The 144179-nt window shown below is 43.3% G+C and overlaps 2 protein-coding genes across 19 annotated transcripts in view; both read right to left on the minus strand.

Annotated features, from left to right (window-relative positions):
* Positions 1–12624: 12624 nt before the first annotated feature.
* LOC143988234 (alkaline phosphatase, tissue-nonspecific isozyme-like) lies at positions 12625–71967 on the minus strand. Its single transcript, XM_077487645.1, has 11 exons — positions 71812–71967; positions 63861–63977; positions 58467–58582; positions 56981–57155; positions 53348–53520; positions 53131–53265; positions 33343–33412; positions 30237–30371; positions 28902–29093; positions 20367–20483; positions 12625–13006 (listed from the first exon to the last, which is right to left on the minus strand). Exons 1-11 carry the CDS (start codon positions 71897–71899, stop codon positions 12795–12797), a joined length of 1530 nt encoding a protein of 509 aa, XP_077343771.1. The 5' UTR covers positions 71900–71967; the 3' UTR covers positions 12625–12794.
* An 11211-nt stretch (positions 71968–83178) lies between these two features.
* Positions 83179–144179, minus strand: part of DIS3L2 (DIS3 like 3'-5' exoribonuclease 2) — an 867027-nt gene continuing 806026 nt past the window's right edge. For all 18 annotated transcript variants that reach the window (XM_077487662.1, XM_077487653.1, XM_077487654.1 and 15 more), the window contains 7 exons: positions 136970–137153; positions 135143–135229; positions 122409–122556; positions 106362–106492; positions 104370–104474; positions 103297–103398; positions 83179–84896 (listed from right to left, as the gene is read on the minus strand). In XM_077487662.1, coding sequence (XP_077343788.1) covers positions 84798–84896; positions 103297–103398; positions 104370–104474; positions 106362–106492; positions 122409–122556; positions 135143–135229; positions 136970–137153 — 856 coding nt within the window. In that variant the 3' untranslated portion in view covers positions 83179–84797. The remainder of the gene's footprint in view (positions 84897–103296; positions 103399–104369; positions 104475–106361; positions 106493–122408; positions 122557–135142; positions 135230–136969; positions 137154–144179) is intronic.

Below are 144179 nucleotides of genomic sequence, written 5' to 3' on the forward strand. Positions count from 1 at the left end.
TCTTCCCTGTGCTCTCCATACCCCCATGCTCTTTCCTGGTCCCACCTCACCCCCCCCACACCTTTGCTGGGTTCCCCCCTCCCCTCTCTCAGGGGATTTGTCAGAGTGGAGAGTGGGGAAGGGGCCGGTTACCATGTCATGGGCTGCTCAATCCAAAATGCCCGGGCCTATTTTTTGTCCCAGTCCGGGCCTGAGTGAGGGTGATATATGTAAGCTTTGAGGTGGAGAAGAAGGGTAAAGTAGAGGGAGTAAGAATCAGACTTGTAAGAGATACTTGGAAGAGATGCTTTACAAAATGTTGGTTTGCTTGCAGACTGTCCAGAGTTAAACATAGTTGTTTCTTGTTGTATCTTCAAGCAGCATTTACCACACAGTGTCAGTACATGGCATGGAGATGGTAAACATGACGTTTCAAACAGCATTTATCATAATAATTGCACAGTGTCAGTACATGGCATGGGGATGATTAAGCATAGATTTTAAAGCAGCATTTACCATAATGATTGCACCATATTAGTACACAGCATGGAGGTGGTTAAACAAAGATTTTCAAGCAGCATTTACCTATGAAGGAGCTAAGACGGCATGATGATAGAGTGACAACTTCTCAACTGCTTAATACTGGTGCAAAAGATACTTAGGCAAAAATATCCTAACTGTGACTTTATATATTATTTATTAAAGTGATACTAAAGGTACTTTTTTCTTTCTAAACATAACAAACATTCCATATACTTATCTGCTCTGCTAAATGGCTTTGTAAAGAGCAGCTGCCTCTTCTTGGGTCCCCTGCCAACACTCCTGTCTTCTCCCCCCTGCTAAGTGCCCCCATAGCATGCTGCTCGCACGGGGCACTCGTGTGTTATATAACAGATCAGGCTGTCCAGCAAAAGTAGTAGTTAGAGAGTTGAACCAAACCATTTAACGCTGGGTACATATGTTTTACTTTAACCCAAAAGGAAAAAAAAAAATCACTGTTGCTGTAACTGCTTAAAAAAGTGTTTCTGAAGGCAGAGATTTTTTTTTTTATTTACCTTAATGCATTTTCTGCATTAAGGTAAAAAAACCTCCTGTGTTCAGCCCGATCTCGATCCAGCACTGTGACTGAGAGCAACGGCTCTCTGCTCTCTCTTCCCTTACTGGCCATAGAGGTCAATCACAGCCAGTGAGGAGAGAGTGGGAGCAACGCTGTGTGTGGCAATTGACACACAAAGCACAGCTCAGGATTGAGCCCTCACGAGTGCCCCCATAGCAAGCGGCTTGCTATGGGGGCCACACAGCAGGAAGGAGGAGCTAGGGGCATCCTAAAAGGAACTCCTTTTGGAACTCATGACTGTTTCTCGGGTACTTCTTGTGTGATGTCACGATTAACAGATCACTAAGGATTTAATGCATTTGGTGGACTTTCACTTTTGACAGTTTTTTCCAGGACTTTATTATTTATTTATTTATTGCTTTAATCATTAATTCATTTCATTTTTGGATTATGTTATTTCACTCTATGTTTTGATTTATTATTTAATTATCTCACTAGTTTCATCGGTATTCTGAGATAATTTATGTGAAGTTTTTTCAGCGCAGCTAATAAGTTTTGGAATCCTAAAAGAAGGAGATCAGGGATGCACACAGCAAGTATGACATGTTTGTTATTTAAAAAAATGTAGGTTTACAATCACTTTAATCTGCTAGTACAATACCCCGTCCCCAGACGGACAATGCTGCATCCAGTGGAGAGGAGCCATCCTATATAGAAAGTGTGTTTTTGGCCAGATTACCAGGTGAAAGTAAAGGGAAAAAAACCTTAAAGAAATAATACAGCCCGCACATTTAAGAATTGATTGGTTGCAATGTATTACATTTTGTTTTAGAATTTAATACCACTTTAATTCATAACAATCACAAGGGGCTGACAATGACAGTTTGACAGATCCTCTTTAGTGATCTGACAGTGGTGAACCTGGAAGTTCTCAGAACAACACTATGGGATTACAACAGTGGAAGAATCTGTGAACATATGTTCACCAATCATCCACCCCTCAGAGCTGGAATAGCCCCAGCTTCCTTGTTGTTAGCCTTGAGAATTACTCAGACTTGGAATTGTGTGTAAAAATGGTTACCATTAGATACACTTTGGGGTGGATTTACTAAAGGCAAATAGACTGTGTAAAATAAAAAAAATAAAAAAATACATTTGTACTTGCACATGATTGGATGATGTAAGTCAGTAGAGATTCCCCTTACTAAGCTCTGGAGCAAATGCCCTTCCAAAGTTCAAATGCACTTGTAAGGTTCACAGTCTATTTGTCTTCTGTAAATCAACCCTATTGGGTTAATCTTTTTTACATAGTATTTCAAGGTGGAGTAATGCTCAGGGTTAACACTAAGGACCTTAATACTTTTGCTATAAAGTCTCCAAAGATCAATAGTATCAGTAGTTATGAAGAAACCTAATAAAGCAGTAGATACCATAATACAGCAGTTAATATTTACCCAGAAAAGTAAATGATAAGCAAAATGTACTTAGTTCTGAACTTTTCTTAGTACGTGGTTTGTGTAATAACAGTCACAAATGAATAATAAAAAGATAGAATAGAAAATATTTTTAAAAGGTCATAAACGTGCGAAAGAATACATTCAAAGACAGCTAATGTCTTGCTAGTTCAAACTAATAAAATCTTTAATGTGCTTGCATACAGACTAGGAGTATCTATATAAAGTCATTACTCCTATTCTACATACTTGTTCCAGGTCAGTGACTGAGAAAGAACTAAAGCCATTTAATCAGCATGACAGCAGGGTACTAATATTTGTAAAATGAAAGGGAATCTTCTGCTTTTATTGTCATCACTAGCACTCAATAGAAAGGACATTAATATTATCTTTTTACGAAAAAGTCGTGCATCAAAATGAAAGTTTTGGCACCTACATACAACACAAAAGCAGCAGATACACACATCAGACAGTAACCCGAGTCTTCGCCCTACGTGTTTTTTATGTGACCCCCGACAGTTGGAAGAAGAAATGTTGAGTAATGTTGATGTAGTGGCTCTTCTCAGTGGGTTTTTCTTTTAATTAATACATTTTAATAAAAATGTTTTCTATACATCAGAGATGCCCCTCTTTGCATGCTTCATGTCTAGGAATAACCAAAACTGAGTTAGCCTTTTCCTGAAATTTTGGTGAAAAGTGGGGGGATTTTATAGGGTGAAGAGTTTTAAATGGGCACTGATGGTTACGGAAGATGCTTTCAACTATTCTGGACATGATCTTGTACTAAAAACAAAACAAACAAAAAAACTCATTGCCCTCAATATTTTACGTTTACACAAAAAAAACCCACAGGCAATGACATTTTGTTTTTTTTAAATGGCAGTGCATGAAAAGCATGCAATCGAAAACTAAATATATACAACAAGCAACTAGTACAAGAAAAAGGAAAAATTAACAAAAAAAAAATGCTAAATGAAATAAACAATACTATCCTAAATACACCTTCCAAAAACACTAACATCCCTAAACTAAACATAAAAATAAAGCCATTTCCACCTTAGGAGCTCAATCAGCAAAATTGAGAATATCAGGTCCAGCAAAACTGTGGGGGTGCTGTTTTTTTTTAAATGTAGCACTCTCTAGCGTGCAAGAAGTGAAGCACAAGCAAATTTATTTTACTCATGGCAAGTGTAAGTCTGGAATGTGGGTCAGGGTTTATTGCGGGTCAGGCTGGATGACTCATACGGCAGGTCTCTGGTGCCTCCCCCTGGTTAGAAATTTCGAAGTGCGCAGAGGCCAGGAGGGTTGATCTGCATACTTAGGGGAAATTGGCCAATCGTCCGGCAGCGGGCCTGGCAGTGTGGTTGAGTCAGAACTTAAATATGGATGGGCCATTCCGGGGGGGGGGGGGATTTGGAAGGAGGAGTGCTGAGGAGATCGTCGGTGGCCTAGGAGGGATCTTCTAGGTCTAGGTGAGACCCCCAGCTCCAGGCTGGGCTTGGGGTGACTAGGGGAGATTCATTCAGCAGTTTGACATGAAATCTTGACTAAAAAGCAGTGGGAGCAAGAAGGACAGTGTGAGTACATTAGCACACTTAGGCACATTCAAGGGGAAAGACTGCCATATGTAGCAAGCTTGCTAAAAGGACAGCGCTGTGCTTAACCCTTTTATTACCTTGCCCTGAGATATCTTCAGAGCAGCCAGGAAGGCTGGTAGTGCCTGCAAGCAGTGTAGCTGGGAGAGGATAACACTCCTCCTGTATGCAGTTGGCCTCATCTTTTTGTGTGATTTCCAAGAGGGGCTGAGAGCTTCTAGTCTGTAATGGACATTTGCCACTAAATCCACTAAGGACTGTATGTATATACAGGAAGGAAAGCACTCCAGGACCTTTTGTACAGAAGAAGGAAGTTGTCCCCTGTTGTTATTCTTCTTCTAACCTATTTGGACATTAGATTATTTTTTCTTATATAAAGCTTGTATTCTTTCCATACTGTGTGCATCTGAAAAAAAAGAATGCAACGGTTTGAAAATCTCATAAACCCATATTTTATTCACAATAGAAAATCTAAAACATTTCAAATGTTTAAACTGAGAAAATATACTATGTTAGGGGGAAAAAAGGTAATTGTTAAACTGATAGCAGCAACATGTCTCAAAAAAGTTGGAACAGGGAAACAAAAAACTAGCAATGTAAGTGGTACTAACAAGGAAGAGGTAGAAGAACAGTTTGCAACTAATTAGGTTAATTGGCAACAGGTCAGTAACATCACTGGATATAAAAAGGGCATCTTAGAGAGTCAGGGAGTCTCAGAAGTAAAGATGGGCAGAGGTACACCAATCTGTAAACGGGGCGTATAAAAATTGTCAAATTATTTCAGAATTATGTTCCTCAATGTAAAAATTGTAAAGACTGATCTTCATTACATAACATCAAAAGAATCTGGAGAAATCTTTGTTTGCAAGTGGCAAGGCCAAAATGCAATATTGGATGCCCATGATCTTCGGGCCCTCAAACAGCACTGCATTAAAATTAGCCATGACTCTGTGATGAACATAACTGCATGGGCTCAGGAATTCTTCCAAAACTCACTGTCTGAGAACACAGTTTGCCGTGTCATCCAAATGAAGCAATATGGATCATGATTGCAACAAACTGCTATTCCCTGCCCTATCTGTATATCATATTATCCCTCTAGTGCCTGGTGTTATTAACCACTTCAGCCCCGGACCAATAAACACCTTAAGGACCAGAGGTCTTTTTCCAATTTTGCACTGCGCTGCTTTAACTGGTAATTGCGCGGTCATGCAATATTGCACCCAAACGAAATTTGCGTCCTTTTCTTCCCACAAATAGAGCTTTCTTTTGATGGTATTTGATTGCCTCTGCGATTTTTATTTTTTGCGATATAAATGGAAAAAGAGCGAAAATTTTGAAAAAAAAAAAGATATTTTCTTCTTTTTGTTATAAGAAAAATCGAATAAACTAAATTTTAGTCATACATTGAGGGCAAAATTTATTCAGCCACATGTCTTTAGTAAAAAAAATGTCAATAAGCGTATACTTTTTGGTTTGCGCAAAAGTTATAGCGTCTACAAACTAGAGTACATTTTCTGGAATTTACACAGCTTTTAATTTATGACTGCCTATCTCATTTCTTGAGGTGCTAAAATGGCAGGGCAGTACAAACCCCCCCCAAATGACCACATTTTGGAAAGTAGACACCCCAAGGAAATTGCTGATGGGTATGTTGAGCCCATTGAATATTTATTTTTTTTGTCCTAAGGGATTGAATAATGACAAAAAAAAATAAAAATTTACAAAAAGTTGTCACTAAATGATATATTGCTCACACATGCCATGGGCATATGTGAAATGACACCCCAAAATACATTCTGCTGCTTCTCCTGAGTACAGGGATACCACATGTGTGAGACTTTTTGGGAGCCTAGCCGCGTACGGGACCCCGAAATCCAAGCACCGCCTTCAGGATTTCTAAGGGCATAAATTTTTTTATTTTACTCCTCACTACCTATCACAGTTTTGAAGGCCATAAAATGCCAAGATGGCACAAAACCCCCCCAAATGACCCCATTTTGGAAAGTAGACACCCCAAGCTATTTGCTGAGGGCCATGTTGAGACCATTGAATATTTTTTTTTTGTCCCAAGGGTTTGAATAATGACAAAAAATAAAAAATACATTTTTTTTACAAAAAGTTGTCACTAAATTATATATTGCTCACACATGCCATGGTTATATGTGGAATTGCACCCCAAAATATATTCTGCTACTTCTCCCGAGTATGGGGATACCACATGTGTGGGACTTTTTGGGAGTCTAGTCGTGCACGGCACCCCAAAAACCAATCACCACCTTCAGGATTTCTAAGGGTGTAAATTTTTGATTTTACTCCTCACTACCTATCACAGTTTCGAAGGCCATAAAATGCCAAAATAGCACAAAACCCCCCAAAATGACCCCATTTTGGAAAGTAGACACCCCAAGCTATTTACTGAGAGGCATGTTAAGTCCATGGAATATTTTATATTTTGCCACAAGTTGCGGGAATATTACAAACTTTTTTTTTTTGCACAAAGTTGTCACTAAATGATATATTGCTCACACATGCTATGGGCATAAGTCAAATTACACCCCAAAATAAATTCTGCTGCTTCTCCCGAGTACGGGGATACCACATGTGGGGGACTTTTTGGGAGCCTAGCCACGTACGGGCCCCCGAAAACCAAGCACTGCCTTCCGGATTTAAATGTAAAATGCTACCAAAAAAACTGTTAGCAATCGCAGGGATCAGGCCTGACTGTGCGATCGCTGCAGTTATGTGTTTAGTGTTTTGTAAGTGACAGTGATCGATCGATACTGCACTTGGGTGGGCTGGGCAGAGGGGCAAAACGCAGGTGCTAGCAGGTATCTGGGCTGATCCCGCTAACAATGCGTTTTTTTGGAACCCTAAACTGCTGGGGACGCTAGTATAGATCTGATCAGATCAGATATTGATCTGTTCAGATTCTATACCACTACTGGAGGTTTATGCTTTGCGCGTGGGTGTTAGCGGTACTGGCACTAACCTAGCGCTGCCTGGGGCGACGCAGACCCTGACCCTAAAACCTAATTGATATCACCCGCCGGGTGATCAGGGGGTTAAACCTTTATTGGGTAATAAATGGTGGGTGCCCTGATGCTATAAAAAACAAACTAACCAGAGTCACCCGTAACACTTATACGGTGATCAGTGGTGAAAGGGTTAACTAGGGGCAATCAGGGGGTTCAAATTTTTATTAGGTAGTATATGGGGGTCCCTGGCGCTATATAAAAACCTGACGGGGAACCTAAATAACTAACTGGCTAACCAGCGTCACCATGACACTTATACTGTGATCGCTGGTGAAAGGGTTAACTAGGGGCAATTGGGTAGTATATGGGGGTACCTAGCGCTATAAAAACCTGGCGGTGAACCTAAAAAAATAACTAGCTACCTAGCGACAGTAGCGACACTAATGCAGCGATCAGAAAAATGATCGCTTAGTGACACTGGCAAAAGGGGTGAAAGGGTTAACTAGCGGCAATCAGGGGGTTAAAACCATTATTGGGTAGTATATCGGGGTACCTAGCGCTATAAAAACCTGGCGGTGAACCTAAAAAAATAACTAGCTACCTAGCGACAGTAGCGACACTAATGCAGCGATCAGAAAAACGATCGCTTAGTGACACTGGCAAAAGGGGGTGAAAGGGTTAACTAGCGGCAATCGGGGGTTAAAACCATTATTGGGTAGTATATCGGGGTACCTAGCGATATAAAAACCTGGCGGTGAACCTAAAAAAATAACAAGCTACCTAGCGACACATGCAGCGATCAGAAAAATTATCGCTTAGTGATTCTGGCAAAAGGGGGTGAAAGGGTTAACTCTAGGGGCAATAAGGGGGTTAAATCTTTATTGGGGGTTGATAGGGGGCTACCCTGGATCGGGGGGCGATCGGGTGGGGGATCGGGGGGCGATCGGGGAGGGGATCGGGGGGGGTTTGTGTGCCTGTGTGTACCTACATGTCAGTGTAGTGTTGGTGCACACTTACTTTGTGTCTTCTCCTCGTAGTCCGGTCAAAAAGACCGCCCCGAGGAGAATGACATCACTTCCTCCTTCCTGTGTAAACAATACACAGTGGGAGGAAGCTTCTCATTGGCCAGGAGCGATCCAGAGGGGGTGGCCGAAAACCAACGGCCATCCCCTCATCACGGAACGCTCCCGGAGGGAAACGGACCGCCGTATCCAGCGGGAGGGGGTCCGATCGGACCCCCCACCCGCTGGAAGGCAGGCACGTACATGTACGTGCTTGTGCCTGCCTGTGCCATTGTGTTGACGTACATTGGCAATACGGCGGTTCTTAAGTGGTTAAACTGACATCATATTTGTGAGCTCAACCAAGGGGATTGTGATATTGTAGTTCCACCAGATGGCTGTTCCCTTGCATGACTAGAGGTTCGGACTATCTATTCCAGGGATCTTCGCTACCATTGGGGAGATTGCTGGGAAGAGCTATAAAAGAAACCAGAGACCCATCCAGGCTCCCTTTTTCCTGGGCCTCATGTGTGATGGATCTCTCCTCGCAGGGAGAGTGAGGTCACAGCCTGCCACGCGGGTGTACATCATTCCTACCTGACTGAGAAGGGGTCCAGTGTTGTTTTTTGCTCATCGGATATCTGACCAGCACCAATTTGACCATACAGTAACCCACGCTCTGTATTTCGCAATCGGGGATCATCACAAGTGAGTCCCCAGCTAGGATGTCTATCCGGGGGTTGCTGTCTACAAGGTGTTGAATCGGCATTGGTCGTTGGTGAGAGGGCAATTGCCCACCTTTGCAAACCTTTCCTTGGTTGTTTTACTGGCACACTGTGTACAGAAAACTTTACCTTGGGAACACTTCTATTCAAACACTGTACATAGGCATCTTTAGCTACACTCCTCATAAGATATAGTACCACTCTTGTTACTAAATCTTATTGGATATAGTTAGGGAGCTCCGACTGCAGGTGAAGACCATCAGATCTGCAACAGGGACATTCTGTCATTGCTGCTTAAAGGGCCTTCATACCATTCTTGTTTAGTGTCATCTCTCATTAGGATAAGAGGCTGAACAAGCTGGCCTGAGTTCCTCTCTAGAAGTATTGTCAGAATTGATGCTTAACCTTTGATTCTCCTTTCATGTCCAAGTGGTGCCCTATTGTACATATGATACTCTGTTGTTTACCAACTATCTTGACTGGCATTTTTGGAGGGATCATTCTACTGAGTTTGGGCTGTTTTTTCAAACCTCAGTTGAACCATTTACTCCCTTGTGCAATAATACCTGAAGTATTCCAGTAAACGTTAATAGAACAAACGTATTGAGTGTTGTCCAATTACTTCAATGTGCTACAACGATGTCTGAACCCAGAGCGTCAGGTGGGTTGGAATGTTTATAGGGTCATAGCTATGCAGATGAGCAGGTAAATCTAAGCAGTCCCCAATGGGGCTGTGCTACATAAAAATGCACTTTAAATCTCTATCATGCAAAAAAGAAGCCATATCTGAACATGATCCTGAAACACAGCCGTCTTCTGTGGGCCAAAGCTTTATTAAGACCCTGTTCACACTGGCATTAAAAGAAGGCATTTGATGTGTGTTTTTAGCATGCCTAAAACATCTAGTAAAGCAGTCTTCAATTGATCAATTAGACAGCACACAATTTTGGCCACTTTATCAAAACATGAAGAGTTTGCGTTACATCACTGCGATTCAAAAGTTAAGCTACATGTTGAGTTTGGAAGGAGTTAAAGCATCAACTCTTTTTATTCAATTTATGGTAACATGGGCACGTGTTTGCAGCCTGTTAGCCCTTGTTCACACGCAAACAAAAAAAAAATGGGTACCTGGGGTGCATTTTTAAAACACCTTTATCGCATGTCAAATGCACTTAGGGCATTCCGGCAACACGCAATAATGTTATAGGTGCATTTGTTTAGCCTTATCATTTTGAGCAAGTGTTATCAAGGCCCTAAAATGGCCTGTTGCAGAGTGAAAAATTGTTCTGTGGTCAGAAAAATTGAAGTGTACTATTATTTAATGGCAACCATGGCCGCCAAATCCTCCAGACAAAGGAGGAGGGGAACCTTTGGGCTTGTTATCAACACTCACAGTTCAAAAGCATGCATCTCTGTCTGTATGGGGGTGCTTTTTGTTGCCCTGTCCCAACTTTTGAGAAGTGTTACTGTCATCAATTTTCAAAATGACCTTATATTCTTTCTAAAAATTTTATATTTTGTTCTCAGTTTAAACATTTTCTATTGTGAACAAAATATGGGTTTATAAGATTTGCAAATCTGCATTTATGATTTTACACAGCATTCAAAGGCGTTGTATATACGTATGATTAAAGGGGTTATAGGGGTTGGACATTTTTTACCTTAATATATTCCCTGCATTAAAGTGTTATTAAACCCACAACAGTAAAAATCAGTCTGTATGTGCAGTAAAGCATGCTTGTTATACTCACTGTGGAACCTATTGGGTTAATCATGCACATTGTGTAAAAAGGCTGTTTAATCCTGTCTTATTGGAAGGGTGCATGTGATCAGCACAGGGTCACACAGCCTCATAGGACGATCAGTGTAGAATGAAAACTCCTCCTACAAGCTTTAATCAGACACTGATAGAAGTCACATCGCCCCCATCTACATCACCAACCTCATATGCAGATATCGCCCAAATCGTCCCCTCCATTCCTCCCAGGACCTCGTGCTTTCTAGCTCCCTTGTTACCTCCTCTCATGCTCGCCTTCAAGACCTCTCCAGAGCCTCTCCCATTCTCTGGAACTCCCTGCCCCAGCCTGTCCAATCAGCCCCTATCCTGTCCACCTTTAGGAGATCCCTGAAAACTCATTTATTCAGGGAAGCCTATCCCACACCCTCCTAACAACTGCCCCATGCAACCCCATGAAATCATTCTCTGCAGCTATTAACTTTTATACCACCACCCCATCCCTTTAGAATGTAAGCTCTACGAGCAGGGCCCTCCTGTACCTTTTGTATTGTACTGTAATTGTGTTGCCCCCCCTTACACATTGTAAAGCGCTGCGTAAACTGTTGGTGCTATATACATTGTGTATAATAATAATAATAATAAGTCACAAGACTGCTATACTGCTGATGAGAAAAGGTATTTAGCTGTTTATATTTACTAAATTAATTGCATTTCATGTTCTGTGTACTGTGGGAGACCAGATATAATGAATGCAGTGTCTTGGGTTTAGTAACACGTTAAGGTAAAAAATGGCCCTTTATCTGTATCACCCCCCTTATTCTTACCCGTTCCTAATCTCAGTCAAGTGCTGTGCCCGTCTGCAGCAGATCTACCCACTCTCTTTGTGCACAGAGGCAGCAGCAGGAGCCATTGGCAGTTAAATTCTGTATGCAGGCGTGGCCAAGCTACATGCCTGCGTCTATGGATGTAGGCAGCGCAGCTCAGGATTGAGCTTGTAGGTATGCTCCTACAGGAAGCAGCTATCTATGAGGATGCACCAAGAAGAGGAGGGCGAGGTGGCAGGGGACCCAAGCAGAGGAGATTCGGACACTTTAATATATGCTGGATGCAATACTTCCTCTGCGCCTGCTACTTTGTTTAGAGTACTGGTTTCTTTCCCAGGGAGGAACTCCCCTTTGTTCAGAGGCCTTGTCCCGGGTGGAGACACTGACAACTTTATTATCAAACCCACTCACTCTTCCACTTAGCGAAGGTTCTGGTTATCTTCTTTACCTACAGGTTTAACATACTATACTATTTGGGGATGGTCATTTGTCACCCACCACTGGTGAAATCCAGCTAGATGAAACTATTTGTGCTGTTGATTAGTAGAGATGAGAAAAGTAATTTCCACAAAATTACTGATATCATTGACAGTGAAAATTTGCAATGGCAAAAAGTCTTGCTTTTGCTCACTGAGCTGCTCAAGTGAAAAATGCGTGGACAAAAAAAAGATTTTTTTTTCTTTATTTAAAGAGTGTTATCTTTTGGGAGGATGAAGGCATATATGGGTTACTTTAATTTAATGTACTTGGCATTTGTGTTTTTTTTTTTTGTTTTTTTTGTGTATTTTGTCATTTCTGTCCCATTTTTTTTTTTTATTCAACTTAAAAAAAAAAAAAAAAGTTTACTATCTTGTCAAACCTTCAATACATTTTACTTTATGCATCTTTCTTTTTACTAGACTGACAGGTACTTTCACCTGATCTGTTATTTCCAGCTATGATCGCTACGCTCATGGCCTTGCGGAATGCAGTCTTCATTTATTGTACTCTTCTGCCTCACAGTGGAATTGCTGTAAAATTGCAGTGTTTATACAGTATTGGCAGCTATATAGTGAAGCTTCTTTCTAAACTATTCTAAAAACGTAATGAAAATCAAGTGGGTGTACAAATTAAAGAAGTCCAGAGTTTCCATTTGTCGGAACTAATACATTTCATCGTCAGGTGCTCTCGGGATTACTTGTTCATTTGCAAAGTGTCAAGAGAGGTTTGTGGTAGACTTACATGGTTTTTGTATGTGTGAGTAAGCCTCCATTTCACTGTAAAATATGAACACTTATCTTTGGAATGAAATAAGCTTTTTATTGTTTAAAAAAATTGCAAAATATCCTCATACCAATTGTTACATGCGTGAAAAAAAAAAGTTGAAAACATGAGAAAACTGCCAATTATGGCTTTCTGCGGTCAATAACAAAAATAGCTCCCAACCATCAACCTAAAGCATGTTTACTTATGGGGAGAGGCAGATCTTAACTGTATACAGTCTGTATAGGGCTCCAGACAGGCCGCATAGGCCATCACATGGGCAATGTAGTTCTGCTCGTGGATGCCATGGAACAGATGAGCAAAGGGGCCTTTAGCCATGATGGCCACATCCTCTGCTCCATGGGTTTCTGAAGGGAGTGGGACAGCTGCCTGCTGTCTGTAATTGGAGGCTTCTGTTGAAAAAGTATATTAAACAATGAGTTAGATCATGTAAACATTACATTTTCAAACCCTAATAAATGCTAAAGTGTACAAATACATTTTAGGCATGAAATAACCCGAAAGTAGTAACCAATCAAATTCTAGCACCAATTCAGGTTTCTTGCATGTGAACAATTGACTCTAGTTGATTGTTATAGGCAACAACGCCTAAAAAAAAAAAAAAAAAAAACACTTTTATATATAAGACCTATATTACCCATACCTAGCATTTCTGTCACCTGGAGCCAATAATTATAAGAATAACATGGCAAAATTGTGAGAAGGGCTTAAAGGGCCATGGTTAAATAAAACAGGAGCCTACTTACTGTATACACAGCACACATATGCCTTTATACCTACACTCTCAGGAGTGCATAATCCTCAGGGGTGTGTAATTCACAGGCCACTGCACAGAATACAACCCCAAAAAAAAACAAAAAAAAACACAGCCCATATATCAACTGAGATCTCAACTAACATCCCCAATCTCCCCCAGTATATATCTTCCCCCAGCGCCCTGAATTCCTTCTCTCAGCCTTCCACCTCAATAAAGACTCCACCCTTCCCCCTGTATAGTCCCATTCATTACAGACCCCTCTTCTAGACTAACCCTTAAGTACACACTCACCCAGTCCAGATCCCCCCCCCCCCCTTCCAGCCTAAACCTTCAGTACTGATCCCTCCAATACAAACTCTCCCAACCTAACCCTTCATTATAGACCACTCCAACCTAACCCCTCAGTACAGAACCCCTTCCCAGTCTAAAAATCCAGTACAGACCCCCTGTGAAGTACCTCTCTCAGCCTAACCTATCAGTACAGACCCCCTAGTACAAATCCCCCCTCCCAGCCTCACCTTTCAGTACAGGTTTCCCCTGTACAAACACTGCCCATACAGACCCACCCCCCAGCCTAACCTGTCAGTACAGACACCCCAGTATCATTACCTCTCGCAGTCTAACCCCTCAGTACAGACACTCTTAAGTACAGTCCCCTCACCCAGCCTGATTCCCAGTATAGTCCCCCCCTTCCCAGACTACCCCAGTATAGACACTCCCTGTACTGTCCTCCTCCCAGCCTACCCATCAGGACAGACCCCCCCCCCCCCCCCCCAGCCTAACCCCTTAGCACAGCCTGCACTGTACAAACACCCTTCTGTACAGCCCCCTCCTAGCCTAATCCATCAATACAGGCTTCCCAGAGAGTTCCGCCTCCCAGCATAAACCCTCAGTGCAGACCTTCAAATACAGTCCCCCCATCCCAGCCGAACCCCTCAGTACAGACATCTCCCCCAGTATAGTAACCTCCCAACCTAACTCCACAGTAAAAAAAAAAAAACTAGTATAGCCCCCGTCAACCCTCCCATATAGACTCCTCCCCCAGTACAGTCCCCCTTACTAGCCCAACCCCCAAAGTACAGACCCCCCAATTCATATCCCACCAGTACAGATACCCCCTTCCAGCCTAACCATTCAGTATGGACTGCAAAAAAATAAAAATAAAAAAAGAGTGCTGGTTCCTGGTCTAGATTTCACCCACCCGCATTCCCCAAGCATGCTACTGCAAAAGTATACCGCCCCCCTTGACATTTTTTAATTTTTCTGGAATTAACGTGAATTGTTTGAGGATTTGCATCATTTAATTTACCAACAACTTTGAAGGTGTTTTTTTTTATATTGTGAAGCAAACAACAAATAGGACAAAATAACAGAAAAACATCAATGTGCATAACTATACACCCCCTTAAAGTCAATACTTTGTAGAGCCACCTTTTTGGCTATCACAGCTCCAAGTCGCTTTTACCACTGGGATTTTTGCCCATTCCTCCTTGCAAAACTGCTCCAGCTCCTTCAAGTGGGATGGTTTGTGCTTGTGAACAGCAATCTTTAAGTATGACCACAGATTTTCTATTGGATTGAGGTCTGGGCTTTGACTAGGCCATTCCAACACATTTACATGTTTCCCCTTAAACCACTCAAGTGTTGCTTTAGCATTGTGTTTGGGGTCATTATCCTTACTGGAAGGTAAACCTCCATCCTAGCCTCCAATCACACACAGAATATCCCTGTATTTAGCACCATCCATCTTTCCCTCAACTCTGCCAAGTTTCACAGACCCGACTGCTGAAAAACATCCCCACAGCATGAGGCTACCACCACCATGTTTTACTGTGGGGGTGGTGTTCTTTGGGTGATGCGATGGGTTTGCACCAGACATAGCGGTTTCTTTGATGGCCAAAAAGTTACGTTTTAGTCTCATCAGACCAGAGCACCTTCCTCCATACATTTTGGGAGTCTCCCACATGCCTTTTCACAAACTCAAAACGACCATTTTTTTGCTGAAAGTAATGTCTTTCTTCTGGCCACTCTGCCATAAAGCCCAACTCTATGGAGTGTACGGCTTATTGCCGTCCTATGTACAGATACTCAAGTCTCTGCTGTGGAACGCTGAAGCTCCTCCAGGGTTACCTTAGGTCTCTGTGCTGCCACTCTGATTAATGCCCTCCTTGTCCGGTCTGTGAGTTTTGGTTTGCGGCTGTCTCTTGGCAGGTTTGCTGTTGTGCCATGTTCTTTCCATTTGGTTATGATGGATTTGATGGTGCTCCTAGCGATCATCACAGATTTGGATATTTTTTTAAAGCCTAACCCTGACTTTTACTTCTCAACAACATTGTCCCTTACTTGTTTGGAGAGTTCCTTGGTCTTCACAGAAGTGTTTGGTTAGTGGTTCCACTTAGGTGTTGCAGCCTCTGGGGCCTTTCAAAATGTGTTTATATGTAATGACAGAAAATGTGACACTTATATTGCACACAGGTGGATATAATTTCACTAATTATGTGACTTCTGAAGGTAATTGGTTGCACCAGATCTTTTTATGGGCTTCATAACAAAGAGGGTGAATACATACACACATGCGAATTATCAGTTTTTTATTTCTGAAAAATAGTTTTATGTATGTATTTTTCAAATTTTACTTCACCAACTTAGACTATTGTGTTCTGATCCATCACATTAAATTCAGATTAAAAAAACATTGAACTAAAGGCTGTAATGTAACAAAATAGATAAAAAGCCAAGGGGTGGGGGGTTTGCAAGGCAGTGTGTGTGTGTGTGTGTGTGTGTGTGTGTGTGTGTGTGTGTGTGTGTGTGTGTGTGTGTGTGTGTGTGTGTGTATATAGTGGGGTAATTAGCTCGTGGGGATCACCTTTTCTGAATGACAGTCAGCAAATGGGCACTTTCTTCAAAATATGGCAGATGCCTGGTTTATTTGCAGGAGGTTTGCAAAATAAAAACAAACAGTAAATCAAATCCTTGCCGTTCGGCGCTAACGAAACAAATAGTCTCCCCTCTATACAGTGCGGGGCTGGTCCCCGTCACCCACAAAAACATACAGAAAAAGCAAACCTTTTAATCCAACACCCAGAGCTCCTCTCACTCAGGTTCCTTCCTGAGTCTCCAAACCAGAGCCCTGTTGAGCTCTCTTCCTGGTTATTTAAAGTCCACCTGAGTGTGGGCTCAAGTGGACCAGAACATCCAAACTGGAACCCAGCCTGCCACAGAGGCTGGAAAAACCCGGGCCGTATTTCGGTTCAATCCCTCCCTTACAACAGAACGAATGCAAGGTGAAATGTAGGGATTATACACTATATCACCTTGCATACAGTCACTATATGTGTGTGTGTATATATATATATATATATATATATATATATATATATATATATATATATATATATATATATATATAGAGAGAGAGAGAGAGAGAGAGAGAGAGAGAGAGAGCGCATTGCCAGGTGAGTGACGCCTTTTTCTTGGGGTAGCCCTGCAAGTTTCCGTCTGCATTTTCAACCACTGTTTAGTACTACCCAGGTCAGTTGTAATGTCATGAATTGAAATATTTATTGCTTTCTTGTTTAGACTCTTTGTTTGCAGTTGTCCTTCCCAAAATTGGCATGTTCTGCATATTTGCTGATAATGTAAGTCAGAAGCTGACGACCTTTCTTTCATGCCAGATTTGCCCCCTCTAAGACAAAGCAAGGGCCTATTCACACCAGGGGCAGCTTTTCCCAACCAGCCCCAAAGCAAAGAAAGGTACTGTAATTTGCCTTGTTTACAGTTCTAGCAATTCACACTGCAGATACAAACCACCTTTTGACCCACATTCTGATTGCAACCAAAGCTTGTATCCAAGTCTTTTAGAAGAAAAGCAACTCACCTACAATTCCCCATTGGTTTTCTAGGATTACTGATTTTATTTTAAAGGCAGACCTTATGAACGCCCAAAGAAAGCAAGAAAAGTGATTTAGGAATACTTGGTTTCATTGAACTGACTTGAATCAAGACTATACAAACTGGTAATCTCATACACACAGCTATGGCACAGTAATATTAGGGAATTCAGCTAGTACATGGTTGAGCAAGCTACTCTAATGGCTTATGACGTGTATACTATCTAAGTAACCACCAGGCTCTTCCTAACCTATAACCAGTCAAACCATGCTGGTCCCAACAATTTTTTCCAATCTATTTCCACTTTTCTGTTCTTTCTCCTCACTCTAAAGTAAGGGTCCCCAAACTGCAGCCCAGGGGCCAGATGCAGCCCTTTGCTTGCTTTTATGCAGTCCTCGGGGAACACTTTCATTCACTGATACCAACAATGGGACATAATTCCCCCCCCCCACTCCCACCAATGAAGGGACAGAATTCCTCCCCATTAAACCAAAGATGGGGCACAATTTCTCCCAATGACACCAATGATAGGGCCCAGTTCCCCTAATGACACCAATGATGGGGCACAATTCCTCCCAATGACACCAATGGTGGTGAACAATTTCTTTCAATGACAGCAATAAAGGGGTCCAATGACACCAATGATAGGGCACAATTCCTCCCAGTGATTCCAACAATGGGGCACAATTCCTCCCACTGACAGTAATAATGGGGCACAATTTCTCCCAGTGACACCAATAATGGGACCCAATGACACCAATGATGGGGCACAATTCCTCCCAGTGACACAAATGATATGGCACAATTCCTCCCAGTGACACAAATGATATGGCACAATTCCTCCCAGTGACACAAGTGATGGGTCACAATTCCTGCCAGTGACACAAGTGATGGGTCACAATTCCTCCCACTGAGACAAACAATGGGGCATTATTTTTCTCTCACCGATGTTGAGACCTTTTCTACTCTCAATGGCCACAGTCTGGCTCCACTAAAATCTGAAGGACAGTAAACTGGCCCTTTGTTTAGAAAGTTTGAAGACCCTTGCTCTAAAGCAGTGTTTCTCAATTCCAGTCCTCAAGGCACACCAACAGGTCATGTTTTCAGGCTTTCCATTTTTTTGCACAGGCGATTTGATCAGTTTCACTACCTTAGTAATTACCACAGCCGTTTCATCTGAGGGAAATCCTGAAAACATGACCTGTTGGGGCGCCTTGATGACTGGAATTGAGAAACAGTGCTCTAAAGGCTTGTTTACACCAGTGGGTACTGGTGTGCACTGGGATACACAGTGTTAATGCACAAATCTCTGCACATGACACTGTTTCCTTTTTTTTTTTTTTTGCAAAACTTTAGTAACATGTCATGAATGATCCCCAGTAGAATGGCGTTGCGATGCAGTGGTTCACAAGCAACTAACGGCGATTAAAATAAGTACTGCATGCAGAACCACAGCAACATTGTATTGTGAACAGACACCATAGGAATGTCTATGTATTGGGGCTGCCCTACAAATAGCTGCCAGAGTAGCCCCAACACATCTGGCGTGAACAAGTCAAAGTAGAATTCCTACCCAACGCTCACTATGTTCAAAAATATTCCATCCCCCTCCTTCTACATATGTTGCCTAACCTGTGTAAAACAAATGCGCATACCTTATTTATTTTCAGTACAGTTATGTGATCCACAGTTCTGGCTCCTGTGTCACTTATCAGCTGCTGCAGTGGAGAGGAGGGCGTATTGACAATGACTGGGACCTGGGAGCCTATTAATACCCCCAAAACCCCCCCTCGTCATCGTTGAGCAATCCCAACTCTACCCTGTGATTGCCACTGACACAGGGGACCACGTGACCGGACTGAAGCAGGCTGAAAATGGCTAAGTATACACATTTATGAATACACCTAAATACGCATAGGTAGTGAGGGGCGGGGAGTTGACATTTTTAAACATAGTATTAGGCAGGGGTCCCACTTTAGTCTGTCCCTTTTATTGTTCTCAATCCTCTACCTACATTTGCAGGGCCGGAATTGTGGGGATTTCGCCCGCGATCATGTGTGATTGCAACCTAAGAAGAAAGCAAGACTGACTAAGCAGAACTACAATTCCTTTTGCAGGTACAATAGTAAACATACTGGCTCACTTAGAGTTGTGGATTGGGGTGGGAAGGCCTTAACATTATGCAGTTGAGTTGTATTTTTAGTGCCACCCAACCACCCACTCCTAAAGTAAGTTTGATAATAAATAATGTTCTTGAGCAAGGAACATTCACTCCACAATAATAGATATGCTACCAAAAATGAGTGTACTGTAAATTGCCTCCATCATTGCTCCTGTATTTTCTTGCTAGAGGCTGCCATTTTGCTGAAGCCCAGAGCCCCTGAGCAGCACTAAAACCTTTAAGCTGTCAGCAGATTGTTCTCTACAATTTAGGCACAGTGCTAAAAAAATAAAATAAAGAGCAACTGAGCATGTGCAGAGCAGGGTGAGACAGTGTGCTATGGAACTTTATGAAGAATAGACACTTATGTTTTATATTTTACATAGCTATAACTGCAAAAGGGGGCAAACCTAAAGTGATCTAACAAGACTTCCACTTTAAGCTCCATAGGCCGCAGATTGGGGTGTTCACATGCCACAGACGTTATCCTTTGCTTCGCACCCATGGCAAAAATTATCAATCCTGTCACATTTCCCAGGCAGTTACACCACCAACACGACCCATTCAAGCAAATAGGGAAGCACCAAAAATGCCCCTAAACATAGCCTGTAAGTGTATTTCAACTGTTTAGTTCGCTGCTTGCCTGGAATTCAGTTTAGAGTAAGTTAATGCTACCATCATTGTCTGAGGCTTTTACTATGATTTGTAGTCTATATGGAGACACTATTAAAGAACATGTTGCTATTTTTACATCTTACAATTAACTTTTTGCCCCATTATGATTATGATGAACCTGCTATCTAAGTCTTGTCAGCATTATTAAGTAACAAATTATAGAAAAATAATAAAGCATTGTTTTGTTGAATGGAAATATATAGTTATGAAATTGTGATAACAGCAGAAAAATAAGGCCTTTCATCAAAAGCAGTAAGATGATTCATACCAGTATCAATGGCAGTGATATCTTCTCGTTGTCCATTAGTGAGCTGGAATCCAGGACCATTCCCATACAGCAAGCTGGTAAATGGTTTGAGGTCACTGGCTTTGTTTGGTGCCAAGCCTACAAAATATAAAGTAAAATAAAGCTTCAATGATTCTTGGCAGTCATGTTATTTAATAAATAATGATTTAAAATAAACTGGCCATTCTTAAGAAATGATTACTGCTGAAAAGAGTATACTAAGATTTTTTTCTCTCTCTGAAAAGCACAAAAATAAGGGCAGAAATTAATTGTTAGGAGAAAATAGTATTATGCCGCGTACACACGACAGGACTTTAGTCCGGCAGACTTTCGACGGAGTTCTGACGGAGTTCTGACAGAGTTCTGACGGACTTTCCGAATGAACGGACTTGGCCACACACAATCACACCAAAGTCCGACGGATTCGAACGTGATGACGTATGACTGGACTAGAATAAGGAAGTTCATAGCCAGTAGCCAATAGCTGCCCTAGCGTCGGTTTTAGTCCGTCAGACTAGCACACACACGAGCGGATTTCTGTCGGAAAAATTTGAAACATGTTCCATTTCTAAAGTCTGTCAGACTTTTGCAAATCAAAAGTCCGCTGCAGCCCACACACGATCGAATAGTCTGCCGGAATCATTCCGTCAGACTTTTGATGTTGAAAAGTCTGGACGTGTGTACGGGGCATTAGAGGGACCCATCAGTTACTGCATTGCAAAAGAACAACCTAAAAGAAATATCAGTTAACAGTGAAAAGCTTTTTATAGTATCCATGACAAAGTACATGAGACATATATAGAAGATCCTCACAATTATTTTAAAATTATCAAAGTGTTTACACTACAAGTCAGTGGGCATTCTACAGTCAATATCAGCCAGTGCACTGCAAATCTGCTTGCAACAGTACCTACAAGTCAGTGTGCTACAGTCTGCCTGCTACAGTACCTACCGGTCAGTGTGCTACAGTCTGCTACATTACCTACCAGTCAGTGTGCTACAGTCTGCCCGCTACAGTTGCTGTCAGTGTGCCACAGTCTGCCTGCTACAGTACCTACCGGTCAGTGTGCTACAGTCTGCCTGCTACAGTACCTGTCAGTGTGCTACAGTCTGCCTGCTACAGTACCTACCAGTCAGTGTGCTACAGTCTGATACATTACCTACCAGTCAGTGTGCCACAGTCTGCCCGCTACAGTACCTACCAGTCAGTGTGTTACAGTCTGCCTGCTACAGTACCTACCAGTCAGTGTGCTACAGTCTGCCTGCTACAATACCTACCAGTCAGTGTGCTACAGTACCTACCAATCAGAGCGCTATAGTCTGCCTGCTACCAGTACCTACCAGTCAGTGTGCTAGAGTCTACTGCTACCAGTATAATAATAATAGGGGCGCTAAACAAATATAAATATCAATCACAAATGTGAAAATTGATAATCATAAAACATCTAAAGTGATAACCTATCACCAAAAAATTATAAAAAACAAATAATTACAAACGAATGTATGATATAAACAATAATAAATATAGTCCCAATTGAATACTAGAAGCAAAAAAAATATATAAATATAAATCCAAAGTCCAAAACAGTGATTCTTTCAGTGAAAAACTCCTTCTGAATCCATATGCCAGAAAGCGGCTGGAATCTTCTACAAGGTAGTGACACGTCCCTTCACCAAAACTTATGGACATAGAAAACACCCCATACTAATATCCAACATAAGGACGCACTTACAGCAATAAAGTGGGCACTAACAAAAGAATCCAAACTTAAGATTTTAAAGTCACAGACAGAAATGGGTATGTGCCCACACATAGTTGTCACCACCCACAGTGGATAGGAGCTGTCCCGAAAGGACAATATATGCGATTAAAACGGAACTGCGAGGAGGAGTCTGACTTCCATTCACAAGCTAAGGTTCTAACCAGTAGGTTCTTAGAAAAAGGCTACTCCCAAAAAACTCTAGAGAAAGTTGTAACACAGGTGTCACAGATGGATAGACAAACTTTACTGGTATCAAAAGCTAAACCAGAACATCAAGGAGCCACAGCCTTTGTGACAGGGTTCAATAGGCAGTACAGACAAGTAGAAACATTTTTTAAAAAATATTGGCCCATTTTACAACAAGATAAAGATTTGGTCTCTATCATTCCACAGAACCCCAAATTCATCTACAGAAGGGCACCGGGTCTGAGAAATCAATTAGCCCGTAATGTTCCCGATCCCCCTAAAAAGCTTGTAACCTTTCTTGATGGATCCGGTTTCCATTATTGCACGAGATGCAAAGCCTGCAAGACCACCAGAGGACCCGGCTCATCAAGGAAGATTATTCAGTTTCAATCTCAAGTCACCAAGCTGGAGTATAAAATTAAACCACTAATTACGTGTAATTCGGATCATGTAACGTATGTGCTAGAATGACCTTGTTCTATACAGTATGTAGGTCGAACTACTAGACAGTTAAGAATTAGAATTAATGAACATCTCACAAATATTAAGAAAGGTTTTCCCAATCATAGTGTGTCAAGACATTTCAAATCACATCACGATAGCGATCCTTCACTTTGTAAATTTTATGGGATCGATAAGATCTCAAAACATTGGAGAGGAACCCATATGAAAAGGGAAATATCAAAGAATGAAACAAAGTGGATATATAAATTAAAGACAATGCAGCCTTTAGGAATGAACATAGAGCTTGATTTAAATTGTTTTTTGTCCAACGATTGAAATTTTCCCCTTTGTTTGATCTAGGCATTTTTCTGCCTTTTCTCTATTTCCAAATTTGTTTGGTGAATTTTTCTATCCTATGATGTAGGGTTTTGCTTTTTGTTTTTTCCTTACATTTGGAGTTAAGAATATTGCTAAATATTTTTCTAGAAATGGCACCAATATATTTTATGAAAATTATATTTTTTATAAAAAATTGTAACGAACTATTTAGGTGTAAAAACCTTATTTCTTTTTGTTTAGTCAGTGGTATGAAAAAAAAAAAAAAAAATTTTCAACTACAGACTGACATCTAGAGGTTATCTTGCAAATTACAAGAAACTTACTCCCTCTTTTTTTCTAATAGGAATATCCCATAGGATTATTATATATATTTTTTAATTTTCACTTTATTATTAAATTTCTGGTATGTCTAATTTATCCCTGTGATTTAGGGTTAATTATGTTTTAGCGTTTATTTGCCAGTTATGTTTTAACAAACCATGTATTGTTGTCAAGCCTTGAGTGGGACAGAGGCTGCGCACTAAATTAAGTTTTTCCCGATTGGTCTATGGATTGATCGAGACACCATAAAGAACGTTGACTCTGTGACTGGGTACGCTTCCTGATGACGTGTCAAACGAAACGTACGTCGAGGCGGTACCCAGTCACGTTCGTACATGCACAGTTCCGGTCGTCTTTGGTTGTCGGCTGTTTCTTGGTGGAACGCACGCCCTACACAACGAGGAACTACGCATCCAAATACCTACCAGTCAGTGCGCTACAGTCTGCCCGCTACAGTACCTACCAGTCAGTGCGCTACAGTCTGCCCGCTACAGTACCTACCAGTCAGTGCGCCACAGTCTGCCCGCTACAGTACCCTACCAGTCAGTGTGCTACAGTCTGCCCGCTACAGTACCTACCGGTCAGTGTGCTACAGTCTGCCCGCTACAGAACCTACCGGTCAGTGTGCTACAGTCTGCCCGCTACAGTACCTACCGGTCAGTGTGTTACAGTATGCCTGCTACAGTACCTATTAGTCAGTGCACTACAGTCTGCCTGCTACAGTACCTACCGGTCAGTGTGTTACAGTCTGCCCGCTACAGTACCTACCAGTCAGTGCGCTACAGTCTGCCCGCTACAGTACCTACCGGTCAGTGTGCTACAGTCTGCCCGCTACAGTACCTACCGATCAGTGTGTTACAGTCTGCCTGCTACAGTACCTACCAGTCAGTGTGCTACAGTCTGCCCGCTACAGTACTTACCAGTCAGTGTGTTACAGTCTGCCCGCTACAGTACCTACCAGTCAGTGCGCTACAGTCTGCCCGCTACAGTACCTACCAGTCAGTGCGCTACAGTCTGCCCGCTACAGTACCTACCAGTCAGTGTGCTACAGTCTGCCCGCTACAGTACCTACCAGTCAGTGTGCTACAGTCTGCCTGCTACAGTACCTACCAGTCAGTGCGCTACAGTCTGCCCGCTACAGTAGCTACCAGTCAGTACGCTATAGTCTGCCTGCTACAGTGCCTACCAGTCAGTGCGCTACAGTCTGCCTGCTACAGTAGCTACCAGTCAGTGCGCTATAGTCTGCCTGCTACAGTAGCTACCAGTCAGTGCGCTATAGTCTGCCTGCTACAGTGCCTACCAGTCAGTGTGCCATAGTCTGCCTGCTACCAGTACCTACCAGTCAGTGTGCTAGAGTCTACTGCTACCAGTACCTACCAGTCAGTGTGCTACAGTCTGCCTGCTACAGTACCTACCAGTTAACCCGCTACAGTCTTTTAGCAACATGCCTGCTATAGTCACTACCAGGCAGTCTGTTGCCAGTAGTCCTGCTGTGGTCCACTACTAGCCAATCTAGCTACAGTAAGCTACCAGTAGTCCCGCTACGTTCACCACTATTCATTCTGGCACACTATGCTTACAAGTCCACCGGTATGCCTGCTACCATTCACAAACAAATCCACTACATTCTACCTATTACACCCACTACCAGTCAGTCTGCTACAGCCACTGCTAGTCAGTGCACAACAGTCTGCTAGCAGAGTCCAACTAACAGTAAGTCTGCAACAGTTCTCTACCAATCTGCTCACCAGTCAGTACTAGAGTGCCACAGACTGTATGCTACAGTCTCTATAAGTCAGTCTGCTTGTTACAGTCGCTACCAGTCAGTGTGCTACAGTCTGCCTACTACAGTACCTACCGGTCAGTGTGTTACAGTATGCCTGCTACAGTACCTACCAGTCAGTGTGCTACAGTCTGCCTGCTACATTACCTACCAGTCAGTGTGTTACATTCTGCCTGCTACAGTACCTACCAGTCAGTGCGCTACAGTCTGCCCGCTACAGTGCCTACCAGTCAGTGTGCCACAGTCTGCCTGCTACAGTACCTACCAGTCAGTGTGCTACAGTCTGCCCGCTACAGTACCTACCAGTCAGTGTGCTACAGTCTGCCCGCTACAGTACCTACCAGCCAGTGTGCTACAGTTTGCCTGCTACATTACCTACCAGTCAGTGCGCTACAGTCTGCCCGCTACAGTGCCTACCAGTCAGTGTGCCACAGTCTGCCTGCTACAGTACCTACCAGTCAGTGTGTTACATTCTGTCTGCTACAGTACCTACCAGTCAGTGTGTTACAGTCTGCCTGCTACAGTACCTACCAGTCAGTGTGTTACAGTCTGCCTGCTACAGTACCTACCAGTCTGTGTGCTACAGTCTGCCCGCTACAGTACCTACGAGTCAGTGTGTTACATTCTGCCTGCTACAGTACCTACCAGTCAGTGTGCTACAGTCTGCCCGCTACAGTGCCTACCAGTCAGTGTGCTATAGTCTGCATGCTACAGTGCCTACCAGTCAGTGTGCTAGAGTCTGCCTGCTACAGTACTTACCAGTTAGTGTGCTACAGTCTGCCCACTACAGTACCTGTCAGTGTGCCACAGTCTGCCTGCTACATTACCTACCAGTCAGTGTGCCACAGTCTGCCTGCTACAGTACCTACCAGTCAGTGTGTTACAGTCTGCTACAGTCTGCCCGCTACAGTCTGCCTGCCAGTAGTCCTGCTGTGGTCCACTACTAGCCAATCTAGCTACAGTAAGCTACCAGTAGTCCCGCTACGTTCACCACTATTCATTCTGGCACATTATGCTTACAAGTCCACCTGTATGCCTGCTACCATTCACAAACAAATCCTCTGCATTCTACCTATTACACCCACTACCAGTCAGTCTGCTACAGCCACTGCTAGTCAGTGTACAACAGTCTGCTAGCAGAGTCCAACTGCTATAGTCCCTAACAGTAAGTCTGCAACAGTTCTCTACCAATCTGCTCACCAGTCAGCACTAGAGTGCCGCAGACTGTATGCTACAGTCGCTACCAGTCAGTCTGCTAGTTACAGTCACCATCTGCCAGTCTGCCACCAGGGTTCCTTCTACGGTGACTATAGCCTGTCTGCTTACCAGTGGGCCTGCTACAGTCCCTACAAACCAGCCTGCTACAGTTGACTACTAGCCAATTAGTAAGTAGTTTTGTCAGTAGTTACTACCAGCTTCAGTCATTACTGGTCAGTCCATCAAAATGCCAATCTGCCTGTTACAGTTACTACCAGTCAGTTTACCACAGTCTCTGCTTGCTACAGTCTCTAGCAGTTAGTTCACTAAAGTCCCTACCAGTCAGCCTACCACATTCTGCAACCAGTCTGCCTACTACAGTCACTGCCAGTCAGTTTGCTTCAGTCAGTACCAGCTAGCCCTGCTATAGTCTGCTGGCAGTAGTCCTGCTATGACCCACTATTAGCCAGTCAAGCTATGGTTAGCTACAAGTAGTCATGCTACAGTTTGCTACCAGTCAGTCTTGTTATATTCGATCACCTATCCATCTCCATGGCTGTGTTTTATCCATACGGTGTGCACTATATATATTTTTTCTGATTTTATGATACTGCACTTTGGAAATACGAGTTACCATAGATGACACCACAACGTTAATCAGGAAGCCGAGTTTCATCTATTCGAGCCATTGGAATCTTGATGCGGGTCCACTGGAAGTGGCTAATGTTTGCTTGACCTATCTGTTAAATCAGGGGTCTATACTTTGAGGTGAGCGGTTGGGCTGTCTGGTGGTGGAATCACTGAGTCTGTTGAAACTATAAAGATATCTACGTGCGCCTTTATCAACACAGAGGAATTCATCACTGCTGACCGTTGCTATCCAAGTTCTATTTCTATAAGACTTTTATTCTGTCTCTCATATGTTGAGGAATCTTATGAGGATATTTTAGCGCTGCATTATTCCTTTTATTATGTGTATTTGAGGTTTTTGCTATATTTGCCTTCAGTGTTCCGCAGCTGTGTTATTTCGCTTTGAACATATATTATTTTGTGCTGACTAACTTCATTTTTTTTTTTTTATGTTATTACATTGAATAATAAACTGATTATTAATTTGTGTTCTTGTAATAGTGCAAATACAGTACATAAATATATATATATATATATATATATATATATATATATATATATGCACACACATATGAGGGTTCTTCAAAAAGTTCTTTAGCTCTACTAAATGTAAAAAAGTGCAGGAACCTTTTATAGACCTCTCATCTGTGTATATATGTTTTTATGGTTGTATTTATTGTTTATGTGATTATCAGACTCCCCATGATGCTGATCCAGTTGGCAAACATTTTGTGTATGCTTTAGCAACTCTCTACCAAACCTAAAGGAGGCCACAGACAGTGTGAAATTTGCATGGTTCTGCCATCAACACAGTCCATGCTGACAAGGGAATCCACCCTGCCAAGCAATTGTGTGCTCCCGGTGGGGGGGGGTGGGGGAAGCTATCACCACATGGAGAAGACAGTGATTACTGTTAGCGGCTATAGCAGGCAGATGATTGATCAATCAACTTGGTACATTCAGCCTGCCAAAACGTGGTTCAAATCTTAGCCGCTTCCTTTATTTTATTGTACAGAAGTATATGTCCATGGCAAAACTACATTTGCTCTCTGCAATGGGAGTCTGCCTTTGCCTGACTGCATTCTTTTTAAAAACCCATGGTCCAGCAGAGCTAAATTTGACCTGACTGAAAAAAATTTTAATACCCAGAGTCCAGCACAGCTACATTGGTGACATGACTGCATTTTTTTTAATACCCATGGTCCAGCACAGCTAAATTGGTGACCTGACCACAAGTACCAATCCCAAGAAAGAGAACTCAGGATTTTCTTCAGGCACCTTTATGTCCATCAACATCACATAATATAACATAAAAATACATTAACACCAAAATCAAGCATCTCTTATAGATAACTATATACAGAAAGCGTAAAATAGCCACAAAGGAAATTCTGCAGAATTACAAATTGCACTAAGATGCAAGTTCCTTTTAGGTGGCTGCTTTCCACCTTGTGGTCTCAAACTGCTGCATTATAGTTAACTAAAAAAAAAAAAAATCGTTGGGAGTAAAAAATACTTATCTTGCCCTCAGGCTTTCAAGCTAGGTTATGCCAGTGGGTCTTCTTGGGGTATCCTGAAAAAGTTGTGGATCCCAAATCAGGTGAGAACATGCTTCTTTACGGTGCTGCAACATCCTTTTGCAAGATAAGGGTCCTGAACTTTTCCAAGATCCCTCTGTGTGGTCCAGTCCTGCCAGTGACTAGGAGAGTATTTTGAATCCCTCTTTTTTTAAAGTGTTTTTCTTTTTTAATTTCAGTATTCAGTAATCCAATATTTTGTCAACAGGTGGTGGTGGTAGCCACATATGAAGACCTTGCATTTTAGTGCAAGATTCACTTTAATAAAGTGCCTTACCAAAAATACTGTTACCACGATCTGTGTACCCTCCAAAGGTGAAGACATGAGAATGGTCAGCAGTCACAACAGTCAGTGTGTCAGATTCTGAAGTCAGCTGCCCAGCTGTGTGAATGGCTTTGTCAAACTCAACAGCCTCAGTCAAGGAATTCCTAGCATTGCCATCATGATGGCCATGATCAATTCTGCCACGTACAATAAATGCAAAAACATTAAGCTGTAGCAATGATTCTATCATGCAAGACCATCATTTAGTATTTTGTACACAAGAACAACTTTTAGCAGGTTACGACTATATAAAAAGTCCTAATGTCATCTATTAGGAGTATAAAAAGACCATACACTTTGTACTAGATCATATGATTTCTAAATATATAAAAACAGTCTTTCACCTTCAAATGACTTTGTTTTATGAGTTTGGTACTGCCCTATGGCAGCTTTTACTGAATACATTTTAGATCATTATTATTTCATACAATGTTGTTATAGTCTTGATATCTTGTATGTATAAAGGGATTCTGTGACAACATAAATCACCTGTCTTAGATTTATCTTTATAGCACTTTGAAGACAAAGTTAAAAGATGTTTCTGAAAGCCAGTGGTGTTATCCATAGCCATAGCAGCTCTGCATTTACTATGGGCCCGGAGAAGAAGAGCCCACTAGGGAGGCTTGTTGAGGCAACAAACACAGAAAATCAGTGTGCCAGTACTGTATGATTAGCCATCTTCTGACGTCTCCTTTCCAGAATGACTGATGGTAAGACACACTGGACGGGTCTTTGGGATCATGTTGTGGCTAATCATAGATCTCGCTTTCTTCATGTGCATGTACATAGTTTTATTAATAAGCAGTACTTTTTATTTTTGTTTTTTACTATTTTACGTATGAAGGCCATTTTCAACTATGAATAAAGGTTTATAAATAAATATGTATGATTAAAGTTTTTCCTGTTATGGTGCCCAGCTTGATACTTTGGGCTTGTTGTGGTTTTGATTTAAATATATTAATACAAAACTGAGACTTCCCTGGGATTTCAAGTATTCTCTATATTGCTAGTCATTATGCAGAATATGTTCTGCTGATCAAACAAAATGTAATTTTGGTTCTGGAACTGTGTGTCAATGAATTACACTAAATGGGAATTAAATGTTCTCAAGGCTAAATTTTAGTCGCAGAAAAAAACATAATTAGTACCAAATGTCAATGTAACTATCAACATCTTCTCAACAACAGCCTTTGAGCCCCAGTCAGGACTGGCACATTCTCTTAATTCTGTCTGCGTGTATAAATAAAATCCTTGTGCTACAATATGTACCATTCTATTTATACTTATCTTCTACAAAAAGGAAAAATCCATTGGGATTCTTGCTCAGGATCTTGATGGCCTTCTCAGTCATCTCTGCTAGTGATGGGTCATTGGAAGGATCACGACTTAGTTCATATTTCATGTCTTTTGGTTCAAACAGCCCTATGAAGTTGGAAAAACATGTTTAATCCATTTGTGGGTCTATATAACTGAAATAAACTGTCAAAAGGCTCGGGTTATTATGGAAACCTTCCCCAAGTGAAATGTGCAGGCTGCTACTGAGAAACGTCTTTTTGAAAATGTTAATTGACTGGCAGCCCTACTCTTCCTGTGGATTTAATACATTCTCAGTGAGTTTTCTAAAACAAATATTGCTGATTGATGAAGTCTATGGAGTAGAAGAGAGGAGATGAAACACTAAAGCCCCGTACACACGAGCGGACTTTTCAACATCCAAAGTCTGACGGAATGATTCCGGCAGACTATTCGATCGTGTGTGGGCTGCAACGGACTTTTGATTCGCAAAAGTCTGACAGACTTTAGAAATGGAACATGCTTCAAATTTTTCCGCCAGAACTCTGCCGGACCCAGTTCCTACCGAAAAATTTGCTCGTATGTAGGCTATTCCGACGGACTAAAACCGATGCTAGGGCAGCTATTGGCTACTGGCTATGAACTTCCTTATTCGAGTCCAGTCGTACGTCATCACGTTCGAATCCGTCGGAGTCTGGTGTGATTGTGTGTGGCCAAGTCCGCTCATTCGGAAAGTCCGTCAGAACTCTGTCAGAACTCCGGCAGAACTCCTTCGAATGTCTGTCAGACATAAGTCTGGTCGTGTGTACGCGGCATAATACTTTCTGCTATGTGGTTAAATTCTAGCCTCATACAATCCTGGGAAATTAAAATATCTTAAGTAGGGATGACCTTGTGTTTGTTCAGAACCGGATTCAGATTCAAACCCAGAAGTAAGCGGTCAGTCTTGCCTATATTCCCGTCACACATTACTGAATCTCTAGGGTCATCAGTAGCAGGTGCTGTAGCGACTACCAGCTGGACATTGGATATCACAGATCAATGAACATACTCGCCAGCACACTATGGATTCTCAAATGTAGTCCAAAGCCTTTATTGCAGAGAGAGACTACATCACAAAAGAACAAGTACAATGTTTCTGAGCCACAAAGGACCCTTTTGTCAGGCATGTGTCATCACATGCCTGACAAAGGGGTCCTGCTCTGCTCCAAAACATTACACATTCTCCAAAACGTACACATGTTCTTTTGTGATCTGATCTCTCTGCAATAAAAGCTTTGGACTACATTTGAAGAGCCATGGAGTGCTGGCAAGTATATGCATTAAGCTATTAGCCTTGGTCCAATGAGCTGTAGAGGCAGTGGACTCTCCCCTTCCACTGCACCTAACAATACAAAGAGGTGGGGATACTCATGACCACATGGTCATATTAGGTCAATGATTGTGGCTTTATTAGGTCAATTATTTTATGTATTTTGAAATTAGGTGCCATTGACGTACATGTCCTATACAGGTGTGCATCAATGTTCAGAACCTGCTGTGTGATTTTTTTTTTTTTTACTGCGGCAGGTCAGCACATTCTCGCGAGCCATCATAGCTGTACGTTCAAATACCACCAAAATAAAGCTCTATTTGTGGGAAAAAGGACATCAGTTTTGTTTGGGTACAGCGTTGCAATTGTCAGGTAAAGCAACGCAGTGCCGTATTGCAAAAAATGGCCTGGTCATTAAGCAGGCAAATCTTTTGGGGCTGAAGTGGTTAAAGAGCACCACATGTAGTTCCCTATATGTAAATTGTAATTTCTTCAGCATTAATTAATGGAATATTAGATGAAATTATACTTGCTGGCGAGTAAACTCTCTTATATAAAACATAATCACTGGAATTCACAAACAGTGCAGTAAATACTCTTCAGAATTCAGTCGGACTTCTGCACCACAATTGTTGGTGTTTTGGGACAGATTCATGTACCTGTCAGAAACTGGTACATTAATCTGCCACACTGAGGATCGCTCTAAGGTCAGAGTGTCCATATCATACACTCTGTCCTCAGTACAACTCAATAACACCCTGCCTGGTCACTATATCGGTCACATTTGACAGGCTAAGGAGTTTTGTTGTGGGGTGGGCCTGATGGAAAACTCTGAGAAAATAGTTCCCCGTCAGGTCTGCCACCATTACTGAATTGAGCACATAAAATTTTAAATAGACCAGCATAGTGTCACAAATACTTCAAGGAGAATTATGCTGGCTGTCCCATGTTGACTCTAAGACCCCTTTCACACCACACCGCTGATAGCGTCGGCGGTAAAACGCCGCTATTTTTAGAGGCGTTTTACCGCCGGATTTGCGGCGGATTTCGGCCGCTAGCGGGGCACTTTTACCCACCGCTAGCGGCCGCGAAATAGCGGCGTTTTGCTGGCGGCATTACAGCGCTGCCCCATTGATTTCAATGGGGAACAGCGGTGGAGGAGCGGTAAACACACCGCTCCTTCACCGCTCCAAAGAAGCTGCTGGCAGGACTTTTTTCTGACGTCCTGCCAGCGCACCGCTGTAGTGTGAAAGCCCTGAGGGCTTTCACACTGCACACAATGGTGCAGCTTCTTTAGGGCGGATTGCAGGCGCTATTTCTAACGCTATAGCGCCTGCAAAACGCCCTGGTGTGAAAGGGGTCTAAGACTGAGAACTGAGCAATCACATGACAGCTGATCATTCAGCTCTCAGGCATCTTGGAGCAGAGATCTGTGATTGTCAGTCACTGCTTTCCACTCTGCTCCTCCAGCACTGGCCTGAAGAGGGGGGGAGTGTGCGCTGAGAGCCAGAGCCAACTATCAATCAGGCAGCTCAGTGTATCCCAACAATACGGTCAGGATCCTCCTAGAACCTGAAGAAGCTCTGTGTGTGATGTCAGCTGACTGTAGGTAATAGCCCACTATAAGCTGTCTGGGAGTCAAAGAAGCACAAAAGTAAGTACAGTCATGTGACCCAAAAGAGATGTATAACCAAAAAGAAAAAAAAAATGTAGCCATACTTCTTTTTGAAATAATTCCCCCCAATCTGTGTTGTGAAATAGAAAATTTTCACTTAATTGATACTCTACCCATTAAGTAATCTGTTGTGGTTTCATCCACAGCACCAAAGGCTTGTTTATTCCACACATACTTTGACCCCTGTTAAGAAAAAAAATGAAAATTACACATTAGTTGTCCGAAATGTTAATTATAGGGATTTGCAGCAGAACATGCAAAAAGTTTGTTCGAACACGTGAACACCGTTAAAGTCTAGAGGACACGAACGTGAACAATCAAAAGTGCTAATTTTAAAGACTTATATGCAAGCTATAATGCAAAAAAAGGTTTTAAAAATTGAAGTTTTTTCGGGAGCAGTGATTTTAATAATGTTTAAAGTGAAACAATAAAAATGAATTATTCCTTTAAATAACATGCCTGGAGGTGTCTATAGTACTATAGTATGCCTGTAAAGTGGCGCAGTTTCCTGTGTTTAGAACAATACCACAGCAAAATTACATTTCTAAAGGAAAAAAGTCATTTAAAACTGCTTGCGGCTGTAATGTATTGTTCAGGTCCCAGCAACATAGATGAAAATCATTGAGGAAAAACAGCATGCCCCCCCCCAGACCATTTGGGTCTGGTATGGATATTAAGGGGAACCCCGCACCCAATTTTTTTAAAAACTGGAGCTATATACTCTGAACAGAAGTATATATACTGTACGGCCTGCCCTATATACTCTGCAGAAAATTGGGCCTTAGGTGTTGGTGGTACCAGAATACTGTGAGCCCTCACAGACACAGTTACTCTTGGTGAATGCAGGAACGGGCCCTGCTGTGAAATACTATATCAAAAATTGTAATTATATGCCCCTGTTAAACAGGGGAAGAAAAATTGGGCCTTTGGTGGTGGTGGTGCCACAACAATGTTAGCTCTCACAGCTACTCTTGGTGGGTGCAGGAGCACGCCATGCTGTATAATATTAGATCAATAATTATAATTACATGCCCCTGTTAAACAGGGGCAGAAAAATTGGGCCTTTGGTGGCGGTGCCCTAAACCAAAAATATTGTTGGAAGCTAGCATCATCAAGATTGAGGAGGAATAGGATATTCACTCAGCATAGGCAGTCTTCCACAACCACAGAAAAAACAATTAGTTACATCAGCATCAGGTGCTTGATAGCTGCTGATCCAAGACTGATTCATTTTTTATAAATGTGAGCCTATCAATGGAGTCTGTGGACAGGTGCACTCTATGATCCGTTACAAACCCTCCAGTAGCACTAAATGTGCATTCACAAAACGGCTGCAGGACAGGCCAGTAGCTCAACTGTATATTGAGCAAGTTCTGGCCAGTGGTCCATCCTCAAGACCCAGTAACCCAGTGGATGCTCTGTTGGAAAGGTCTCCAAGTCTGCTCTTGCCCCTAGATATGCCTGTACCATGTAATGTAGACTCTGGCACTGTGTACACCACCAGAATAGTAGCAGCTGCACTGTATTGTGTACACCACCAAAAAAGTAGGAGCAACTGCACTATGGCTGCACTGCATTGTTTACTGTGTACACCACCAGAAAAGTAGTATCAACTGCACTACGGCTGCACTGTATTATGTACTGTGTGCAACCACCAGAAGTGTAGTAGAAACAGTACACCACAGAATGCACTGTAGGATATAGGCTACACTGGATGCAGAGCATATATACAGTGGGAACGGAAAGTATTCAGACCCCCTTAAATTTTTCACTATTTGTTATATTGCAGACGTTTGCTAAAATTATTTAAGGTCATTTTTTTTCCTCAATGTACACACAGCACCCCATATTGACAAAAAAACACAGAATTGTTGAAATTTTTTACAGATTTATTAAAAAAGAAAAACTGAAATATCACATGGTCCTAGATATTCAGACCCTTTGCTGTGACACTCATATATTTAACTCAGGTGATCATCCTTGAGCTGGTTCTACATCTTCATTTGAATCCAGCTTTGTTTGATTATACTGATTGGACTTGATTAGGAAAGCCACACACCTGTCTATGTAAGACCTTACAACTCACAGTGCATGTCAGAGCAAATGAGAATCATGAGGTGGCAAGGCACAGATCTGTCCAAGGTTACAAGAAAATTTCTGCTGCACTTAAGGTTCCTAAGAGCACAGTGGCCTCCATAATCCTTAAATGGAAGACGTTTGGTATGACCAGAACCCTTCCCACAGCTGGCCATCTGGCCAAACTGAGCTATCGGTGGAGAAGAGCCTTGGTGAGAGAGGTAAAGAAGAACTCGAAGATCACTGTGGCTGAGCTCCAGAGATGCAGTCAGGAGAAAGTTGTAGAAAGTCATCACTGCAGCCTTCCACCAGTCAGGGCTTTATGGCAGAGTGGCCCGACAGAATCGTCTCCTCAGTGCAAGACACATGAAAGCCCTCATTGAGTTTGCTAAAAAAAAAAAAAAAAAAAAAAAAAAAAACACCTGAAGGACTCCAAGATGGTGAGAAATAAGATTCCCTGGTCTGATGAGACCAAGATAGAACTTTTTGGCCTTAATTCTAAACAGTATGCATGGAGAAAACCAGGCACTGCTCATCACCTGTCCAATACAGTCCCAACAGTGAAGCATGATGGTGGCAGCATCATGCTGTGGGGGTGTTTTTCAGCTGCAGGGACAGGATGACTGGTTGTAATCGAGGGAAAGATGAATGTGGCCAAGTACAGGGATATCCTGGACGAAAACCTTCTCCAGAGTGCTCAGGACCTCAGACTGGGCCGAAGGTTTACCTTCCAACAAGACAATGACCCTAAGCACACAGCTAAAATAACGAAGGAGTGGCCAGCCAAAGTCCTGATTTAAACCCAATTGAACATCTCTGGGGAGACCTAAAAATGGCTGTCCACCAACGTTTACCATCCAACCTGACAGAACTGGAGAGGATCTGCAAGGAGGAATGGCAGAGGATCCCCAAATCCAGGTGTGAACAACTTTTTGCATCTTTCCCAAAAAGACTCATGGCTGTATTAGATCAAAAGGGTGCTTCTACTAAATACTGAGCAAAGGGTCTGAATACTTAGGACCATGTAATATTTCACTTTTTCTTTTTTTAATAAATCTGCAAAAATTTCAACAATTCTGTGTTTTTCTGTCAACATGGGGTGCTGTGTGTACATTAATGAGGAAAAAAAATGAACTTAAATGATTTTAGCAAATGGCTGCAATATAACAGAGAGTGGAAAATGTAAGGGGGTCTGAATACTTTCCATCCCCACTGTGTGTTGTGTGTGTGTGTGTATATATATATATATATATATATATATATATATATATATATATATATATATATATATACACACACAAGACTGTATATTAGAAATTGTACACCACGGAATGAACTGTAGATTTAGGCTAGACTGGATGCAGAGTATTATATATATATACATACAAGGCTGTATATATTAATACCCCACCTGAAGTATATTAGAAATAGTACACCACGGAATGAACGCAGAGTATATATATATATATATATATATATATATATATATATATATATATATACACATACATGAGACTGTGAACTTTTAGAGAAATTAGTCTGAGCCAAACTATAGCTTCAGACAATTCAATTTGAAAAAAAACAATAGCGTCTCCTCATCAGGAGCAGGGAGCTACATATATATATACACACTAGATTCACTGTATGTATCAAATACACTGCCACTAACTGGATAAGCAGGCAGGTTAATCTAAATCACGCTATTTCTCCATTCGCACCAATAACACTACACAGGACCGCCGTGTAGGCAGCCTTATATAGTGTGGGGCGTGGACTTAGTCCCTCTAAACCATGATTGGCCAAAGGCACCCTTGCCTTTGGCCAATTATGTATTTCTTAGCAAAGGGTGCTGGGATTGGTGAAAGCATGCAGGTCAGGTGCATGCTTTAGCCAATCATCATACAGCAATGCACTGCGATCTTGCAGTGCATTAAGGGGTGTCCCGCAGTGCTCGAATTTGCCACAAACACCCTATAATGTTCATTCTTCTGCGAACACCTGATGTTCAAGTCGACCCGAACATCAAGCTCATCCCTAGTTCATTATATCCTTTATAATGCCAAAGGGAATACCTTGTCTTCTATGATACTTAAACCAGTATTCTGGAGTAGACAGAATCATTTTGCCCAGTGAATAAAACGATTTTGTTTTTCTGGTAGAGAGAAACCTGAAGTTTATTTGAGGGTTATCAAGAGGACTGGTAAATGCAGCTCACCTCATCTCCCTTCATGTGTACACTGCTCCTCCCTAGGCTACAAATTCTTCCCTCCAAAAACAGAAAGGAATTCTGGGTAAAGCTACATCATGGAAACCCTACAATTACCATTGTTTTCAAATGTTTTTTATGTTAAAATTATTATTTTTTGAATCGGTAAGGTTTTACTTTAGAATGATTTAATGGTAAAATGGAACACTGGTTAAAAAACACTAAACATATATTATTACAGGTCATTTCTGCAATCATTTTGTTGTCTATCTACAGACTATTTGTTTAGAGTCCCTGCCTTAAACTAGTTGACAGATAATGGCTTTGATGATAATCCACAAAAAATTACACATACTACCTGCTGGAATAATCAGATTTCATGATGATCCTTCTCAGATACTGTGTTTCCTCTTGGAGACTCTAGTAAGAGTCACTATCTGTTTGAATAAAATAGGATTTTTATAACAGCATACCTGTAAAATCCTTTTCCTTAAGTCAGGGCCGGTACAAGGGGTGGGCAGAAGGGACGGGTGCCCTGGGCAGAGTATTACATGAAGGGGGGGGGGCACTGGAGCTGTGCTAATCTGAAGTTCCCTCACTTACAGAAGTGACTGTAGTGTCATTGCTATCATGCAGAGCAGGAATCTTGATAGCTGCTAAAGGGAGGAGATTGCTCTCTCTTCCCTCCAATAGCAACCTGTGGACGGAAGAGAGGAGGACAGCCACAGAGAACCTCTCCTTCTGTGTATAGACCGCTGGTGAGTGAGGGTAAAGCATCCTTCAGTTTGTTTCCACAGAGCAAAAAAATTCAGCTTTTTGCTAATGACAAAAAGAAAAAACAAAACTTATGTGTGTGCAATCACTGCCCCCATCCCCTCCCTGCATGCTCCTGCTCACCTCTACAGTCAGCCTATGTGTGTCCTATGCAGGGCTTATTTTCAGCAGGAACTAGGGGGAACTCAGTTCCACCACCTTTGGCTCAGGTCTTCTGCTCCCTGCTCACCACTATCACTTGGTAACACTGAAGTCCAGCAGTGTAAACACTGAAGTCCAGCTTCTGTGTTTACAAGTGATAGCTTATTTCACAGTAGCTCCCACAGTATGCTGGGAGGTACTACAGCCTGATAGGTGCTTCAGCTTAATATTGCAACAAAGCTAAGACATATGACAGATGGTGGAGCTTTTAAGGAGGGGGGAGAAGATGAGGGCAGTGGAGGGAGGGGTTGTATGCAGAGGGAAGTGCTACTATTTTATGCCATTTGGCCAGTATGTGTGTGTGTGTGGCGGGCATGGTTGAGTTCCTGCACCTTTTCTCTGAGAAAAAAAAGCCCTGGTCCTATGGAGGGACAGGGAATGGCAGCATTCCTAGAAATGGATAGCAGCACCGAGGATCTGAGTTGAGCCACTGCCCTCTATTGGGAGAAAAGAGTCCTACAGCTGAATATTATGTGGGTGATGGTATTGTGGCAGAGGAGAGCTTTCTTCAAAAAGATAGATAGCATGTATTGTGGAAAGGGGGGGGGGGGGGGGGGGTCTGACAGTTATGTGTTACTCAGAGGTAAGGAAATGCACTATTCCTGGAGAGCTTCTTCATCTCAACAAATATTGCTCTTTTATTACTAATTAAAATAATAATAGCCAGGTTAAAGGAAACCTAACATGAAACAGAGAGGTTGGCAATGCTGTTTTTTTATCTGAAAATGCTAGTCGCTTGGTTTTTATGCTGTCTGCATTGTTCTGATTCGGTGGAGTTATACAGATTGGGACATGTGAATTTGGCAGACTTTCCTGACATACTAGACTGACTAGCATTCTCAGGAAGAGGTTGGCAGTAAAAGGGCTTATAGTTCACTAATCAGACCTAGTTCCCCTTTTCCCAAACACACAAATTCACAGGACTCTTCTAAGGGGTGGGGGTGCTATAAGTAATATGCCTTATTGCAGGGGCTTAGGAGACATTATGTCACATCTTCTCTGCCTGTTTTACTCTGGGTTCACACTATTGCGATGATAGACATCACATGTGATTTGCACCGCATTGCTGTGCAGATCACATGCAATGTCTTTGTGATGCAAATTCAGCCATACAGTTTGTATGGCTGAATATGCAACACATTTGGACCAAAATGGTGCAGGCCCCTTTTTTTTGGTCTGCAATGGAAACAGATGGCATAGGTGTTCACACCCATGCCATCCAATTCCTGTACCATTTCACAGCACACACTGCGATATGCAAACCAATCTGGGGGATGTCCTTAACTTCACATTGACATCCGCAGCAGTTCGCAGTTGTCAGTGTGAACTGCTGGCAATTTAGGTGCAATGCAGGAACCCGCACAGGCATTGCTGGGTTTCCCACATCACACCAGTTATTAGTAAGAGAGGGTTTTTCTTTGTATGTGTTAACCACTTCAGCTCCAGAAGGTTTTACCGCTTTAATGATCAGGCCATTTTTTGTGATACCACGCCGCTTTAACTGACAATTACGTGGTCCTGCGACGTTGTACTCAAATACAATTTATGTCCTTTTTTCCCCACAAATAGAGCTTCCTTTTGGTGGTATTTGATCACCTCTGCGTTTTTTATTTTTTACGCTATAAACAAAAAAAGACCAAACATTTTTGCATTATTATTTCAAAGTACCCCCAATAAAAATACATACTGTATAATTAAAATGTGTGAGTGAACTCTGTTTCTATCACATTAAACCTAATTGAATTTGTATTAAGTATATTGTTGTTTTGAAACGACATTCATTCTTCGCCCTGGGCACCAAATGGCCTTGTACTGCTTGGAGTACAACACAGGACACAGAGCCATAGTAATTACTACATGGATTATAGGCCACCTTCAGGTGATGGACACTGGCACACCCAAAACAGGAAGTCCCCCTCGCTATATAACCCCTCCCATTACAGGTAGTACCTCATGCCCTTTTACAGCCACCTGATAGAACCTGGTGAACCAAGTAGCAGCCTTACAGATCTGATTAATGGATGCTTGGTGATGCACTGCCCAGGAAGCACTTTCTGCTCTGGTAGGGTCCGTTCTAACTTGAAAAGGAAGCGCTTTCCCTTTCAAACCATAAGCCTGGATAATAACCTGCCAAATTCACTTAGAAATAGTAGACTTCAATGCTGCCTGGCCCTTCCTGGGAGCTTCTGGCAGCACAAATAAAACATCAGTTTCACGTATCTCAGCTGTTGCTTTCAGATTCTGACTGCCCTCACTACATTAAGTGAGTTCACAGAAATTTCCTGCACAGAACTAAGTTCTGGAAAAAAGGAAAGTAGGATAACATTTTCGTTCAGATGAAAACTTGATACTGCTTTAGGTAGAAAGGACGGGTGAGATCGCAACACCATCCTGGCTTTATGAAGAATCAAATATGGCTCTTTACAAGAAAAAGCAGCCAACTCTGATACTCTTCTAGCCAAAGAGATAGCCACCAGAAAAAACGATTTCCTTGTCAAAAGGACCAATGGAATATGATGTATCGGCTCAAAAGGCTGATTTTGTAACATCAATAAAACTAGATTCAAATCCCATGGGCACAGAGGGGATCTAACTGGCGGAGTTATACGTATTACCCCTTGTATGAAGGCCCGGTTAAGGAATGTGAAGCAAGCGGTCTTTGAAAGAACACTGATAAGGCCGAGATTTGACCCTTGACAGTGCTCAAGGCCAGTTTCATGTACTCCAAGCTGTACAAAGGCAAGAATTCTACCCATGACATACTTCCGGGGATGCCATCTCTTGGATTCATACCAAGAGACATAGGATTTCCAGACCCTATAATAAATGGATGCTGGCTTCCTAGCATTTATCAGGGTAGAAATCACCAGACCTGAAAGCCCCCAATTCTTTAGAATATGAGCTTCAATAGCCAAACCATTAAATTTAACGTTTGTAAAGTAGGATGGAACACTGGACCCTGCGAGAGCAGGTCTGGGAGCAGTGGAAGGGACCATGGGTCTCTTACTGCCATCTTTACAATCTCTGTATACCAGGATCTTCTGGGCCACGCCGGGGCTACCAGAATTACTGGCTTCCCCTCCTGCTTGATTCTACGAAGACGTTGCAGTATCAACTGTACTGGAGGGAACACATAAATCAGTTAAAACTGATCCCACGGGGGCCACTAACGCATCTGTTCCGCATGCGAGTGGGTCCCTTGTCCCTGACACAAAGTTGATTAACTTCTTGTTGAACCTGGACGGTAGTAGGTCCACATCCGGAGTGCCCCATTTTTGCCAAATCGCCTGAAAGATGTCGGGGGTGTAGAGACCACTCCCCTGGAAACAGCTGCTGGTGGCTTAAAAAATCTGCCTGCCAATTCTCTACACCCGGAATGAAAACTGCAGATAGGCAAGATACATGCTTCTCTGCCCAAACCAGATTCACTTCCCTCTGGGATGGGTGACTTCTGGTGCCTCCTTGATTGATGTAGGCTACTGCTGTAGCATTGTCGGACTGAATCCTGACAATCCTGTAACCTGGTGCTGCCCAAATCTCTAGGATATTGATGGGCAAGGTCTTCTCGACTTTGGACCGTAGCCTCCTCTAAGACTGCTTCCCAACCTGCCAGACTGGCATCCGTCGTCACAATCTTCCAAGTAACCGACATGAAGGATTTTCCCTTCTGCAAATTGTTGGCTACAAACCACCAACTGAGGCTCTGATGAACTTCTGGGGTCAGATAGATCGGTAAGTCCAAGTCTTGGATTTTCTTTATCCAAGCCGACAAGATCCTGTTTTGCAACAGTCTTGAATGAAATTGGGCATAGGGGACTGCTTCAAATGAAGCCACCATCTTCCCCAATAATCTCATGCATAGGCAGATGGAAGGATTCTTCCTCGCCTTGATCAGCTGGACCAGCTCCTTTATAGCAGTGACCTTTGATTGGGGCAAAATCACCCTTCTCTGGGCTGTGCCTATGACCAGGCCCAGGTACTCCAGTCTTTTTACTGGCTGTAAGGCTAATTTCTCGAAGTTGAGGATCCACCCTAACTGTTCCAGATACTTGACCATGGTGGACACGCTCTGATTTAAGCAAGCTACCAACTGATCTACTAACAGCAGATCATCTAGATATGCCATCACTGATCTACCCCGGGTCCTTAGCCTTGCCAGGAGCGGGGCTAGCACCTTTGTGGATACCTGAGGGGCAGTAGCCAACCCGAAGGGTAGGGCCACAAATTTGAAATGGTGATTTTGTACCGGGAACGTGGTGAGCGGGAAAAATGGGTACATGTAGATAAGCATTCCTAAAGTCCACAGATGACAAAAATTCTTCCCCCCCCCCGTAGGGTGGAGACTACTGACCGGATTGACTCCATCCGGAAAGAACGGATCTTTAGGAACTGGTTTAGGTCCTTGAGATCCAGTATGGGTCTGACATCCCCATTCGATTTTGGCAGTGAAGACATTTGACTAAAATCTCATAACCCGATCCCCTGTGGGAATCTCTATGATTACCCCCTGTGGGAATCTCTATGATTACCCCCTGAGACACGAAGTGGTCTAGTGACAAAGACAAAGACCTTCTTTTTGATTTTAGAAAATGGTATGGTGAAAACTCCAGTTTGTAACCTAGAGATACTATGGAGATGACCCATTTGTCCTGGATCTCTTTCTGCCAAGTCTCTGAAATGCAGAAGCCTTCCCCCCACCCAGCTAGACTACCTGGAGGCTGTTGCCCCCACCACCTGGAGAGGATGAATGTTTAAAGGAAGGATGTTTACTCTTTTTTCACTGGTAAAAGGGTACTTTTACCACTTAACATTTTTTGGACGTATTTGTCCAAATCCTCCCCGAACAGCCTTTCCCGTGAAAGGAGAACCCAGTCAAGACCCTTTTGCATGGTGGCTCGGCTGACCAGTGTTTTAGCCACAGACTTCTGCGCATCTGCACTAGCAACAGAGCGTGGCGAGATGTCAGATGAAGAGTCTTTAATAGCGTCAACCACAAAACATAAAGCCCTGGACAGATCAGCCATGTCCCAGGCCTGTTTAGCAGGTACATATTTTATTACCTGCTTCATTGGGTTCTTTAAGTACTGGCAGATGCCAATTGCTGACACTGCAGGTTGAGCTACCGCACCGGTGTAGTGTAGTGATCAGTATAGTGTAGTGGACAGAATAGAAGTCAGTGTAGTGGACAGTGTAGTATAGTGGACAGTATAGTGGTCAGTGTAGTGTAGTGGACAGTATAGTATAGTATAGTGGTCAGCAGTGTTGGTCATCTTACTTTAAAAAAGTAATTAGTTAAGTTAAAAATTACTTCTCCCAAAAAGTAATTGCGTTAGTAACTCGGTTACTACATTAGAAAAGTAATTAGTTACTCAGCAAAGTAACTGTGATAGGGGTGGTAGCGGTGGTACTTGAGGGGGTGGCAGTGGTGGTACTTGAGGGGTGGCAGCGGTGGTACTTGAGGGGTGGCAAAACTTTTCTAGGGATACCCAACCAGCATGCTCAAATAACTTCACCTGCCCCGGGAGATACAGTTTTTTTGTCAGCGTCCTCGGGTGATGTACCTTTAAAAAGGGCTGGTCTGTCCGCAAAAGCAGTTGCTCCTGAAATACCGCCTCCACACATGTCCCCCATACGCCCAATCACAGTGCGCCAGGAAACGCTGAACATGGCAGCTGGAGCGCGGGGGAGACAAGCACTGGAAAGTGTGAGCCGCCAGAGCCGCTGTCTTCTCCTCCTCCTCTCCTCCGGAGTCCAGACTGATGCAGGACAAGAAGGGGAGGAATGGATGGACATGGACTAGGGGAGAGAGAGAGGCGCCATATATGTGTCAGTATAGGACGACTGTAGGCAGGACAGTGTAGTGGACAGTATAGGGGACAGTATAGGGGGCAGTATAGTGGTCAGTGTAGTGGACAGTGTAGCGGTCAGTGTAGTGGACAGTATAGCGGTCAGTGTAGTGGACAGTATAGCAGTCAGTGTAGTGGACAGTATAGCGGTCAGTATAGTGGACAGTATAGTGTAGTGGACAGTGTAGTGGTCAGTGTAGTGGTCAGTGTAGTGGTCAGTGTAGTGGACAGTGTAGTGGTTAGTGTAGTGGACAGTGTAGTGGACAGTGTAGTGGACAGTGTAGTGGACAGTGTAGTGGACAGTGTAGTGGACAGTATAGTGAACAGTATAGTGTAGTGGACAGTGTAGTGTAGTGGACAGTGTAGTGTAGTGGACAGTGTAGTGTAGTGGACAGTGTAGTGTAGTGGACAGTGTAGTGTAGTGGTCAGTATAGTGTAGTGGTCAGTACAGTGTAGTGGACAGTATAGTGCTCAGTGTAGTGTGTAATGGTCAGTAAAGGAATCAGGTTGGTCGATGTTGAAATCAAGTAGGTTAGTGTAGTGGTCAGTATAGGAATCAGGTAGGTCAGTACTACTGTATTTGAAGGGAGTGCTAAAAGTCCGCAGGTTAGGGGTCACAAATTACTTGCCTTGCCCCATGTGCTGACAACCCACGCTACACCACTGGACCAGTCCTATCCCCTTTATGGATGTGGTGGGTAGAGGTCTTTCACCATTATTTTTCCTTCTCCCCCTTCTCAATTGTGTATAGTGGACAGTATAGCAGTCAGTATAGTGGACAGTGTAGTGGTCAGTATAGCAGTCAGTGTAGTGGACAGTGTAGTATAGTGGACAGTATAGTGGTCAGTGTAGTGTAGTGGACAGTATAGTATAGTGGTCAGTGTAGTGGACCGTATAGTGTTGTGTATAGTGGTCTGTATAGTGTAGTGGACAGTGTAGTGTAGTGGACAGTACAGTGGTCAGTATAGTGTAGTGGACAGTATAGTGGTCAGGGTAGTGTAGTGTAGTGGACAGTATAGTGCTCAGTGTAGTGTGTAATGGTCAGTAAAAGAATCAGGTTGGTCAGTGTTGAAATCAAGTAGGTTAGTGTAGTGGTCAGTATAGAAATCAGGTAGGTCTGTACTACTGTATTTGAAGGGACTCAGGGAGTGCTAAAAGTCCTTGCTCGCCTTGCCCCGGGTGCTGACAACCCACGCTACACCACTGGACCAGTCCTGTCCCCTTTATGGATGTGGTGGGTAGAGGTCTTTCCCCATTTTTTATCCTCTCCCCCTTCTCAATTGTGTGACTGTATGAACGTCCAGGGCGTCTTTGGGAAAGTTTCCCTTTGGATGACCACAATTTGCCACCGCATGCTATTTTGAGCCCTAGCGGCTCCATCTTTTCCATTCCTGCATTCCGTCCACCGTTAGATGTTCCATTTAGCCCACGCATACTTTTATCCCATCACATTCATTATCCCAGCCTTTACATCATGGGATTCTGCCTAGTCATGCATATGCCGGACGATATAATGATCGACCGTGTCGCTGTGTATATTCCATCGGGCTCCAGCGCTTCTATTTATCTTCACTGTCTGTATGTCACTGTGTGTGGTTGGGCATTAACATTCTTCTTCCTGTGGTAGCGTTTTTATCCTGCCTGTCGGTTCCTCCAGCACAGCCTGATGGTCTTTGTAGTCTAAGCCAAGTTCCCGGACTCCGGTACATGCGCAGTGGCATTCCTAAAATCCACACCCGGTCGGAGACACATGAAGCCAGCAGCTCCAGTGGCTTTGCTGCTCAAGCCAGGAGGGTGCTGTGATCCCAATACATGCTGAGTCCGAAGGTATAACTATAGCATTGACATGCTTAGTTGAATATTACTGCTTAGGAACTCCTCATCTTCATCATTTTGATTTTTGTTGCTCAATATTTGGTCAGGCTGTTATACCAAAGTCCTGCCCTAATTTCTTCATACATGTAATCGCTGAATAGATGTGGATTGTTTGGGCAATTGTACCAATTAATTTCCCCAATTTACTAAACACTATTTGGAGCTTATAATTTTAGCCCCGATTGTTTGGCAGGAGCCCAATTGTAACTAATAACTATTAGTTCATATCACCCTAAACTACTCTAAAGTTTCCTGCACCTACTGCCTCTATTCAGCAATAAGGGACCAAACCAAAATTTAGTACATCCTTTTGTCACAAGCTTTGTACCCCTAAGTTCACTAAGCCTGCCTAGAAGACCTCCTCACAATGGAGCATCTCCACTTATTGAAGTAGGGGAATGTATGATGACATTTACACCATTCTGGATCCAAGATGTCTCGACCTCTGGGTCCAATCTGTAATTTTAGAATTTTTCTCTGTCCCCTCTTCAGTTCCTAACCTTGAATCTGCCAGAATCAGATCAAAAACAGGCAGATTTACTGGCAACATTGTTCCAATTTCAGCCACAAGGAGTGGTTGTACCTGTCCCTTTAGTGGGAAAGGTTCCATGGTTTATTCAAACTGATCCACAGACCCCAAACCTAATGGAGGCATCTGCCTCTTATTGGGCTTAAATGCCTAGATCAATTTCTTTAGGTACCAACATTCCACATGGAATCAGCAAGATCTCTCATTGCTTTTCTCAGACATGTGGAATATCTGGCATCAGTAGACATATTCCCTTCATCAACGCTCTCTGCGATTTGCTGTGGGAGACCAGCACTTCCAATTTGAAGCACTACCATGCAGACTCTGCTCTGTGTTCCAAGTTTTCACAAAACTGCTTGCCCCTCTTCTTGCTCCTCTTCATACCCAGTACATTCATGTCATATGGTACTTAAATGGCCTTCTGCTGAAGGACTCCTCAGCCCAACCTTGTCAGTCTATCAACATCCAAAAGATAATTAAAGTAAACCTTTCAGGAAGATTTATATAACATCCCCTATGTGATTCTACATGTAAAGGACAACACATACCATAGTTCCTCCTGTTGGAAATTAAGGTCCTCTCATTTCAGATGCAGCCATTTTGGGTGCTCTCTGGGGAAAAAGCTCTGACTCATACCTCTCCATCCTGCCATTTGCAGGACAGGCTAAATTTCACTATACAGCACCCACAGCATATGTCCTGGGCTTCTCAAAATGCATGTCTGGGCAGCGAGACGTCTCGTGGTTCTAGCTAACCTTAGTAGTGGCCTTAGTAGTGGCTCTGTGCTAATCATTAAATGTAGAATTGCATAGTAGGGTTTTTTAAAAATCTTCCTGAAAGGTGAACAAGGTTAAGCACCTTCAAATCTTTGACTGGTTAATCAACCCTTTAAAGTCTACCTGCCAGTCTTCACACTGTCTGGAGTATCTGGGTCTAGCATTGGTCACAGCCTAAGCCAGAATTTTTCTTACTACAGAAAATATTGTTTCCTTAAGGTCTTGTACAACTGGATCTAAATGGCATCCCTCACTTTGCTTCTGCATGATGGTTCTGGGCCTAATGCTAGCCTCCTTTGAAGTATTTTCCTTTGAACAGTTTAATTCCAGGCCACTTCAACTCATCCTCATGTCTTTGAACAAACAGATCAAATCTGGTGGGAGTTTGCAATGCCTTAATGGTTCAGGAGACTTGGTCTTCGGAGGAATTGAGTCTCCTGATAAACATTCTGAATAAGGATGAGCTCCGGTGTGTTCGCACAGCCCACGTGCAGAGCCCGCCAGGAAATCGGCACTGCGCTGCACTAATCACAGGCAGTGAGACATTTCGCAATCTCTGTAGCTGCGCATCGGGACAAAGTCTCACTGCCTGTGATTACCGCAGTGCTGTGCCGACTTCCTGGCGGGCTCTGTGAACACGCTGGAGCTCACCCTTAATTCTGAAACTGAGAGCCATCAAAGTGATTTCTGCACCCCAAAATCCACCATAATCTCTGTCAAAGGTGGGGAAAACCATATGTAGACATTCTGTCTTGCAGGTTTAAACAAGTTGTACGGATTTGCAGCCAGGATCAGGGATCCTATATATCCTTTGCCATCAATGCCCTGAGCATTCCTTGGACTCTATTCAAGCAGATAAATCCCTTCTTTCTCATAAACATTCACAGTGACTGCTACACAAGACAGAAGAAGTAGGGTTCCAATAATCCTCATTGCATCAAATTGGGACATAAGGAAATGGTACACATACTCCTGGTAGACTCAGTTGTTGGCTTTAATGATATGGCTTAGACATGTGCAGAGTAAAATATTTCGTTTCGGAATTTCGTTTTCGTCTGAAAACTTAATTTATTTAGTTACTCCCGAAATTCGTTTTTATTTATTTCGTTTTTCGTTCAAAAATTGCATTCGTCCGAAAATCCACATGAATTACGGTCGAATCTGTCTTGGAAGGCTTATGGTGTCTGTCGAATGTATAAAGAAGATTCGACGGAGCTAACTATATAGCATACTTTAGAACCCTATTAAAGTCTATGGGACTCCAACGTTCAAAATCTAAAGTGCTAATTTTAAAGGCTAATTTGCAAGTTACTGTCCTAAAAAGTGTTTGGGGACCCGGGTCCTGCCCCAGGGGACATGTATCAATGCAAAAAAAAGTTTTAAAAACGGCCGTTTTTTCGGGAGCAGTGATTTTAATAATGATTAAAGTGAAACAATAAAAGTGTAATATTCCTTTAAATTTCGTAGGGGGGGGTTGTCTATAGTATGCCTGTGAAGGGGCGCATGTTTCCCGTGCTTAGAATTGTCCCTGCACAAAGTGTCATTTATGCAGGAAAAAAAGTCCTTTAAAATCACTCGCAGCTATAATGAATTGTCGGCTCCCGTAATACAGAGAACACTCATTGAAAGTCATTGATAAAAAAATAAATAAATAAATAAATAAAAAAAAAAGCGTGGGGGTCCCCCAAATTCAATTACCAGGCCCTTCAGGTCTGGTATGGATATTAAGGAGAACCCTGCCTCAAATTTAAGAAAAAATTTGACGTGGGGTTCCCCCTAAATATCCATAACCAGACCCTTCAGGTCTGGTATGGATATTAAGGGGAACCCCGCGTCAAATTAAAAAAAAAATTGACGTGGGGTTCCCCCTAAAAATCCATACCAGACCCTTTATCCGAGCACGCAACCTGGCAGGCCGCAGGAAAAGAGGGGGGGACGAGAAAGCGGCCCCCCCTCCCTCCTGAACCGTACCAGGCCACATGCCCTCAACATTGGGAGGATGCTTTGGGGGTCCGTGACCCCTCAAAGCACCTTGTCCCCATGTTGATGAGGACAAGGGCCTCATCCCCACAACCCTGGCCGGTGGTTGTGGAGGTCTGCGGGCGGGGGGCTTATCAGAATCTGGAAGCCCCCTTTAACAAGGGGACCCCCAGATCCCGGCCCCCCCCCTGTTTGAAATGGTAAGGGGGTACAAAAGTACCCCTACCATTTCACAAAGAAAGTGTAAAAAATGTTTAAATAAAACAAACACACTTTTTAAAAATTCCTTTATTAAAAATAAAAAAAGATTCCAGCGGCGGTAATCCACTCTTGCTATCCAGCGACGGACGGTCAGCTCTCCATCGATGTCTAATGTCATCCAGCGCAGCGCAGCATCCTTCTTCTGTCTCCTCCACGGAGACACTGGAGACACTGGAGGCATTCCGGCGCTGACGTTTCTTATATACGGAGGGCGGGGCCACCCGTCACCTGACCCCGCCCCCCTCTGACGCAAGGGGAAACCCGGGGTTCCCCGTGACGTATGGGTGACCCCGCCCCCCTCTGATGTAACGGAAACCTGCCTGTGTTACATCAGAGGGGTGCGGGTCACCCCTACGTCACAGGGAACCCCGGGTTTCCCCTTGCGTCAGAGGGGGGCGGGGTCAGGTGACGGGTGGCCCCGCCCACCCTATATAAGAAACGTCAAGCCGCCGGAATGTCTGTAGTGTCTCCTCCACGGAGACAGAAGAAGGATGCTGCGCTGCGCTGGATGACATTAGACATCGATGGAGAGCTGACCGTCCGTCGCTGGATAGCAAGAGTGGATTACCGCCGCTGGAATCTTTTTTTTATTTTTAATAAAGGAATTTTTCAAAAGTGTGTTTGTTTTATTTAACCATTTTTTACACTTTCTTTGTGAAATGGTAGGGGTACTTTTGTACCCCCTTACCATTTCAAACAGGGGGGGGGCCGGGATCTGGGGGTCCCCTTGTTAAAGGGGGCTTCCAGATTCTGATAAGCCCCCCGCCCGCAGACCTCCACAACCACCGGCCAGGGTTGTGGGGATGAGGCCCTTGTCCTCATCAACATGGGGACAAGGTGCTTTGAGGGGTCACGGACCCCCAAAGCATCCTCCCAATGTTGAGGGCATGTGGCCTGGTACGGTTCAGGAGGGAGGGGGGGCCGCTCTCTCGTCCCCCCCTCTTTTCCTGCGGCCTGCCAGGTTGCGTGCTCGGATAAAGGGTCTGGTATGGATTTTTAGGGGGAACCCCATGTCAAATTTTTTTTAAATTTGATGCGGGGTTCCCCTTAATATCCATACCAGACCTGAAGGGTCTGGTTATGGATATTTAGGGGGAACCCCACGTCAAATTTTTTCTTAAATTTGAGGCAGGGTTCCCCTTAATATCCATACCAGACCTGAAGGGCCTGGAAATTGAATTTGGGGGATCCCCACGCTTTTTTTTTTATTTATTTATTTATTTTTTTATCAATGACTTTCAATGAGTGTTCTCTGTATTACGGGAGCCGACAATTCATTATAGCTGCGAGTGATTTTAAAGGACTTTTTTTCCTGCATAAATGACACTTTGTGCAGGGACAATTCTAAGCACGGGAAACATGCGCCCCTTCACAGGCATACTATAGACAACCCCCCCCCTACGAAATTTAAAGGAATATTACACTTTTATTGTTTCACTTTAATCATTATTAAAATCACTGCTCCCGAAAAAACGGCCGTTTTTAAAACTTTTTTTTGCATTGATACATGTCCCCTGGGGCAGGACCCGGGTCCCCAAACACTTTTTAGGACAGTAATTTGCAGAATCTTTTCTCTCTGTCAAATCTTTTTTCTCTGTCGAATATTTTCTCTATATAATCTTGGACTAATAGAGGTAAGGTTAAGCACATTCGACCACAGGTTCTATAGACAGATTGTTATCGTCAGAGTCATGTCGAATCTCCTATTCTATATCGAACTGTTGTAACAATGAAAACGAAAATAAAGCATTTATTTATGTCGGATCTTTCGTTTTTCGGATTTTGTGCTTTCGTTATCGTTTGTCAAAACGAAAACGAAAATAGCTGAAATTCGGACGAAAATGCATTCGGACGAAAACGAATGCACATGTCTAGTATGGCTGTTTAAACCAAAATCCTGATGTATAGGGGTAATTCTGATTCTGTTATCGCCACCTCAGAGCAAAAAAGTCTACCTCTCACAAAATCTATGATAGTACATAGAAGGCTTACTGATGCCTGATGCAAGGACAGGAAGCTGAGTTGCAGTGAATACTCTGTTGTTAATATGTTGGCCTTTCTGCAGTCTAGTCTTGACCAGTGATTGACACACACTTAAGGGACAGGTTTACGCTGTATCCATTCTTTTTCAAACATCTCTCTTGCAATCTTTAATCAAGTCTTTTCTTCAGGGAGATGCTTATATAATTCCCCCAGTATAGTCTCATGTCACCTAGCGATCTCAACCTGGTGCTTTCTGTACTTCAGAAACCTTTTAGAGCCAAAGGCAACCTTCACATGTAAGGTTGCCTTCCTGCTGGACATTACAGCTGTTAGGTGCATTTTTGAGCTGGTAGCTCTTTTTTGTAAAGAACATTTTCTCGTATTGCACAGGGCCAAGGTGGGCTTGTGACCAAGACCACCCTTCTGTACCCTAGGTGGACTCTCCCTTCAACCTCAATAAGGATATTGTCCCTCCTTCCCTCTGTCCTACGCCATATAATGCCAAGGACATTTTTCTACACTGTTTGGATTTTGTCAGGGTTCACCTGGCAGCCATAGCTTCTGCTCACAAAACAGAGTACCTTTTTGTCTTACCTACAGGACCTTGAAGAGGACACCCTACCTCTGGCTCCACTGGCAAATGGACAAAACAATGTATTTTCAGGGCCTACATCCTTAGGAAAAGCATTCATTCTTTCCGTCAGTGTTCCTTACACCAAATTTGTTGGGTCTCCTAAGCTTTTCAGCACCAAGCATCTTTTTTGTTAGCCTGCTAGCTGTTCTGTTTGCTATGTTGTTGCCCTCAGTTTACTGCTTGGGGACGTCCCTTAGTTTAATAAAACAATCCTCCACTGTACAATAAAGATAGTAGGAATTTTGTCTTACCTGTAAATGTTGGTGTACAGTATTGTTTGCATAAAAACTGGTCTCACAGAGTGGATGGGGTTATAAAAGCTTGCAGTAGAGGTGGTCCTAGGAAAGTTTTTTTTTTTTGTCCATTCACCTGAAGGGAACTTCTATATAACCTATGGTCTATGAATACAAGTGCTGTGCCCTGAACAGTACACCAAGATATTTAATGTACAAGTCAAAACTCCCATTTTTCTAATTTTCCCAGACATAGATCTCAAATTGTTGGCACGTGCTGCAAAAATATTGACAGTTGGTAACTATGACCTTATCAAACCATTTTTTTTTTTTATCCGTTTAGACATAAGCTGCAACAAAGTCAGGATTTAAGGACAAAAAAAACACAATACTTTACAGGGTTTATGTTCCAGAGAGAGACTGTTTATAAGCAAACAAAATCAACAAAGTCCTTATAACAATCAAGTAGCTGCCTAAACAATTCTACAGACTGTTTTATAGTTTGAGATATAGAAGCTCACACCTACCGGCCTTTTTTTCAGCCATATATCAGTCAAATTAAGACCATCTCTTCGAACAGCTCGACTTGATGTACTGGTTGGGTATTCTGGGTCAGGTGTCCCCTTGGCATTCATATAGACTCGTCCGCCTCCCAGAATCACCTGCCAATGACAGAAGTACTCTAAGAGGTTGTAAAAGTTGAACAACCCATCCACCGTAACTAAATCCCCTGTTTATAATTACATCAATGTCTGTGTTGTGCACAAGCTGGTATGCAATATCCTTGCAGCCACTATTAACCATATTCAAAGTCATCTCATTGTCCGAGTACCAATTTCGATTGGCACTGTGAGCATAGGATGCAGCTGGAGAGGCATGCTGGACACGCGTGGTTGTCACAATACCCACTGACTTACCTGCAAAACATTGTAATAAACACTTATTTCAAAATGTTCTGGGACTATCTTTATCTGAATTATAAATATTCTACAGAGATGGACATTGTAAAGTTGCACGAGTGTAAATGCTCAACGAACCATCACTGCAGTGTGCGTCTCGACGGTTCGGTTCAGCTGTTTAAGTGGTATGCTTGAATACATTTACATTTAAATTGTGACTTATTCACTTCCGGCTGGGACCGTGTATTTAAACATAGCTTTTAAACAGCTGAGTAATCGAGATGCACACTGCGGTGACGGTTTGTGAAGCGTGTTGAGATCGAGGTGCACTTGCACCCTACTTCAGTCTTTTTGGGGTATTTGTTCTTAACGGCCACTTTGAGGTAATATCCCATATATTTATGTTTTTAATAACCCTAACATATATTCATAGGCATTTAGGATTTGGGTTCTGTTTATCCCACTTTCTTATTGGCATGTGTATATCTGGCAGGTACATTATATTGTGTCAATGGTAGTTTTCCCTATGCCCCATGTTTATGGTTTATTTATAGTATGTTCACAGCCATCTTAGTGATTAATGAGGATGATTACCCCTACTATCCTATTATACCCGGGACACCTGTTCGTTCCTTTTGTATGTGAGTGGGGTGGTGGAGGGATTGTAATGATTTTAACATATATGAGATATACTGCTATGGAGTATATAAAGGGTTCTATTCCTTGAACAATTTTGTTTGGTACTCCTAGACGATCATTGGCGTCTTTATATCGAGCATTCTATACGGTCCAACGCCCATCAGACCAGGTTGGTGAATCTGGCTTCACTGCCCTATCATTGTAGAGTGTGTCATCTCCGTTCCCTCTTGGTGTTGTGGTCGCTGAAGTATCAATGCCACAAGTTTGGTGAGCACTCATACCCATTGTATAATCTTCTATAAATGTGAATAAAATAATTGCTATTGGTATTAATGGTATATTTTTATAATCTACATAATGTTATAGATGCATGCCGAGCTGCCGTGAAGAAGCAGATAAGTCTGCGAAACGTGTTGATTTCCGCATATACAAGCATCTGCCCTTATCCGGTGTATTGCATATCAATTGTGGTCAAAGAGTTTTGACCAAATGTTATTGTTGTATTCATCATTGGTCTACTTCTCTGTGACCAAATGTCATTATTGTAACTTTTTAACTTGTTAACCATTGTAATAATTTTATGAACACTTTTTTGGGTTGTGCTTACCTCAGTGACAGTTTTAAACACATCCATACAAATCCCACCACCTTATGAGGGAGTGATGTGCTCTCTCCAATTTTCTCTATATTCACCAGGGATGCAGATGTGTTAAACTGTCTCTAGCCACTTGCTTACTGGGCACTTAAACACCCTTCCTGCCCAGACCAATTTTCAGCTTTCGGTGCTCTCACAATTTGAATTACAATTACTCAGTCATGCAACACTGTACCCAAATGAATTTTTTGTCCTTTTTTTCCCACAAATAGAGCTTTCTTTTGGTGGTATTTGATCACCTCCGGGGTTTTTATTTTTTGCGCTATAAATGAAAAAAGACCGAAAATTTTGAAAAAAAACGCATATTTCTTTGTTTCTGTGATAGAATTATGCAAATTATTAATTTTTCTTCATAAATTTTGGCCACAATTTATACTGCTACATATCTTTGGTAAAAATAACCCAAATTAGTGGATATTATTTGGTCTTTGTGAAAGTTAGAGAGTCTACAAGGTGTGGTGCGAATCGCACAAAATTGATCACATCTGATGTACTGGTGGCCTATCTCGCTTCTTGTGACCCGAACAAGTCAGGAAAGTACAAATACCCCCCAAATGACCCCTTTTTGGAAAGTAGACATTCCAAAATATTTAGTAAGAGGCATAGTGAGCTTTTTGATGTTGTCATTTTTTTCCCACAATTCTTTGCAAAATTAAGATTTTTCATTTTTTTTTCTCCACAAAATTGTCATTGTAATAGGTTATTTCTCTCACGTGGCATGTGTATACCACAAATAACACCCCCCAAAAAATTCTGCTACTCCTCCTGAGTATTACAATACCACATGTGTGTGACTTTTTCACAGCCTGGCCACATAGAGAGGCCCAACATGCAGGTAGCGCCATCATGTGTTCTAGGAACATAAATTACACATCTAACTTGTTGACTATTTATTACACTTTTGAAGCACCAGGACAATGAGACGTGACACTGATAACAGATGGCACTGATACGTGGCAATGATGACACTTATACGTGGCACTGATGACAGGTGGCACTGATGACAGATGGCACTAATATGTGGCACTGATGACAGATGGCACTAATATGTGGCACTGATGACACGTGGCACTTATACGTGGCACTGATGACACGTGGCACTAATACGTGGCACTGAAGACACGTGGCACTAATACGTGGCACTAATACGTGCCACCGATGACAGATGGCACTAATACATGGCACCGATGACGTGTGACACTGATGACAGATGGCACTGTTTAGTGGCATTGATGACACGTGACACTGACAACAGATGGCACGTGACACTGACAGGTGGCACTGATGACAAATGGCACTGATACGTGGCACTGATGATAGATGGCACTATGTGGCACTGATGACACGTGGCACTGATGACAGATGGCACTGACGACAGATGGCACTGACGACAGGTGGCACTGGGGGCAGGTAGCACTGGGGTGGATGGCACTGGGGGCAGGTAGCACTGGGGTGGATGGCACTGGAGCAGATGGCACTGCTGGGGGCGGATGGCACTGCTGGGGGCGGATGGCACTGCTGGGGGAGGATGGCACTTTTTATTTTATTACTTTTTTTTTTTTTTTACTACAGGCAGAACGGCTGCCGCTGCAGCCGTTCATCTCTCCCCTCTCACACTGTCTGTGCGAGGAGGGAGAGCGGCGCTGAGAGATGATCTCATATGTTTACATATGAGATCATCTCCCATTGGACACGCCGATCACGCTGTAAATGGCCGCTGTGATTGGCCGTTTACAGCGATCTGTGTTTGCCTGTCCCCGGGGGACACGGCGAACACAGAACTTCCGCGATGCGCGCCCGCGGCGGCGCGCATTGCGGAAGTAAACATCAGGACGTCCAGGGACGACCACCCATAGGGCGGGCGCTAGGTGGCTAGAAACTGTCCAACATAATATATATATTTTAGTTTTTCCAGTAGGCCACTGAACTAGAAGAACATCCTGCATGTACAGCCTGAAAAGTCCTGTGTATTTTGTCCATGTCATTGAAGTTGAGATCAGAATGTCAAGTCATGTGCCCAACAGCAAACAGCATATTTCTATTCTCTATTACATTGAGCAACTGGTCCTTTAAGCCGTTACATATTTGTTTAGGCTGCTATTGCTGGGGTTTCACTTTAACATGTGTTGTATGTTTACACTTTGTGATAAAATAGCATAACAAACATGTATGTTTACATCTCACCTGCTAGTTTAGCTCTATGAAGGATAGAAGTCACCTCATTTCCATTGGCAGTAGTGCAGACTCCATATTGAGCAGCGGCGCTCACTCCCAGTGTCCCAGAATTGCCTTTAACTCCACATAAGTAGGCAGTTCCTGTGCCTGCACTGTCTGGAACCTGTGCATCTACATTGTACACCTACATAGCAATGAAAACATATAAGTACCTACAGTATCGAATGTATGAGACTTCTACAAGGAGAAAGTCTTTATGAATGGCATTGCCTTTAAGGAATACAGACAGTTTAGGTTGGAGAAAAGGGGTTGGTTAGGAAACCATGGAAAATACAATAAAATGTGCTGCGAAAATAAAATGCTAGGGACCGATTTGTCATATATTCAAGCTCTTAGGCAGAACAATCTTCATAATAGAAAGTAGCAACGTATGACTAAACTAGAAGAAACACATGTGATGACAGAACGTTGAAGCCTGATTTACATTAAGGGTCAGAGTTATGCTTTTTTTTTTTCCAGGTCAGTTACGTACAGTGCTCTAATGCACCTTGTCCATTTAAGGTTACATTACATATTGCTGACTTCTGAATTCTATATTGTATATTACTTGCTCTGGACCATTAGATAGAGCTAGTGTCTCTCTGCTTCAGTGACTCTGGGACCTTGAGTCTCCAAACAGTAACTTGTCTGCACTGAAACCCAAGCCCATATACATTAATGTCATTGGTGAAGGTGGGTTATTGTCCATTAGTTGAAGTCTTGGTGGAAGATAGTAAGGGATAAAACTAGAGCCTCCTCTACTAATTCAGGGCCATCCACAAGGTAGGGATTGTCAGGTCTTTAGTCTTTGTAAGCCTAAGTAGCAGTGGGTACCTAATAGACCTAGACTCTAAAGTGGAACTTGCTGGCAATCATGGTGCCCTAGCCCAGCGTTTCTCAATCTTTTTTCAGTCAAGGCACCCTTTAAAATTATGGACAATCTCGGAGCACCCTCCAAAATTATTTTCAGTCTTGAGGTGCACCACATTCTAAAATGTAAAAACTTTTCTAATTGTTTCACGTAATGCAGCAATATCAATACATGTAGGACACCCAATGAAAGAGGCGATATATTCTTCCAACACAAATACACTTTTGCAAACTGGTATTGACTAGTATTCAAGTATTTCTCTTCTCCATCACTTAGCGAATGAGACCAGAAAGCTGATGGAGAGGGACAAGGGAGGATCAAACAATGATGATATGCAGGCAACAGACATCCTCATCAACCGATGATGTCATTGTTTGCTAGGAGGTTGGCAACTAAAAGGTTGTAATGGTGTACAATGAAAACCAGTGGCTGTGTGTAACTAAAAAGGCAGATTTTAGCCACCCAAGGCTTGTATACAATTTCGGGACATTTTCCCAAGGTGCCTTGGCAACTTGGTTTGAAAAAGGCTGCCCTAGGCTATGGCTTATGTGGTCTAGTTCTAAATCTAGAACTGTTCACGCTCACCTTGGAGAGAGCCACATGTGGGAACTTTTCCATCTCCAAAACATTCTCTTCTCCAGGTTGCCCAGCCAGCTGTCCCTGGTATATACGAGCTGCAGTAATTGTGGCCACGCCCATTCCTGAAATAAAGAACGGAAGTCCCCGATGTTGTATTATTGTTCCTCTTTCCATTTTGAGATGTTATTTGTAAACACCTAACAACTGGTGCTCAGTTGCTTATTTTCATCTAACTCTTCAATGAAAAGGGTTTTCTAGCATTAAAGCGGGAGTCCGCCGGGAGTTCCGCCGTTTTTTTTTTTTTTTTTAAAGCCAGCAGCTACAAATACTGCAGCTGCTGACTTTTAAAATAAGGACACTTACCCGCCCAGCGCGCCCGCGATGTCGGCACCTGAAGCCGATCTCTTGATCGTCTCTCGGGTGCTGCCACCGCCATCTTGGGTATGGGAATCAGGAAGTGGAGCCTTTCGGCTTCATTTCCCGGTTCCCTACTGCGCATGCGCGATTCGCGCTGCGCAATAAGGATGGTCCCGCTGCCTCTGGGATCCGTGTATTTCCCAGCAGGCAACGGGGGACTTTCGGAAAGGGGCGTAATCTACGCCCCTTTCCGCAGATAGCTATGCCGGAAGTGGGTGGAGATACCTGTACTGTACAGGTACCTGCACCCCCCTCCCCCCTGAAAGGTGCCAATTGTGGCGCCGGAGGGGGGGAGGATTCCAATGAGCGGAAGGTCCACTTTAGGGTGGACCTCCGCTTTAAGGGCCCATTCTCTCTGACCGGAAATGTTAAACACTGCACTGCTTCTCACCCAAGGGCTCGGTCACAATAAGTACAGGGCACATAGAAAACAATTGTCTAGCACAGAAAAACAATTAGACTTGAGCTCTGTGGCTGGCTGTTATGCAAAGACAATGGTGAACAGTACTCATTAAGATTATGCACCGACTGATCGGTGGTTAGGGAATCTGCAATTGAGAATTTAAGAGAAGTGCAAAGGGGGTCACGTATGCAGGAGGCAAATTTTAATTTCAGTTATCCTTTATAGATATTGTGACAAACAGCCCCATTTGGGTCTAGTGCATTGCCATGGATAAGGTTTACCAGTTCACCAGACCATGGCGTTTTATGAGCTAAGCTGGTGGTAGTGGTAGGGCACATGTGTAATAGTATGCAGGATGTTAGACACTGGCCACACCATTTTCCTACCTGGGGCATGGTTTAGGTCTTCCCAAGGATAAGCAGTGTTTTGTGTGTCAAATGGAGACACTGCATGTAGGTTTTGCTGGTACAGTCTGCAGGTCTAAGCAAACCAAAATTATCTTGCAGCTAACAAAGAGGCTGAATATTTTGTTGTTTAATAGACTGTGCTGACAAAGACCCTCTGTGAGGGAATCTCTTTGCTGTATGCTTTATGCAATATACCAACCTTAGCATGTCCTTAAACATGCTTTGGAGTCCGGACTACCTCTGCAAGCTACATGTTTGTATCCTCCATTAATTGTAGGGGTCAGCGTCAAAGGGCAAAAGTGGAACGCACTCTGCTGATATCTGCTGAAGAGTATGTTTACTTTTCGTGAGCCTGTGCCCACTCTAAACAATCCAGCGTACCTCTGTTACCTCACTCCCAGTAACAGAATGGAGTCCCCCTGAGCACATAGTGAGAACCCAATGCATGCTCTTTAACTCCTTCACTTCCCATACCTCATGACCAGGCCATAGATCTCCGTGACACAGGTTCAGATCCAATTGCTATTGGATACCAACTGCTAGGGAGGGAGCCAGACAATGACCCCTTCAGTGCTGGAGGACATGTCACTTTACCAGGTACCATGCCTAATGACTGGTTGCTTGGTATCTTGAACTTGTGCTTAGTTACTCTCAGCAACAGCAATTCTCTTCCTTGTCCTGTCAACCCTTATGTGATGATGTTTCTTCGTACCCCTTTGTTCCTTACAGACCCTGGTTCAATAGATACACCAGAACCCACATTCACCCCTTTCAATAACTGCAGACCAGGCTTAGAACAGTTAATGGAGCTTTACTGGAGAAACTTTGACATTACTGTCCAATATGAACAATGTCCAATTCCTAACCCTAACTACAGTTGTGTAGCTTCCCAGGCATACAGTGAGGGGGAAAAAGTAGTTGATCACCTGCTGATTTTGTACATTTAACAAATTAACGATCAGACTATAATTATAATGGTAGGTTCATTTTAACCACTTGACCACTTAAACCCCCTTCCTAACCAGACCAATTTTCAACTTTTGGTGATCTCACACTTTGAATGACAATTACTCAGACATGCAACACTTTACCCATATGAAATTTGCGTCCTTTTTTCCATACAAATAAAGCTTTCTTTTGGTGGTATTTAATCACCGCTGTGTTTTTAAATTTTTGTGCTATAAATCAAAAAAGACTGAAAATTTGGTAAAAAAAACAAAAAACAACAACTTTGTTAAAATTTATTGCAGAGTATTGGTGAGCATTGGCAGAGTATTGCACATTACTGCAGAGTATTGCACATTATTGCAGAGCATTGCACAGTAGAATGGGCACAGAGCAGCGCTGTGGGCACTACAGATCCAGCCCACAGCGCTGCTAAAAATGATCTCTCCCCTCGCACTGTACAGATTGGTACAGAGAGTTTACAAGTGATTACTCCGTCATTTGACAGCCGCAACAAGCGGGGGCGGGCAAGAGCAACATGGACGCCCTCCCAGAATAAGCCGACCGTGCTGTAGCCGTCTTTCGGCTATGGCCCGGTTGGCATGTGGTTAACAGTGAGAGAGAATAACCCAAAAAATCTAGAAAAACGCATTTCAAAAAAGTTATAAACCGATTTGCATTTTAATGAGTCAAATAAGTATTTGACCCCTTCGCAAATCATGACTTAGTACTTGGTGGAAAAACCCTTGTGGGCAATCACAGAGATCAGACATTTCTTGTAGTTGGACACCAGGTTTGTACACATTTCAAGAGGGATTTTGTCCCACTCTCCAAGTCTTTAAGGTTTCGAGGCTGATGTTTTGTAACTTGAACCTTCAGCTCCCTCCGCATATTTTCTATCGGATTAAGGTCTGGAGACTGGCTGGGCCACTCCTTTTTTGCCTTTACCATGTGGTTTGGGTCATTATCATGCTGAAATACCCATCCACGATCTATTTTCAATCCCCTGGCTGAGGGAAAGAGGTTCTTACCCAAGATTTGACAGTACATGGCCCTGTCCATCGTCCCTTTGATGCAGAGAAGTTCTTCTGTCCCCTTAGCAGAAACCTCCCCCCAAAGCATAATGTTTACACCTCCGTGTTTGAGGGTGGGGATGGTGTTCTTGAGATCATAGGCAGCATTCCTCCTCCTCCAAATACGACGAGTTGAGTTGATGCCAATATTGGTCTCATCTGAACACAAAACTTTCATTCAGTTCTCATTTGAATCATTCAGATGTTCATTGGCAAACTTCAGACGGGCCTGTACACATGATTTCATGAGCAGGGGGACCTTGCCGGAGCTGCAGGATTTCAGTCCTTGACGGTGTAGTGTTACCAAAGTTTTCTTGGTGACTATGGTCCCAGCTGCCTTGAAATCATTGACACGATTCTCCCGTGTAGTTCATTGAAACCCCACAAGGTGAGATCTTGCATGGAGCCCCAGACCAAGGGAGATTGACAGTTATTTTGCGTTTCTTACATTTACAAATAATTGTTGTCACCTTCTCACCAAGCTGCTTGGCGATGGTCTTTTAGCCCATTCCAGCCTTGTGTAGATCTACAATCTTGTCCCTGACATCCTTGTATAGCTCTTTGGTTTTGGCCATAGTGGAGAGATTGGAATCTGACTGCTTCTGTGGACAGGTGTCTTTTATACAGGTAACAAGCTGAGATTAGGAGTGCTCCCTTTAAGAGAATGCTCCTAATCTCAGCTCGTTACTTGTAAAGAAGACACCTGGGAGCCAGAAAGCTTGCTGACTGATAGGGGGTCAAATACTTATTTCACTAATTAAAAAGCAAATTTATAACTTTTTTGAAATGCATTTTTCTGGATATTTTTGTTGATATTCTGTCTCTCACTGTTAAAATAAACCTACCATTAAAATTATAGACTGGTCATTTCTTTGTCAGTGGGCAAAAGTACAAAATCAGCAGGGGATGAAATACTTTTTTCCCCTCACTGTACTTCCATGACATGATAGTCCAAGCTGGTATTCTCAATGGCTTGGATGTCATCTGGAAACCCTGATGCCTTTAGCAGACTTCAAGGCACAGCACTCACAGTATCACGAGTGGGAACAGAACCGACCAAGAGCCCTGGACCTCAGCCTTCCCCCTTTTTTATATCACATGTGGGCTGGCTGGGACCCAAAAGCCCAGAAACTAAGCACACATAGCCTAAACCTTTTCCCCAGTCTGGGCCACCTGCTAACTCACTGAACCAGTATAGAAACAACCTGATTACAAGCGTGCATGCTAGACCAGGAAGCTCGGTCACCATACATGGGCTCATGGAACCTAAACAATTGAACCAGAGCAGGAAGGGTATTATTTGTACACTGTGACTGCAAGAATTGCCCTGCAACTGTATCTCCATCCATAAAATTAAAAGTGTTACTAATCCCAGGACCCTGCTTTCACTATATCAAACACACCAAACTGAGCAAGTGCAGAGTGCCGCCTGGGGCTCTGTTCTATCAGCATATGGATTTAGTAAAAGAAGGGGAGGATCAGAGAATACAGGATCAAAAAGCCTATTTACACAATGCAGAGGATTCGCCCCTTAGGTTCTACAGTGAGTATAACAAGCATGCTTTACTGGATATACAGACTGAATTTACTGTTGTGGGTTTAGTAGCACTAAGTCATCACTGGGATGAGCAGTGTGTGGTTTGTTAGAGAAACTGCATGCAGGCTCTGCTGTAACCAACGCTTCCTGGTGTATTGACCTACTGGGTCTTAATGGTTCCTCTTGATGACTTTGAAATCACTACTGTGTTATGCAATGACATAGCGGTTAGAGGAAGGAAGCAGTGAGAGCTGCAGAGAAACCAAAGATGAACACTCCTGGAAGTGTTGGTTTACCAGAGTATTTCAGGGGACAATATCTCAAGATCGAAGCAGTGTTGGGCAACATAGGGAGCAGCTAAGGTAAGCATTTACTTTCTTCATTCACAGGTAACATGGCTTTTATTATTAATTTATTTCAGAACAGGGTCACTTTAAGATAAGATATTAGCCACAAAAGGAGTATTTTGTTTTCTATTTAGCCAACTCATATACTTACATTGTAAGAAAATTGGTAAGACCATTTACATCATTGTGATTACATTTATAGCTAAAAAGTAACTGAAAATATTCTACATTTGCTTTGAAATGTTAGCCATGTTGGCTTGTCCCTTCTTACCATCTCCCAAGAACATAATGAGATTCTTGGCTTTGTTGACATTTGGATTTAGATTCAGAGCGGCTATCAAAGTCTCTCTGGCATTGTCATTCCAAAACTTTGGGATCTTTTCAGCTTCTAAAACACAAAAAAAGTTTAATTTAAATTATGAATGTGGCTTTTAACTATCAATGTTTTCATTTAATAACATTCACCTAGCATTGAAAAAGGAAATGTCTAATTTAAAAAAGGAAATTCTATACATTAAAGTAGAAAACCTTCTGAGTGCAGCTCTTCACCCCCAGCCCCTCCTTATACTTACCTGAGCTCCATCTCTATCCAGCATGAGCACGAGAGTAGCAGCTCTCTTGGGTCTCTCTCCTCATTGGTTCACACAATAGCGGGAGCCATTGACTCCTGCTGCTGTCAATCACAGAATCCCAGAGAGTGGGAGTGGGGCCAAACCATGCTGTGTGTGAGATTGGACAATGTACATTCACAGGAGTTCAACTTGGGATCAGCAAGAGGCTTGCTATTGGATGGCACACGGTGGGGTGGGGGGGCGCCAGGACTGCCAGCGGGGATCAAAAAAATAAAAATAAAAGGAGGATCTGGGCTGCTCTGTGCAAAACCATTGCACAGAGCAGGTAAGAACAACATGTCGGGTTTAAAAAAAAAAAAAAAAAATAAAACTACGAGCCTTTAGTAAGGATGCTGTCAGAAACCAATAAGGACATACTGGGGCCTAAGGTAGCAGTTTGCACCACCTCAGTCTTTCCCATTCCCTTCAAGTGACATTGAGGCTCGGTTCACAATGGATGCCGATGTGGCTCCCAGCAGGGGTTCTGTGCGTCCTAGTTCACCGTTTCAGGTCTGATCTCAGCCTGAATTTTGGGCTAAATTCGGACCTGAAATGGACCAAATGGCACACAGGGCTCCTGTGCAAATTCACACCGGAGCAGCATTGGAGATATGTGAACCGGCTCCATAGAGTTCTGGTCACATTCTCCTGCTATTGCGAATTGGATGTAGTTAATTCCACATCCAATTGGCAATACTGTGAATCCGGCCTGACAAGGCAAAGAGAAGAAGCTGCTTCTGCATTGTCTATACCAGGAGTATTGAATTAAAGTGTATGGAGGTCTGATCAGTAACATTTTCTTCAAGCAGAGGTCCGAATAGTATGTTTGTGTGAAGACTCAGATCCTTCCCATTGCAGCCCCCTCATTTTATACTACAATCACATTTTTACATCAGTGTCCTCAGTTTCCCACTTCACACACAGTTTCCCCTTCACAGTGTCCATAGCCACCTTCACTTCAAGCCCCCCACAGAACTTTCCCCTCATTACATCACCCCCTACAGCACAGCCCCCAAGTACATCACCCCTCCACAGCACTGCCCTGATTCCCACCCCCACAGCACTGCCACCCCTTCACATTACCCCCCTTTACAGCAGAGACGTCTGTTTGGTTTTGCGTCTATCTCCAACATTAGAACATCCATCATACTCACCCCCTGAAAAAGACAACAGATGTTGAAACGTGTTGAAGTTTTGTTCACATACCAGTGACCCCTTGGGTCCCCTTTTTCAGTAACTTGATAGGTATCCATTCATTATGGTTGTGAGAGTTGTAAGGGGATCTCTACATTGTAACTTGATTGGCTATCATTGTTTTTAAATTTTGTACAATAAACTTTGTAAATTTTGTTTAAATCCTTTGTTGCCTTTAAAGTTCTATCTATAGCAGTTTCTTGGTATTTAGAAATTATAGGGATGTGGCACCTTTCTACCTGATATGTCTGACATAATTAAACTAATATAGAAAGTTAAAGAGGTTTTAAAACTTTTTTTTTTTTTTTAACCATTTGCTTACTGGGCACCTAAACCCCCCTCCTGTCCAGACCAATTTTCAGCCTTTAGAGCTGTCGTTCTTTGAACAATTGCGCGGTCAACAACACTGTACCCAAATTAAATTTTTATCATTTTTTTTCCCCACGAATAGCTTTCTTTTGTTGGTATTTGATCACCTCTGGGTTTTTTATTTTTTGTTCAAAAAATTCAAAAAGACAAATTACAACATATACAAAACCGTTTTATATTTTGTTAATACATTTTGCAAACAGGTAATTTGTCTCCTTCATTGATGTACTGTATGCTGATGAGGCTGCACTGATGGCCACAGATAGGTGGCACTGATAGGCAGCACTGCTAGGTGGCACTGATTGGCACCACTGGTGGGCATTGATAGGTGTCACAGATTGCTGGCACTTATGCATATTTGTGGAACTGTGTAGGCACTAGAAGGCGGTATTGGTGGGCACAGATGAGGTGGCTTCTTTTTCTCCTCACCGTGAGGAGAAAAAAAAAAAAAAAAAAAAAGATTACCGATCTTCTGTTTACATAACGTGATCAGCTGTCATTGGCTGACAGCTGATCATGTGGTAAGGGGCCACGATCGGCCCCTTCCTCCGATCTGTGATCACCCGAGTCTCATTGACTTGGTGATCACAGCACACGGCCTGTAGGGGGCGCGCAAAAGGGAGGGCACCTATTGACATACTCCCGGCAAAGTAGATCCGCGCTATAGCTGTCATTCGGCTATAGCGCGGATCTGAAGGAGTTCAATATAAACAAACATGGTTTTGTACAGAGCAGCCCCGATCCTCTTCTTCTGAGGTGCCCCGCCAGCACTTCAAGCTCCTCCTCTTCTTCAGTTGCCCCCTCAAAAAAATTATTGACACAGACAGCGTCACTCAGCCCCTTCCCCTACTCCAGTGCCACAGCTTTTGATTGACAGTAGCGGAAGCCAATGTCTCCCCCTACTATCAATCTGTTCAATGAGAAGAGCAACAACAGCTGGAGGTGCTGCACATCACTGGATTGGATAGGGCTCAGGTAAGAAAAAGAGAGGTATGGGGGGGGGGGTAGCTGCAGCACAGAAGGCTTTTCACCTTAATGCATAGAATGCAGCTCTTGCTCCTGCTCGCCGTCTAGTGTGGTTGTGCCTCCCACTCTGTTCATTGCTATCCTGCTTCCCACCCTTCCTTGAGAATGACACCGGCGAAGGCCGGGGGAAGGAAGTGGCATGAATGTGGGTATGGATGTGACAGTAGCTTGGTCTGGATCTTGACAGCAGTCGGTCATTTATTGATGCCTGCTCTATATCGTATTTATAGTATGTTCGCCACTGTGCATGCTTGCTACACTGGTTTGTATTTTGGTTTGCTTTCTATACAGTATTGTATTATATATGTTCACAATAAATATTCTTGTTTTCACTTCAAAGCAGCAATGTGGTTTCTATGTGAAGTTGCATATCTGGTAACCAGAGATCACAGGTTACCACCAGCATTGGTATCCTGATGCAAGTACATACTCGTTGGTGTAGTGAAAGGAAGGTGCACAGCCTTGGCCATTTGCGCTATCCCAACATTTTGTGCATTAGCATGAAGGTTGTAGCTGGGCCACCTAGACATCAACCAGCCCCTTGGCCGCTGCCTTGTTTATAATCCAGGTCTAAGGCTGGGTTCACACCGCATCCAATTCGCATATGTGAATGGCTTTCAACTGAGCCGGTGTTCTGGCAGATAGTGTCCTGCCATCGTATAGTGTCCGCCCCATACTGCGCATGCGCAGTACGGAGCAGACGAAGCTTCGGAAAATCTCTGAAGCTGAACGGCGCCTGCGCCGTGAGTGGAGGTGGTAGCCCCCCCATCCAAGCGGACATAGGGTTGTGAATATTAGAGGGCCCCTCGTGGGCGAGCTTCGCTCGCCACGCTTTGGGCTCGGCCTCGCCTCTTTTATATTCCTACTCTATGTCCACCTGGATGGTGGGGATAGAACCTGGACTCATGGCGCAGGCGCCGTTAATCCTCGGCAATTTTCGGAATCTGTGTTGCTGTGTACTGCGCATGCGCAGTACACAGCGGACACTATCGGATGGGGGACCTTATATGATAGGACACCGGTTCACACGTCTGGGGTGGCCGTGGTGTGTTTTGAAAAAGGGTCCTATGCATGTTTAGGTCTGGTTCAGTTGGGAATTCAGGGAAATATTTGCCCCTGAATCGCACCTGAACCAGTCAACAGAAACGCACCGTAATCGACTGCAAACTGCAGATGGACATGTGTGAACCCAGCCTTAATGTCACTGGTACCCTGGATTTATTATAGTTACTTGGATAAGCAATAAATAACACAGAAGAGGCATTACAACACTAGCCCTGGAAATCACAAAGACTAGTGCAGACAGATTTTGCAAAAGTGTCTAACACACATGCTAAAAGTGGCGCAGCGTGTGCCAAGTTCATGTACCCATTTAGAACGTGTACTTTGGTACACACTGCTTCACTTTGAGAATACAGGCAAGACACTTTAGCAAAATCTGTGTCAGGGTCTCTTTCTGTGCACCATAAAAATAATTGGTCATAATTAGCTCCCCTTTTGTAAGTTATAAACTGTCAATGGTTTTAATTTTGAATTGGAACATTCATTGCTCCACTATGTAAAAATGCCGCATTTTAAAACAACCTGATTTTGGCGCAGGAGTTGCTGTCAGAACCAAAAGTGTTGCAGATGCTTTGTGAATTTGACACAATTAACAAGAGGGATTAACTGCAGAAAAGTGGTGCAGCAGCTTTATTGAATCTCCCTTAGGTTCTTGCCACATACAGAGAGAAAAAACAAAACAAATAATGATCATCTTGTTTGACAACTTTCTAAGGGAAAAAAGTGCCCTATGCAACGAAGGTGCAATAATCAGTGATAAAGGGCAACTGGTAATGGTTTAGTAATAGCATCATCCAAGCAATTACAGCATATAATGAGCACTAAAGATAACAAGCAAAAGGTAGTATGATTGCAAATGGAACATTGGTGAGTTAATGTACATAATTATGATGAAATAGCTATTGAACTGTGTTAGCTACTGCTTGTAAAAATATTCTTACTTTATAATGGATTACGGAAATTGTGTTCATTAGTGTAACAACTAATCATACAAAACTGACATGCATTTGTTACTGACATGCATTTGTTACTGACATGCATTTGTTACTTTAGCACATCTTTTGGAGAGTCGGGAAACTTCCACGGGAATCGCTATGTTTTGGAATTGCTTTCTACCAGATATTCTAGGGGTGATGGCACACAGTTGATTCTGATAATAAAGACAAATCACCAGCAGGTTTGACGGGCGGGTTTGCTAAAAAGGCTCCCTGCATGTCCCTCTGTAGCCAGATGCAGCGAGATGTCGCTCTGTTGCTGGCTTTAACTGCCAAATCTCCATCACTCGCTATTTAGCGACATTTCGCTGCCTCAGCTTCAAAGGGAGCGATTTAATAGGGATAAAACAGGCAGCCTTCTTAGCGATATTGATGCTGCATCTTTTGACAAACTGCTAGCAGCAGAGTCACCAAGATCTGTGTTTTCTCTTTATTTCCTTCTAAATACAGTTTCCTTTCACTACTTTAGTGCATCATTTACTATACATTGTTTGTGTACATATCTTGTTATATGTTTTTGTTGATACATCTAAGTTATAAAATAAGCCACATTTGGCGACAATATGTATGTGCTATATTCACTGTTATGATAGTTGTTGGCTTGTCTATATAATTTGTATCATGAAAATTAGCAGTTTTCAGGCAGAAAAAAACCCGCTAAATGCTCTATAGGAGCTTTTTTTTTTTTTTTTTTTTTAAGTCCAGTGTACATAGACCCTAAAAGTTCTGAGTGGTGCAGCTAATACAATAGTTATGTACAATAATATACGGTACATTTTTTTTAACTGCAGTCACAACAGGTTAGCCATGGACATTTATGTCAGATGAAAAAAAAGAAAAAAAAAACTGATGATTTGATGTTATTCAGTCATAATTAAATTATTCTTTGTTAATGTAAAGATAATGCCCCAATTTATATTCTGCAATCAATCAAAAAATTTGAGAGTTAAAGTGGTATTAAACCCAAAAACAAAAATGTAATTTGTTGCAGTTTACAAATCCTTAATGTGAAGGCTGCAATAGATTTTTTTTTTTCCCTTTGTTTCATCTGATAATCCAGCCAGTAACACCTCCTGTTTTAGGGTGCTTGCATTCTGAAATAAGTAGTAATGCAGACACCTTTGGACAGCAGCATTGTCAGACAAGCAGATTTAAATGAACTTGACTGTTAAATTGAAGCTGAACTCCAGCTAACACTTTGCGAGGAATTTATCAAGACTGGTGCTGACAGAATCTGGAGCAGCTGTGCATGGTAACCAATTTTTAAACCCTTCTTCAGCCACTAGCGTGGGTTAAAAATGCCCCCCTAGCAGCCGAAAAGCGCTGTTTAACCACTTGAGGTCCGGGCCATAGCCGAATGATGGCTACAGCGCAGACCTCAATTTCCAGAAGGCCATCATAGGATGGTCCTCCACTGTGCACGCGCCCCACAGGGAGCGTGCTATGATCACCAAGTCACGGAGACTCGGCTGATCACCAATCCTACTAAGGGGCCGATCCCGGCCCCTTAACATGTGATCAGCTGTCAGCCAATGACAGTTGATCACATGATGTAAACAATAGCTTGGTGATCCTGAGGAGGAAAAAAAAGCCGATCACGGCTTATGTTAAAGGGACATCAGTCCCGAAGAGGAAGGAGGCACATCTGCCGCCTCTGTGCCATTTAGTAGCCCCTGCCAGTGCCACCTGTCATTGTGCCCACAGTGCCACCTATGAATGCCCACAAGTGCCACCTATCAATGCCTACCAGTGGTGCAAATCAGTGCCACCTAGCAGTACTGCCTATTAGTGTAAGCAATCAGTGCCCATCACTGCTGCCTCATCAGCGTACATCAGTGAAGGAGAAAAATTACCCGTTTACAAAATTTTATAACAAAATATAAAAACATATAAAAACATTTTTTCAAATATTTGGTCTTTCAATTTTTTTTTAACAAAAAATAAAAAGAAAGCAAAAGAAAGCTCTATTTGTGGGGGGAAAAAATGAAAAAAATGTCATTTGGGTACAGTGTTCAGGGCTGGACTTACCATTGGGCTTGACTTAAGCAAATGGTTAAACAGCGCTAAAGCACCACTAAAACGTGCGGCCCTTTAGCGCCAACGCAGCCGCGGCTCAGTGTGAAAGGGGTCTTTAGGAAATAATACCTCTAAGTCTTATGTACAATAAAGTTTAAAAGATATCTGACTAGACAAGTACTGTATCCAGCAATATTGTCTCTGGTTGTCTCCTTGACCATAGAGAAAAGTTTCCATTTCTTTGGCCTATGCAGCTTTTAGCCAGTATATCGGAAATTCTACATACCCCTAAAATTACTATCACTAGTTGGGACACTTTACATTTAACAAGGCCTTTTACTTAAATGTGTGTAGCTGTTATTCATTTGAAATGTCTTATATTATATGTCAATTATACATGTCCTAACAGTTTTTGCACTTTTTTTTGTGAGGCACTAATACTTTTTTGGATTGCTTTGTTGGATAATGAATTTATATTAAGAATTTGAAGACAAAATAAAACAAACAAAAAACAAAACAAAACAAAACAAAAAAGATAGTGTCCTTTTATCTAGTCTTATTTGCACACCATATTCAAGTAATGAAGACTATTGTATCAACTGCACCACTCAGGAATTTAAGGTGCCACCATTAGCCATAAAACGCAAAAAAAATATTTATGGTTGATGGTGTGACATTGTTTAATTGTTGATACAATAGTCCACTGTAGAATAGATTTGTGTTTCACCTGCAGTCACAATAGGTAAGCCAAGAACACCTATGGTATTGTCAGGTGAAAAAGTAAATTTATTAGTCAGTGCAATTACCCAGGACATCTAATTTGATTTTCTCTCCCTGTAGTCAGAGCAATGAAAGATACATTCCTAATGGTGAACATAATACGGATTATTGCAGATCTGATGGTTCACAGTTGGACCTTCATACATTACCGAATTGAATATTGGCTCACCTAGAGAAATTGCTGCTCCTGCGCAGAGTGGGACAGATATTAGGAAAGGAAGGAGTGCAGCAATGACAGCTGTACGGATAAATGTCATCTTCTCAGTATGTGACCCTTCAGCTGTGAATAGATGGTGCTCACTTGAAGCACATTTATATAGAATTGTCAGGACATCAATGTTTAACACCTTTGAACTCCACTGTATATCCAAGTAACAGAAAATAGTTTATCTATGCTGCAGGTTTCAAATTTCTGTTCTAATATATTCCCTGATAGAGATTGCCTTGTCAGCATAATAGGATTTTTATAACACCTTACCTGTAAAATCCTTTTCTTGGAGTACATCATAGGACACAGAGCCTTAAGGATTTACTTAGTGGGTTATAGCTACCTTCAGGTATTGACACTGGCACACCCAATACAGGATGTTGACTTCCATATATAACCCCTCCTCCTTCCAGAAGTACCTCAGTTTTTGTCGCCAAGCAATATACTTAAACACCATAAAAGAAGAGGAGCAGGACCTCTGTGTCCTATGATGTACTCCAAGAAAAGGATTTTACAGGTAAGCTGTTAGAAAAATCTATTTTCTTTATCGTACATCATCGGACACAGAGCCTTAAGTATTTACTTAGTGGGACATCCCATAGCAATGTTACTTGAGGGGAGGGAGACACAACCGTAGGGCACCCCCAGACCTTGAGGACTTATACTGCTGCCTGCAGCACATTGCGCCCAAAGGCGGTATCCTCATATCCACGTGGTAACATTTTGTGAATGTATGGACCGAAGACAAAGTTGCAGCCTTGCAGATCTGAGCAAAGGAGGCCTGGTGACACTGCGCAAGAAGCACTAACCGCTCTGGTAGCGTGTGCCTTAACTTGAATAGGGGGAATCTTACCCCTTAAATCATAAGTTTGAATTATAACTTGCCGAAGCCACTTAGCAACAGTGGATTTCAACGCTGCCTGTCCTTTTTTAGGACCTTCTGGCAGAGACAATAAGACATCAGTCTTACAAATCTGAACAGTTTTCTTTAAATACATTTCACTGCTGTCACTACATCAAGACAATGTAGTGATTTTTCTTTCCTGGAACATGGTTTTGGTAAAAACGATGGCAGGACAATATCTTCATTCAGATGAAAGCCTGAAACCACTTTTGCAAAAAGCCTGGACGAGGGCGCAACACCACTCTGCCCTCATGAATAATCAAATATGGCTCTTTACAAGAAAGAGCAGCCAATTCTGAAACCCTCCTTGCTGAGGATATAGCAACCAAAAATATCAGCTTCCTAGTCAGAAGGACTAAGGGAACATGCTGTAATGGTTCAAATGGCTGTTTTTGTAACACTGACAAAACTAAATTCAAGTCCCAAGGTGTTAAAGGTGATTTAAATGGTGGATTAATCCGCATCATCCCTTGCATAAAACCCCGGACTAAAGAATGCATAGCAAGCGGTCTTTGAAATAAAACCAATAAGGCCAACTTCATCTCTACAGTGGTGTGAAAAAGTGTTTGCCCCCTTCCTCATTTCCTGTTCCTTTGCATGTTTATCACACTTAAGTGTTTCGGAACATCAAACCAATTTAAGCAATAGTCAAGGACAACACAAGTAAACACAAAATGCAATTTGTAAATGAAGGTGTTTATTATTAAAGGTGAAAAAAAATGCAAACCATCATGGCCCTGTGTGAAAAAGTGATTGCCCCCTAAACCTAATAACTGGTTGGGCCACCCTTAGCAGCAACAACTGCAACCAAGCGTTTGCGATAACGTGCAATGAGGCTTTTACAGCGTCCTGGAGGAATTTTGGCCCACTCATCTTTGCAGAATTGTCCTAATTCAGTTACATTAGAGGGTTTTCGAGCATGAACAGCCTTTTTAAGGTCATACCACAACATCTCAATAGGATTAAGGTCAGGACTTTGGCTAGGCCACTCCAAAGTCTTCATTTTGTTTTTCTTCAGCCATTCGGTGGTGGACTTGCTGGTGTGTTTAGGATCATTGTCCTGCTGCAGAACCCAAGTTCGTTTCAGCTTGAGTACATGAACAGATGGTCGGACATTCTCCTTCAGGATCTCTTGGTAGACAGCAGAATTTATAGTTCCTTTTATCACGGCAAGTCTTCCAGGTCCTGAAGCAGCAAAACAGCCCCAGACCATCACACTACCACCACCATATTTTACGGTTGGTATATTGTTCTTTTTATGAAATGCAGTGTTCCTTCTACGCCAAATATACTTGGACACACACCTTCCAAAGAGTTCCACTTTTGTCTCATCGGTCCACAGAATGTTGTCCCAAAAGTCTTGGGGATCATCAAGATGTGTAACCCAATCATCAAGATGTGTTGTGGAGAAATTGAGACGAGCTTTGATGTTGTTTTTGCTCAGCAGTGGTTTTCTCCTTGGAACTCTGCCATGCAGGCCATTTTTGCCCAGTCTTTTCCTGATGGTGGAGGCATGAACGCTGACCTTAACTGAGGCAAGTGAGGCCTGCAGTTCCTTGGACGTTGTTGTGGGGTCTTTTGTGACCTCTTGGATGAGTCGTCGCTGCGCTCTTGGGGTAATTTTGGGCGGCCGGCCACTCCTGGGAAGGTTCACCACTGTTCCATGTCTTCGCCATTTGTGGATAATGGCTCTCACTGTGGTTCGCTGGATTCCCAAAGCTTTGGAAATGGCTTTATAACCCTTTCCAGACTGATAGATCTCAATTACTTTCTTTCTCAATTGTTCCTGAATTTCTTTGGGTCTCGGCATGATGTGTAGCTTTTAAGGATCTTCTGGTGGACCTTACTGTGTCAAGCAGCTCCTATTTAAGTGATGCCTTGATTGTGAACAGGTGTGGCAATAATCAGGCCTGGGTGTGGCTAGAGAAATTGAACTCAGGTGTGGACAACCACAGTTATAGTATGTTTTTAACAAGGGGGGCAATCACTTTTTCACACAGGGCCATGATGGTTTGGATTTTTTTTTCACCTTTAATAATAAACACCTTCATTTACAAATTGCATTTTGTGTTTACTTGTGTTGTCCTTGACTATTGTTTAAATTGGTTTGATGTTCCGAAACACTTAAGTGTGATAAACATGCAAAGGAACAGGAAATGAGGAAGGGGGCAAACACTTTTTCACACCACTGTATGTCCAATTGTAGAAAGGCAAGGATTCTGCCTATAATATAGCTCAGACGGTGGCAACCCTTGGATTCACACCAGGAAACATAAGCTTTCCAAACTGTAATATACAGCTCTAGAAACTGGTTTCCTGGCATTAATTAAAGTTGAGATAACAGACCTGGAAAGCCCACGCTACTTCGGAATGTGGGTTTCAATAGCCAATCCTTTAAATTTGGCGCTTGCAAAGTAGGATGGAACATCGCCCCCTGCGATAGCAGGTCTGGCCTTAGTGGGAGAGGCCAAGGACCCTCCACTGCCATCTTTATGATCTCTGTGTACCATGACCTTCTGGGCCATGCTGGTGCTACCAGAATTACTGGCTTTCTTTCCAGCTTGATCCTGCAAAGAAGTTGAGGCAGCAACTGAATCGGGGGAAAAGCGTAGATCAGTGAAAACTGATCCCACAGAGTTACAATTGCATCTGTTCCGTATGCGAGTAGATCCCTTGTTCTGGACACAAAGTTGACAAACTTCATGTTGAATCTGGACGCTAGAAGATCTATGTCCAGAGTCCCCCATCTTTGGCAAACAGCCTGATACACTTTGGGTTGAAGAAACCATTACCCTGGGAATAACTGCTGGTGATTTAGGTAGTCCGCCTGCCAATTTTCTACTTCCGGAATGAAAACTGCCAATAGGGATGGGACATTCCTTTCTGCCCAAGTTAGGACATGGTTCACCTCTCTCTGAGCTGAGAGACTCTTGGTGCCCCCTTGGTGATTCATATAGGCCACAGCCGTGGCTTTGTCAGATTGAATCCGGACTGGAGGTCCAGTTTTTCAGAGCCAAATACACTGCCCGAATCTGTAGTCTTGCGGCTCCAGGTCTTCCTTTGAGCCTGGGCCTGACCCTGCGATTTTCCTCTGGAATCTGACGGTGGAAGCCGTCACCACTGCCTAGAGGCGGATGCACTTGGCTAGGAGAGAAAGTCTGTTTAAATGAAAGACATTTATACTTTCTTTTGACTGGCAAGAGAGTACTTTTTCCACTGGAAATTGTCTGGATGTATTTATCCAAATCATCGCTAAATAGTCGCTCCCCATGAAATGGAAATCTAGACAGTAGGTTTTTGCAGGGTGCTTCGGCAGACCAACCCTTTAGCCAAAGGGTCCTACGCATGTGTACTAGCACAAGTACAAGGCGAGATGCATGGTGAATAGAATCCTTTATAGCATCTATGGCAAAACATAATTCTTTTGGTAAATCGGCCAACTCACTGGCCTGTTGTGCAGGGAGCTTGTTAAGGGCCTCTGTGAACTGGTATTTTTTTGACTGACAGATGCCTAGAGCTGCAATTGCAGGCTGAGCAACAGTACCTGCTAAAGAAAAAGAGGCTTTTAATAGGAATTCCAAATTTTTATCTGTTGGATCCATAAGCATTTGTGCATTGTCCACTGTACAAGTTAAACTTGTATTCACACTAGAAATCGCAGCATCTACTGCTGGAACTTGCCATTATTTGGTGAATTTTTCCTCCACAGGATAGAGAACTGAGAATCTCTTTGGAGGGAGCAAATGCTTATCCGGATGATCCCATTTGGTATAAATAAGCTTCTCTAGTACTGTGTGGACTGGAAACGCATGCGCTGGCTTGGCTGTGAAGGTTTTAAGGAACCCAAATAATAAACCAGATTTCAGCTGATTTTGGGGTAGCATGAAAGTGGAGCGAATCATGTCTGTAAGGATTTGTACCTCAGATTGTGAAGCTGAAATTTCAACTGTTTCCTCCACAGAGGAGTAATCCGTTTGTTTTTCCCGATCATTTGAGGGTAATACCTCTACCTCATCCTGTCCCCACTGTTCCCCCGGTAAGGGGTTTGGAGTGGGAGAGCGGGATCTAGTACGCTTCTTATCCCCTTTAACGGAGGATGTGATTAAAGCCGCTTGTTCCTTTTAAGCTCTGCAGAGCAGAGTAAAATACATCTTCAGTCATGTATACAGGGGCTTAAGTGTGAGAAGCAGTTGCACCACCAATTGCTTCCAATGACTCACCCTGGCTTGCCATGTCAGGTATTTCCAGAAAGGATGACAATGTGAAGGCATGTCTGGAGTTCCCAGCGCCGGGGGGTGGTTTTGGTGCCTTAGTAGTAAGTCTTGAAGCCATAGTGAAGCACAAAAAGCAAAGGTACGCTAAGAACTGTTCTATTTATTTGAACAATAGTATAAAAAAAAACAGTGGTAGCATAGAATGATCTAATGCTAAACGATAAGTTTTTTCCTGTACTGCAAATGTCTGTGTAAACCCCTCATGTGCACCAGCGCTTCTGTGTCCTGTGGCAGACTTGCTTCAGCTGCTCTGATACACTGTCTGTTTCCCAGAGTATCAGCTTTAAGCTTTTATAGGTGTGAGCCTGATTGTCTATGCACCACGCCCTTTCCTGTGCTTTGAAAAGAGTCACCTCAGAGGGGAGGCGGGGAGGTGGGAAAGGGGATTTACACAGCCGTTTTATCAGCTTTTCAGATTTATGCTTGTTTAACCATAACCTGTATCCCTATCCACTCAGTTTCCACATTTAGGGGGAGAGGAGACACCCCCCCCCCCCATCTGCTGAGACACACGCTTTATTATTTATTTGCACCATAGCTTAGAGACTAACTTTCACAGAGACTAAATAATATACACTAATTTGGGTTATTTTTACCAAAGAGATGTAGCAGCATAAATGTTGGCCCACATTTATGAAAAATTACTAATTTGCAAAATTTTATTATAGACACTTAAAAATAGTTTTTTTTTCGCAGTTTTTTCACTTATGTTGCATAAAAATAAAAAAAACTGTGGTGATTAAATACCACCAAAAGAAAGCTCTATTTGTATGAAAAAAAAATGATAAAAATTTTGTTTTGGTACAGTGTTGCATGACTGAGTAATTGGCATTCAAAGTGTGAGCGCTGAAAGCTAAAAATTGGTCTGGGCAGGAAGGGTGTATAAATGGCCTGTACTGAAGTGGTTAAAATGTAATTGAAGATGCCGTGCGCCACGTCCAGAGTGGCGCACAGATTGCATTCTCCTGTGCGCCGAGATCGCTATAGTAAATGGGGGATTTGCGCTCTGTTCTCGGCGCACCGTTTCGTAAATATGAAAATGTGCATTGCGCCTCTGATGGCGCACAGCTTTCTTAAATCAGCTCCTTTGTCTCATAACGCCACAATCCTGTACCTGGCTACATACAGTGGATAGAAAAAGTCTACACACCCCAGTTAAAATGTCAGGTTTCTGTGATGAAAAAAAATGAGAAATAATTTCAGAACTTTTTCCACCTTTAATGTGACCTATAAACCATACAACTCAGTTGAAAAAAAACCTGAAATCTTTTAGGTGGAGGTAAGTAAAAAAATCCAGTTGCATAAGTGTGCACACCCTTAAACTAATACTTTTGTTGAAGCACCTTTTGATTTTATTACATTACATTGGGTATGACTTGGCAATATTTGCCCACTCTTCTTTGCAAAAACACTCCAAATCTGTCAGATTGCGAGGGAATCCAGTTCACAATCCTCTTCAGATCACCTCACAGATTTTAAATCTGATTCAGTTCCAGGGTCAGACTGGGCCATTCCAAAACGTTATTCTGTTTCTGGTGAAGCCATTCCTTTGTTGATTTGGATGTATGCTTTGGGTTCTTATCATGCTGAAAGATTAAGTTCCTCTTTATGTTCAGCTTTCCAGCAGAAGCCTGAAGGTTTTGTGCCAATATTGACTGGTATTTGGAACTGTTCATAATTCCTTCTACCTTGACTAAGGCCCCTGTTCCAACTGAAGAAAAATCGCCCCAAAGCATGATGCTGTCACCACCATGCTTCACACTGGGCATGGTCTCTCTTTTGGGGATATGCAGTGCTTTCGCACGAAACATCTTTTGGAATTATAGCCAAAAAGTTAAACCTTGGTTTCATCAGACCAGAACACATTTTCCCACATACATTTCAGAGACTTCAGATGTGTTTTTGCAAACTTTAGCTAGGCTTGGATGTTTTTCTCAGTAAGAAAAAGCTATCTTGCCACTCTACTCCATTGCCCAGACATATGAAGAATACAGGAGATTGTCATCACATGTACCACACAGCCAGCACTTGCCAGATATTCCTACAGCTCATTTAATGTTGCTGTAGGCCTCTTGGGAGCCTCCCTGACCAGTTTTCTTCTCAAGTTTTCATCAATTTTTGAGGGACGTCCAGTTCTTGGTAATGTCACTTTTGTGCCATATTTTCTCCACTTGATGACTATCGTCACTGTGTTCCATGATAGATCTAATGCCTTGGAAATTATTTTGTACCCTTCTCCTGACTGATACATTTTAACAACGAGATCCCTCTGATGCTTTGGAAGCTCTCTGTGGACCAATGGCTTTTGCTGTATGATGCGACTAAGAAAATGTCAGGAAAGACCTACTAGAACAGCTAAACTTTATTTGGAGTTAATCAGAGAAATGTTAAATGATGACGTGTATAAGGACTCCTATTTAAGATGGATTTGAATGTAATTGCTTAATTCTAAACACAACTACATCCCCAGTAACAGTATCTCACAAAAGTGAATACACCCCTCACATTTTTGTAAATATTTTATTATATCTTTTTATGTGACAACACTGAAGAAATGACACTTTGCTACAATGTAAAGTAGTGAGCGTACAGCTTGTATAACAGTGTAAATTTGCTGTCCCCCTCAAAATAACTCAACACGGCCAGTAATGTCTAAACCGCTGGCAAGAAAAGTGAGTACACCCCTAAGTGAAAATGTCCAAATTGGACTCAATGTGTCAATATATTTTGTGGCCACAATTATTTTCCAGCACTGCCTTAACCCTCTTGGCCATGGAGTTTACCAGAACTTCACAGGATGCACTGGAGTCATCTTCCACTCCTCCATGACAACATCATGGAGCTGGTGGATGTTAGAGACCTTGCGCTCCTCCACCTTCCATTTGATGATGACCCACAGATGCTCAATAGGGTTTAGGTCTGGGGACATGCTTGGCCAGTCCATCACCTTAACCCCAGCACACCTCCAAGATGACCACTGCCTTGCTTAAGAAGCTTAGGGTAATGTTGGAATACTGCCCTGCGGCCCAGTCTCCGAAGGAGAAGATCATGTTCTGCTTCAGTATGTCACAGTACATGTTGGCATTCATGGTTCCCTCAATGAACTGTAGCTCTCCAGTGCCAGCAGCACTCCTGTAAGCCCCATGACACTTCCACCATGCCTGACTGTAGGCAAGACACACTTGTCTTTGTACTGTATGCCTCACCTGGTTGCAGCCACACACACTTGACACCATCAGAACCAAACACGTTTATCTTGGTCTCATCAGACCACAGGACATAGTTCCAGTAATCCATGTCCTTAGTCTGCTTGTCTTAAGCAAACTGTTTGTGGGCTTTCTTGTGCATTATCTTTAGAAGAGGCTTCCTTTTGGGATGACAGCCATGCAGACCAATTTGGTGCAGTGTGCGGCGTATGGTCTGAGCACTGACAGGTTGACCTCCCACCCCTTCAACCTCTGCGGCAATGCTAGCAGCACTCATACATTTATTTCCCAAAGACAACCTCTGGATATGACGCTGTGCACATGCACTCAAGTTCTTTGGTTGACCATGGTGAGGCCTGTTGCGAGTGGGACCTGTCCCGTTAAATCGCTGTATGGTCTTGTCCACCGTGCTGCAGCTCAGTTTCAGGGTCTTGGCAATCTTATAGCCTAGGCCAGTGATGGCGAACCTTGGCACTCCAGATGTTTTGGAACTACATTTCCCATGATGCTCAACCACACTGCAGAGTCCTTGAGCATCATGGGAAATGTAGTTCCAAAACATCTGGAGTGCCAAGGTTCGCCATCACTGGCCTAGGCCATCTTTAAGTAGAGGAACAATTTTTTTCAGATCCTCAGAGTTTTTTGCCATGACGTGCCATGTTGAACTTCCAGTGACCAGTAAGAGAGTGAGAGCGATAACACCAAATTTAACACATCTGCTCCCCATTCACACGAAACCTTGTAACACCAACGAGTCACATGACATCAGGGAGGAAAAATGGCCAATTGGGCCCAATTTGGACATTCACTTAGGGGTGTACTCACTTTTGTTGCAAGTGGTTTAGACATTAATGGCTGTGTGACGTTATTTTGAGGGAACAGCAAATTTACACTGGTTATACAAGCTGCACACTTACTACTTGTAGCAAAGTGTAATTTCTTCAGTGTTGTCACATGAAAAGATCGAATAAAATATTTACAAAAATGTGAGGGGTGTACTCACTTTTGTCAGATACCGTATATGAGGGTGTGCACACTTATGCAACCACATTATTTTATTTTTACTCCCCACCCTAAAATATTGTTTTTCAACTGAGTTGTGCAGTTTATAGGTCACAATAACTGCTGCAGCCTCAGAAGATTTTACCCTCTTCCTGACCAGAGCACTTTTTGCGTTTCGGCACTGCGTCACTTTAACTGACAATTGTGGTCATGCGACATTGCACCCAAACAAAATTGACATCCTTTTTTCCCCACAAATAGAGCTTTCTTTTGGTGGTATTTGATCACCTCTGTGGCTTTTATTTTTTGCGCTATAAACAAAAAAAGAGTGACAATTTTGAAAAAAAAAAAAAAATGTTGTACTTTTTTACTATAATAAATACCCCCCCCCCCCCTTCTTTTTTTTAAAGGTACATTTTTTCTCAGTTTAGGCCAATATGAATTCTTCTACATATTTTTGTTAAAAAAAAATTGCAATAAGCGTATATTGATTGGTTTGCGCAAAAGTTATAGCATATAATTAAAAAAAAAATTCCTCAGTTTAGGCTAGCTCTGAGGCAAGGAGTGCGCCCTGAAATGCAGTTGTTGCATCAGTTGATAAATGGCACATCTATGTCCCTCCTGTTCAGCACTGTGTTTTTATGGCTCATGTCCATTTGCTATCTTGTGAGTATCCATCTTTATCAATTTTATTGCTTGATTAAATATTTTTGGTAATGCACTAGGTGTGTGCACCTTATGTTTTTGTCTGTTTTCGTAGTATCATTGGACTATCCTGCCTGAAGAAGGCAGCGTCCGCCTAGTTGTGTAGGATTATTTTTGTCCTTATGTTTCTACACTAAGGAAGACTTAGCGCTGGCAGTGACTGCTTGCTTTTGTACCTTCTGGGAAGGCTGTCCACACGGTTTAGGAGTGTGTCTATGGGAATGTTTGACAATTCTTCCAGAAGCACATTTGTGAGGTCAGGCACTGATGTTGGAGAGAAGGCCTGGCTCAGAGTCCTCGCTCTAACTCATCCCGAAGGTGTTCTATCGGGTTGAGGTCAGGACTCTGTGCTAGCCTCCCTGATCGATAATAGGCCAACAGTTACTAACTTTTTCAATTCTTTTCACTTGACACTTTTGTCATCAAAATTAAGATGGTATAATTGATACTTTACATCTCATAATATTACACCTTTATATGTCATTTTCTAATTTGATGTACTCAGTTATGTTATTCTTCAAATGTGTACCACTATATTGCAGGAGAGACATGCACCGTCTTTTCTGCAATAAAATGCCCCTACCTGCATGCTAGCCATCTATTCCAGCCCTGTAAGTTTACAGTGCCCAGCTGGTCTGCAAGTACCAGGATGACAGCCTCCTGAGCAGGAGTGACGACTTCTCCTGCAAGCCAATGAAGAGGACTGAAGGCCAGCACTTAGAAGATGCCGTTGCATGACCATTGATAAGTATTATGACTTTAGTTGAACTTTAAGTAAAAAAACTAAGATTTCCCTGCTAAAAAAGGGAACCAAGATTCCCAGAAGGGAGCTTAGGTCCTTTTTCCTGGACACTAGACACACTGTCTTCTGCGGATAAGAGATTTGGTCACCATCAGGGACTACCCCTAGGATGGGCTTTGTTTTATTCTCCACTGTGTCCTTCAGTGAATGTAAGAGAAATATACATTTTGTTTGTTAAACTGGCCATGCAGTATACCATTTTCTAATTCAATTTCCTTTGCATTTACTGTACCTTCAACTATGTAGTGCATGAACCTACCCAATTGCATACAGATTGAAAGTGTTTAGTTTTGACCTCATATTATATGGTTTTGGTAAATCTAAAGGAAAATTATACAAGAAAATAGTATAATGTACAGCCAAGCCTACTTTTATCAGGAATATTTTAGATACACTTCAATAGGTATATGGTAGAAAAATAAGATGAGACAAGCATTCCTAGAGCAGATGACTTTATTGAATGGTAGATAACATCAGCAGTACAGACCAGATCTTAACTACAGTCCAATATAACTTCCCCAGCAAATGACATTCTAGGTGATAGCACTTAGGTGAAAAAAACAAGTGTAAGCTATTATAGCACTCTGTTTTGCAGGGACAAAAATAAAACAAAAAGGGAACTGCTCTTCTCTAACACCATGCCCGTGGAAAGAACTGCCTCAGTATAGGCTTGCAGCGCTAGTTTTGGCTGCTATTACCTGTGATGCTGGGGTAATGCACACAAAGTATTGTGCACCATAGTTTCAGGCAGAATGGGGCTAATTGATTACAATTGGAATTTCAGCTAGATTAGGGAAGGCTGCTCATGGCATTTAAAGGAAGCTAAATGTTTGTAAGCAGTACAGTGTTTTTCAACCTACTGGGGCCCATTGACTGCATTTTATTCAAAAGGTTAACTTACACTTTAACAGACTCTAGTTCGATCTTTGATACCCTACACCTAAAATCAATTCAAAGGAACATAATTCACTCACATGGCACTTCAGCTGCTAGAATGAAAATCATCATCCTTGTGGATACAGCTTTTAAAATCAATACCTACAGATGCAGGGCTAGGAAATTTATAAAAGTAAACTGAATATCTTGCAAAATCTTTGTAAATGTATTCTCACATGCCAAGAGGTTTGTTTTCAACTGTAATATTGGCAACAATACATACACATAGTTCATTAATAGTGCAAAAAAAAATGATTGAGATGTAAACACTGTTAAAATCTGGGCTGTTCACTTTTACCAAGATTTCACCACTGCCCAACTTTTAAAATAAAATTATTTAAAAAAAAGCTAAAAATGTGACGTTATTTATCACAAATCATTTTGGTTAACTTGCATGGGCTACTGCAGGAAACATGGCAAGTTATCAGCCCCCGACTAAAGTAAAAACTATGACCCAATGTGTTTAAAGCTGGTCATACATGTTGCGAATACACTGGCAGAAATTCGCTACATGGGTGTCTCTGACAGGCCCCTCCTGCACAACATCTTTTGACTGAAAAAATCAAAGGAGCCAGGCAGAAAGCTGTCACCTGAACAGTTGCTGCATCCGATCAGATGCAGCTGTCAGAATACAAATAGCTTGGTAACAGGGTTTTGCACATCCACGCTTTAAGCATGGATTAAGGAATCTGTTCGATATTTTACGTTTAGCGTACAGGCTGAGCAAAAATTATCTAAAAGCATATGGCTATCTTGAGACAGCCTCAGTGGTAACAGGGAGCTGTCCAGTTACTGTGGAATAATAATAGCCCCTTTTAGATAATTGGGGGAGTGGCAAAGGTTGACAACTGGTTTGAGGAATGCAACCCAGTCTCTAGGAGGCTTACATAAAAACAGAAATAAAAAAAGAAATAAAACATAACTAGTGATAGTTTCTGGGTGGAAAACCACTGGTACCACTGCAAAGGGATAGATATTTTCTTTTTTTTTGTGCTAAAAAATGGGTGTGGCTCTGAGAGTTAAAAGTTACATCAGTAAATGACATGTAAAATGACACAGCAGCAAAATCATCTTCACAAATTGCCCTGAGATGTCATCTTTGTTTTTTGGTCCACTACTCAGTCTGTGGTTCCAGGTCTTTTTATCACCGCTGTATACTTCAATGGAACATTTTCCGACTTCAAAACCACCTCTAGTAGCGTAAAGATGCCAATTACCTGCAAGAGAGAGAGGAAAAGGTGCAAATTTAACATGTACAGTTATGACACATCTTTCAAGATGAATTAGAACAAGCCAATTAACCTCAGCCACACTTTGGCTCCAAGTTTGGTAGATTTAACTGGCTCTCCTCATCCTCCACATCAAAAACATATCCAGACACATACCCGAGATGAGACAATCGTGTAATAGTTACATCTGTCAGCATTTCGCTGTCCCAGAAGCCAGTAAAATGGTGCAGTACTGCGCATATGCTGGTTCTGTAACCACTTGCTGACTGGTCATAGCCGAAATATGGCCGCAGCGCGCTCGGATAATTCTGGGAGGGCGTACTATAACGTCCTCCCAGAAGAATCGCGCTAATGTGCCCCCCTGGGGCATGCACACACGGAACTCTCCATGCTCGCCAGGTTCACGGGACCCGGTGGTTCACGGATCGCAGTAAAGGGCTAAAGGGAGCGGCCCTTTACCATGTGAAAACTCCATCCAATGATGGAGTGATGACAATGTAAACAATGCGGGTGTTATCCAGGGGTTCATCTCTCTCCTTTCATCACACCGATACAGCATGTGGAGAGGAGAGAGATCGAGTGTCCAGCAGTGCCAATAGTGAGTTTTTATTCAATTCTACTGTGCCTAGCAGTGCTACATCAGTGCTCTACTGTGCTACTAGTGCCCTAAAGTGCTCACCTGTGCCAACAGAGCCACCTATGCCCATCAGTGACACTACAGTGCCCAGTGCCACACCAGTGCTCATCTGTGTCACTACAGCGCTCGTCAGTGCCCATCAGTGCTCATCTGCACCACTACAGTGCTCTACAGAGTCACTTCAAGTGCTACATTAGTGCCCTGCAGTGCCACTAGATGGCCATCTGTGTTCATCTGTACCACTACAGTGCCCATCAGTGCCACCACAGTGCATATCAGTGGCCATAAGTGAGTGCTCATCAGTGCCACCCTATCAGTGGATCAACGCCCGTCCGTGCTACCTCATCACTGCGGCTGCACTGATTAGCTGGCACTGCATTAGTACACATCATTGCATCCTCATAAGCACCCAGCATTGCACCCTCATCTGTCCTAGTGTCCCTATTGCACCACAGACCACAGTCACCAGTATGGCGAAATTTTTTTTTTACAGAGACATACCAGCTTCTTACCCTGCGCGACGAGAGCAGCGGGGAGCTCTCGGAGTCTGCACCCAGTTCCGTTTAAGACTATGAACTCATTTTAAGTGGGTCTGCTACAGAAGCGGAGGAAGAGAAACTTGTGCCCATAAAACGAAGGAGTTCTTGCGAGGAGAATCAAGCTACTACAAGTAGCGCAGTGTTATCCACTTCTAGTGCAGTGCCATCATCGAAAAATGAAGTACCAATGCAACAAAGGCCAAGCACTAGTGGGGTGTCATCTAAGCCCCAAGGGGTGAGGACCCATGCCAGCCTTCCCTATCACCTCCAGAACCCCCTGCGTCTTCCCTCTAATTCCAGACCACCACCCAGCCAGATGTCCAGATGAACACCGATAGTTTTGCCCTTCTTGATTTTTTTAATTACATTTTTACTGAAGACCTATTATCTTCTATCGTGGCCCAGTGCAACCTCTATGCACATCAGTGCATAGCAAGCAACCCTGGTGATCCACTCCTTGGAAAGGGTTACCATCTTTATGGGAATAATTTCTATTCAAGATTGCCCCCTTTTTTTGCAGCCTTTCCCGGAAGGACACTTCAGCATGTGATACAGTGAGAGCCAATAGGAAGGGCTTCCCGCAAAGGCCAGTTAATGAAAAGTTAAAGTGGAAGTAAACCCTCCTATTTTCAGCCATGGAAGCTGCCATCTTGGCCTCTGTTTAATCTTCAACTGCCATGATGCTGCACATGTGATCAGTTATGACACCAGCCATTGGATGGTGTGACAGTTTGGATGAGAGCACAACCAATGTGACAGTTAGCATTTCTGGCATGCCGGGAATGTAACTGTTTTTTGGAACTATTAAATCGTTGGGTTTACTTCCGCTTTAAGAAGGGGGAGAAAGGGTCTTTGCGGAACCAGGAGCTATTGGCTGTCAAGTGGAGGGACAGAGGAAATGGTCACATGCTCTCAACAATTCATGACGACACCTGAAAATCCCCAGAAGAAACAGCTTAATTCAGAAACCAGCTTGTGTCCATGAACATAATTTGTTCATGGGGTTGTCGACTTCAATGATCAGATGATTGAACCCCTACCTTCCCACAAGAAAATCCCGCCATTGGTATAAAAAAAGTTTCTATTTATTTTTTCAGTTTGGCCATGTAGAACACTTATATTATTTACCAAAAATCTACCGAGACCCCCCTTCATTACCAAGAAGAAAACTATCACCGCCCTATTGCACTCTGAAGGCCTACCAGAAAAAATATGCTCCGATTCAGTGAGCAGACTCCAAGAACGTCACCTTTGAGGAGAAACTCCCCCTCCGTGAAACAGGCCAAAGACGTCAGAAGAAATACTGCGTGTGCTTCAGAGGAAGAGTTAGAAGCGATACCATGCATTTTTGTCCCCAATGTCCTTCCCAACCAGGCCTCTGTATACAGTGCCTTGCAAAACTATTCACCCCCTTGGCATTTTTTGTGTTTTGTTGCCTCACAACCTGGAATTAACATGGATTGTTTGAGGATTTGCATCAATTTACAGAACATGCCCACAACTTTGAAGATTTTTTTTTTTATTGTGAAGCAAACAACAAATAGGACAAAATAACAGAAAACGTTGATGTGCATAACTATCTACCCCCCTAAAGTCAATGCTTTGTAAAGCCACCTTTTGCGGTTATCACAGCTCCAAGCCTTGGATAAGTCCCTATGAGCTTGCCACATCTTACCACTCCTTGCACATTCCTCCTTGCAAAACTGCTCCAGCTCCTTCAAGTTGGATGGTTTGCACCTGTGAACAGCAATCCAAGTCTGAGCATGGATTTTCTATTGGATTGAGGTCTTGGCTTTGACTAGGCCATTCTAACACATTTACATGTTTCCCCTTAAACCACTCAAGTATTGCTTTAGCAGTGTGTTTTGGGTCAATGTCCTGCTGGAAGGAGAACCTCCGTCCTAGCCTCAAATCACACACAGAGTGGTACAAGTTTTGCGCAAGAATATCCGTGTATTTAGCACCATCCATCTTTGCCTAAACTCTGACCAGTTTCCCAGTCCCGACTGCTGATGGTGGGATGGTGTTTTTTGGGTAATGTGTTGGGTATACGTCAGACATAGCGTTTTCTTTGATGGACAAAAAGTTAAATTTTAGTCTCACCAGAGCAGAGTACCTTTCTCCATACATTTTGGGAGTTTCCCACATGTCTTAAACGCAAAGCATGCCATTTTGTTTATTGCTGAAAGAAATGGCTTTCTTCTGGCCACTCTGCCATAAAGCCCAACTCTATGGAGGCGATTCAGTTCGCATTGTGCGCTATACAAGTATTTCATTCATTCATGGAGCGTACGGCTTATTGTCATCCTATGTACAGATACTAAAGTCTCTGCTGTGGAACTCTGCAGCTCCTCCAGGGTTACCTTAGGTCTCTGTATTGCCTCTCCGATTAATGCCCTCCTTGCCTGGTCCATGAGTTTTGGTGTGCGGCCATCTTTTGACAGGTTTGCTGCTGCGCCATGGTCTTTCCATTTGGTTTTGAGGGATTTGATGGTGCTCCAAGGGCTCATCAAAGATTTGGATTTTTTTTTATAACCCAACCCTGACTTGTACTTCACAACAACATTGTCCCTTACTTGTTTCTTACTTTGTTCCTTGGTCTTCATGGCAGTGTTTGGTTAGTGGTGCCTCTTTCTTAGGAATTGCAGCCTTTGGGGCCTTTCAAAAAGGTGTGTATATATAATGACAGATCATGTGACACTTAGATTGCACACAGGTGGACATCATTTCACCAATTTTGTGACTTCTGAAGGAAATTGGTTGCTCCAGAGCTTTTTATGGGCTTCATAACAAAGGGGGTGAATACATACGCAGGTGCCACTTCTCAGTTTTTTTATTTCTGAAAAAATAGTTTTATGTATATATTTTTCCAATTTTACTTCACCGACTTAGACTATTGTGTTCTGATCCATCACATATAATTCAGACTAAAACATTGAACTAAAGGCTGTAATGTAACAAAATAGGTAAAAAGCCAAGGGGGGTGAATACTTTTTAAGGCACTGCAGGTGACTGTTTCCGCCGTTACCATACTTCAGGACATTGGTGAAGTATGGTAAACTTAATTGTCATTTACCTCCATATCCCTTATGCAATTGCACTAAACTGTACATACTGCTGCCTTCTGTGGAATTGACCCTGGCCTGCTATACGACCACGCTTCTGCCGAACGCTAAACTGTACCTACCTCTGCCTGCTCTGGAACTGACCCTGGACTGTTTGACCATGATTTTTGCCTGTGTCTGCCTCTTGGACTGATCTTTTACCCTGCTACTGAAGTAGTGGGATTCATAACACAGGGGTCTCACATACGTGAAGGGCTCCAGAATTGTTTTTCTGGCTGAAGAAAAAATAATTTTTAGTTTTCCCATTCCCAGATTACAGTCTGTAGACTCAGAGGCTTCAAAGAGATTTGGGTGGGAGAAGCCAATACACCTGTCCCCCACCTGTATTATGGACCATGCTCCTACCAGGACCAATATTTTGCCACTGCTGGCAATATCTCTACCTGCACTGTATATGGACAGTATACTGACTATGGACAATATTCCTGCCTGCTGCCTGGACAATTCCATTCACTGTCACTGATCACGTCCCTGCCTGCTGCCTGGATCAGGGCTCTCCTCCTGTGGACAACTGCAGTAATCTTTTGTTTACCTTTTGCTCATCAGAATGTGTTTTGGGGTGCAATTCTTGGTATGTACATGCTATGTGTTAGAAATATGAAAGGACTTCAAAAATGTGATAGAACACCTGATGGTGTTCCATGTTGGTATCGCCATGCTCAGGAGTAGTAGCATGTATTTTGGGGTGTAATTTTTGCTATGTACATGCTATGTGTTGGAAATAGCTTATAAATGGACAACTATGTAAAAAAAAAAAAAAAAAAAAAAAATTTCCACACATTTTCCAAAAATTTTGGGAAAAAAAATGATTTGTTCAAAAGACTCATAGCTCCTAGATTATACGTTGGGTACTTGCTAAAAGTCTCACATGTGGTATTGCTATACTCAGGAGTAGCAGAATGTATTTTGGGGTGTAATGTTTAGTATGCACATGCCATGTGAGAGAAGTAACCTGTTAATTTGACAATTTTGCAAAACAAAAAAAAAAATTCTTAATTTTGAAAAGAATTTCAGGAAAAAAAAGGGGTTTCCTTTACTTTCCAAAAAAGGGGTAATTTGGGGGTTATTTGTACTTTCCTGGCTTGTTAGTGTCTCAAGAAATGATCGGCCTTCAGTATATCAGGTGTGATCAATCTTCAATGATTGGCACCATAGCCTGTAGACTCTCTAACCTTCACAAAGACCAAATTTACACTGATTTGGGTTATTTTTACCAAACATATGTAGCAGTATACATTTTGGCCAAAATGTATGACGAAAAATGACTAATATGCACAATTTTATGACAGAAACGAGAAAAATGCGTTTAAATTTGTATTTATAGCGCAAAAAATAACCCGATTACTTGTCATCAGGCCATCAGAGTACCCGAGTACCTGTCACCAGGCCTATAAATGTGGAGAATGCCCCAAGTGCTCTTATATTAGGGAACGTGAGACATGTACTGTATATTACCCAGTGGGGGAAGATTTAAGCCCTTGTACCACGTAAACTGCGCCACGACAGTGGTGGCCTATCTCATGACCTGCAGTTGTGGTACATTTTACATGGGAAAGATTAAAACCCCCCTTTCACAAACACATCCATAACCATGCATACTATGTACCAAAGTAAAACACCCCAATTGGACACATATAGGCTTAAAACACAATTATAATACTCTAGCCATGAGTTTCATGGCATTAGATCATGTATGAGAGGATCCCAGAGGGGCAGACTTCGATAAATTGGTCCTATAACCTGAAACTAGATGGATCCACCATTTAAAGACTCACCCCTCCAGGGCTAAAATGATGTCATCAGCTTTGCACCTTTCCTTTAATTGCTACTATATGAATTGATGTCCTTTGCCCTATGGCCTTGCCTTTGGCTTTTCACAAATCGCTATGTTGCATTACATCTACGGGTCAATATGCGAGACCCTCTAAATTGTTAATTGGTGACAATCCTTAAAACCAATTATAGATTGTATTTCTAACAGTGGTCTGTATTACATTGTGCAGGTAAAACTCCTCCCCCTTGGGTGACTGCGATAGAGGGATCCAGATATGGGCATTGACCTTCCTCAAGATGGTGTGCTATGATATGGGTGGATGTGGCTGGCCACGCCCCCAGCCTCTGTCATCCTTACGTGCATATGCATAATTGATTCTGGCCGCCAGACCACAGCTGGGGGCAGTTTGGAGAGATTTGCAGATTGTGCATATGGCTGTCAGTGTTGGAACTTACTGTGTTTGAAATATCTACAAGCAGCATTACCTTCCCCTCATCTTATCTTTGTGATAGGTTCTTATTAACATTGGCTAATTGCTGTGCAAAGGCAGTGTAGTTTTACAGAGGAATGTTACTCTGTACTAATAATCAATATTCTTAGCAGTAGTGCCATCATTGTAGTAGTTGTTATAACATTACTATCACTATTATTGAGCAATTATTAGAACATTATGATAACTATCATGAGTGAATGTGAGTAACTGAAATTCAATTGAAATCATGGTTATTTTATAGACCCAATGTGAGGAACCTAAACTAAACATAGGAGAGGAGTTTACTTGTCAAATGTCTGTCTAATGGACCACCTGTTTCACCATGATAGCAAAAATTATTTAAATGTTTAAACTATTTTTTATGGCTGCAATACAGAAGATAAATATAAAATTTTGAGTCAAGGATACATTTCTAGAATCAAGGTATGTGCAACAATCTCTTGGGAGGAGGGTACACAGCTCTCTCCTGATGAAGAGGACCATGTTCATGAGCAGAAAGACTTGTTATATAAATCACTGCAGTGGTTGGAACTGTTTTTTAACTGTATATTATAAGTTTACTATCAGCTGTTTTACAAGAAATAAAATGGTATTGTCAACAGCCCATGCCTCATGGAATATACGTTGGGGTGTTTACCTTTCAAAATGGGGTAATTTTGTGGCGTTTACATTGTCCTAGTGCTCCAGGACCTTCAAAAATGTAATAGGTAGTCAGGAAAATAAATGTGTAATTTATGCTCCTAGAAAGCCTGATGGTGCTCCCTATGTGGCCAGGTTGTGCAACGGTTATACATGTGTGGTATTGCCATACTCGGTAGTAGTAAAATGTGTTTTGGGGGGTCATCTCTGCCATGTATATGCTATGTGTATGCTATGTGTTAGAAGAATGTAATAAATTGACAACTGTGTAAAAAAAAATAAAAAGTTTTTATTTTCTTTCAACGTTTACCAAAAACTTTTGGAACACAATTACATGTTCAAAAGACTCAATATGGGTAATGCTCATACTTTGTGGTAAACTCCATTGTCCTAGTGCTGCAGGGCCTTCAAAAGTGTAATATGTTGTAATGCTCCTAGAACGCCGGATGGTGCTCCCTGCATCTTGGGCCTCTCTATATGGCCAGACTGTGTAAAAGTCTCACATGGTATCGGCATACTCGAGATGAGTAGCAGAATGTATTTTGGGGTGTAATTTTTGTTTTGTTATGTACATGCTAGAAATATCTTATAAATTGACCACTTTCTGTAAAAGAAAAAAAAAAAAAAAGACTCTTGGAAAAAATGAACAATGAAAAAAAAAGACTCATTATGCCTCATAGAATATATGTTGGGTGCTTGCTTTCCAAAATGGGGTTATTTTGTGGGCAATTTCATTGTCCTGGTGCTCCAGGGCCTTCAAAAGTGTGATAGCTTGTTCAGAAATTAGATGCATAATTTATGCTCCTAGAACATCTGATGGTACTCCCTGCATGTTGGACCTCTGTATGTGGCCAGGCTGTAAAAAAAGACTCACACATGTGGCATTGTCATACTCGGGAGGAGTAGCAGAACGTATTTTGGGGTGTAATTGATAGTATGCATTTGACAATTTGACAATTTTGTGTAAAAATAAATACAATTTCTTAATTTTCCCAATAATTGTGGGATAAAAATTACAACTTCAAAAAACTCGCCATGACTCTTACAAAATACCTTGGACTGTCTACTTTTCAAAAAGGGGTCATTTGGGAGATATTACTTTCCTGACATTTCAGGGCCTCAAGAAATGAAGAAAGGCCGTCAGTGCATCAGGTGTGATACATTTTCAATGATTTGCACCATAGCTTATAGACCAACTTTCACACAGATCAAATACTATACACTTATTTGGGTTATTTTTTACCAAAGATATTTAAGCAGCATAAATTTTGGCCCAAGTGTATGAACAAAAATTGCCTATTTGCAAAATTGTATCACAGAAAACAAAAAAAAAGTAGATTTTTTTTTTCCAAAAATGTTCGCTCTAATTTCACTTATGCTGCTGCTGCAAAAAAAAAAAAAAAAAACACCAGTGGCCATTATATACCACCAAAAGATCTGGGCAGGAAGGGTGTATAAGGGACCGGTATTGAAGTGGTTAAGTGACCAGTGGGTAAGTTGGTCAACCAGCAGTTACAGAACTCATATCTTTGGGCATTTTATTTATGCAGACGAATGAGTGGGCTAAATGAGTGTTTTTTTTATATATACCTTGGGTCAGACTCTTGCATGCCAATCAAGTCTGTATATCCAAACACTATTGGCAGGATGCAGATTTTCAAAAAGCTGTCAGGTACTGGTTCATTTTGAGCACTACAGCAGGTCTCAGGGAGAGGTGTAACTGCTAATGATGGTTGATACACCCTGCCACCATGCATGATTTCCTGAATTAAGTCTTATTACTTCTTCAGTAAAATAGGATTTTTTGAATTAAAGTGGTTCTGAAATCTGAAGGTTTTTTACCTTCATGCATTCTATGCATGAAAGTAAAAAACAAAAAAAAAAACCTTTGACCCACAATCCTTACCCGAGCCCCCTCCGATCCAGCACAATAGTTCACAATAGCCTGGGCTGGATGGGGACTCTCCCTCATTGGCTGAGACAGCAGGGGGAGCCCACTGGATTCCACTGCTATCAATCACAGCCAGTGAGCCAATGAGGAGAGTGTGAGGCCGAGCTACAGCTATGTGTGTCTTATAGACACAAAGATAAGTGGCTCAGGAGCAAGCATGCAGCAGTGCCCCCAAGGCAATCTGCTTTCTGTGGGGTCACTGCTCGAGGGGGAGGAGCCAGGGGCCCAAACAAAAGAGGATCAGGGCTGCTGTGTGCAAAATCACTGCACAGAGCAGGTATGTATGACATGGTTATATATATATATATATATATATATATATATATATATATATATATATATATATATATATATATATATATATAAAAAAGCTTTAGTATTACTTTAAAGTAAAGTAAAAGGATCACAGAATGAATTAAGGTGCATTAGCCTTTGCAGCTGCCTTCAAATGATTGAACAATGGCAAACAAAGCTGTAAGGACAGCCTAGAATAAGACCTCCTACTCACATCTGTGTCTGTCACTCACTTGCTCCACGCTCCAGCATCAGGTCTCTCTGTGTGCCAATGCTGGCTTCCAGTATTTCCAGGCATTCCATCCAATCACAGAGGGGGCACTGTCTTAAAGTACTAGCATGAAGACTGCTCAGTGTTTGAGCAACATATCCACACAGTAACAGCTGGACCCCGTATTCCCTAGTGGCTTTTCAAGTGTTTTTGTGTACCTCCCAATGTTTCTATGACTTCTGTTTCAATATGTTTATTGAGAATTTTTGAATAAACAGTAACAAACAAGAGATTACAATCTACTCCTTGTGAGCCCTCGCAGGGGCCACTAATCATGAATACAAACCCAAAGGGCAAACCATCACAGTATATTTCTAGTAAACTCGAGATAAGGAAGGGAGATGAGCAAGAGATGAAATCGAGACTGGTTCAGTACCAAACAACTCGTTCCTTTGTTGTTTCCTGCGGGTAAGCCCCTTTTCTACTACCCACGTTCATGGGTGGCAGCAGTTTTTATTAGCAATGGGAGAGATTACTAAGGAGAGTGAAGAGAGATAGGGAACAGAAGAAGGAAGGGTAAAGAGAAAAAAAGAGGGAGGAAAGGAAGGGGGGAAGCTCGGGCTCGGACGCCCCGCCAGGGGAATTTAGACCAAGTCCAGGCATGCCGCTTGGAGCGCGGGGAACTCATAGGAGATCCACGGCTCCCAGATCTTTAGAAATTTAGCATGTGAATCATGGACAATACTGGACATACGTTCCTGAAGTAACATAGCAGTCATGCATGTCTTAACCCCTGAAAAATCTACCCGTTGCGACTTCCAGGCTTGGGCAATGGCCCGCTTGGCTGCTATAAATAGATAGGTAGCCAGCTTCTGTTGAGGGCCGCGCAAGCCAGGAACCGGGCAATGTAGGAGAGCTAGCCTAGCGTCCCTTCGGATCGTTAGATGAAAGTGTCTGCAGTAAGCCAAAAACCCTAGACCAGAACCCCACCAACCTTGGGCAAGCCCACCATGTGTGCATGACATCACCTCGCTGTCCACAGTTGCGGAAGCATCTGTCAGTACTCCCAGGGAATGCCCGAGCCATGCGGGCAGGTACCCAATACCATCGGAACATTACTTTATATGCGGTCTCTAGGGTATTTGTGTTGAACGAGCATTTGGCGACCGTGTTCCAGGCTCTGTTCCAATCCTCTGGGTCTACTGGGGCCTGAAGGTCCTTTTCCCATTGAGTCATATAAGAGAGGGGTGCTGATGGCGAGCGACCATTCAGGGAGGCATAAATGGCCAAAATGAGGCCCGGGGACCCTGGGCAGTGATGGCATGTATGTTCAAAAAAAGTTTTTTGGAAGGGATAGGTGGACGTGCGGCGTTACAATCCAGTGCTTTAATTGGATAAAGTGATAATGCTCCGTGACCGGCGCCCCCTGAATTTCCCTAATACTCTCCCAGGAAGGGAATGAACGTGAAGAAAGAAAATTTTGGACTTGTGGGTAGCCATGCGAAGACCACCAGGAGAATGCTTGAGGCTCCACCAGACCGGGTGGGAAAAGAGGGTTATGGGTGATGGGGAGTAGGGGTAGGAAGGGGGACATGAGATTGTTAGCAGAGCGAACTGAGTCCCACACCTGCAGACCATGAAGCAGCATGGGGCTCAGGGAGGGAGGGCGCAGATTCCTGGGGAGCCAGAGGAGTGCCTGAAGTGAACACGGGTCAGAACCAGGCACCTCCAGGAGCACCCACAGAGGAACATTCGTGGTTGCATGAAGCATGGTCAATGGGGAGATCTGGGCCGCTATGTAGTATTTAGAGATATTGGGGACCCCCAGGCCTCCCCGGAGCCTATGGGTATAAAGGGTCGCTCTAGGTACCCTGGGGCGTTTGCGCGCCCATATAAATTGGAGGATCCTATTCTGCAGGAGTCGGAGGAAAAAAGCGGGTACCCGGACAGGCAAAGTGCGAAAATAATAAAGGACTTTGGGAAGGATTGTCATCTTCGCCGCTGAGATCCTCCCTACCCAGGAGAGTGAGGGAAATTGCCAGGCTTGCATAAGGGTGGACACCATGCGTAATAGGGGATAATAATTGGCAGAGAAAAGGGAAGAATAGGCTGGCGTCAATTTGACCCCTAAATAGTCAATCGAGTGGGATGCCCAACGATAAGGAAAATGGTCCTGAAGTCGCTGTACCAGTTCCAGAGGGAGGTTAACATTCAGCGCTGTGGTTTTGGAGGGGTTAATTTGAAGACCTGAGAAGGCTGAAAATTGGTCTAATACAAGTTGCAGGTTGGGCAGGGAGATGAGCGGGTTTGATATAGTCAAAAGGGCGTCGTCCGCAAATAGGTTCACTTTGTATTGAGTGCCCGCGTAAGGGATTCTCGAGATATCACTATTGGCCCTGATCGCCGCCGCCAGCGGCTCCAATGCCAGGATAAACAGTGCCGGGGACAGGGGGCAGCCCTGTCTAGTTCCCCGAAGTATCGGGAAAAGGTCGTTTCTATGACTTCTAATGCCTCAGTTCAGTCTGTACCCAGCTCCTGTGTTCTTTCAGGGATCCTTAGATTTTCCCAATGTCATTGCTGATCACAGCTTTGACTCTTGTTTGCAAGCCTGCATCCAGTCATGCCTGTGTTCAATCTATACTCAACTCCAGTGACCCCGTGCACTCCTGCGGGCATCCAGTCTACCTTCACCATCATGGCTCACTCTGCCCTTTAGCCAATTACCTGCTTTTCTTCATTCTGTGTGTTTCTCTAAGCATTTTAGATTATTATTATTACTTATTAGCACCTGTGCACTCACAGCATCTGTGTCTCAGTGTGTTATTAACTCCTGCCAACACTCCTGTGTTAACTGCTGCCTAGTGAATCTAGTGGCCCAGTGCTGCAAGGAACTTTCAATTGCTCTCAGATGTGGCCAGCTAGGGTGAGTCGTTAGACTAATTTGGATATTGCCTGTAGTAACATCTCTACCTCTAGAAGATCTGATGAAGACCAGGCAGTACAGTAGACTCTGCACCTTGGCCCTTCTGAGGGCTCTCACGAGGAGGCAGCATAGAGCTAAACTATGTCTACTCTGTGGCCTTTGCCACCAAGTGCCCAGCTATTACTACTAGTCCTTTTCAGCCACTCTGCCCCTAGTGGGATTTGTAATTTGTGCCAATGCCTCAGTTAAGTGGCAAGCAATAGTAGGAGTGGATCAAAAGTACAGAGGGGAGGGACTGGTGTCTCAATGTAATCCAAGAAAATAATTTCAGGGAAAGTCAAAAATCCTTCAATACAGGGCATTTTCACCCCTTCCTGCCCAGAACAATTTTAAGTTTTCAGCGGTGTGGTCATGCAACACTGTACCCAGACCTCTGCGGTTTTTATTTTTTGCGCTATAAACAAAAGAGCAACAATTTTGAAAAAAATATATATATATTTTTTACTTTTTGCGATAATATCCCAATTTAAAAAAAAAACAAAAACACTTTTTTCCTCAGTTTAGGCCGATATGTATTCTACATATTTTTGATAAAAAAACAAACGCAATAAGCGTATATTGATTGGTTTGTGCAAAAGTTATAGCGTCTACAAATTACGGGATAGATTTATGGCATTTTAATTTATTTTCTTTTTACTAGTAATGGCGGCGATCTGAGATTATTTTTTTTGTGAGACAAAGGGGGCTGCAGAAGGGGAGACATTTTTGATGGTACTCAAGGTCAGATATCTAGACCAGACTCAAAGAAAAGGATAGGTCCCATGGAGTTCTTCCTAGGATGACATTTCCTGGTTTCGCACCACTTAAAACAGGCTTTTCAAGAGGGATAGTAGACATTACGAGAAGTTGACTTTGTAGCCCTCAAGAGGGTAGGGATGACTGAATCCAATAAGCTCATGCCCCTTAGGGTCCTTAGTTTTTCAACCAAGACCCATCCCGTCCCTTGGCTCTGGGTGCAGGTGCTGGCATCATTACTAAGGGAAACAGAAAGTAAAAGTTTCCTGCTGCGCATGCACAAGTCGCGCTGCGCTTTCTGAATGGTCCCTGTTGTCTTCTGGGACCAGTGTTTCTCCCAGAAGGCAGCAGGGGGGAAGGAAGAGGGGCTGGACATTACGTAGTTCGCCGCACAATGTGCGGTGATCTTTCCCCTGGAAGTGGGAGCAAATACCGGGAACAGGTATCTGCTCCCCCCTCTCCTCTGAAAGGTGCCAAATGTGGCATGGAGCGCATGTTCCATTTATGGCTTGAACTCTTTTCTTTGGCTGTGCTGCATGCCCTTAGCTCAGTTTCCACAAAAAAACTTTTTTGTTTTTTTGCGGTTAAATACCTGTTTTTTCTATGTATACATTACTTCCTCCTTGTGATCGCCTAGGCAATTGCGTCACTAGGCAATTCACAAGTGTTCCTGGGATAGCGGAGTCATGTATCCCATGACTCCTTGCAAATCGCCTACTGCCGAAATCTCGCATATGCAGGGAGATAGAGTAGCTGTCAGAATTCATTGGTGATGCCGGGGGTGGACGGGACCCGAGCAGGTATGGAACACCAGCCAATTATTGGGCTTCATAAGAAAGGGGGCGGAGCCGCATACACGTAGCGGCCCACGCTGACCCCATCCTATTGGCTGGTGTTCGATAACTGCTCGGCCCCACCCACCCTCGACATCACCGATTGATTCTGACAGCTCCTCTCTCCCTGCACACAGTTACATTATAAGTCTGCTAAATATTATATGGTCTCAGCGCGGGTTACACATTATCACTATATCAAATATATATATATATATATATATATATATATATATATATATATATATATATATATATATATATATATGTATTGATTATATAGAGGCATTACTAAGCACAGGGCTTGACAAATTTGCTTAGAATCTAGGAGCCAGCTGAAATAGTTAGGAGCCAGTTACTTAAATCCTCTGCTCAGCACCCAGAACTGCATGTCTGGGGCATCAGACAATAAGAATTGCTCATGCCTGGTGCCAAGAGAAAGACAGTAGTTAAAAAAAATAAAAAATAAATAATAAAAAAAAAACTTTTGTTTTATTATAAGATTTCGCTAATAAGTTTTTTTTTCTCCTTCACTGATGTGCTTTGATAGGCTGCACTAATGGGCACTGATGGGGCAGCATTGAGGTTGGAACTGGGCACTGACAGGTGGCACTGATAGGCATCAATAGGCAGCACTGAGGTGCCACTAATGGGAACTGGCAGGTGGCACTGATGTGTAGCACTGGCAGGTGGCACTAACTGGCATTGGCAGGCGGCACTAACTAGCATTGGCAGGCGGCACTAACTGGCAGGTGGCACTGGATTGCACTGGCAGGTTGCACTGGATGGCATTGATTGGCACTGGCAGGTGGCACTAACTAGCATTGGCAGGTGGCACTAGATTGCACTGCTTGGCACTGGCAGATGGCATTGGTAGGTGGCACTAACTGGCATTGGCAGGTGGCACTGGATTTCACTTGCAGGTGGCAATGGGTGGCACAGATTGGCAAGTGGCACTGGATTGCACTGGCAGGTGACACTGACAGATGGCATTGGCAGGTGGCACTGGATGGCATGGATTGGCACTATATGGCATTGGTAGGTGGCACTGATAAGTAGCACTGCTTGGCACTGGCAGGTGGCACTAATTGGCAGGTGGCACTGGCAAATGGCATGTGGTACTAACTGGCATTGGCAGATGGCATTAGCAGGTGGCCCTAACCAGCATCGGCAGGTGGCATTGGATTGCACTGGCAGGTGGCACTGACAGGTGGCAATGATTGGCACGTGGCACAAGTTGACACTGATTGGCAAGTGGCACTGGATTGCACTGCTTGGCACTGGCAGATGGCATTGGCAGGTGGCACTAACTGGCATTGGCAGGTGGCACTGTCATTGGCAGGTGGCACTGGATGGCACTGGCACTAACTGGCATTGGCAGGTGGCACTGGCAGGTTTCACAGCTGATAGTGTAACTGTGAAACTGAATGCTCCCTGCAGTGCTGCACTGTGTGAAACTGTATGGAGAGAGAGAAGCTGACAAATTCAGCGTGATGTCAGAGGTGGGCGGGACTCTGGGTGGGGGGGAGCCGGCAGCTATCCAGCCAATGACTGGGCTGCTTAAGAAAGGGGAGGGGCCACATACACGTATCGGCCCGCCCAGATCCCATCCCATTGGCTGGTGTTGGAAAGCTGGGTCCCACCCACCCCGACATTCAGCCTAGATTTTGACAGCTCCTCTCTACACACAATTTCACACACTGCGGCGCTGCTCTGCCAACAGTGTGTGGAGAAGGGAGGAGGATGTCAGAGGCTGCTGAGCTGCTCTCTTTCTGCTCCATCCCGACTACCAGACAGTGCTCTGTGTCCGGAGGCACCAGACACAGAGCAACAGAGGCACCTGTCAGTGACAAAAACCCAGATTTGTCGAGCCCTGACTAAGCATGTGCAAGATTTGGTGTTGGTGGTGCATGATGGGTAGACAGCTGCACAGAAATACGGGAAATTAACACGAGAGGGCTTCCAATGCCCACAACTAAAATGGAACATGCCTACTCCCGAGATCAGTAACTATTTTTATAGAAAGTAAAAGTGCAAAAAATATTACCTTAGAAATGTTAATTTACAGGTTGAGACAGTTAAAAAAAATGTTTTGGGGACTGGAACTCCGCTACTGTATTTCTATTTGAATACATACATGTGTGTGAGATTGGTTCTTTTGAAAGAATACAAGTGTCCGATTGGCCATTTCTGAAGCCACCACCTTCCTTTGTTTATTCATGTTAACAGTATAAATAAAAGGAGTAAAAAAGTATAGAGATTGGGACTTTATGGGTGCAAATAAATTGAAAGAGATATCAAATATAATGTATAAAATGTTACTTTAAAAACAAGATAAAAATGAATTCATTAGAAAAGTCAATGAGAAAAAGGGAGATACAAGTTATGGCTAGTGCAATTAATTTACACCTTCAACAACGCAGCAATATATGATGGACTTCCCAATATGTTTTGCCCTTAAATCGGGCTTCATCAGAGAATGCTGGTCGTTTTCAGCGTACAATGCCTTCTGTATCTCCTAAAAGCAAAGAGACCAGGAACTGCTGGGATACCTAGATGTTTTGCTGCGTTAGACCAACCATGCGCCAAAGGTGACCATAGATGGTAGAAAAAGACCAGGTTCTGCAGCAGGCCAACGCCAGGAGCCACACACCACCAAGTATTGTAGTCACTTGAAATATCTCTGTGACAGAGCAGCATTCATGTGTCTCCTGGTTCCCGCACCCATAATAAATAAAAGCAGTAAAAGCATTCAAGGCAGGATTTTTCTAAGCTCAAGGTGATGCCAGCATACACAGCACACTTTCCTGGCATTATATGAGAGCGCTGTATTTGTGCTTTTAAGCGCAAAGAAATTATATTCTTATAGGGAGAAGCTTATACTTTCCCTTACTGTAACCATTTTTAAAGAAAGTAAAAGTGCAAAAAATATGCCATGTTATAATTGTTCATTTACAGGTTGAGACAGTTACAGAGCAGTCTTTTAAAAAAAATAAAAAAATATTTGGGGGACTGGAGCACAGCTTTAAGCATGAGGGAGAAGCTGGAAAAGCAAAATGGCACACAGTACTGCTCAAAAGTTTTAGGCAGATGTGAGGAAGTGCTGTAAAATAAAAATGCTTTAAAAAAATATATTTTTTTAATTGTTTTGACATTAAACATCCACTAGCCTGTTAACAGAGAAGAGGCAGGCCACAGGCCTGAGCAGTTGTTGGACAGAGGGATCCATCAGGATAGGTCCAGGATTCTGAGACATTCTTGGACAAGACAGCTAAGGTCTGGGAGGTGGACATGGCAGCAATCACAGGTTGTAGGGCATGGCATGCGAGGCACTCTTAGAAAGTGCTTTCAACCTTTTATCCAAAGGGGTCTTTGAACACTAGGATGTCCTTTAGGACAGTCAGTCCAGACAGGAAATGACCAGGATCACCACTGGAATAATCCACCCGAGCAACTGACAATGGCACATGCATGAGCAGTGAGAACCTTGGAAGGAGACTCTGGCAGGAGTAGTAGGAGTAAAGTGTCTGCATGGCTGCAGAAGAGGACAGCTAGAGCACCAAATTCAAATTTGGCACAACTCCCCCCTCCGACGGAGTATAGTGCAACAAATAGTTTTGCAGTCTGCACTTTGCAAGTTATTCTCTCAGGGAAAGAACTGCGGTAATGTAAGTACCACATCAGATTTTTCAGCAGGGAACAAAAATGCTAAAACACTATTGGGAGCCTGTACAAAAGTCTGATCAGAAAGTTAATACTAATTAATATGCTGCAGATAAAGTCAAATTTCAAACTGAGGTTAAACATTCTATCACAATCAATGGACACGGAAAAACAAAACAAAAAAACAAAACAAAAAACACAACACACCTCATATGTGGGACTTCCCCCTTGTAACACACACGGTTATCACTGCACTTTAACATGCCATTTATTACGCAAATGATCAAAGGCTGGATTGATAAACTGCAAGAGTCACACTGATTTACTCATTAACTACCACTAAGAAATTCTGTAGCTTGCAAATAGACTTAATTCATGGAATATAACGGTTGTACAAAGGAAAAAAAAAAAAAAAGGAAAATTTCTATTAGACCGAACAAGTATTATGGTACAGATCTAACAAAATACCCTTAGCTTCACTGTGATTAATTTGTACCATGGTCATATTTACCTGTGGCACTGGTTCATCTCCATCTTGTTCTGGTTTCCACAACAGAGTCAGCTCTGGCTTCTTACCCACTTGCTGGAAATGTGAGCTCACTAGAGGAAGGGCCTGGAAGACACATAAGCAGTGTGATTAGGCTTCCCACAGCCTAGACAGAATGCCAAAACAGATCTTCTGTATGAACATGCCTGATGGAAGAATTGCCTGAGTTGTCCATAACTAGCATAAACAGCTTCTTTTTTTTTTTTTTTTAACCTACACAAACAGGAAGAAAGTATTGGTCCAGTTGCCATACACAACTCAGTTCAATTTGTTCATAATACTTGAACAACCTATGTAGACCATACTATTTTAATGCCAATTTCTCAAGTAGAGCTGCAACTAATGTTTTTACAATTGATTAGTTGGTCAATGTTTTTTTTAATTAATTGTATAAAAACCTCAGAAAAACCTTGGAGCATAATTTAAATATAATGTAACGTTTAAAAAAAGAATTTTTGAATATCTATATGCAGTGTTAAGTATAAACAGCTATATGGTTACAGAACAAAATGTCTTATCCACTCTGAGAACAGACAGAAGAGATCTATATCCTATTAGAGGTTGAATCTGGTACATAACCGTCAGACTCCAACTGAAGACTTTTGCAGATTTTCAGAAAGGACTGTAATAAAAATATTATGCATGACAGAGTCCCTTGTCACAGGCAGATAGCTTGATACAATATAGGAATTCATTTTTTCTTTTGAAAATTTTAGTTTAAAGAATGTTCATTCTAATCATTAGTGGAGTCAAATTGCAGTTCATTTTCTATGACGGGAAAATTTGAAGAAGCAGAATGGAAAACTCTTCTCAATCTAATGAATTTTTGGACAGCTTATTTGGTTTTCATTCAGAAATTACATTCGTTTTTAAATTGTGAGCGCTGCACTGTATTTCCTGATATGTAAAATAATGCATTCTGTATGCAGGCCAACTAATCGATTATGAAAATAGTTGACAACGTTTCATAATCAAGTATTAGTTGTTTCAGCCCTATTCTCAAGTACTCTATTTCATGTGTCACTGGTCAAGCTTACGTTACAATAGATCCGCTTCTGGACACCGTATCTTAGCACCAAAACATCAAAGGACTCATTTAATACCCCCATAACCATTGCCTCCGACTCCAATGGGCCACTTTCCTAGAAAGACATAGAAACAGGGGCAATGAGAAAAAAAAGATCAACTATAACACACTATATGAAACAACACCTTCTAAATGTATTTGTATCATACCCAACAACATACTAAAAAATACTTCATAGAGATAATAGATGCATATAGAATATAGGCATAGTATCCATGGATTATGGTTTATAGGGTTGTACCTTCAGGTGCCTGGACATAGGCAAAGCTCTTGAGGAGAAGCCCCCTGGGGCGCTTCCCTTGTAAACCTCCCTCAGAATATTGGAATACTCAGGGGTTGGACTTGAGCGCCGTGTGGTAGATGTGTTTTTTAGTTATGTCAGTCCAAAGGGCAGTTTAAGGCATGGCAGCCCATTTTACTGAAAACAAAACAAACAGGTTCACCAACAGTAATGTGAAGTTCTTCTCCAGCAAAACACAATCACTGAAAAAAACGAGCCACTTTCTCTTGCCAGTAGCACCGCTGCTCTCATCTCTTCAGACTCAGACTCAGTTGCAGCACCTCACTACACAGGCCCACTCCTGGCCTTTAAGTAAGGTTCCCCAGCCCCCTGAGCTTGCTCACACTTTGAGACTCCATCTTGCCCCCCAGGACCTGCTAGCTGCTCAGGTTTCTCAGCCTCCCAGACCCTCTCTTGGACCCCCAGACCCTCCAAAGCTGTCCTGACTTTCCCGGCCCCGTGGCAAGGAATTCCCAACAAGGGATGTAGTCTTCAACAAGAACATACTGCATCTCTGAACAGAACTGGTTGAATTTAACTGTTCGCTGTCTAAGGAATCGTGCCATGGATGCAGAAAACTCCTCTGCAGATAGATAAGCTACCTACTGTGTCCAGATATATAGGTATCATTGGGTGCAGGTACATGTGCTATGAAGTGTTCCTGCTCCAGTGTTAGGGAAGACTTAGCACTTTGAGATGAAGTGTTATGTAAGGTCCTGGCAAAACAGTTAGGCCTAGCTTTTGCCATGGTTCCCTTATTCTTAGATTCTGTCATATTGTGCCAAGTGTTTTTTTCTTCCCATGGGTTACTCGTGAAGTAGCATGCAGAATATAGGGTAAGTGTGCCCTGAGGGATAGCGCTACAACCTGGTTGCAGACCATACTGTACCAAACTCCCTTGTGGAAAGAGGATAGGAGGAGTGCCTGATCAAGGCTGTAGATGGTAAAGCACATGAGCGGTATTATGATGCAATACTTGTTATTCCACCTTAGCCTAAGCGCTAAATGGTTAAGTTTGAAAAGTTTGCACAGATGTGAAATACATTACAATGTATCAGTTATGATAGTAACAATCAGAATACAGGGCAAACCTGGCTTTCCAGTCTGGTCCCTGTAAAGGATCTAGGCTTTGCCCATCATGGTAGGCTTACCCCCAAAGCATTATAATGGGGCTATGGACTTGTATAGCACCCTGCGGCTGACTAGATGCCAGGATAAATGCCCATGAAGGATCCAGTGCCTGGGGTAACATTACAGACCATCACCACAGCATAGGGTCTGGGTACAGTTCCAAAGGTTTTACCGAGGATAACCCAACCTGAATGCATGGTTTCTAGTGTAATATCTAGAACACGGTAATGAACTGATTGAAGAGCTGATTAAAGATTCCAAAGAAAAAAAAAATTTAAATGAGCAACTTCTCTGCAAGGGAAAAAGAGGTTCCTCCACTGTTGGACACTAGCAAAAAATTGAGGATTCACAGGTTATAGGGAAGGCGCATCCTCAAGAGCTTTGCCAGTGCCCAATCACCTGAAGCCTATAACCCATGTTCTAGGAATATTATGCCTTCGTCCTGTATAATTAAGTTCTAAGCTTTGTGTTGTTCCTTTCAGCCATTTCTTGAATGCTCTGATGTATACTGCAGAATGCTCCAAGACTTACCTTTACAAACACAGAGAAGAACAGCTCGGCACTAAGTTCCTGTACTCTTTTTGATGCAGTCTTTCGATCATTACAATGATCTGCTTGCTTCTGGATAGCATCCTGTGGCAATTTCAGCTTTGGACCACAGCCTAAAGAACACATTAAAGATTATTCGTAAAACAAAAAGTACAACAATTAGATTCTGCAAACGTTATACAAACTGTGCATTTGCAAAACATGCTGAAAACCCATGGTATCTTCATAAAGCTGCTTTTAAAATAATTATATCATGGCATCTTTGTGGTTTGCATGTCTTCAGCATTTTTATTAAAATGTATTGTAGCTTTACATTTTTGAAAGAAACAGGAGAATGATGTAAGATACTGAGTAGTTACTGTATATCCACAAACCACTATTTTTATTTATTTCACTCACTGAAAAAATAGGATTTTTATAACAGCTTACCTGTAAAATCCTTTTCTTTTGAAGTACATCACAGGACATAGAGACTCAGTAATTACTGATGGGTTATAGGGTATCACTAGGTGATTGACACTGGCACACCCTAGACAGGAAGTTCAATCCCTCATATAACCCCTCCCCCTACTGGAGGTACCTCAGTTTTGTAGCAAAGCAATATAAGTGTATTAGAAGAGGGGAGGGACCTCTGTGCCTCGTGATGTACTTCAAAAGAAAAGGATTTTACAGGTAAGCCGTTATAAAAATCCTATTTTCTTTCTTGTACATCATGGGACACAGAGACTCAGTAATTACTGATGGGATGTCCCAGAGCAATGCTATCTGAGGGGAAGGGAGGCTCAGACTTGAAGACCCTGTACCGCTGCCTGCAGCACACTACGCCCAAAGGCGATTTCCTCATGCCTTCTCACATCCACCTGATAAAATTTAGTGAATGTATGGACTGATGACCAGGTTGCGGCCTTGCAGATTTGAGCCATGGAGGCCTGATAATGCACTGCCCACGAAGCACTAATAGCCCTAGTGGAGTGCGCCTTGATTTGAAAAGGCGGAATCTTTTGCTTCAAACCATAAGCTTGAACAATTAGTTGTCTAATCCGTTTAGCAATGGTAGATTTCGACGCAGCCTGTCCTCTCTTAGGACCCTCTGGCAATACAAACAAAACATCAGTTTTGTGAACCTGAGCAGTCGCTTACAGATAGGCTTTGACTGCTCTCATGACATCCAAAGAATGTAGTGACTTCTATTCCATAGAGCAGGGATTTGGAAAAAAAAAAGAAAGGCAGAACAATATCTTGGTTTAGATGAAAACCTGAGACCACCTTCGGTAGAAAACTAGGATGAGGGCAAAATGCCACTCTATCCTTGTGCATTATCAGATACGGTTCTTTAAAGAGAGGGCCACTAATTCTGATACTCTTCTGGCAGAAGAAATGGCCACCAGAAAAATGAATTTCCTTGTCAACAGAACTAAGGGAATTTGATGCATCGCATCAAAAGGCTGCTTCTGTAAAGCTGACAGAACCAAATTCAAATCCCAGGGGTTCAGAGGCGCCCTAACTGGAGGATTAAGGCGCATTACCCCTTGTATAAAGCTTCGGACCAAAAAATGCGAAGCAAATGGACGTTGAAACAGAACCAATAAGGCCGCGACTTGGCCCTTGATGGTACTCAAGGCCAGTTTCATCTCTAACCCATTTTGCAGAAATTTTCTGGGGTGCCAACCCCTGGATTCTCACCAGGAGACACATGCTTTCCAGACTCTCTGATAAATGATTCTGGAAGCTGGCTTTCTTGCATTAATCAAGGTATATATATCACAGGGCCCGAAAGCCCACGATTCTTCAGAATGTGGGTTTCAATAGCCAAACTGTTAAATTTAGCGTTTATAAGGTAGGATGGAATACTGGTCCCTGGGATAGCAGGTCTGGACGGGACGGTAGGGTCCAAGGAGAGCCTACTGCCATCTTCACTATTTCTGCATGCCAAGCTCTTCTGGGCCATGCTAGGGCCACCAGAAGCACTGACTTCTTTTCCTGTCTGATCCTGCAAATAAGTCTTGGCAGTAGCAGAATAGGAGGGAAAGCATAAATCAGAGAGAACTGATGCCACGGAGTTACCAACGCATCTGTCCCGCATGCAAGAGGATCCCTCGTTCTTGACACAAAGTTGTTGACCTTGTTGTTAAACCTGGACGCAAAGATCTACATCTGGAACCCTCCCCATCTCTGGCATATGGCCAAGAAGACGTCGGGGTGAAAAGACCATTCCCCTGGGACCAACTGCTGGCGGCTCAAGCAGTCCGCCTGCCAGTTCTCTACCCCCAGAATGAAGACTGCCCATATGCATGGCACATGTCTTTCTGCCCAGATTAAGATCTGGTTTACTTTTCTCTGAGCTGCACGGCTCTTGGTGCCCACTTGGTGATTGTTATAAGCCACTGCTGTGACATTGTCGGACTGGATCCTGACAGGTCAATCCTGCAACCTGAGTTTCCAGGCTTTTAGGGCTAGATACGCTGCATAGATCTCCAGAATGTTGATGGGTAAGGCCCTCTCGGTCTTGGACCATCTCCCTTGGACAGTCGACTGTTCCAGGACTGCCCCCCAACCCGAAAGACTGGCATCTGTTGTTACCACTGTCCAGGTAACTGGTAAAAAGGATTTTCCTTTCTGCAGATTTTCGGGTATCAACCACCAGTCGAGGCTCCAACGCGTTGTAGGGGACAGATGCATCGGAAAATCTAACGCCTGAACCTTCTTGTTTCAGGCCGATAGGATACTGTTTTGCAGTAGCCTTGAATGAAACTGAGCGTAGGGAACTGCTTCGAATTAAGCTACCATCTTCCCCAACAACCTCATACAAAGACGAATAGAAGGACCCTTCTTTGCCTTGACTACCTGAATCAGTTCTCTTATAGCACTGATCTTTGCTTGGGGTAGGAATACCTTCTGCTGGACTGTATCCATGACCAGACTCAAATACTCTAGTCTTCTTACTGGTTTTAAAGAAGACTTCTCTAAGTTGAGGACCCAGCCTAGGCATTCCAGGTAGTTGATTGTGGTGACCAAATTTTGGTCAAGGCGGGCTACCGACCGGTCTATCAAGAGCAAGTTGCCAAGGTATGCCATTATTGTTATACTTTGGGCCCTTAATCTGGCTAGAGGAGGGGCCAAGATCTTTGTAAACAACCGAGGTGCAGTAGCTAGCCCGAAAGGCAGAGCTACAAACTGAAAGTGGCCTTTCTCTACTTCGAAACACAGGAATTTTTGATGAGCAGGGAAAATAGGTACATGCAGGTACACATCCTTAATGTCTATTGATGCCAGGATGGATACTACTGATTGGATCGATTCCATGCGAAAGGACCGTATCTTTAGAAATTTGTTTAAATCTTTGAGATCTAGAATGGGTCTGACATCTCCGTTTGGCTTTGGTACCGGGAAAAGGTTTGCATAAAACTCCATTCCCTGCTCTTGCATGGGAACTACCATGATAACTTTTTGGGACAATAGTCACTCCAACGCTAGAAGGAAAGACTTCTTTTTCTATGGGTCTCTGGGTATATTTGATCTGAGAAAACGAGAAGGGAATTCTCAGAAATTCTAGTTTGTAATCTAGAGTTATTGTGGAGACCACCCATTTGTCCCAAAATTCCTCCTGCCAGAGCCCTGAGAACATTAGCAGTCTTCCCCCCACTCGAGTGAGCGGGGGCGCCCCTTCATAAGGAGGTCTTAGTGTTTTGACTTGAAGACCTTCTCCCCCAGGACTTCTTTTGTCCCTGGGGTCGACTCAGTTTTAAACTTTGAGCCTGACGGAGGAGGCCATCATGACTGCCTGGAGGCTGATGACCCTGGCACTGGAGAAAGCGCCCATTTAAAGGAGGGACATTTACCCCTTTTCTTAACTGGTAAAAGGGTGCTTTTCCCACTAGAGATCCTTTGGATATAATTGTCCAAATCCTCTCCAAACTGTTTTGCACCAAGAAAGGGAAATTCCGCCAGGAGTTTCTTACATGGTGATTCGGCTGACCAATTTTTCAGCCATAAGATTCTACGCATGTGTACCAACCCAAGCGAAAGGTGAGAGGTCTGAAGGATAGAATCTCTGATAGCATCAACAGCAAAACACAAAGCCACTGGTAGGTTAGCTAACCCCCGGGCTTGCTGTTCAGGTAAAGCTTTAAGCACCTTTTTAACATGGTCTCTCAAATATTGACAGACTCCAATTGCTGCCACTGCAGGTTGAGCTACTGAACCTGCCAAGGAGAAAACATTTTTCAATAGGAATTCCATTTTCTTATCAGTTGGATCCCTAAGCATCTGAGTGTTGTCAACAGGACAAGTCAGGCTTTTGTTTACGGAGGAAATGGCATCCACTGCCGGTATACCCCACATCTTAGTAAATGTTTCCTCCATAGGATAAAGTGTAGAAAACTTTTTAGGAGGAAAAAAATTTTTTTATTTGGGTGATCCCACTCAGAATAGATAAGCTTTTCCAGTAAACCATGAACAGGAAAGGCATGTGCAGTTTGAGGAGGTTTCAGTGAACCCAAAGAAGAAGTGGGTTCTTTAACTGACTCAGGTATGGGTAACTTAAATGTGGAATGGACCAATCCAGCAAGAATTTGCACCAACATCTTCTCATCCTGAGAAGCTGAAGAGGGCCCTTCTCCACTAGATTCCTCAGAAGTGGAATCATCAGTCTCCTCCCGATCCTCTGAGGGGGATTGCTCTCCTGTATCCCAGAGTTCCTCACTCTGAGGGTCCTGGGTGACAGAGAGGGGCCTAGGGCGTTTTCTTCCACTGAATGAAGATGCTTTTAAGGGCACTGATCTTTCCTCTAAACCGTTCATGATTGAGGAAAAAACCTCCTGTGTAATGTATACAGGGGCTGAAGTGCCAGAAGCAGCTGCAGCCCCTGACGGCTCTCCCTGGCCAGCCTCCCTGGGTCCTGCAGGGGGGAAGGTGCTGCAGAGGGGGGGGGGGGGTCCTCAGAGCCTGAAGGGGACCCCTTTGAGCCCCTATTCTTCGGGTACTTGTACCTCTTCTACCTTCTAAAGGTAGAGGTACCACAAAAAAATGCACTGACTGCTGAGCACTGTAGTTCAGCAACTGCCGCTGCTACCAAGACTCAGTCTGGTGCCCAAGTAAATGCTACCTGGGAATGCCTGTGTCATCCACACTTACATGTGCCTGTCAGCTCTGTGTCCCTCCATAGGCTGTGTGCGTCTGAAAAAAAGAGTGCACTTTAAAGCCTGTGTAGCCTTGTGCTCCGCCCCCCCCTCCTCCGACCACTTCCACCCCACTCGTTTTTCACAAACGAGCGTTTCCCACGCGAGCAGAGGCTCTAACCCTGCTGACAAGCATGGAGGGTAGGCTAGGGCAGAGGAGAGGGAAGGGCCGGTGGACGTGAAGCCGCTGTAATGGCGGCGGCGAATGGCGGTGGACGGCGGCGGGTGGTGCAGTATGTTACCACTCTCTTCCCAGGCCTGTCTCAGTCCCCTAATCAGTGTAGGGAGAATCCCAGAAGGAAAAAACCCCCTTACCTTCATCCTTCCTGGAGCATGGCTGGAGGAGCATAGAGCGTAGACACCAAGCAGACAGATCAGGTATGAAAGGTATGTGCTCTGGGCAGCCGACTATAGGCATAGCATACATTTACTTAAAAGGAGAAAACCTAATAGAATTAGAAATATTATTGAGGAGTCCCCCTTACCTTTCCAACTGCAGGGTTTGAATAACAGACCCAATTTTCACCTCTCACGGTGGGCTCCATTAGGAAAAAACCCTTCAGAGACTGGGGCCCCCCGTAAAGCACCTTGCCAGGAATATGGCTGAAAAAACCCAATTACTGGGTCCCCAGTAAGGATATTCCAGCGGAGCTTAGCACAGCACATCTTTACTTGTGACCAACACCTAAGATACTGGTTAAAAAACTGAGGTACCTCCAGTAGGGCAAGGGGTTATATGGGGGATTGAACTTCCTGTCTAGGGTGTGCCAGTGTCCAAACACCTAGTGATACCCTATAACCCATCAGTAATTACTGTCTCTGTGTCCCCTGATGTACGAGAAAGAAATAAGGCACACAAACATCTGCCAAGTCTTCCAGTGAAAAGCTTTGTTAGTATTGTGTCTAAAGAAATGTTATTGCCCATTAACAAGAAAAGTTATCCTTTTAGTTTATTCCTTTAAAAAAGGTGCAACTTTTTGCAATACGGCCAATTCTTGTTTAAGACACTTTGACAGGAGAGGCTAAATGGGTTTTACTAAAAGTGCTCATGTAGAGGACAACACTGAAGTGTAATGAAGGTACACATGCTCCTTATTTATGAAAACTACTGTCCTCCTATGTACATCCATGCTGTTTGCCCATTCATTTTGTGACACTTGCATATTACATTGTAAGCTCCAAAGAGTAGAGCCCTCGCATTACTCCTGTATCGAATTGTGATGTAACTGTACTGTCTGCCCTCATGTTGTAAAGTGATGTGCAAACTGTTGGCACAATATAAATTCTGTATAATAATAATGTAGACATTACCATATCTATTTTTTTTTCTTTAACCGTTTTTTTCTGCCTATTGTATACCATTTAACTTTTTTTTTCTCTCGAGAAAAGGCAATTAAGGCCCTTTGCACATGGGTGTCAATTTGTTTATAGATGAGTAAACACATGTATGCAAGTAAATTACTGCACTCAAATTAAAATGTTATCTTTGTTTTACTGCTTTGCACGCAACGCTATATATTACTGATCTTTACTCAGCAGCATGCAATGTCCCATAGACAACAATGCATATAATTTCAGATCAGTAAAAAAAACACAGCAGTGTGCAAGCCTTGAGGAGGATAGGATTACCATGTATAAATACAAAGGGTGGTCTATTTAGTGAATTTGGTGTAGTTATTCATTTTCCTGTCTTTACAGACAAGGGGGCACGGTTTACATCTGGAAGAAAAAATTGGATTTTATACCTACCGTAAAATCCATTTCTCTGAGTTCATTGATAGACACAGTACTCCATTATTCAGAACCATATGGTTATACCGCCCCCTACAGGAGTAGGACACTAGGCAGAAAAAAAAGACTTGGCTATGCCTATGGGCAGTCCTAGGTGGTATACACCCCCCTCTCTGCTATAGGCCTTCTTAGAGAGGTGGGGGCTGTGTCTGCCAATGAACTCAGAGAAATGGATTTTACCGCAAGTCAAAAATCCCATTTTGTCTTTTGTTCATTGACAGACACAGTGCTCCATTATTCAGAACCATAGGGACGTCCCAAAGCAGTGCCAAACATGGGACAACAAAAAATCCCAAGGCTAACACAAGAGCTAACCAGGTAACAAGACCGCAACACAGAACGAGCTGGCCCTCAACCTGAGCAAGAACCCTTCAAGAGGGAACAGACTCTCTAAACAGCCTGCCAAAAAAGGCATCCGCAGATGCCAACACATCCACTTCGTAGAACATTGTAAAATTGTACACCGACGACCAAGTGGCTGCCTTGGAAACTTGCGCAACAGACATCTGATAACAGAAGGCCCAAGAAGCACTAAGCGTCCAAGAAAAATGCACCCCAACAGGGAAAGGAGGAACCCGATCCCCGAAAAAATAGGCCATAGCCATCAACTGTCTGATCCATTCAGAAATAGTCGCAGAAGAAGCAGACAACCCCTTTCTTGGCCCGTCCGTGATCAGTCTGACCTCCAAAAAGACTCAGTGGCTGCCAAATATACCCGAATCCCCCAAACCCCATCCAGGGCAGATGAGGCAAATTCCTTAGGATGTGTTGACCAGGGACACAAGGCAGGCAACACAATGTCCTTATTCAAATGGAAATCCGAGGAAGGAACGATGGAAAATTGCAAAGAACCACCTTAACCTTGTGTAACCCTGGGTAAGGTGTACGACAAGATTACACCACCATTTCTGACACCCCATGAGCAGATTAAGAGTAAGCAGTGGAATCTCCAGAATTTTTTGAGAGAGAGGGGCTTCTGGAGAACCAAAATCACCAAGTTCAGATCCCACTGCGGTAGAAGAGACCGCACCGTTGGAAACAGACATCGAACTCCTTGAATAAAAGGTACGCACCAGGGAGAGCGAGACCAGGGGATGCTGAAGACCACCCAGGCTGACACCTGGCCCTTGATGGTACTCTAGGCCCATTCTTGCTCAACCCTCCGTGAAGGGAGGTCGGAATCTGAGCCACCGACGACAAAGAATGAGGATGAATGCCTGGTGACTCACAATAAGATATATGCGGTTTCCACATCTGGAGGTAGAACCTCCTAGTGGTAGACACCACCCTAGCCATCAGCAGCTTCTGTACTGCAGCACCTAGCCCATCACAGTCCGGCCATTAAAACCAGCAACTCTAAAGTAGGGTGGAAGAACAGCCGTGGGACAGTAGATCCTCAGACCGACGGGACACATCCAGAGCAAATAGAATGACTTGAATCCCCGCTGCCGTGATCCTGCGCAAAAGCCACAGCAGAAGCTAGAGAGGAGGAAAAGTGTAGAGCAAACGTTACTAGCCCAATGGGCCACCAGAGAGATGGAGGTGCCCATCAGAGGATCCCGTGACCTTGCCAGAAACCTTAGTACCTTCCTGTTGAGCCAGGACAGAAACAGATCTACCACAGGAGTGCCCCATCAGAGACACATGAAACACGGCCCGGTGAAGGGCCCACCCCGTGGTCCAACCCTAGCCGGCTGAGGCATCCAACTGTCAGTATTCCACTCCTGGAATGCGTATGTCGGAGAGAGGGCTAGAACGAGACGTTCTGCCCACTGGAGGATGCTGGCAACTGCCAGGGCTGCCAACACCCTATTTCGCCTGCCATGGTGATTGACATAAGCCATCGCCGTTGCATTGTCCGACTGGATCTGCACCAGGAGCCCCCGAATTTGATCCGGCCATGATCCAGACATAGTCTGATCACTCGAAGTTCCAGGATATTGCTCAGTAGTCTGGATTCCACCAGCATCAAATGACCCTGAATCTCCGCATGTGGACAGACTAGCATTGGTGGTCACCTTGTTCAATACAAGGGGAGAAAGGATTTACCCCGAAGAACCGGAGAGTGAAGCCACCAGACCAGGGAACCTCTGGTTTCCTGGCTCAGCAGAATCCGATTGTCCATAGACCTCAGGCACTTGTCCCATTATGCCAGGATCTTCCTGAAGGGAGCTTGTATGAAACTGTGCAAATGGAATCGCCTCAAAAAAAGATAGATACCATCAGACCCAACACCCACATGCAGCTCCGGAGGCCCACCTGCCAGACAACAGTAAATGAAAAATGCAGCATGCAACTTCTGGGGTTTGTCCAGAGGAAGAAACACTGGCCAGAGATGAAGCCTGGTTCAGGCTCAGATAATTCAATGTTCAGGAAGGGGCCAAAGCAGACTTCAGATAGTATAGAAGCCAAATCTGTCAAGGTCTGTATAGGAGCTACTTTGCCCCTCATAGTTGAGGACTGGCAGAAGAAGATTGTACTGGCAGCCAAGGACTGCAACTCCCCCACTGACGTAACTATGCCAGAACTGGGGCCAAACACTCGAGGAGTGGTGGCAAGACCAAAAGGCAACACCTTGTGCTGATAATGTCCAGCACCCAATGGTGTAAAGCAAAATAGTGGTGGAGTCGGGGACTTTGTGGAATGCGTAAGTAAGCATTTGTGATGTTTATAGAAGCCAGAAAGTCCCCAAGATGAAGGGGTGCCACAGCTGTGCCATCCTGAACTTCTGTACCCACACAAGGCAGGTTAGGGTCTTGAGGTACAGAATTGGACGTACCATGCCCTCCATCATTTGGACTGTGAACAGGTTTGAATAAAACCCCTGAAAAACGGTTTCCGACAGGGGAACCAGGACAATCACACTGAAGCAACAGGGTTTGCTCATCCCCACGAGGAGAACAGCAAACAGTCCGGCGACAGAAGCACATTGGAAGCAAAAAAAAACATTTTGGGGAATAAGGCTGGAAAACTCTTGTAACCGGACAAAAGCAAGACGTGTAATGATGTCATCCAGGGTAGCCCTCCACAATACATGTCTAATCACCACTGTGGAAACAGAGAGCTCAGCAACCAGGGAACTGCAGCCAAGAGGCACAGCAGACAAACAGAAGCACCCAGACCAACTTGTCCGCCAATGCAGCAAAGGCAGGAGGATTCTGCTCCCCCTCCAGATATGTCAGCTGGATCTTTAGAAGCCAGAGATTCCTCTATTGGAATCATGGTTCCCTAGAGACAAGGAGATGCACTACCGGTGGAACAGTCCACTTCTGAAGGAGGGACTCCTCAAAGGGGTACCCCACAGCAAGCGTTTTCGGAAGCACAAAGGGAACTTTGAACACTCCCAGTCTTCGTGGACAAATTTGACAAAGAGGGAGAAGTGAGCGCTTTCGCCGCGCAAAACCGGCCCTCCGCCACAGCTACTGCTGCATCCGCCATCTTGAAAAGTTCCCGCATAGATGTAATAAGTGCGTCAACTAGTGCCTTTTCGTGCACCACAGTTGTGGAGGAATCATGCTCACTCCCTGACAGCACAGGACCGTGGCCACCAATCTATAAGGTGGGCCACGTCCATGGTGGCATAGCCAGATATAGGATCACTTGAGACAAAGGAGGACAGGGGAGGGTGGGGGGTGCCATTTACTAAGCTATATGCTTACGCGCCACCACAAAAAACTCAGGAGGGGGCCACCAACGGAGACCCCCACCACGCGAGGCTTGCACAGGAGATGTTGACCGAGGCCCCGAACAGAGGGTGCAGATTGATGCCGCCTACATGAGGTACCACTGAGGCCCCTCACAGGGAGCGCCAGGAGCACCCACGCCAGGTCCACCTATAGGACCCCCAAAAGGAGACCGCCCTCAGGGCCCCCTCTGGTAGGGGGGCGGCCACGAGGCTTAGCAGGCCGCAAAAGCAGCTCCCTAAATTTTCAGCTGCTGACCGCGAGTGCGTGGCCTGCTGGGGGACCAGACCGATCCACTGAACAAAGGGTGGACACTCAAAAAACGTAAGCGGTGGCCTCTGCCGCCTGCCCTGGGGCTGCCCACCCAGCACCCGGTTGGTAAGCCTAAATTTTGGGCGAGTGCGCGGCAGGACCGGACCGATCAGAGGGCAGACACCCAAAAGCGAAAAAACGGCGGCCTCGCGCGGGAAGGGCAGGAGGAGAACACCAGATGTAACGACCATCCCAGGGAGTAACCACATCCCACACCCAGAGAAGGAGAGGAGAGGGCACCGTACTCACAGATCCAGCATGTGCTCACTGGCCAGACTGGGGAGACCACTGGATCTTAGTCTCCAGCCCGTCGCCCAGCCCAGCAGTTGATTGTAGGGAATTAGGTCCTGACTAGGCAGAAAAAAAACTGAAGGCCTAAAGCAGAGAGGGAGGTGTATACCACCTAGAACTGCCCATAGGCGTAGCCAATTCTTTTTTTCTGGATAATGTCCTACTCCTGTAGGGAGCGGTAGAACCCTATGGTTCTGAATAATGGAGCGCAGTATCTGTCAATGAACGAAAGACTTAACCTCCATATATGGAAAAGACTTCTTCACAGTAAGACCTTTTAAAATGTGTAATAGGCTTCCTCAAGAACTAGTTCTGCCCATCTCAGTCAATTGTTTTAAAAAAAGAGCTGGATGTATTCTAGAGGTCGACCGATATATCGGCCGGCCGATATATCGGCCGATATTTGCCGTTTTTTAAATAATCGGCATCGGCCGATTGTGTTAATAAAAAGCCGATTCTACAGCGGGACTTTGAAATAACTTCTGTAAGAAGTCAATATGAGTTGCCTGAGTCGTCATAGCAACACTTTCCTCCACTCTGGGCAGACTGCCAAGAAAAGAACTAAATGATACAACGTTTACACTTCTGAATGAATGAAGTCATCTCTGTGTAGAAGTTCTCAGTTTAACCATTTAAAGACTAAATCTTTTCTGACACTTGTTGCTTACAAGTAAAAATCCTGTATTTTCTGCCAGAAAATCACTTAGACCCCCCAAAAAATATATATATTTTTTTAGCAGAGATCCTAGGGAATAAAATAGCGGTTGTTGCAATATTTTATGTCACACGGCATTTGCACAGAGGTCTTTCAAATGCATTTTTTGGGGAAAAAAATACACCATTTAAAAAATAAAAATAAAATAAAAACAGTAAAGTTAGCCCATTTTTTTTTTTTTTGTCCAAAAGTTTTGACTACCTGTTTTTATTTAATATATAGGTTTTTTGTTTTTTTTAATCTAGATCATACATACAAGTAAACTGATTGGAGGTTTGTTTTGTTTAATAAATGTTTAAAGCGGAAGTCCGCCGGGACTCCGCGTTTTTTTTTTTTTTTTAAAAGCCAGCAGCTACAAATACTGCAGCTGCTGACTTTTAAAATAATGACACTTACCTGTCGAGTGCTGCCGCCGCCGCCATCTTGGGTATGGCAATCAGGAAATGGAGCCTTTCGGCTTAATTTCCCGGTTCCCTACTGCGCATGCGTGAGCCGCGCTGCGCAATGAGGACGGTCCCCGCTGCCTCTGGGATCTGTGTGTTTCCCAGCAGGCAGCGGGGCACTTGCGGAAGGGGGTGGGCACTTGCGGAAAGGGGCGTAATGTACGCCCCTTTCCGCAGAGAGCTAGCCCGGAAGTGGGTGCAGTTACCTGGATTATCCAGGTAACTGCACCCCCCTCCCCCCTGAAAGGTGCCAATTGTGGCGCCGGAGGGGGGGAGGGTTCCGATGAGCGGAAGGTCCATTTTAGGGTGGACTTCCGCTTTAAGTGTAAGAAATTTTCTGTATCACTTATGAAGACTGCTTTCACACTGGAGTGGGCAGACGTTGATGGTAAAACGCAAGTTTTAGCGGCTCTTTACCATCATTTTAGCGGTGCTATTTGGCTGCTAGTGGGGCACATATAACCCAGCTAGCGGCCAAGGAAGAGGTTAAATGCGCCCATGAAGCACCGCTGCCAAATCGCATTGCATGCGCTTCGGCAGTGGTGCCCATTCATATCAATGGGCAGGAGTGGTGGAGGAGCGGTATACACCACTCCAAACGTGCTGCTTGCAGGACTTTTTTTTTTTAAGATCCTGCCAGCGCATCGCCTCAGTGTGAAAGCACTCTGTCTTTCACACAGACTGCAGGGGAGCCATTTTGCAGGCACTTTACAGGCGCTATTTTTAGCCCAAAAGCGCCTTAAAAACACCCCAGTGGGAAAGGTGTGTTAGATCAAGGGGGATTAAAAATAAATAAATAAAATAAAATCGGCCTAACATATCGGCCCAAAAAAATCGGCATCATATATCGGCTATCGGCCGCCATGATTTCTAAATATCGGCATCGGCATCGGCCAGAGAAAAACCCATATCGGTCGACCTCTAATGTATTCATGAATGCCCAAAATATAGCTGGATATTAACATTTATAAAACGTAGTAGGGGTTATAGTTGATCCAAGGAATATCCGATTGCCTTTAGCAGGATAAGGAAGGAATAAACTAGCATAGGGGCACCTTTAGACAGCAGCACTGTCAGTCTGGGAGGAGGGGAGTGTTGGATGGCCTGGCATATTTACATGCACTAAACAAATTGAAGCCAAACTCAACTCACACTGCAGTTACAGCGACTTTTTTCTTTTTTGGGATGAATTTTTTCATGAATAGATAAAAGCTGACCATTGTAAGTACCCTGTCAGTGGTAAATGGTTTGTTTCAACACAAACTGATCTGCAAGACAGTTTGTTCTCTTAAAAAACACCAGACTTACTAGCGAGATCACCATATGAAAATAAAAGCAAGCCTAGAAAAGCAAATGAATGCAGCCACATAATCGAAGAATTGATAAGCTGCAATACAATAAAGGTTTTCTTTTGGGTTTAATATCACTTTAAACATCCCCTTTAAAAAGTGGATAGAAAAAGAAAAACAAAAAGTGTAATAAATTGCAGATTACTAGTCCTTGGTGTGGTGGCTGCATTAACTTTCTTTTTTAAGCTTATTTTGCTTTATTGTTACCTAGTAATCCAGCAAATACCACTTCATTTTCCTGTCAATCCTTCACTGTATCTGTGGAGAAGCCACAAATGTTCTCCTGATATGGACTACAAAAACATTCTCCTCTCTTAAAGCGGGGTTCCACCCTAAAGTGGAACTTCCGCTGATCGGAACCCTCCCCCCCCTCCGGTGTCACAATTGGCACCTTTCAGGGGGGAGGGGGGTGGAGATACCTGTCAAAGACAGGTATTTACACCCACTTCCGGGCATAGACTCCCGTGGGAGTCTATGCCTCTTCCTGTCCTGCCGCGCTGTCTGCTGGGACACACACGGGTCTCAGAGACAGCGCGGACAATTCCTATTGCGCTGCGCGACTCGCGCATGCGCAGTAGGGAACCGGGAAGTGAAGCCGATTCGATTCACTTCCCGATTCCCTCAACTAGAATGGTGGCGGCAGCAGCCGAGAGATCGATCGGCCTCGGCTGCCGGCATCGCTGGACCCCGGGACAGGTGAGTGTCCATTTATTAAAAGTCAGCAGCTGTAGTATTTATAGCTGCTGGCTTTTAATATTTTTTTTCCCCAGTACAGTCCCACTTTAATCTCTATTAATTACATTGAGGGTAGGGAAATTGTTAGCTTACAGACCACTGATAGAAAAGATATTCTTCGGTGCAGCTCACCAGACAGACACAACAGGTATTTTCAAGCGAAAACCAATTTAGCAACCAGTGCCGGTTGGTGTCAGTCACAAGCCACAGACCTACCCCATCTAGGCTGCAGGCAGCGCTTCCTCCGTGTCTCCTCCTCCTTGGCATCCTGGCGGCTTCTGCCGCGCGTCTCCTCCCTCCTCCTCCTAGGCAGCCAATGGGATTGCTTCAACTCTTGGCCAATTGGGTGACTGGTCTCAGGACCTGCTTCCCGAATTGGCCAGGAGAATTGAGAAGACAATAGTGAGAATTAATTTGCTATTGTCACACAACTGGGAGGGCTCGGGGTGCAGTGCTCTGTACTGCATTGGAATCCATGCGTCCAGCGGCCTTCATGTAGATTAGGTATGGACAGACCGCCACTGTTAGCTCCCCACCTTAAACTGTAAGCTACAATACAGTGCATTTTTATTCTTGGGTTTAAAGCTCCATTAAGCCACTCCAACTGTTATGTGCAACTCTGTGCCACAGAACAGGTTTCTGCTTACTATCCCAGAATGGCCCTGGTCTTTCGTTTTCCCAGTCACGCTCACATTTTGCCACAATGTTTTGAATAGTAAAGCCAGGTATATAACCCTTATGGATATTGTTAACGTTATATTTTGTTTATACTCTTTAAATATTGACTGAAATAAGCCTCGACACAGAAAGGGTGCACAACTTATGATCTTGTGCACAGTGGCAACTCGTCCATAGTGCGTTTCAATCATCCCGACACCATTACAACCATGGTACCGGGATGATGGAAGTGCTAACACCAGGTGTTTGGAGAATTTTTATCTGCTGATTGTTAAACTTTCTAGAATACACATATCTTTATTGTTCTGTAGGATCTGGGCCTGCTGTCCCTTGTCCCTTTATCCCCCGTTCATCTCAGACGCTAACCACACCCCCTTAGAGCCACACCATTTAAGACACGCCCACCATTTCACTGAAAATGCCCCCATTTTCACAAATTGGGAGGGGTCAAAAAGGAAGGGCAGCATATGGCGCCCCCCCATCATTCTAAAACTTCAACGGGTGCCACTGGCACAGGCCAACTGCATTCAGAAAATGCCCCAGGGTATACAACAGATGATACAAGGTGGCAATGAACATTAACATCAGCAAAGCATCATATGTAGAGACATTGACATTGAGTGCATTGTGATGGAGGTAAGTTACATGCTCCCCTATAAAGTACCGGGTATGCAATTTTGCTTTCCAGGGCAAAAGGAGCCGCACGTGAGAGAAAAGAAGGGACCTATGAGTAGCTGTGAGCTGGGCAGGAATTAACTGAACTTTCCTTGCATGGACAAAGCACAACTTTTCAGGTTTATCATTTTGTTAAAAATTAAATATAAAAAAAGCTTTCCCTCATTAAGGCATACCCACCAAGAGATGATGCAAGAAGGCGGTGAACAATAACATCAGCAAATCGTCTTATGGGAGAAGTGAAGTGAGTGTATAGCGGGACGTTAAGGGCATAGTGATGGAAAAGGCTCTCATCCCCGAGTGCTCCAGTACAGAAATATACTGCCATCTGCATAACAGGAAAAGAAGAGGAACTCATATTAGGCTGTATTCGCTACAAAACATTTTTACAGAGCTATGTACATTCCCATTGATGTGTTACAGTAATACAAATTGAATGGTCTGTCTTAATGCATAGTAATGTGTTAATGCAACACAGTGTTAGTGGGTCCTTAATATCCTGACACCAGAACAAGCAAGGCGGACAAAAGGGAGGAACAGAGCAAGATTACATGGTTCTAAACCTTTCTACATGCAACAAAAAGGTATGTGTGCATCTCTCCAGAGGACAGATTTTCCATGACTTACGGTCTTCCCTGAGCCAGTCACTAAAGTAAGAAGAGGGCTATACTGCAATAAAAACCTGACAGAGGTTTAAACCCTAGCTACCTGTTCAAAATGTCAGCATTTTGAAGCATTTTCTCTGAGTTTATAAAGGGACACAAGGAAACTTAACTCCTGAAACAACTGGATTATATTGCTGTCCCTTAAGTGGATCATCAACCCTGTCCTCAGGGCCCACTAACAGGCCAGACAGGTTTTATGCATTACCTTGGGGAGATGCAGACTAGAATACTGCAATCACTGAGCAGCAAATTATATCACCTGTGATGTATTTCAGTTATCTTGCAAACCTGGCCTCTTAGTGGGCCGAGGACAGGGTTGATGACCACTGCCTTAATGGAAACCCCCCCCCCCCACCCCCAAAAAAACATTATTTTATTTAAAGTACACACAAAAAAAAAGGATTTCTGACCTACCCTAAAATTCTGTTCTTTAAATCCATTAATACACTTCAACCACTCTGACTTCTGATCACACCCACTACTGCTTTTACACAAAAATGAAGCATGATGATAGGAGTAAGAGGGTTATACTGCCTGGTCAACTTTTTTTGGCAGTGTCCGATTCTCCTGTATATGGCAGCATAACCCTATGTACCTGCATTACGCATACTGTATCTGTTAAATATACTCCAAGAAAAGGATTCATGGCGAGTCAAAAATCCTATTTTATCGTACATTAAGGGACACGGGACAGATAATTCAGGTATATAGGGACAGCCAAAAGCAGTCCAAATGAGGAGTGGGCAACACAGAAAACGAGCCCACATAAAAAGGATTTTTTCATCACACTTACCTGTAAAATCCTTTTGAGTACATCGGGGACACAGAGTCAGGCTAATATTCATTACCTGCTGGGATATACTCCATCTCCAGATGAATGGACACTGATTGACCAAACGTCTTTAGACAGTACGTGATCCCCTATATACCCCCCCCCCCCACACACACACACACACACACACACACACACACGAAGCACTTCAGTTTTGTAGCAAGCACTGAATCCTCAAAAAAGAGATGGGGATCTCTGTGTTCCAAGAGGTACTCAAAAAAAAAAAAAAAAAGAGGATTTTACAGGTAAGTATGACAAAAAAATCCTATTTTCTTTTTCTTACATCATGGGACACAGTCAGGCTAATATTCTTCACCTGTTTGGAGGTCCCAGAGCAAATTTGAGGGGAGGGAGACATCCTGCCAAACAGCCATCAGAACTTACACGGCAGCCTGTAGTACACTGCGGCCGAAAGCCGAATCCTCAGCTACTCGAACATCCACTTAATTAAATTTTCTGAACGTATGCACTGAAGACCAGGTAGCAGCCTTACAAATCTGAGTCACATATATCTGATGGGAGGAGCTTTAGGTTTCAGACCGTAGGCCTGAATGATCAATTGATGGACCTAATTGGCAATGGAAGCTGCCTGCCCCTTGGGTCCTTTTGGTAAAACAAAAAAGGAGTCTGATCCTCGGATCTCTGCAGATCCAGACAAATAAACCTTGACTGCCTGGACAACGTCAAATAAATGCAGTCCTCTCTCTTCCAAAGAGTGAAGTTGAGAGTAACACAACCCTGTCGTGGTGAAGGATCAAGTATGGCTCCCTGCACGAAAGGACCACCAACTCTGACACCCTTCTAGCCAAGGTGATGGCCATCAGGAAAGCTAGCTTGTATGACAGCAAGTCTAATGGAAATTCCTTGATAGGTTCAAATGGTTGCTTCTGTAACACAGACAGCACCAAGTTCAAGTCCCAAGGACACATAGGTGACCTAATGGGGGGAAGCCAGCGAGTTTCCCCCTGCAAGGCTTGGATCAGTGAATGGGAGGCTAAAGGCCTTTGGTAGAATACTGATAGGGCCAGCACTTGACATCTGATTGTACTCAAAGCCAATTTGATTTCCACAGCTGACTGTAGAAAAGAGAATTCGCCCAATCACGTATTTCTGAGGATGCCATTTTCTGGCTTCACACCAAGCAATGCAAGTCTTCCAGACCTTATGATTAATTTTTCTAGTGACAGCTTTTCTAGCATTCACTAGGGTAGGTAGACACTACTGGTCCCAAGATGCCACAGTCTTTTAACACTTTGGCTTTAATAGCCAGGGTGTCAAATTTAGGGACTATAAATTGGGGTGGCATTTCGGACCTTAAGACTGTAGATCGGGGTGAAGTGGAAGCGTCCATGGCCTGTCTATTGTCAGTCTCACAAACTCCGGGAACCATGGCCTTCTGGGCCAGGCTGGTGCCTCCAGTATGACTGAACCCCCTCTTTCCAAATCTTGCACAACAAATGTGGAAGGAAAACGATCGGAGGGAAAGCATAAACCAGGGAGTACAGTCTCCGCTGAACTATGAGAGCATCTGCTCCGATTGCCAGAGGATCCCTTGTTCGGGACACAAATTGCTGTAGCTTGTTGTTGAACCTGGATGCCCATAGGTCAACCTCTGGCCATCCCCAATGCTGGAAAAATTCCTGGAACACCCCTGAGTGGAGGGACCATTCCCCCAGGCAGGTCTGCTGGCAGCTGAGATAATCTGCTTTCCAGTTCTGTACTGCCAATATAAACCGGCACATGTCCCTCTGCCCAGACTAGTATGTGGTTCACCTCCTTCAGAGCTGAACGACTCCTGGTACCACCTTGGTGGTTTATATAGGCCACTGCAGTGGCATTGTTGCACTGAACCCTGATAGGGAAGTCCTGAAGCTCCACCGTCCTTGACCACAGGGTCAAATTTACTGCCCATAATTCGAGGACGTTGATGGGCAGGATCTGTTTTGTCCCTGACCATTTCCCCTGAGCTGTGAGCCCTTCTAGGGTCACTCCCCAGCTCCCCAGAGACAACACTGAAATCCGTATCCAGTACTCTTCAAGTTACTGGGAGAAAGGATTTTCCCTTTTGTAGATTCTGATCCTGCAACGACCAGTTTAGGCTTAAGTGTGCCTTAGGAGATAAGCACATTGGATAATCCAAGGCTTTTCCTCTTGTGATCCAGGCCAACAAGCTGTCTTGTTCTAAAGGCCTGGAATGGAACTGGGTATAGGGCACTGCCTCGAAGGAGGATACCATCCTCCCTAGAAGACTCATACAGAGGCAAATGGAGGGTTGTCTGGTGCCCCTTATCTGAAGCACCTAAACCTTCAGGGCACAGATCCTTACAGGTGGCAACAATACACTTGCTTGAATCGTATTTAGGATCAGACCTACCAGTAAATACTTTAGACTTTGAGCTGGTTTCAAGGCAGACTTTTCAGGATTTATGATCCAGCCTCAGCTTTTCAAATACTGCACTGTGCATATTATGCTCTGTTCTAGACCCTGTAATGAGTGATCTCTGAGCAGGAGGTCATCCAGCTCCCCAAGCTCTAGGATCCCTTGGGTCCTTTAAAGAGCCAGTACTGATGCTAGGACCTTTGTGAACACTTGGGGAGCTGTAGCCAGCCTGAAGGGTAGAGCCACAAATTGAAAATGACGTACCTCTACTGCAAAACATAGGCACCTCTGATGAGGCTAAAAGATAGGCATGTGTAAATACGCATCTTTTATATCGATTGAGTCTCTACACCACTGTATCAGTAAATACTTGTTCAGGGATCTTAGGTCCCAAATGGCAGGTTTGAGTAAAATCCTGTGCCCCTTTCGGATACCGGAGCCTCTATAATCACTCCTAGATGCACTAGATATTAATGTACCTGAAGCAATAAGTTTCTTTTTGGAGGATCCGAGGGAATGTTAGATCTTAAAAACCTCTGAGAGGGAAACCCCTGCAACTCCAGCTTGTAACCACAAGTTATAATTGAGGTGACCCATTTGTCCTGAATTACTGTTCTCCAAATGTCCGCAAAGTGCAGCAGCCTCCCCCCCACTTGGAGTGGGGGCGCCCCCTCAAAAGGAGGGCTTGGTGCTGGGTTTAGAAGAATTTTGGACCAAGGTCTTCTTCTGGCCCTGTGGCTTGCCCCTGCCCCTAGCGCCCCGTTGGTGGCGGAACTGCCTCGCCACCGAGACATTGGAGGGAACCGTCCCTGAGGTTTTAAACGAGGGACGTCTGGTGCTTTTCTTCACAGGAAGTAGAGAACTCTTCCCTCCAGAAATCTTTTGGATATATTTGTCCAAATGATTACCAAATGAACATTCCCCATGAAAAGGGAAATCTGACAATAACTTTTTAAAAGGGGGCTTGGCTGACCAGTTCTTAAGCCACAAGAGTGTGTATATGTATGAGAAACCTGCCGTAGTGAATCCTTTAAGGCGTCAATAGCAAAACCCATCGCTCAAGAAATATATGTCTTACTTTCAGGCAGATCATCCTCCTGGTTAGGCCTATCAGGCCATTTGACCTGATCCTTTATGGACAGGCAGATATTAATTGCTGCAACAGCTGGCTGAATAGCTGACCTGGCCAAAGAAAAGGAAGCCTTTAATAAGGACGCCAATTTCTAGTCAACAGGGTCTTTCAAGCCCTGTGCGTTATCTACAAGAAAAGTTAAGTTCATGTTTAAGGAAGAGAATGCTGCATCTTCTACTGCTGGCATGCTCCATTTGGTAACAAACTTTTCATCCATGGGATATAAAAGGGAAAACCGGAACAAAAAAAATCCTGTCGGGATGTTCCCGATCAGCATACATCGCCTGTTCCAACAGGGGATATAGGGGGAAAGCCTGTGCGGCCTGAAAAGGCCTCCGGGATCTTAAAGAGGACCAGGGGGTCTCAGTCATCTCTGCGAGAGGCAACTTAAAGGCAGAAAGAACCATTTCGGTCTGAGTCAGGATCAAAAGCATCTGCAACAGAGGCAGACATCGACTGGGTATCTTCTTGTCTAGATTGCTTGGGAAGTAAACTCATCTGCCGGGCCCTTCATAGAGTCCTGATCTTTAAGCTCTTCCCCATCCTCAACCTATTCCTGCTCCAGACCAGGAGGCTCCGGGGAGGGGGATCTGTCATGCTTCCTGCTACCCTGTGGGATGGAGGCAATCATGCCAGCAATCCTGTGCTCTAACCCGGCTAGGGCCAAGGACAGTTCATCCTTGGCGATAAAGAGTGAAGCAGCAACACTGACTGTAGGCACAATACCATATAGGCACAGCGGCTCAGATTGCCCAGAAGCCTCTGGTCTTTCAGGGGATAAAACACTAGGGATATGACTAGGTTCATCAGGAACTACTGACGACATAGGTGTGCCCTTCCCTGTAGTGTTAGTCCCGCTCCTCTTTTTTGAAGACATTTACCAGCCACCAAGAGTATTTCGGTGCAGTATTAAAACACCTCAGAAGGAAGACCCATTTATTAGGGCTCGCCAAGCCCCTATGTAACAATCCTGCTAAGCACCTTTAGCCTAACAAACACTTGGTGACTCACGTGACCCAGGTAAGGAAAAATAAGTTTTATAACAGCTTACCTGTAAAATCCTTTTCTTGGAGTACATCACAGGACACAGAGTCAAAGTAATTACTGTATGGGTTATATGGCAAGTTCAGGTGATTGACACTGGCACACCCTAGAAGTTCAGCTCCCCATATAACCCCTCCCCTTAGCGAGAGTACCTCAGTTTTGCAGCAAAGCAATACACGTGTAACCAGAAAGAGGCGAGGGACTTCTGTGTCCCATGATGTACTCCAAGAAAATGATTTTACAGGTAAGCTGTTAAAAAAAATGTATGGGATGCCCGAGAGCAATGCTATCTGAGGAGAGGGAGACAAAAGTAGGGTGCAATCAGACCTGAGGGCCTATACTACTGCCTGCAGCACACTGCACCCCAAGGCGATATCCTCATGTCTTCTTACATCTACCTGATAAAATCTGGTGAATGTATGGACTGAAGACCAAGTTGTGGCCGTGCAGATTTTAGCCATGGAAGCTTGGTGATGCACTGCCCACGAAGCACTAACAGCCCTGGTGGAGTGCGCTTTGATTTGAAAAGGTGGAAGTTTCCTCTTCAAACCATAGGCTTGAATAATTACTTGCTGCATCCATTTAGCAATATTAGATTTCGACGCTGCCTGTCCTTTTCTAGGACCTTCAGGCAACACAAACAAAAGATCTGTTGTTTTCCGAATCTAAGCAGTTGCCTTCAAATAGATTTTTACTGCTCTCACTACATCCAGAGAATGTAGTGACTTTTCTTCCATAGAACAGGGTTCTGGAAAAAATGAAGGTAGAATATCCTGGTTTAGATGAAAACATGAAACCACCTTTGGCAGAAAGCTAGGAAGAAGACGCAACACTACTCTATCCTTGTGAATGAATAAATATGACTTTTTACAAGAAAGAAGAGCCAATTCTTATACCCTTCTTGCAAAAGATATGGCTACCAGAAAAACTAGCTTCCTTGTCAACAGGACTAAGGGAATATGTTGTATTGGCTCAAAAGGCTGTTTCTGTAACGCCGACAGTACTAAATTAAAGTCCCAAGGGTTCAGGGGTGCTCTAACCAGTGACTTAAGCCATGTTACCCCCTGTCTAAAGCTTTGGACCAAAGAATGCAAAGCAAGTGGTCATTGAAACAAAAGTGATAAGGGTGAGACCTGGCCTTTGGTGGTACTCAAGGCCAGCTTCATCTCTAACCCCATTTGCAGAAAGGCGAGGATTCTACCTATAACATACTTTCTAGGATGCCAACTCCTGAATTCACACCAGGAAACATATTCCTTTCAGACTCTATAATTGATTAATGCAAGGAAGCCAGCTTCCAGTCATCCAAGTAAATATCACTGAGCCTGAAAACCCATGATTCTTCAGAATGTAGGTTTCAATAGCCAAACTGTTAAATTTAGCATTTGAAAGGTAGGATGGAATACTGGTCCCTGCGATAGCAGGTCTGGATATGGTGGTAGGGTCCATGGGGCCCCTACCGCCATTTCTGTATACCAAGATCTTCTGGGCCACAAGAACTACCGACTTCTTGTCTTGCTTGATCCTGCAAAGTAGTCGAGGTAGCTGAAGAATAGTAGAGAATGCATAAATCAGTGAAAACTGATCCCACGTAGTCACCAACGCATCTGTTCTGCATGCGAGTGGATCCCTTGTTCTTGACACAAAGTTGTCAACTTTGTAGTTGAACCGGGACGCAAACAGATCTATGTCCGGCATCCCCCCCATCTTTGGCATATAGCCAGGAAGATGTCGAGATGAAGGGACCATTCCCCCGGGAACAACTGCTGGCGACTTAAGTAAAGCGCAGGAGCATGAAACAGGTAAGTTACGATCGCCACGGCTACCTTGAGCTTGCTATCTGCCTAGCTTCCTGGTACTCCTTTGTTTCTTCACCTGACCCTGCCTTCCAGCTTCTGGATTCAGTGTGCACCATCCAGAGTGGCCTCCAACACGCCAGGTTCCAACCAGCCTGATAAGCCAGCTTGATCAAGACCGTTTAGGGGCGCGATCTACAATACACCTCCTGGATCACAGTCTGATATCCTGAATACAGCCACTAAGTGCACCTTAGAGAGCGGTGCCTCTCCACCTCTATTTTTCTCCCTGCACAATGAACCATTGGGTTTTCTAATCATGATCGGAGCTTGGAGCACACTTGCTGACATTAACCCCTTGTCATCTGGAAGTCATGGTGGTATCGTATATTAATTTTCAGATCATTTCAACCATGACAATGAGTTGTGCTTATGAAGTTTAATGATTTTATCATCTCATTTTTTCCATTAACAGTCGTTTTTAATTTTAAATCCCAGCATGCATCCAATGAAATAACTTTATTGATTGTACCATCAGCAATAGTTCTTTACTACTGGTCGCATTGAGCTCTGAATTTTTGTTTATTTTTGCTGTCTACTTTTCTTCCAGAAGTTTGCAGCCGCACGGGTGTCCAGCTATTCCTTGCATAATTGTTATGACATAAGTTTCCACTAACTGCCAGTTTTAGCGCTTTAGAACTCCGTTTTCTCTAAGCAGGGTACCGACCAGTCTATCAAGAGAAGGTCATCCAGGATGCTATAATTGTTATATCTTGAGTCCTTAATCTGGCCAGAGGAAGGGCCAGAAGTTTTGTAAACACCCGAGGTGCAGTAGCTAGATCGAAAGGCAAGTGAATTTTTTTTCTACTTCGAAACGCAGATATTTTTGATGAGTGGGGAAAAATAAGCACATGCAGGTATGCATCCTTGATGTCAATTGACGCCAGAAGCTCTCCTCCTTGTAGGATGGAGACTACTGATCGGATCGATCCCAATGCGGAAAAAAAGGATCTTCAGGAACCGGTTTAAATCTTTGAGATCTAGAATGGGTCCGACATATCCATTTGGTTTTGGCACCGTGAAAAGGTTTGAACAAAACCCCAACCGCTGCTCTTCCATGATCACTTTTTGCAACAAAAGTCAAACACTTGAAAGAGACACTTTTCTCTGGATCTTTGGGAACATTTGACCAGAGGAAATGAGGAGACGGGAATTCTCTGAACTAGTTTGTAACCTAGAGCTATTGTGGAGACCACCTATCTGTCTCGAAATTCCTCCTGCCAGACCCTTGAGAACTGCAGAAGTCTTCCCCCAGCGCCCCTTCATAAAGAGGCTTTAGCATTCTGTCTTGCAGGTTTCCTCTCCCAGGAATTGTTTTGTACCTGAGGTTGACCCCCAGCAATTTCTCAGCTTGTGAAGTTGAAGAAGGCCCTTCCCTACTTGATCCCTCCGAAGAGGAGTCATCAGTCTCTTCACGGTCCCCTGAGGGGGATTCATCTTCCATCTCCCACTGTTCCTTCCAGGAATCCTGGATGGTAGAAGGGGACCTAATGCTATGTGAAGATGCGATTAAAGCCGCTAATCTTTCCTCCAATCGAATCATGGCTGAGGAAAAAACTCTCAGTAATATAGACAGGGGCTCAACTGTCGGAAGCAATTGCAACCTCTGACGACCCTGATGGCTCACTCTCACCAGCCTCCCTAGGCCTTTGAAGGGGGGGGTTGTGTTGCAGAGGGAGGATCCTTAGAGCCTGAGGGTGACCCCTTTGTGTCCTTGAGGTAGTTGTACCTCCCCCTCTGGTCATAGCACCAAGAGAAAATGCATAGGTACTACCAAAATGCACCCACTGCTGGAAAAATCTCACATGCCCCCCATCTGCTCTGTGTCCTTCCAACAGCTGAATGCACCTGAAAAAAGGTGCACTTTATAGCTTACACAGCGTTTGTGAACGTCTGAGGCACGTCACCACCGCACTAAGCTCCACCTCCCCCTTTCTCCGTTTTCCTACCACAGCCCCCCACCACTCAAAAAAAGAAAGATCAAACCGGATCGAATGTGGAGGGGGGCTGGGGTGGAGGAGAGCTGATGGACGGAGAACCGCCATTATGGTGGCGGGAGCAGCGCGGCATACCGCCGACTGGCACATGCTCCTTCTGCCTCCTGGAGAGAAGCTGTCCAGGTGGGAGATGTGTTAAAGGAAAACCACCCCCTTCCTACGTCTTTCCTGGGCTTGGGCTGGAGGAAGCATGCAGCTTGTATTGACACAGAGCGAGACTAGCAAGCATGAACAGGTACATGCCCTTGACAGCCCTCGTTGGTGACTTTAGGCATGACAACATTTACTTTAAAGGAGAAAACCCACAAGAATTGGAAAAATTCCTTAGGAATCTCCACTTACCTTATCCAGCTGCAGGGTTCTGTGGTAAACCAGACAGACCCAATCTTCACCAATCACGGTGGGCTCCGTTTAAAAAACCTTCAGGGACAGGGGCCCCTTTTTATCAGGGACCCTGGACCTGTGAAGCACCCCGCCAAGAAATATGGCTGAAAAAACCAAAGCACTGGATCCCGGGGTCCAGCTCTCTAAAAAGAGAAGCATTACAGGCAAAACCTTGTTTCTACCGTTACGAGGCCTGGGTACCATCCAATTCTGCCTGGAAAAGACACTTTGAATGGATCCAGTTGCATGGCTTGTCCCAGCAAAGATTTCTCCAGTAGAGCCCAGCACAGCACATCTTTACTCGTGACCAACACTTAAGACACTGGCGAAAAAACTGAGGTACTCCCAGTAAGGGGAGGGGTTATATGGGGAGTTGAACTTGCTGCCTAGGGTGTGCCAGTGTCCATCACCTGAAGGTGCCATATAACCCATACAGTAGTACTGTGGCTCTGTGTCCTGTGATGTATGATAAAGAAAATGAACTGCTGCAAGTATTTGTTCAGAGCCTGCTCTGTGTCCCAAAGCTGCCTTCTGGAAGCACTGCATGCTTGGCCTACACAGCTTAAATAAGCTGGGTGTGTGGGCAAGCACATGCATGGTCCCGGCTAAAGGGCGTGGCTGTATTCACGTATGACGTGAATCCTCGTGCACCCAGATAAAAGGCTACTGCGCATGTGCGTCGAAGTCGCGTGTTCCATGGCCGCCAAACTGCTAAGTCCAGCAGCACTTTTGCAAATTCCTCATGCGCCATGGTGAACCAAGGCTTACCATCGTGCACCACAATACAAGTAAAAAACAGCCAGGCACAAGCAAAAAAGTACACTTTGCAAACATTTACAGCAAGCCCAAAACTCCCCAAATATGGTCACCACACACAGGTGTCCAGCCTCTAGCTAGCTTGACTGATTGTTATAATCACTGGGACACCCAACAATAAGTAAAGGGGTTTCACTTACCCATCCAGGCATAAGGCGGCTTAGAAACTAAGAGCCAAAACTTCACCCATCATGGCGGGTTCCTGTCATTTAAGGCCCTTCAAGGACTGGGTACCCTTTTCATGTTCAAGGTCCACTCCATTGGACCTGTACAGCACCCTGCAGGAATGCCTTAGAGCTGTGGTGTGCAGGATTCCACTTCACAGGGTCCAGCACCCGGAGGCCGCATTACAGGCAAAACCTCAGGATACTGAGTCTTCTCTGTGAGGCTTGGGTACCATTTATCTAAGCATATAAAGCCTGTCAATGGTCAATCCCTTGATTAATTTAGGAAATGTTTGTGGGACTAGAGACCTGGAGCTCAGAGAGCTCAAACAAACCATGCCATCCACCTTGCAGACACTGGTAAAAAAAACTACAGTACTTCCTGTGTGGGAGGAGTTATATAGGGGATCACTTTCTGTCTAAAAGACCTTTGGTCTACCAGTGTCCATTCACCAGGAGATGGAGTATAACCCAGCAGGTAATAAATATTTGCCGGACTCTGTGTCCCATGATGTATGAAAAAGAAAAAACACTGGGGCTAAATGGTGTCCCCATTGGAAGATTTCCCCTTTAGTAAAGTTTCACCTGGGCCAGAGAGACTGGTCAGCTAGTCATTAATTGTGAGATTTCAGGTACTTCCCTGATGGTTAAAGTATGCCATTGGTGGTGTAGTGTGCCTGAATTCAGATAGATAATGAATTTGGTGATAAAGAGATAATCAAATCACTTCAAGGTCTAGTAAGATGATTGGGGGATGAGCCTCCCCTGGTGACATAGTCCCCTGCATCATCTCCAGTATGCCTCTCCAGCTTGTCTTGCAAAAGAAAAACCTGAGACTGTCAATACAGTATCTAAAGCGAAACTAGATACACCAAGCAATGAGCAGGTTCCAGCACTTGACGCCTAGAAGTTCAGGGTCCCATTGTACCTCGGCAGAGTTTGAACAGTTTCTTGGACATTGACTGATGGAGTTTGTGCCGACTGCTCCCATAGTAAAAGGGCAACCAAGTAGCATACCACTATTGAGATGTCTTGTGACCGAAGTAGAGCGGCTGCAGCCATAACCCCAGTATAACCACTTCAACATAAGGGCGTACGGGTATGTCCATTTGAGGGAAGTGAATAGGGAAAGCTCTATGAGCAAAACAAGTAGCCAGTAGGGCTCTGGTCTTGTATCAGTGCCAAACATGCTTATTCCCATGTTAAACTGTTCTGTTAACACACATGTGAGCAAGCTGCAGCTATCCAGATCATGCGTAATTATAAGGCTAACCATGTTCACAGACTGAAAATTCTTCAGAAGACGCAAGACACCAGTGCCTGCACAGTGAATCGAAGTGCTGAACAGAGAAGAGTGGGGAATTTAAAATCCCTGGACCACTGGCCCGGCTGCATGGGCACTGACAACTCAGCCTCCCTGGAAGCAAGTACATTGGGGATCGGTAGGCTAAGAAGGGTGTACAGTGTTTGTTCACCTTTTACTTTTTTTGAAAAAGAGAACACTAATAAAAAGGGACTTCTGAAAAAAGGCTTTCATTTCATACAGCCATATAGGGAGACTGACCATTGACCCCTATGCTAAGAAAATGAAAAAAAAAAAAATCTAGTTTTAGGTGAAAGGGCATAAAGTGTACTCCACCTTACCTGCATAGGCTTGGAGCACATATTGGTCAGAACTTCCTTGCGTGCCGCAGAATACTCATCAGTCCCAAATTGTTCATTCAAGCTTTTCTGCCAAGAGAAAATAGAAATGGGCCCATGAGCACCAGTCTGATTTAACTTACATCTTTAAATGCATATAAATTAGTGACAAATATTTTAGTTCTCAGTTTTTGTGGGTGAAAGGCACAAGCGCACGTGTCCAGTCCCGCTGCCGACAGTGTGTAAAAAAATTTGAGAGGATTTATTGAAACTGGAGCGGATAGAAGCTAGAGAAGCTGTGTATGGCAACCAGTCAGCTTCTGTAGTTAATTTTCAAAGGTTAACTGAACAAACCGAAGATTAAAGTTGACTGACTACAATGCACAGCTGCTCCACTTTTGATAAATGTCCCCCATGAGACGTTGAAAGCTGCGCAACAAATGGCATTAAAGTTTAGCCAGTTTATGCTCAAAGAAGAATGCCCAGAACACAAGAATTCTGCATGTTGCGCCTGCGCTTTTCACCTACACAAAAACCCTTGAATCTCATACACATGGACCAAACAAACACCCAGTGTACATAAGGCCTTAAAGCAGTATTAAACCCAACACCAAAAATATATATTGCAGATTACCAATCATTGGATGTGGTTTCCAAATACATTTTTTTTTGGCCTTTTCTCTCTTTTTCACCTGGTGATTAGGCCAGTAACAGACCTCCTGTATCAGAGTGCCCCCGCTCTAGATTAAGGAGCACAGGTGCACATAGGGACAGCAGAATTGCCTGTCTGGGGGGAGGGGAGTGTTGGATTTACTAAAAGATTTAAAATAGACAAACAAATTGAAGCCAAATTCTAGCTCAACTGCATAAGCAGTTACATCAACCGGTTTTTCATTTTAGGCTTTAAAGTAGGAAAACTGATCATTGTAACTACCCGTGTCAGTGGTAAATGGTTTGAATTATCCCTGTAACTGATACATCTGCAAGAGAGATTGTTCTTTTGAAAACATTTACTAGTCAGATCACCAGATAAAAATAGAAGAGAGAAAGCCTAAAAAGAAAATGAATGCAGTCATTGAATCTAAAATTTTATACAGTTGTCTGTTCTACAGAAGCTGGTCTTATGTCAAACAGGCATGCTGAAAAACCAACATCTGACCTGCATCTGAACAGCAATGGCAGCCAACGACTGCCAGTGCTGATCAGTGTATTCCAAAGGCACAGCAGGGGATATCGCCACACCAACACCTAAGAATTGGCAAAGCTGCAATATAATAAATATTTAGGTTTAATACCACTAAGTATTTAAAACTAGATGTCCTTCTTAACAGCTGGAATTTCGACAGGACCAATTTAGTTTTGGTGAAAACCATACTCCCAAGCAAATTGTTTAGTATATATAGAAATATTCAAAACAGCCCCCTTGTGCTGAAGAAACTAACAGTGTTACTTTTACCCCTACAACGTCTTAAAAACATAAAATTGTGAGTAAACCTGAGCATTTAGATGAAAGCCACACAAACAGGAGAAAACATAAAAGCTACACATAATCCTTGGTAAGGTTTAACCCCAGGTCCTTAGGGCAGCAAAGCCAAAGTACTAACCACTATGTGGAGCCATGCATATAGTAATAATCAAGGCAAAACGGACAGAAAGATTGTCGGTATTTTTAACCATCTTTCATCTAGGCAGTGCACTACACCACCCTATTTAGAAACTAGAGAAAATACCTGTTGCTCTTTCCAGAAATAGTGTGTAAATGTAATGTCCCGTGAAATGAACTAACAGCACAAACTATGCTATCTGTTACAAAAACCGACTATTACTTACATGTAAAGTGCCTGAATCAGTGAAGTCTAGCTGAAGTCCCATTTGGTCACAAAATTCAATCAAGTCATTTAGCAATTTATTCTGTGGAGGTGGGTGACGGCGAAGTAGTGCCTGCTCTGGAAAACTGCGGTAGATTTTATGTGCAACCGCCATATTTGCAAGAAGCATAAACTCTTCAACCAGCCTGCAAAGAAGTCAAGTTTACAATTAACTCATTATGTACTTAACAGCTGTAACAATTATTTGCAACATTTTCAAGTGACCTTTGGCTTTTAATCACCATCATTCAAAAACATTGCCCGTAAAGTCTCATATGTAAGGTATTGCTTTGAACTTAAGACAGTTTAACACACATAAAAACACATGTTCACTGAATGTAATCACAGTTGATCGATGAAGGTGTCACACTACCACATGAAGGTTATTGGCTATGTTGCACTAGATATTCCATCTTGTGCTTTAGAAACTAACCTATATCAAATCAAAAAACTGGGTGGCACAGTGGTGTAGTGGTGTAGCGGTTAGCACTCTCGTCTAGCAGTAAGGGTCGCTGGTTGGAATCCCAACCACGACACTACCTGCCTAGAGTTTGCATGTTCTTCCTGTGCCTGCGTGGGTTTACTCCCGTTTCCTCCCACAATCCAAAGACATGCAGGTAGGTAAATTGGCCATAGTATATGAATGGGGACCTTGGATTGTGGGCTCCTTGAGGATAGGGACCGATGTGAGTGTGTAATGTACAGGGATAGGGAAAATTGTAGGCACTCACTCAGGTTGAACTGGATGGACTGGTGTCTTTATTCAACCTTACTAACTATGAAACTATATGTCATTTATGCTTCAAAGTGGATCGATTATATGTGGTTCTGCACCTTTATAAAATGTATCTTTGCCACTGATGAAGCCAACTGACGTGGTGCTGTGAGTTGGGTTGTGGGTCATAATTTTGTAGAAATCACAATTTGCTCACATAGGGAGGATGAATAATTTATATAGATGTGAAAAATATCAGTAATTACAGTGCCTTGCAAAAGTATTCACCCCCTTGGGTTTTTACCTATTTTGTTACATTACAGCCTTAAGTTCAATGGTTTTTTTTTTTATCTGAATTATATCTGAAAGATCAGAACACAATAGTCTAAGTTGGTGAAGTAAAATTAGAAAAATACATAAAACAATTTTTAAATAAACTGATAATTGGCATGTGCGTATGTATTCACCCCCTTTGTTATGAAGCCCATAAAAAGCTCTGGTGAAACCAATAACCCTCAGAAGTCACATAATTAGTGAAATGATGTCCGCCTGTGTGCAATCTAAGTGTCACATGATCTCTCATTACATATACACACCTTTTTGGCCCCAGAGGCTGCAATACCTAAGCAAGAGGCACCATTAACCAAACACTGCTGTGAAGACCAAGGAACTCTCCAAACAAGTAAGGGACAAGGTTTTTGTTGAGAAGTACAAGTCAGGGTTAGGTTATTAAAAAAAAAAAAAAATAATAATATCAAAATCTTTGATGATGTCTAGGAGCCCCATCAAATCTATCATAACCAAATGGAAAGAACATGGCACAACAGCAAACCTGCCGAGAGACGGCCGCACACCAAAACTCACGGACCGGACAAGGAGGGCCTTAATCAGAGAGGCAGCACAGAGACCCAAGGTAACCCTGGAGGAGCTGCATAGTTCCACAGCAGAGACTGGATTATCTGTATATAGGACAACAATAAGCTGTACGCTCCATAGAGTTGGGCTTTATGGCAGAGTGGCCAGAAGAAAGCCATTACTTTCAGCAAAAATCATAATGGCACATTTTGAGTTTGCGAAAAGGCATGTGGGAGACTCCCAAAATGTATAGAGGAAGGTGCTCTGGTCTGATGAGACTGAAATGGAACTTTTTGGCCAAAGAAAATGCCATATTTGGTGCAAACCCATCACCCAAAGAACACCATCCTCACAGTGAAACATGGTGGTCGCAGCATCATGCTGTGGGGATGTTTTTCAGCAGTCGGGACTGGGAAACTGGTCAGGGTTAAGGGAAAGATTGATGGGGCTAAATACAGGGATATTCTTGAGCAAAACCTGTACCACTGTGTGTGTGATTTGAGGCTAGGACAGAGGTTTAACTTCTAGCAAGACAATGACCCCAAACACACTGCTAAAGCAACACTTGAGTGGTTAAGGGGAAACATGTAAATGTATTGGCATGGCCCAGTCAAAGCCCAGACCTTAAGCCAATAGAAAATCTGTGGTCAGACTTAACGATTGCCGCTCACAAGCACAAACCATTCAACTTGAAGGAGCTGGAGCAGTTTTGCAAGAAGGAATTGGCAAAAATCCCAGTGGTAAGATTTGGCAAGCTCAGAGACTAAGGATGAGCTCATGCATGTTTGCAAACTGCATGTGCAAAGCCCGCCAGGAAGTCGGCACTGCACAGCGCTAATCACAAACAGTGAGACATTTCCCGGTCTCTGCTGCCGTGCATCAGGACACTGTCTCACTGCTTGTAATTAGCAATGTGCAGTGCTGACTTCTTGTCAGGCTCTGCACGTGCAGTTTGCGAACATGCCTGAGCTCATCCTTAATAGAGGCGTATCCAAAGTGACTTGGAGTTGCGATAGCCGCAAAAGGTGGCTCTAAAAAGTATTGACTTTAGGGAGGTGAATAGTTATGCACATTGACTTTTTCTGTTATTTTGTCCTATTTGTTGTTTGCTTCACAATAAAAAGAAAAAAAAAAATCTTCAAAAGTTGTGGGCATAGTTCTGTAAATTAAATGATGCAAATTCTTAAACAATCCATGTTAATTCCAGGTTGTGGGGCAACAAAACACGAAAAAAGCCAAGGGGTGAATACTTTTGCCAGATACTGTATGACTCAGTATCTGCTGTACCATCGCCCCCTCCCCTCTTGTGTGGTGTGCATTTGTATTCAGCCCCCATAAGTCAATACTTTGTAGAACCACCTTTTACTGCAATTACAGCTGCAAGTCTTTATGGGTATGTCTCTACCAGCTTTGCACATCTAGAGTGACTTTTTGCCCATTCTTCTTGGCAAAATAGCTCAAGCTCTGTCAGATTGGATGGAAAGCTGCTGTGAACAGCAATTTTCAAGTCTTGCCACAGATTCTCAATTGGATTTACAGTGGGGTGGGATACAGTGGGATTTACAGTGTAATTATTTGATCCCCTGCAGATTTTGTAAGTTTGCCCACTCACAAAAAATGAAGGGTCTATATTGTTTTTATCATGGGTTTATTTTAAATGATAGAGAGAATATCAAAAAAAGGATACAAATGTTATAAATTGAGTTGCAGTTCAGTGAGTAAAATAAGTATTTGATCCCCAAACAAAACATGACTTAATACTTGGTGGAGAAACCATTGTTGGCAAGCACAGAGGTAAGAAGTTTTCTCTCGTTAGTGACCACGTTTGCACACATCTCGGGAGGTATTTTGGTCTACTCTTCTTTACAGATCTTCTCTAAATCTTTAAGGTTTCTTGGCTATTGCTTGACAACTTAAAGTTTCAGTTCCCTCCATAAATGTTCTATAGGGTTCAGTCTGAAAATTAGCTAGACCACTTCATAACCCTAACGTGCTGCTTCTTGAACCATTCCTTTGTTGCCTTGACGGTATGTTTTTTGTCATTATGCTGAAAGACCCATCCATGACCTATCTTAGGGTTACGGCTGAGGGAAGAAGGTTCTCATCCAAAATTTTACAATACATGGCCCCGTTCATTGGCCCCTCAGTGCGGCAATGTCAGTCTATACCTTTAGCAGAGAAACAGCCCCAAAGCATAATGTTCCACAACCAAAGTCAGCATTTTTCTTCCTCCAAACATGGCAATTCCCCCTCCTCAAGAAGACACATGTGCAATCATGCCAATTAACATCTAAATGATTTAGAGAAGGACTGGGAGAAAGTGCTGTGGTCAGATGAGACTAAAATTGAGCTCTCTGGCATTAACTCGACTTGCCACGTTTTAAGGAAGAAAAATGCTGACTATGACTCCAAGGACACCATCCCTACAGTCGAGCACGGAGGTGGAAACATGATGCTTTGGGCCAGTTCCTTTGCTAAAGGTACAAGCCAACTTTGCCACCATGGATGGAGCCATGTATTGTAAAATGTTGGATGAGAACCTTCTTCCCTCAGCCAGAACACTAAAGATGGGTCTTCCAGAATGACAATGACCCCAAAAATGTATGGAGGGAACTAAAATGGAGTTGCCATGAGACAACCAGGAAACCTTTAGGATTTAGAGATCCTTAAAAAAAAAAAAAAAAAAAAAAAGAGTGGACCAAAATCTCTCCTGAGATATGTGCAAATCTGGTCACTAATTACATGAAACACCCTACCTCTGGGCTTGCCAACAATGGTTTCTCCACCAAGCACCAAGTTATGTTTTGCTTGCCTTAGAAAGGGGGGGCAGCAAAGAGGATGGGGGCGGCAAAGAGGATGGGGGGCAAAGAGGATGGGGGGCAAAGAGGATGGGGGGCAAAGAGGATGGGGAGGGGGGGCAAAAAAGAGCCCGGGGGAGAGCGCACGGGGCAGGGGTCAAAGAGCACGAAGGGCAGAGAGAATGGGGGCAGCAGTAAGGATAGGTGGAGCGGTTGGGGTGGCTGCATACAGAAGAATAATTCTCTTCATTTCTTCCTGCAGCCTCTGAATTCTCACTTCTCCTCCTCTTCCTCCCTTTCAAGGCTGCAGGAGGAAAGAGCAGCCCAGCTGCCTTGGGCCCCCAAGGACTATGGCCAGTCCGGGCCTGTTTTTGACACTTTTTTGGGGACCAGCGACACCAATACAGTGATCAGTGCTAAATATGCACAGTTACTGTACTAATGACACTGGCTGGGGAGGGGTTTACATCAGGGGTGATCAAATGGTTAACTGTGTTCCTAGCATGTGCTTCAGTAAACTGTGGAAGGTGCCTGTACTAGGGGAAGGCAGAGATCAATGTCTTCCCAGCTGACAGAATGGCAATCTGCCTTGTTTACATAGGCAGACTGCCATTCTGCCTGTGCAACTAATAATTGGCGGGTGCCGGTGGACAGAGTCCAAGGTACCCGCTGATTATTCACAGCAGGAGCAGGCTGCTGGCAGTGCGCTGCGCGCTCCTAACCCGAAAGTGCTGGATCAGGTACTAGGTATGTGATCCAGCGCATGAGAGCAGCCTTGCGGCTGTATATACAGTCGGCAAGCAGTTAATCATACAAGCCTGTATACAGTAGACATGATAAACCAAAGCCATATACATACATCCAGATGAGACAACTCTCTGGATAGCATAAAGGCTTACTGGCTGAAGTCCAATGCAATAGAAATCACAAAAGAAAGAAAATAGAAACTGACACACTAAAAGGGTAAATATGTCCACTAAAGGGGAACACGACCAATGCAATTCTTGATATATGGCCATAAATTTAGTTGTATAAAAAAAGCATGCTAGTGATGCTCAAGTTTTTCTCCGATAATTCCAAACACTAGGAAAAGTTCCATCTTCCCTTACATTTCCTGGAATTGTTCATATACAGTAGCTGTAGAACAGTTTTGGATTATATCAGCAAAGTTATGCAAAAACTCCATAGACTTGCATAATTGCTACAATTTATGTACATGCCAGTTGCATTTTAACAATGTAACATTTTATGTAATGACATATGCCTGCAGAGAGCACACGTATACTGAACATGAACCACACAGTAAAGATGCTCATTAAGCACTTTCACTGACAGCATTATGTGAGATAAATGCATTACTATGTAGAGCATGTGATGTATTTATGCATTGTTATTAAGAGTACATGATTTATTTTTATTTTTTTAAAGAACTGGTGTCTTACATCTGCTGAGGAATTTTCAGTCTGAGCATGGTTAGACTTATAATTACAAATGATCTGGATAGCTGCAGCTTACTCACATGTGTGCCAACAGAACAGGTTAACATGGGAAAATGTACAGTAGGATACTGATATAGCACATGAGCCCTGCTGGCTACTTGCTTTGCCCATTGAAGTGGTCAACTGGGGCCATTTAGGAGAGGGGGGAAGGGGGATAAGGGAAATGTTGGGACTTTGTGTGAAGCACGCCACCAGAACCAAATGAGTCAATATGTATTATTTAATGGTGTACATGGATGCATGTGGGACAATACATACATACACAAAATATATAACACAAAATAATATATATATATATATATATATATATATATATATATATATATATATATATATATATATATATATATATACATATACACACATATATATACACACACATATAAACAAACACGTTCCTGCATAGTACATGGTATATATTAATATAATAAATGTAGCCCAAACTACTTCCACTCATCAGGAGCAAATGTAATATAGTTATGTCTGTAATAAAATATAAATGACAAATAGTATAGTACCTAGGATAACAGGAAGAAAGGGAACCTCATCTTAATCCCAGCACTCTTACCTATAAGTAAGCTACAGTATTCAACATGGGTAGTATTGTTAGCTGGAGGCACTATGGGAACATCATCCCCAGAAACTGAGGTGGAGATAACTGCGGCAACATATCGGTTAACAGAACAAGAAGTGAGCATCAATACTTCATCAAGCAACTAAGTCTCAGCATCATCAAGTAGCCACCACTCCATTAGCACAGTGTTAGAGGCACAACAGCAGAGGACGACTGTGTCTGTGTCCCGACTCCTGAATGAATGGAAGCAAGCAAACATTCACTGATGGGCACTGGTGAGGCTGCATTTGATGGGTGCTGGTGGGCTGCATTTGATGGGCGCTTCATTACAAAGGTGGGGTGTACATGGGTAGGACAATATGGGTAGAGTCAGGGGTGGAGGAAAAATAAGGTGTCACCTAACCTGAGGACGACAATAAGCCATACGCGGCATAGAGTTTGGCTTTATGGTAGAGTCGGCAGAAGAAAGCCATTACTTTCAGCAAAAATCACGACACATTTTGAGTTTGCGAAAAGGCATGTGGAAGACTCTCAAATGGAGGAAGGTGCTCTGGTCTGACGAGACTTAAATTTAACTTTTTGGCCAAAGAAAATGCTATGTCTGGCGCAAACCCAACACATCACATCACCCAAAGAACACCATCCCAGCAGTGAAACATGGTGGTGGCAGCATCATACAGTTGGGATGTTTTTCAGCAGTCGGGACCGGAAAACTGGTCAGGGTTGAGGGA

The sequence above is a fragment of the Lithobates pipiens genome, unplaced genomic scaffold (assembly GCF_037356315.1).
Source record: "Lithobates pipiens isolate NorthernLeopardFrog02 unplaced genomic scaffold, aLitPip1_a1.2 Scaffold_18, whole genome shotgun sequence".
Lineage (NCBI taxonomy): Eukaryota > Metazoa > Chordata > Amphibia > Anura > Ranidae > Lithobates > Lithobates pipiens.

Bases quoted from the DNA above. Each gene is read 5' to 3' on its own strand.
- LOC143988234 (XM_077487645.1), bottom strand. From the start codon at position 71,899: ATGACATTTATCCGTACAGCTGTCATTGCTGCACTCCTTCCTTTCCTA. The intron at 63,978-71,811 runs GTGAGCCAATAT...TTTGTGTTTTAG, and splicing joins AGGAGCAGCAATTTCTCTAG to AAGCTGAAAAGATCCCAAAG. The intron at 29,094-30,236 runs ATAAGTATAAAT...CATTTATTGTAC, and splicing joins ATTTTTCCTTTTTGTAGAAG to GTGGCAGAATTGATCATGGC.